The sequence below is a fragment of the Cyprinus carpio genome, chromosome B6 (genome assembly GCF_018340385.1).
Source record: "Cyprinus carpio isolate SPL01 chromosome B6, ASM1834038v1, whole genome shotgun sequence".
NCBI classification, from domain to species: domain Eukaryota; kingdom Metazoa; phylum Chordata; class Actinopteri; order Cypriniformes; family Cyprinidae; genus Cyprinus; species Cyprinus carpio.
In genome coordinates this window covers 9,891,662-10,035,840 of record NC_056602.1, presented here as the reverse complement: position 1 = coordinate 10,035,840, position 144,179 = coordinate 9,891,662, and the positions used below count along the sequence as shown (strand labels likewise).

The 144,179-nt window shown below is 37.6% G+C and overlaps 4 protein-coding genes and 1 long non-coding RNA gene across 9 annotated transcripts; 2 read left to right on the top strand and 3 right to left on the bottom strand.

Annotated features, from left to right (window-relative positions):
* Nucleotides 1-49,533: 49,533 nt before the first annotated feature.
* Nucleotides 49,534-51,895, bottom strand: LOC122137551. The gene is made up of 4 exons (XR_006154941.1): nt 51,640-51,895; nt 51,406-51,478; nt 49,871-49,888; nt 49,534-49,553 (listed from the first exon to the last, which is right to left on the bottom strand). It is a non-coding gene; the product is annotated as an uncharacterized LOC122137551 (long non-coding RNA).
* A 3,022-nt stretch (nt 51,896-54,917) lies between these two features.
* Nucleotides 54,918-98,756, bottom strand: LOC109054742 (cytoplasmic protein NCK2-like). Of its 3 annotated transcripts, none has more exons than XM_042725637.1 (4): nt 98,468-98,756; nt 70,178-70,419; nt 57,773-58,269; nt 54,918-56,081 (listed from the first exon to the last, which is right to left on the bottom strand). In XM_042725637.1, exons 2-4 carry the CDS (start codon nt 70,401-70,403, stop codon nt 55,887-55,889), a joined length of 918 nt encoding a protein of 305 aa, XP_042581571.1. In that variant the 5' UTR covers nt 70,404-70,419; nt 98,468-98,756; the 3' UTR covers nt 54,918-55,886. The 3 variants fall into 3 exon arrangements, with proteins under 3 accessions (XP_042581571.1, XP_042581569.1, XP_042581570.1); XM_042725635.1 differs by having other exon boundaries at nt 57,566-58,269; nt 98,468-98,747; XM_042725636.1 differs by lacking the exon at nt 98,468-98,756 and adding an exon at nt 70,497-70,609 and having other exon boundaries at nt 57,566-58,269.
* Nucleotides 98,757-102,162: 3,406 nt separating this feature from the next.
* On the bottom strand, nt 102,163-103,760 carry LOC109054745 (DPH3 homolog). Its single transcript, XM_019071980.2, has 3 exons — nt 103,534-103,760; nt 103,129-103,203; nt 102,163-102,561 (listed from the first exon to the last, which is right to left on the bottom strand). The coding sequence occupies exons 1-3, from the start codon at nt 103,639-103,641 to the stop codon at nt 102,487-102,489; spliced, it is 258 nt and encodes an 85-aa protein (XP_018927525.2). The 5' UTR covers nt 103,642-103,760; the 3' UTR covers nt 102,163-102,486.
* Nucleotides 103,761-103,860: 100 nt separating this feature from the next.
* LOC109054741 (four and a half LIM domains protein 2) lies at nt 103,861-124,528 on the top strand. 3 transcript variants are annotated; one of them, XM_019071972.2, is made up of 6 exons: nt 103,888-103,989; nt 117,398-117,570; nt 119,944-120,118; nt 122,826-122,995; nt 123,074-123,260; nt 123,966-124,528. In XM_019071972.2, the coding sequence occupies exons 2-6, from the start codon at nt 117,415-117,417 to the stop codon at nt 124,115-124,117; spliced, it is 840 nt and encodes a 279-aa protein (XP_018927517.1). In that variant the 5' UTR covers nt 103,888-103,989; nt 117,398-117,414; the 3' UTR covers nt 124,118-124,528. The 3 variants fall into 3 exon arrangements, with proteins under 3 accessions (XP_042581568.1, XP_018927517.1, XP_042581567.1); XM_042725633.1 differs by lacking the exon at nt 103,888-103,989 and adding an exon at nt 115,100-115,192; XM_042725634.1 differs by lacking the exon at nt 117,398-117,570 and having other exon boundaries at nt 103,861-103,989.
* Nucleotides 124,529-125,503: 975 nt separating this feature from the next.
* Nucleotides 125,504-140,053, top strand: LOC109054740 (transforming growth factor-beta receptor-associated protein 1 homolog). The gene is given in 12 exon segments (XM_042725632.1): nt 125,504-125,661; nt 126,484-127,185; nt 128,363-128,557; nt 131,431-131,585; nt 131,686-131,768; nt 134,330-134,671; nt 135,013-135,070; nt 135,563-135,706; nt 135,786-135,932; nt 136,036-136,195; nt 138,858-139,294; nt 139,765-140,053. Coding segments are annotated over 11 exon segments (2,604 nt in total). The 5' UTR covers nt 125,504-125,661; nt 126,484-126,497; the 3' UTR covers nt 139,960-140,053.
* Nucleotides 140,054-144,179: the final 4,126 nt, after the last annotated feature.

Here is a 144,179-nt window from a genome sequence, read left to right as displayed (position 1 = left end):
TACATTTGGGGATAATTCTGAGGAGACATGTCTGCTTGATTTGTCAATATATCATAAAGGAAAAATAAAATTAGTAGGAAAAAATTGGATGTTGTCATACTTTTTTTATATACTTTTCTTAGAGTGTGTAGCCTGTGAGCCTTAGAGAGAGATAGAGAGAGAGAGAGAGAGAGAGAGAGAGAGAGAGAGTGTGTGTGTGTGTGTGTGTGTGTGTGTGTGTGTGTGTGTGTGTGTGTTTAAAGCAGCTATTTCAATTTTTCTCTCATTTTCATAATGCCATTCTGACATTTCCAACATTGTTGATATAAAACCCAGTGACAAATATCAAACAATGGCTTACTCCATCAACATACCCCCAGTGTTGGGCAAGCTACTTGGAAAATGTAGTGAGCTAAGCTAACAGTAACTCTTCATTAGATGAAGCTTCACTTCACTAAAGCTATACAGCCCTGTGAAATGTAGCAAGCTAAGATACAGCAACATGGCAAAAGTAGTTTACTACATCGAGGCTATTTAAAAAAAAAAAAAAAAAATTAATTATATTGAACCAACATCATAAGTCAATCAGTCAAGCAGATAGACTGGCATAATAGTTCAGTTTAGTTGTTTATTCAACTACTGTTCCAAACCAATTTGGCAACAAAAATCAGAAGCCGCTGCAGTTTCTCCAGAGGTGGCGGCACATGCTGCAGAACCTCCTGAAACAGCGGTGCTCGCTTCAGCTCCTTGCGTGGTGGTGGTGCCCAGCAATGAACTTTTAGCTGGTTATGTAGCGGGCGAAGGAATCGTTGCTGTTCCCAGATGGTACTGCTGTAGAACCTCAAGAGGTGGCAGCATTTGCTGCAGAACCTCCAGACGTGTCCATGGTATCGACCTGTGAACTCTCATTCTGTCCTGTCATGGCTATGGAGGCCATCTGCGATCCTCGTTCTGTCCTTTCACAACTACGGAGGCCATCTGTGAACTCTCGTTCTGTCCTGTCAGGGCTATGGAGGCTGTTTATGAACTCTGTGTTCCCTGCCTTGGTTCCTGAGACCATGAATGCACTGCCTGTGCTGTCTGTCTCTGCTTTCTCTAGGCCCCAGTCTCTGCCATGGGTCCTGGCCCCATCTGCTCTGCCCTGGTGGGCTCCAGTTCCATCTGCTCCACCCTGGTGGGACAACACTCCATCTCCTCTGTCGTGGTGGTCATCAGCTACGCTCTGCTGGCCTGTTGCTCTGGCCTGGTGGTCTTCTGCTTCATCTGCTCCTCGGTGGTGGTCTTCTGCTCCTCCTTGGTGGTCGTCTGCTCTGTCTGCTCCGCCATGGTGGTTCTCTGCTCCGCCCTGGAGGGCTCCTGCTTGGTCTGTTCTGCCGTGGAGGTTGTCTTTCCTGCTCTGGTGGTATTCTGCTCTGCCAGGGGGATCCTCTGACCTGTCTGCTCTGCTGTGGTGGTCCTCAGCTCCATCCATTCTGCTGGCTTCAACATGGTCCCCTGTTTTGCTGGTCCTGCCTCATTCCCTGGGTCTTACACCTTTACATGGACCTGGCCCTCCGTCCCTCCCCCTGTTCCACCGCCCTCCTGGATTGTGTAATGTGTAGAGCATCTGGAAGCCGCTCCTTGGGGAGGGGCTTTGTCACGAATCCGGTCTATGAACTTCCATTAATTCACCACCAGAGGTCATCATCCACCACACAGACTCTCACACTACACAGTACACCCTGGACTACATTTCCCATGCTCCATTGCACCAATCACAAGTTCACCTGATAACAATCAAACCATGCACCTGAGACCAATCACACACACACACAGCATAATCATCAGACACGCTTTATAAGCATTGGACTTCCTCTCACATGGCCGAGTATTGTTCTGCGTTTATCCCAGTTTATATATTTCATAGTCTTATCTTAGTTTCTAGTTTTCATAGTTTAGTCTTTTTCTTGCCTTGTCCTGCTACACGTGTTTTGACCCTTTTGCTCTGGATACTGGATTACCCCTCTTGCTTAGCCCTCTGGATATTGTTCGCTCATCAAAGCCCCACGCTTGCCCTAGGATTATTCTTGTGTTTTGCCCCATATACCTGTTTGCCAGTGTTTGACCCATGCCTGTTATGACCATGTCTCTGTCCAATAAAAGCTTGCATATGGATCAGCACGTCTCTGTCACCTTATTACAGCTGTCAGCTGGAAACTGACAGGTATTTGGTGTGGCTTTATTGTATACAGATACATTTATATAAATGGTAACACTTCACAATAATGTTCATTAGTTAACTAGTGTAGGTAACATGAACGAATGAACACTACTTCTGCAGCATTAATGTTCATTTCAACATTTACTGATGCATTATTAAAATCAAAATTGTGTTTTTTAACATTAATGCACATATGTTATGTTTTTTAAGCTAATGCACTGTGAACTAACATAAACTACAAATGAACGACTGTATTTTCATTAACTAACATTAACAAAGATGAATAAATACTGTTAAAGTATTGTTCATTGTATGCTCATGTTAGTTAATACATTAGCTAACATGAAATCTTATTGTATAGTTTTAACATATAGATCTATAGGCCTACAAATAACTTATTTGTATCGTTGCATTTGTCATTACTGTATATTCTTAACATTTCACCAAAATCAAGTTCAAATTATTTTGACCAGCAAATGTTTTTCTCTGTCATTAACATCACAAAGGCAGTATGGGTATCGCATTTACATTTTCATGAACTTGCAGGTTATAGTTACAGTATTCTTACGCTATGTGGGTGCTCAGTTTTTTTCTGTTATTTGGCCAAAGTATCATATTATAAAAGATTCAGCATTTCACACAAGCTATTTGACTGACTTGACAACAAATGCTAAGACACTTCTCCGCTCCTCGAATACAAAAAAAAAAAAAAACACAACATTAGCCTTTATAAATAGTGTTTCTTGAGTAAAGAAAATGCTGTACTTATTCAACAGTTATTTTATTTACCTTCAGAATGCCAACAAGCTATGATGCTCCAAACTGCGTGTGGTACTTCGTTCACGAGAGAGGCATGAGGAATAATGAGGTTTGACTGACAGTTTGAGGAGCCAATGGAGTTACAAGGTTTAGTGGAGGTCGCGTCACTTTTACTGGTCCAGGATCAGTGATCCTTAGCGGTTATAGTTCCGGTTTGAGCTTGAGCTTCAGAAATGCTATTGATAATGTAGCTTTTGTTGACGCTACCATGCTACTTGTTTAAAAGAAGAGCTTTGCCACTGAAAAGCTATGATTAAGAAAACATCTTGGTTACGTACAGTGGGTACGGAAAGTATTTCAGTTTTTATTTTTTAAAAAATCTGCAAAAATGTCAACAATTCTGTGTTTTTCTGTCAATATGGGGCGCTGTATGTACATTAATGGGGGAAAAATGAACTTAAATGATTTTAGAAAATGGCTGCAATATAACAAAGAGTGAAAAATTTAAGGGGGTCTGAATACTTTCCACTGTACCACTGTATGTAATCTTGGTTCCCTGAATAGGGAACGAGATGCTGCGATGGCGTCATCGTTATGGGAACACCCCCAGTGTGACGAATGTCTGAAGCCCATATACCATCACACCAATTCATTGCCCAATAGCGCGTAGCACCACCCCAAGCATACGTCACACATGCTCATATATGCATGCTGCACGCTATTTCATCAGATTTCCACGTGACTAAGGAAGTGCTATCGAAGATATGGAATGGCCAGGAGCCATCCTCACGTCCACACAGTAGAACTTGATGAAAGTTCTAGGAGATGACCATCCTACCACAGCACAGACATCTTCCATCAAATGCCCTTTAAAGAGAGCCTGAGAAAAGTCCATTGCTTTTGTAGAATGAGCACGCACCCCTAGAGGCGAAATCAAACCACACGCCTCATAGGCCAGACATATAGCTTCCTCTATCCAATGTGACATTCTCAGTTTGGTGACAGCAGACCATTTGCTCATACCACCAAAACACATGAACAACTAGTAGAGCCACACCACTGGGCTGTGCGGCCAACATAGACCTTCAGTGCCCTCACCGGGCAAGACTCCGAAGTTGAACATCATATCTGACCACACATCAGCAGGGGAGAAATCCTCCAGTCACTTGCTGAAAGTGAAAAGAGTTGAAGCAGCCTTAGGATTAACTCAGGCCTAGGTAGCAGTAAGACTTAAACCAGACCCAGGGCAAAGTCCATACAAGAGGAGCTGATAGAACCTGCAGATCCCCAATTCTCGAAGAAAGGACACGATCACCAAAAAACTGTCTTAAGTTTCAAAAGTTATCTGACACAGACTTAAACAGCACAAATGGATGGCCTGCCAGGCCTTCCAAACAAAATATAAGGCCCAAAAAAGAATCTGTGCCGGGCGGAAAGGTCTAAGCCATCTCGATCCCTGCATGAAACCAGAGGGTGACATCCCACTGAAACACATATTATGGGTAATGCTCAGCAGATATGGCTGCCACATAAACCTTAAGAGTGGCAGGGCAATGGACTGGGTCTAGATTGTGTTGCTTACACCAGGATGCAAAAAGCTTCCACTTAAGGGCATACAGCATCTCGTGAAGGGAGCCCTAGAATTAAGAAGTGCCGAGAGACCAGAACACATTACAATTTTCCTCAGGGGCCACACCCATTACTTCCATAAATCTGGATGGGGATGTCCAAATCATGCCCGAACCCAAGTCAGCAGGCTGTGTCTGAGGGGAACCTCCCAAGGGGACTGGCTAACAGACTGACCAACTCCAAAAACCACGTCTGAGTGGGCCAGAATGGCACCACCAACAACAGAGGTTCCACTCTGACCATCTCTACTCAGAACAGAACCATATAGAACCAAAACAACCAGAAGTAATGCATAAAGCCTCCACACCCACAATTCATGGACTAGAGCATCCACACCCAGAGGCGACAGAGGAGACAAGGAATGTAGGGAAGGCAATGCATATGCTGTAAGCAAACAAATCCACTTCCGCTTGGCCGAACCTCTGCCATATGAGAGTCACCACCTGAGGGTGCAATCTCCAACCTCCGGCCTCCAAACTCTCCATCTCAAGAGCAAGTCCACTCCTGAGTTCAGGTGACCCGGGACATGAACCGCTCTGATCGAAAGGAACTTGGACTGTGTCGAAAGAAGAACACGTCTCACCAACCTGCACAGGGAGCGAGAGCGTAATCCTCTCTGACAATCCAGGTATAAGACCAAAACATTCTTCTCCAAAAACTAAAAATGATCCAACAAAAACCAATCAGAGGAGCCAGTTCAAATGGAAAAACACCCTAATAACAATCTTTACACAAACAACCAGAAGAAACTCCCTTTTCCCCTTAATAACCTGAAACAAAGAAAACAAACCTTAAAACAAAGGTTAACAAAAAAAAATCTATGGTTCTGATAGAGACAGGATGAACTTCTGCGTCAACATCTTGAATTTGCTTACTACAAGCACAAGCTGACACAAATCCAAATCAATGCAAACCAGTCACACTAAAGTGACAGCATTACTCCCAAACGGGTGTTTACCATAGAAGCTGGATGGTGTAACCACATGACAGACTGATCCTCCCTCATGAGACCCTGAGACACCTGAGTTGCGGGAAAAACCTCTGAAACAGGAAATGCATACTAAAATCAGGCAAGCCTGCACCAACCACAAAAGTGGGGCTTGGATGTGAACATAGACCCTGCACCAATGGCCTTAGGGCTATCCTCGCGATCTTTGAAAGTTAAGGTGCAGAGAATGGTCAAAATCAGTCTGAGCGCAACAAGCGGCGGAACAGCTGACAGAGACTCACTTATTATAGGTTGCTCAAATTCATGCAAAAGTGCCAACTCAATGCAACAGCAGAGATGAAAAGAACAGGGTAATTAGTCATGCAAACCACTGCTTGGTAGCATGAAGCACCCAACATTTCTAGTGAATAATAATGTATGCTTTAGTCACCTAATGCAGCCAGACATGTGAAGCTAGTGTTGGCGAAAGTGCCACATCGATCACATGACGTAGGCTAACCATGGTGAGCATTAATAGCTTGCTGTAAGAAATACAACAAACGTTAAATCACAAAACACCTCAGCTCAGTGTATCTCAGTTTGGATGACAATAATAATAATAAGTCATGCAAATAGTTTTGGTAGCCTGAAGGGCCAAAAACCATGTTGAACGACAAATGTGTGTTGCAAAACTCCTCAGAGCCAGCTAATAGAACAGAGTCCACAAGTTGTTCCAGCCCAAAGCAGCAGCGGTTGTTTTTGGCGGCCTGTTTTAATTTTAGTCTTAGACTATTCTTTATCATGAAGCGCCAAAAAACCATAGTGCATGACAAATGTCAGCTGCCTAAAAACAGTCACATGAACAAGAGTTGGAAGTGTAAGTGCCAGATCAATGTACAGTACATGTCTTCATTGATGCAGTGCAGAAGTAGAAGTAGAGTCACTATAGCATTAGGTGTAAAACAGCTTGCCATAGGAATTAACTCTAGATATGTGAGCTCGCCCACTGATTTGTTGCAGCTCAAAGCAGCAGCGGAGCTGAAAGATAAATTAACAGCAATAAAAGAAAGGAAATTTTCTCAATTTATGGATATATATATATAGCCTATAAATTTGTTTGTTTGTTTGTTTTTAGAAAACAAAAATTCATTTATTTGAGGACATGGGAAGTGCTTGATTCACACTGTCACTGATATTATCAGAGCATGAAAGATGTGAAAGTTGGAATGAGTTTACTACATGTTCACCTGTGACAAACTCCCTGAGGGACATGCCAGTGTGTTTCTATCAACTGTTACCTCTCCATGAATCTCTCCCATCTAAAGGCCAGAAATGACGGCATGCTGGCAGGTCTAGTGTCAGTGGGGGATCTAGAACATGGCTTGTGCATTACTGAGAGGAGCTGCTATTCTTCACACTTGAATTTGGGGGAAGTTTGATGTCAGTGTTTCCTGGGGTACTGCATTCACGAAATAAAAATGTGCATTGAACTTGATTAACCTAGAGAACTTTTCCATGAATTTACATAAAAAAATCTCAGACTAATTTAAATTAATTTAGTTTTGCCTACTAGATACAATGAACCATCACACAACCTCTAATATCAAAAGACCTGACTTTGCTTATTTTCTTAAATCAATAATTAATAACAAAAACACACAAACAAAAACAATAATTAATAATTAATCAAAAACAGTGTTAAAAATATACTACACACACACACACACACACACACACACACACACATATATATATATATATATATATATATATATATATATATATGACCTAACATTGACACATTTTTTTATTTTATTTGTTTATTGCTTGTTATTATTTCTGTCATGCACTGTGAAATAAAGAAACAACCATAACTAACCGACAGTAATTGAGTACTAAATTAAATTTAATACATAAATATGAAGGCTAATACTTACTGGATGGTGTTTGAATAAATTAAATAGGCTACATAATGCTGGATAATGTCCGATTAAAATAATGCTGCCTAAATGTCAGTGTATCTGTATTTGACCAATGGTAATTAAACTTATATTTTACAATTAAATGAAAATATTAAATTAATTTTGATTGGTCAGTGCACATTCCAATGTATGTTATTCCCCGATAACAACTGGTAAAAACTAACAACACAGGCTCATCCGGGTAACTGCAGTCTGTGCTTTTCGCTTGCTGGGAACAGCTTTTTTAAATAGGCTATTACAGTTTTTTTTTTTAAACACATTTTCAAAACTTTGCCTTTTTTTTTTTACTTTACACACAAATCCAAGAATTTGCCTCGCATCTCTTGTAAAATGTAGCACTGCATTCAAAATATAGTTGGAATCCAAAGGAATAGTTGGACAAGGAAAAGGACTGGTTGGACCAGAGAGAGAAAAAGGTAAATTAGGTAGAGGAGTAGTTGGATCAGGACTGTCTGGTTTGGCTAAGCTACCAAATGCTACCAAAGGACTGCTAAGAGGATTATTGGTGCCCCCCTGCCCAACAACCTCCAAGATATTTACACCTCCAGAGTGAGGAAAAGAGTTGAGAAAACCACTTTTGGACCCCACACACCCAGACCACTCTCTCTTCCAACTGTTGCCTTCTGGTCCGTGCTAGAGAGCACCGACCACCAGAACAGCCTGGCACAAGAACGGTTTCTTCCTGCAGGCTATCTTCAGCCTGAACAATTAAAACATTCATAACAATTCGTTGTCCATCATAGCTGACACAATTATACATAGAAAACGTACTCGGTTACTAACGTAACCTTGGTTCCCTGAGATACGGGAACAAGTACTGCATCTGCTTAAAGATGCGATGGGAAAAACTCCTTTTTTTCTCCTGAACTGTAGCTTTATTAGATAGAAACGGACCAATGTCTCAGCAGCAGTGCTGCACGAACCTATGGCTGCGAAGCCCTCCAAAGCCCGCCAGAATGGCCTCTGGCTATATAAGTGGCTGCTTTGCCGTAGGATTCAGATAACTCTGACTGAAGCAACGACTGAGTAGTGCAGCCTTTTTAGCACGGCACAAAACACAGTACTCATTCCCATATCTCAGGGAACCGAGGTTACGTTAGTAACCGAGTACATTCCCTTTTTATACTTCACTCGTACTGCGTCTGCTTAAAGACACTATGGGAACACAGTTCAATCACGCTGTGCTAAGAAGGGGAACAGCCAAGCAATCATACTTGACAGTAGGTCCAAGATATGACAATAGCAACTAGGTTGCAGAATAAACTCAGTGAGGTTATGTCTAACCTAGTTTGATCGCCCCGGCTCGCACAGCCTCTGCACCAAGGGGGTTGAGCGTGCACAAGCAGATTTCCAATGCCTTGGGCAAAGATTGGCCAAAGTGCACCAAATCTAAAGTATCAGAAATAAAACCTCATACAAGTCAAGTCAAGTCACCTTTATTTATATAGCGCTTTAAACAAAACAGATTGTGTCAAAGCAACTGAACAACATTAATTAGGAAAACAGTGTGTCAATAATGCAAAATGACAGATAAAGGCAGCTCATCATTGAATTCAGTGATGTCATCATGCAGCTCAGTTCAGTTTAAATAGTATCCGTGCAATCATTTGCAATCAAGTCAACAATATTCCTGTAAATGAAGTGTCCCCAACTAAGCAAGCCAGGGGCGGCAAGGAAGCAAAACTCCATCGGTGACAGAATGGAGAAAAAACCTTGGGAGAAACCAGGCTCAGTCGGGGGGCCAGTTCTCCTCTGGCCAGTCGAAACCAGCAGTTCAATTCCAGGCTGCAGCAAAGTCAGATTGTGTAGAGGACTCAACTGGTTCCTGTGGTCTTGTCCCGGTGATCGTCTGAGACAAGGTCTTTACAGGGGATCTGTGTCTGGGGCTCATCTAGTTGTCCTGGTCTCCGCTTGACATTCAGGGCTGTAGAGGTCCTTTCTAGGTGCTGATCCACCATCTGGGCTGGATACATACTAGATCAGGGTGACTGCAGTGACCATCTGACCTGGATACAGATTGGATCTGGTGGCTATGGTGACCTCGGAATAAGAGAGAAACAGACCCTCAATACCCATGGCTGAAGTGCCCTTGAGCAAGGCACTGAACCTCCAGTTGCTCCCTGGGCGCTGGATATATAGCTGCCGACTGTTCCGGGTGTGTGTTCACGGTGTGTTCACTTCTCACTGCTGCGTGTGCACTTGAATGGGTTAAATGCAGAGCACCAATTCCGAGTATGGGTTACCATACTTGGCAAATGTCACGACTTTTACTTTCACTTTCACATCGGGTGTTATGGGAAGTGTTCCCAGTTCCAGTTTACCTAATTAATGCAGCCTAAAAATCCTTTAACAGATTTGGATATTAGAAGCGTATTAGTGTGTTATGTGTAAGCCAGGTTAAAGAGAGGGGTCTTTAATCTAGATTTAAACTGCAAGAGTGTGTCTGCCTCCCGAACAATGTTAGGTAGGTTATTCCAGAGTGTAGGCGCTAAATAGGACTTTGATATTCTAGGTATTACCAAATTGCCAGAGTTTTGAGAACGCAGCAGAGGGCTATAATGTAACAAGAGCTCACTCAAATACTGAGGTGCTAAACCATTCAGGGCTTTATAAGTAATAAGCAAGATTTTAAAATCTATATGATGTTTAATAGGGAGCCAGTGCAGAGTTGACAGAACCGGGCTAATATGTTCGTACTTCCTGGTTCTAGTAAGAACTCTAGCTGCTGCATTTTGGACTAGCTGGAGTTTGTTTATTAAGCATGCAGAACAACCACCCAATAGAGCATTACAATAATCTAATCTTGAGGTCATAAATGCATGGATTAACATTTCTGCATTTGACATTGAGAGCATAGGCCGTAATTTAGATATATTTTTGAGATGGAAAAATGCAATTTTCCAACTGCAGAAACTTGGCTTTCTAAGGAAAGATTGCTATCAAATAGCACACCTAGGTTCCTAACTGATGACGAAGAATTGACAGAGCAGCCATCAAGTCTTAGACAGCATTCTAGGTTATAACATGCAGAGTTTTTAGGTCCTATAATTAACACTTCTGTTTTTTCAGAATTTAGTAGTAAGAATTACTCATCCAGTTTTTTATATCGACTATGCATTCTGTTAGTTTTTCAAATTGGTATATTTCACCGGGCCATGAATAAAATATAGAGATATAGAGCTGAGTATGATCAGCATAACAGCGAAAGCTAACACTGTGTTTCCTGATGATATCGCTCAAGGGTAAGATGTAAAGCGTGAAGAGTAACGGCCCTAGTACTGAGCCTTGAGGTACTCAATACTGCACTTGTGATCGATATGATACCTCTTCATTCACTGCTAAGAATTGAGTATAAGTATGATTTAAACCATGCTAATGCACTTCCATTAATGCCAACAAAGTTTTCTAGTCTATGCAAAAGAATGTTGTGGTCAATAGTGTAGAACGCAGAGCTAAGATCCAATAGCACTAATATAGAGTTACAACCACGATCAGATGATAAAAGCAAGTCATTTGTAACTCTAAGGAGAGCAGTTTCAGTACTATGATACGGCCTAAATCCTGACTGGAAATCCTCACAGATACCATTTTTCTCTAAGAAGGAATATAATTATGAGGATACTACCTTTTCTAGTATCTTGGACAGAAAAGGGAGATTCGAGATCGGTCTGTAATTAACTAGTTCTTTGGGGTCTAGTTGTGGTTTTTTGATGAGAGGCTTAATAACAGCCAGTTTTTGAAGGTTTTGGGGACATATCCTTATAGCAATGACGAATTAATAATATATTTACCATGTTTACTATGGTAATGTTAATGTTTAGCATGCACAGTCTTTTGCATCGCTTATAAATATTTCTGCCTTGTATGGTGATTATAATCCACATCGGATCAAATTATTTCAAACACACGCTGCTGACTGAAAGTGAGTTTTGAGCTCAACTTATTTAAAAAAGTTTTTAATGCTGGTGTTATAGCTGTTCGCTTTCTGAGAGGTTCCGCATCAAAGACACTCTACATTTATAAAATCTCAAAAACAGAAATCATTAATATTTTGATGACATATGCTACGCGGAGCTAAACTCTCGAGACGAGACTTATGACAGATAAAATGTTACTAAATAAATACACAATTGTGATAGAGAATAAGAAGCTGTCTGATTTCTCCAAATGGTTGCATTTACCATGTTTACTGTGGTAGCGTTAATGTTTAGTGTGCATAGTCTTTTACATCGCTTATAAATATCTCTGCCTTGTTCAGTGATTATAATCCACATTGGATCGAGTTATTTCAAACACACGCTGCTGACTGAAAGTTAGTTTTGAAATCAACTTATTTTAAAAAGTTTTTAATACTGGTGTTAAAGCTGTTATCTTTCTGGAATGATCCGCGGCGCTGAGCACTCCAGACGCGGAGAAACTCCGCCTTTGTTCATAACCACTCCTCTAGCCCCAGCTGGCCCGCTTTGGCCCAGGGTCTTCGTCGGGCCAAAAAAACCCTGGCCGTTGACCCAGAGGAAGCCCCGACGAGGCACGATCAAGCCCCGGAAGTGACAGTGGTAACACGACTGGCCCTGGCACGCACTAGCATGCCCGCTTTTAGCCCGACAGTGGAAATGCGGCTTATGACTTCTGGAAGCACCTCTTTTAGAAGCTTAGATGGAATAGGGTCTAACATACATGTTGTTGGTTTAGATACAGAAATCACCCTTGCATGCAATGCAGGGACATCTAGATTATAATATCTAGCGAATGTGGTCGGCGAAGCCCAGCCGGCCGCTGCACAAATTTCTGTAATGGTCACGCTGCTAGACCATGCCCAGGATGAGGAGACCCTTCTAGTCGAGTGGGCTTTTACTCCAATGGGACTTTGCAGACCCAAGGAAGAGTAGGCTAGCTGAATAGCGTCCACAATCCACTTAGAAAGCTTTTGCTTTGAGACCGGAAGCCCTTTGGTTTGACCACCAAAGCAGACAAAGAGCTGCTCCAATTGCTTAAATGGTGCTGAGCGCTCAGTGTAGGCTCTCAGAGCCCTAACGGGGCATCTCGATCCTCCTCTGTGTTTGGTAACACAGAGAGAGTAACCACTTGTGCTCTAAAGGGTGTGGAGAGCACTTTGGGCCAAATGCCATGCCTTGGTTTCAGGATGACCTTAGAGTCGTTAGGCCCAAATTTCAGACAACTAGGGCTTACGGAGAGTGTCTGTAAGTTGCCCATGTGCTTTACTGATGCTAGTGCTAGAAGCAGAGCAGTCTTTAGCGACAGTGCCTTTAGGCTGATAGATTGTAGCGGCTCAAAAAGGGAACCCTTTAAGGACCTTAGTACAGTAGGAAGGTCCCATGAAGGAACAGTGAAGGGGAGTGGTGGATTAAGCCTTCTGGCCCCTCTCATAAAACGCACGACAAGGTCGTTTTTCCCTACTGACTGGCCTGCTATGGGGCGTGTGACAGTCGCTACACAGACTTTGAGCGTGGAGGGGGGATCGACCCTTATCCAAAAGCTCTTGCAGGAATGACAGTATCACTGATACAGTATGACACAGACTGACTGGTCTTTGCCAGGGTTCAAGCACGAAGTGGAGAACACCGACCATTTGGAGTTGTAGAGGCATGTTGTAGACGGAGCTCTAGCCTGAGAAATAGTATTTAGTACACACTCTGGAAGTCTTGCAGGCTCCAGTCAAGTGGCCAAAGATGAAGGGACCACAGCTCTGGATGTGGATGCCATATCGTTCCACCCACCTGAGAAAGGAGGTTCCGCTGACCACAGCTCTGCCCAAAGTCAAGTTCTGTGTGTTTTTGCTGACTGACCACAGCTCTGCCCAAACCCTGATCCGCCTGTTTACCTGGGGAATCAGTTCGATCAGGGGAAAAGCATAAAGGAGGAGGTTGGGCCAGTCAAGGGCTAACACAATCTCATGCTTGGAGAAATATGTTGGGCAATGAGAGTTGTTTTCTGAGGCGAAGAGGTCTACTTCCGTTTTGCCAAAAATCTCCCATATTGTCTGAACTGCTTGCAGGTGAAGCATCCACTCGTCTGAGGGGGTTCTGCTTCTTGAAAGCATATCCGCACCTTGGTTCAGTTTGCCTGGCAGGTGCACTGCTCTCAGGGAGCGATGATTGCACTGAGCCCATACTAGCAGCTGAGACGTTAGACTGAAAAGGCGCATCGATGATAGCCTGCCTTGGTGGTTCACATACGACACCACCGTCATGCTGTCCGATCTGACTAGCACGTGATGTCCCCTCAGATCTGGCAAGAAGCTCTGGCAGGCTCGGTGAACTGCAAGCATTTCTAGGCAGTTGATGTGAAGCCTGCTCTCCGCCTTTGACCATTGGCCGACTGCAGGTTTCCCCTCGCACAGAGCACCCCAACCCATGTTGGATGCGTCTGTCGAGATTACCTTCCTTTTGCAAACCATACTGAGTGGGATGCCCCGTTCCATCCAGTGCACGTTCCTCCAAGGTGTCAGGGCACAGGCCTGGATCACCTTGATGCATAGGCGCCCGTGGCACCACGCATGAGGCAGAACTCGTGGTTTCAACCAGTACTGAAGGGGGTGCATGTGGAGCAGACCCAGCTCTAGTACTGGCAATGCTGCTGCCATAAGACCCAGCAGCTTTTGGAACATCTTTAGGGGGCGAGAGACACCGATCTTGAAAGACGCCACGAGTCTTTGTAGAGCCGCAGCATGGTCCTTCACCATTGTTGCTCTCATTGCCACAGAGTCGAGCGATGTTCCCAGAAACTAAACTCGTTGGCCGGGAGACAGCGAGTTTTTCGCAAAATTCACCCTGAGCCATAGGCATTCTAAATGGCTGAGGAGCAGGGTTTTGTGATGCAAGGCCTCCGCCTCTGACTGGGCTAGAACGAGCCAGTCATCCAGGCAATTTAGAATGCGGATTCCCTTCTGCCTGGGAAGGGAGAGAGGCACGTCCATGCACTTCGTAAACCTGCAAGGGGCCAAGAATAGTCCGAAAGGGAGGACCCTGTATTGGTAAGCCACACCCTCGAAGACAAATTTCAAGAACGGCCTGTGACAGGGGGCTATCTGGATGTTAAAGTAAGCATCTTTCAGATCCAGAGAAAAGAACCAGTCCCCTGAGCATATTTACGAGATGATCTGTTTCAGGGCAATCATTCTGAAGTCTCATGAGAGCACTATTCAGACATCTTAGATCAAGGATAGGGTGAAGGCCACCATCCTTTTTGGGGATGAGGATGTAAAGGCTGTAAAACCCTGAGTCATGTTGAGCTGGGGGAACGATCTCTATGGCTCCTTTCACCAGCAGATTTGTTACTTTGATGCGCAGAACATGAGCGTCCTTGCTGTGTACCGAAGTGGTGACCACTCCACTGAAGCGCATGGGTCTTTGTGCGAACTGGAGGAAATAGCCATGTGTTATTATCCCTATAACCCATTCTGACACTCCGGAAATTAAAGGGGTAAGCGATGCTCTGCAGCGGGAAAAACCGGCAGTCGCGTTCCACTTGTGAGGCATGTCAACAGCACGCAGGCAGTTCAGCGAAGATCAGCAAAGTAGTCGTTGCTGAAGAAGAAGAAATCTGAATCCTATGGCGAAGCGGGCACTTATATAGCCAGAGGCTCCGCCCATTCTGGCGGGCTTTGGTGGGCTTCGCAACCATAGGTTTGTGCAGTACCGCTGCCGAGCCATTGGTTCGTTTCTATCCACTGCATGAACCGATGGCCGTGCAGTTTCACTGTGTGATTAAATAAGGCTTCAGTTCAGGAGAAAAATTGAGTTTTTCCCATAGCGTCTTTAAGCAGACGCAGTACAAGTGAAGTATCGAAAGGGAACAGAAAATTGTTAATTTGTGAACTGCACACTTGTAAATAACATATATGTACATTAATTTAAACAATTATATGTTTTTTCCTCAATATTTCTACTTCAGTATATAGTGCATTATTTAATTTTCTGTTGTTCTTATATGTGTTATATTACAGTAGTGTTCCTATGTATAATTCCTGTATATGTCTGCACTATCATGTATGTTTGCACTGTGTCCGTACTTTCTTCTGCACTGGAACCTCCTGTCACCAAGTCAAATTCCTTGTGTGTGTAAAGTACTTGGTAATAAAGCTCTTTCAGACTTTCTGACTTTTTGACAAGGGAGAAGGAGAGGTATGCGGCAAAAGGAAAAGGGCTGTTTTATTTTTTTATGATCACTGACAGCAATTTCATTTTGCCAGTAAAGTACTGCAGCAATTCTGTCACTTTTCTTTTACATTCCATCAAATACTAATTACTCCTTCACTATGCTGTACACATACTTTCTAAAATGAATCCACACATTCACACACACACAAAAAAAGAACTAGCTGACTAAATTATTATTATTATTATATTTTATTATTAAATATTTATACAAAAATACTATAACCAATTACAAAAACTCTATCACCAAATCAATAACCAAAATGTTTGTGAGGGTGCCTATTGTGAATCTTCCACCTCCATGTGGAGAAAAATTCTTCAGTCGGGTTAAAGTAAGGAATTGTATAAACTTGTTAAATCATCTAAACCAACAACATGTATGTTAGACCCTATTCCATCTAAGCTCCTAAAAGAGGTGCTTCCAGAAGTCATAGATCCTCTTCTGACTATTATTTATTCCTCATTGTTATTAGGATATGTCCCCAAAACCTTCAAACTGGCTGTTATTAAGCCTCTCATCAAAAAAACACAACTTGACCCCAAAAGAACTAGTTAATTATAGACCAATCTCGAATCTCCCCTTTCTGTCCAAGATACTAGAAAAGGTAATATCCTCACAATTATATTCCTTCTTAGAGAAAAATGGCATCTGTGAGGATTTCCAGTCAGGATTTAGACCGTATCATAGTACTGAGACTGCTCTCCTGAGAGTTACAAATGACCTGCTCTTATCATCTGATCGTGGTTGTATCTCTCTATTAGTCCTATTGGATCTTAGTGCTGCGTTCGACACTATTGACCACACTATTCTTTTGCATAGACTAGAACATTTTGTTGGCATTAATGGAAGTGCATTAGCATGGTTTAAATCGTACTTATATGACCGCGATCAATTCGTAGCAGTGAATGAAGAGGTATCATATCGTTCACAAGTGCAGTATGGAGTACCTCAAGGCTCAGTACTAGGGCCGTTACTCTTCACGCTTTACATGTTACCCTTGGGAAATATCATCAGGAAACACTGTGTTAGCTTTCACTGTTATGCTGATGATACTCAGCTCTACAGTATATTTCTTCGCGGCCCGGCGAAACATACCAATTTGAAAAACTAACGGAATGCATAGTCGATATAAAAAACAGGATGACAAGTAATTTCTTACTGCTAAATTCTGAAAAAACAGAGGTGTTAATTATAGGACCTAAAAGCTCTGCATGTAATGACCTAGAACGCTGTCTAAGATTTGATGGCTGCTCTGTCAGTTCTTCATCATCAGTTAGGAACCTACTGTAGGTGTGCTATTTAATAGCAACCTTTCCTTAGAAAGCCACGTTTCTAGCATTTGTAAAACTGCATTTTTCCATCTCAAAAATATATCTAAATTACGGCCTATGCTCTCAATGTCAAATGCAGAAATGTTAATCCATGCGTTTATGACCTCAAGGTTAGACTATTGTAATGCTCTATTGGGTGGTTGTTCTGCACACTTAGTAAACAAACTCCAGTTAGTCCAAAATGCAGCAGCTAGAGTTCTTACTAGATACCAGGAAGTATGATCATATTAGCCCGGTCCTGTCAACACTGCACTGGCTCCCTATCAAACATCGTAAAGATTTTAAAATCTTGCTTATTACTTATAAAGCCTTGAATGGTTTAGCACCTCAGTATTTGAATGAGCTCTTGTTACATTATAGTTCTCCACGTCCGCTGCATTCTCAATACACGTCCGCTGATCCAGATGGTGGATCAGCACCTAGAAAGGACCTCTACAGCCCTGAAAGACAGCGGAGACCAGGACAACTAGAGCCCCAGAGACAGATCCCCTGAGTTACAGTTCATTTTAATGACGCATTTGTAAATGAAGATCAGCGCAGACAAAGGCTGCAGACAGCACTCCTTATTTGTTATCTTTATTTTATAAATGCACAAAGTTTTGTTGTTATTATGTCTGTATACAAAAAAAAGTAGACCCTTTACAGATTCGATTGATGTATTGCTCTTATCTGTACGATCAAAACTGAAAGTGTAATTTAAGTTCTTTTCGGGGTTATCAGGACAAAATGCCTCAAAATGCGTATACGCGTTAATCGACTTCAGAGGGTTAACCTGGCTTACACATAGCATACTAATACACTTCTAATATCCAAATCCGTTAAAGGATTTTTAGGCTGCATTAATTAGGTAAACCCGGAACCAGGAACACTTCCCATAACACCCGATGTACTTGCTACATCGTTAGAAGAATGGCATCTACGCTCATATCAGTCTGTTTCTCCTTATACCGAGGTCATCTTAGCCACCAGATCCAGTCTTTATCCAAATCAGAGGGTCACTGCAGTCACCCGGATCCAGTATGTATCCAGCCCAGATGGTGGATCAGCACCTAGAAAGGACCTCTACAGCCCTGAAAGACAGCGGAGACCAGGACAACTAGAGCCCCAGAGACAGATCCCCTGTAAAGACCTTGTCTCAGACGAACACCAGGACAAGACCAAAGGAAACAGATGATTCTTCTGCACAATCTGATTTTGCTGCAGCCTGGAATTGAACTGCTGGTTTTGTCTGGTCAGAGGAAAACTGGCCCCCCCCGACTGAGCCTGGTTTCTCCCAAGGTTTTTTCTCCATTCTGTCACAGATGGAGTTTTGGTTCCTTGCCGCTGTCGCCTCTGGCTTGCTTAGTTGGGGACACTTTTGTTTTGTGTTGGGGACACAAAACATTACACACAGTGATTTGCAAAACACTAAACACACTTCTTTACATTAGACACAGAAATCTAACGTTATGTCACTTCTTTGCCATTTCAAGACACTGCTTTCCAAAATGTTACACATTTAAACCTATTGATCAAACACAGCCATCTCGTGTGTGGACACATTGGTGCTTAACTGTTAACTCAACAATCAAGGTTGAGAACTATTAAAGTTAACAGGTCTTCAACAAAAATGAAATGCAGTGGTGCAGGAAGAGGAATTGGGAGAAACAGCTTTGGCCAGAGAGCTCTTTTGAATATCCCGGGTCAACGTGGTGGTAACATCACAATATATGCTGCAATCATGCAGAATGGGGTCCTCCACTGGCATGCCAAAATAGGTCCTTATTACACAGACCATATACGTTTTTAGACAGACTAAGCAGTGGACAGACAAGGTGTCTGGTTCCATTATTCCAGAACCTCCCACAACACTCTCCCTTCCTTTCCTTTTCCCCTTCTGCATGGCAGTGGAAGGTTTATAATCTCTGGCCCTATGTTATACCCCTCGTTCAAGCAATGGAGGAGGCCTGTGACTAATAGATGCAGAGTCCGTGTAGGGATGGATTCGACATTCAAGACGGTTCTTCCCGGGTTGTCTTGCTAATGAGGATATTGCTTGTGATGTTGATGAAATTCTCTGGCCAGATCCAGCTAGGCAAAGAGATAATGTATAGTATGTTTACTGTAGTATTTTCTGTACAATATTGTCAGTGTTTTTTTTTTTCAGATTATTTTTTATGTTTGTTGTTGTTGTTGTTGTTGTTGTTATTTACTGTAATTGTAACCTGTACTGGATACAGTATTTTATGTTTGTCTGTTGTTTGCTGAGCTAACAGTGTTATGCACACTACTGTAATAGCATGACACCTGGGACATGTTTTGTTGTGATTCTCCATGTTGACTGATTTGGGTATATGGAGAGAAATCAATGATATTTTCCTCAGTCTGCAGCATTGGTCTTGTGTAGTGTTTGTTGAACTATTGTATAGTTGCACTTTTTCTGTGTACTTCATTTACAGTACTCTAATCACTGAGAATTAGAATTGCTAAAAGTGTTTTAGGTTAGCAATAGTAGTGTGTAACTGGTTCAAAAAGATTAAAGTCATATGAAATGTATGTGTTTTGTATTGTGACAAAATATTGTTTTTATAAAGTTGTGTATAGTTTTGACAAAAGTGTTCCATTTTGCAAATGATCTGAAGTGTTGTGCTACTTTGGTGTAGGGTTGTGTTAATTGTGTGTAGTGTTTTGACAAACCGGGCCCTGTTTTCAAAATTGTGCTTAAGCAATCGTAAAAACTGTAAATAAAGGTGACTTGACTTGACTAAGGAAAGGGGAGTATAGGGGTAAATACAAGGTGATAAATTGTGGTTGGGCCCGAAACCATGAATGCTCTAACTAGGAATTCTGGGCCCATTGCACTGATTTTGTTATGGGGCCCTTCAAAATCACATTCAGTGAGGGGTGGTCAGACCCTGCAGTGAATATGGTTCTGGGCCACTCTCAACCACTGGGATCTCAATCTCTCCTCCATGTCATGGCCAGGTTAAAGTCATCCAAAGATATGAATGGTTTTCATCAGCTTCCAGCTATCACCTTCTAAAAAGTCATTTACAGTATTGTAGGAAAAACAAATACTGATAACAATAGAATTTTTGAGGATTTTTTTTCTCCCAACAACAGGATTCGTGAACCCGAACATACTCAGTCCTCAGTTGCTTCACTTTCATAATCTAAACATTTAATATTGTTCATTATTTTCCATAAAAACTATGCTTCAAGAATAATGCAACAGTAATGTAGCACTTAACATAATTAGGATTACAGTTTTTCTCAATTGCTAAAACACTAAAACCCATTGGCTGAACAAAGTTCTCAGTTGCCTGAACTTATTTAGCTAATTGTGCAGTCTGTTGTCAATACCTTAAACCATTTCACATGGTAAAACACAATTTGCAGATCTCACTTAGACTCTTCAGCAAAACGCTAAACACATTCTCATTCTCAAAACACATTCTGCACTCTAATGCACATGTCATCCATACTGGTAAACACAAGTGGCAACAATCAAATACAAATAGAGAACATGTGTCATTGATTGAACACAACCACTCAAAATTGATTTAACCTGTTACAAATGATGTGACACAACCAATATAAGCCAGTTCAGAGAGCAAACAGGTTGTTGAAGGTGGGAAGGAGAAAGTCTGAAAATGGATAGAAGAAACAATGTGAGAGGACGAGTGCGTATGCGAGGTGGGCGACGAGGAGGAGGGCAAGAAAGAGGAGGAGGAGGAGGAGGAGGAGGAAGAGGAAGAGGAAGAGGAGGACAAGAAAGAGGAAGGGGAGAAGGAGAGGCCAGAGGAGGAGGAGGAGGGAGAGGAAGAGGAGGAGGAGGAGGACAAGAAAGAGGAAGAGGAGAAGGAGAGGCCGAAACATGATTGGACAGCAGACCATTGTTGAAGTCCCTGGTCAACGAGGTGGCAGTCACAATCTGTGCTGTTATCAGCAACCATGGTGTTCTGCATCACCATGTTACACTCGTGCCATATAATACCCAGCTTCTTCTAAGATTTGTTGCAAATCTAAGAGATATTTTATTTTGGAGCAGCAGGTTCAAGAGCAGCAGGGTCAAGAGCTAAATGACAATCCCATTCCCACCTATGTGATAGTGTGGGACAATGTCATTTTTCACCGAGCTGCTCAGGTAAGGGAATGGTTTAACATCAATGGGCAGTTTATGAACCTGTACCTCCCTCCATACTCGCCTTTCCTGAATCCGATTGAGGAGTTTTTCTTCTCCTCTTGGAGATGGAAAGTTTATGATAGACAACCCTACACAAGAGTAAATCTGCTGCAAGCCATGGATTTAGCCTGTGGTGATATAGGTGAGGAATCATGTCAGGGCTGGATACGGCACACAAGAGGCTTCTTCCCCCGTTGCCTCAGGAGGGACAATATTGCTTGTGACGTCGATGAAGTGCTCTGGCCTGACCCAGCCCAAAGACAAGAAGCACATTGATCATCACATGTTTACTCCTTTGATTTTATATTACAGTACATTGTAGGCTGTATACTGTACAATACAGTTTTTCTCATTTGCTAAGACACACTAAATGAAACTGGGATCCACTTGATCTTCATCATCACATTATTAGCACAGCAGAAGTCTTCTCTTGCAAATGTTTTAACACTTTTTTTTCATTTGTTTCACACACATTTTTCACACCCTTTTTCAAAACAGTTACCACAGATCTCATTGAAAGGCCCCAAACTCTATTGGATTCACTGTGTTGAACAAAAGAAAAAAATCTATTCACAGCTGATAGAAACTACTTGCATAATTATAAATCTCTATGCACCTGTGTGAAAACGCATTTGCACAACTCTTCAATCAGCAATCAGTCCTCATCCATCTATAAAAAGATGCCACCTCTGTGTTGCTATTTGCAAGCATGGATCAAAGAGGCCATAGGCACGGAAGGAGAGTAAGAGGCCATGGCAGAGGGGCCCGAGGAAGAAGAGTTTGTATGCGTGGTGGAGGTGCTGCAGCAGCAAGAGGACAAAATCGAGCTCAAGTTTCAAATGAAATTCGTGCAACAATTATTGACCATTTCATCAATCATGGCTTGTCCTTTAGAAAGGCTGGACAAAGGGTCCAGCCCATTCTGAGTCGGAGCACTGTGGCATCTATTGCCAGGCTTTTTTTTTTTGAATGAGAACAGGTAATTCACAGTGTTACTGTAATGTATACCACTGTGTATTTCAGCTTTACTGTATTGCCCTGTTAGCAGAACAAACTGTGTCTACAGTAATGCAGATGTTTTATCAATCCCATTTATGTGACTGTCATACAGTAATGTCAATTTTGACATGCTTTTTGCTTTTACTTTATAGAATCCACACATTACCACACACTGGTGGCAGAGCAAAGATATTTGGTATTGAACAGGAGTCTGCCATTGTAGATATGGTAGTGGCAAACAATGCAATCAGACTGCATGAAATCCAGGCAGCAGTAATTGCAGATCAGGGAGCATTTAGGAATATAAACAGTGTGAGTTTGGCAACTATAGATCGAGTCCTTAAATGAAACCATGTCAGAATGAAGCAGCTGTACAGAGTTCCATTTCAAAGAAACTCTGACATCGTAAAGGAGGCACGATTCCAGTATGTGCAGGTACAGATTTTTTTTGTAATACCTTGTTTACCATAGTTGCATGCGACTGGAATAATTTTGCTTTATGAATTTGCTCTTTCTCTTAGAGAATAATGGAGCTTGAAGCTGAAGGGGCACATCACAAATTCATTTTTGTGGATGAAGCCGGCTTCAACCTCTGTAAAGTGAGGCAACGTGGGAGGAACATCATTGGGCAGAGGGCCACTGTCACAGTGCCAGGTCAGAGGGGTGCCAATATCACCATGTGTGCTGCCATCTCCAGTGATGGAGTCCTTTGCCACATACCAACTATTGGCCCCATACAATACAGAACGCCTCATCACATTTCTTGATGCATTGAAAGAATTACTGATTCCACCCGAAGAGAGAGGGCTGTTGAGGCCTGGCATGACTCTGTATGTCATAATTTGGGACAATGTGGCTTTCCACCACTCTCGCCTTGTGAATGAATGGTTTGCAGCACAGCCTCGTATTATGATACAATTCCTCCCTGCATACTCGCATTTTCTGAACCCAATCGAGGAGTTCTTCTCTACTTGGAGGTGGAAGGTGTATGATCACCGGCCATGTGAGCAGATGCCCCTCCTGGAGGCAATGAATGCTGGTTGCCTGGCAATAGGTGCAGAGGGAGACTGCCAGGGATGGATACGCCATGCAAGGAGGTATTTCCCTCGGTGCATTGCAAGGGAAAACATTCAATGCGATGTTGATGAGAACCTGTGGCATAATCGTCAAGAACGAATGGACTAAATGTGAAAGATAAAATGTATATATCTTTCTTTTTTTTTTTTTTTTTTTTTTTTTTTTTTTTTTTTAAAAGGTATTTCCACCCATAAGTTTCCTTTGGTAGCTTTTTTTTTTTCCAGTATCCATTTGAGTTTGTAAAGTATCATATTTCATATTGATGGCTGCATTTTGTATTTTGCTGTCCATTGTGTAATGATTGATTGAACGAATAAATTAATTTGACCACAAGTTGTGGTGTTTGATGGAAATATTTGCTTATGTTGCATGTTTTTAATGTTTTGTGAGTGTTAGAGCATTTTGCTAACAAAATGAGTCATTTTGGCCATTGAGCTTCAGAATTTATCCTGTGTGTTAACGGTTTTGAAAATGTGATGTCAGAGTGGGCAAATGTGTTTAAGCAATCGAGAAAAACTGTAAACAATTTGTTTGGCCCTGAACATTGTGCTTTCCATTTGTGAACAGTACTGACTGCTCAATAGATTATGAATGGTTGCAGGTTCATATCAACAAATAACAATAATTACACTATCACAGAGACCAAGCACAAGTTTATGAGATGCAGGGTACAGTACTGTAAAAATAGGGGTAGAAGGAGGAAGAACCAAAAAAAAAACATGCAAAGAGCAAAGCAGAGTAGTAATTTCTGATCAGTTTTGAGCTACTATGATAGAACATGTTTTCGTTCATCAAAAGACAAATGACGGAATAATATGAACTTTGTTTTGAGATTAAAAATTTACTTCTCACTGAGAACTATGTTTTGAACAATGTATTTTCTATTTGTTGGTGTATTGTTTACTGACTGCTTGATAGTGTATATCATTTTGATCACTTTGTTTATGATTTGAGAGCAGTGTTTGATTTTGAACACAAGTAAAACTGTTTTGAGGCGAAAGTTTCATTTTGCAAGAGTCAGAGGTTTTGTAAATAGTGCTTGAAGATGAGGTTTTGTGTTCAATGTTTTCAGAAAATGGAGCAAGGTTTCAGAAATTGTGTTTTAGCAATTGAGAAAAACTGTAACTGATAGATCATTGTAAAGAAATGAACAGACACTCAATTCAGATGTAATGCATGAGTTGCATTTTGAAATAGTAATACAGTACTTTGATGTGAAGTTGTGTAATTTGAACCAATGATTTTAGTTCAATGAACAAAAGATTTTGGTTCATGTGTACTATATCCAAGCATTTGGAAAAAGTGTCAAATGTTTGAAAAAAATTTAATCATCGGTTGTGAATTATGTGTCTAAAGTTTGAAAAAATGACATGGTTTCTGATATTAGTGCAAAAATGATTGTAAAAAAACTGTAATGGATTTAATATTGGATGTTATATACAGGTCAAACTGAGGCATGACAAGCAATGCAGTTTTTGTAATGCCATTAATTGTTATCATTTTGACAGTCTATGCGCTATGATTGACTATATGTTCCCCACTGAATAGAAAACCAGTGCCAGTGTTTTAACCAAATGACTCGGGTTTGCTGTGTTTTGATAGAGTTAGTATATGTAGAAAAAGGTATTCAGCATTTTTGAAATGTAGATTTTGTATTTATTTAACCAAATGTGGTTTGGCCAGAAAATTAACTATTTGGCTTATTGTGTGATGTAGGTGTGTCGCTGTGTTAAGAGTTTAGAAAGAGTACTTTAAGTATTGGTAAACGCTTGTTAGCAACTGAAAAAAAAAAATATATAAAAATAAAAATTAATTCCTGTTAGATTTTTTGTGTTTTTACATTGTGTGTTGTGTTTTGCAAAAAGTGTTTTTATAAAATTGTAAACTGAGTCAAAGGCAAAGAGAGTGTGTCAGGTTTCAAAAATTGTGCGACAAGTAAAGATTTTGTTTGTTAGCAGTTGAAAAAAAACTGTAAAAAAAACCCAATTCAATATTATGTGTACAATTATTTAGTTATGTCATCCTGGTATCGTGGGCTCGCTCTCTCGTTTCATACAAAAATAGCTGCTGCAATGATTGTTTTGTACACTGTAATTCTAGCTGGATGAATGACCATCACCATTCAGCTCAACCTTACTAAGACTGAACTGCTGGTGGTTCCAGCTAACCCATCGTTTCATCACAACTTCTCTATACAGCTGGGTTCGTCAACCATAACTCCTTCCAGGACAGCCAGAAACCTAGGAGTTGTGATGGATCATCAGTTAAGCTTCACAGACCATATTGCTACAATGACCCGGTCCTGCAGATTTGCCTTATACAACATTAGGAAGATTAGACCCTTCCTGTCAGAGCAAGCCACCCAACTTCTTGTCCAAGCTCTTGTTCTCTCTAGACTGGACTATTGCAATGCTCTCCTGGCGGGCTTTCCTGCATGTACTATCAAGCCTCTACAACTGATCCAGAATGCAGCAGCGAGGGTTGTCTTCAATGAGCCAAAAACAGCTCATGTTACTCCTCTCCTCATCAGGTTACACTGGCTACCAGTAGCCGCTCGCATCAAATTCAAGGTACTGATGCTAGCCTACAAAACGACCACTGGCACTGCGCCAACATACCTAAACTCACTAGTTCAATCTTATGCACCCTCCAGAAGTTTGCGCTCTGCATGTGAACGACGCCTTGTGGTGCCATCCCAAAGAGGTTCAAAATCACTCTCACAGACTTTTTCCTGGACTGCGCCCACCTGGTGCAATGACCTCCCGATCTCAATTCGAACAGCTGAGTCTTTACTCATTTTCAAAAAACATCTAAAGACTCATCTTTGTCGCCTGCACTTAACCAACTAATACTAGTACTTACCTCTTTTCTTTTTCTTTTCTATCATATTAAAAAAAAAAAAAAACCTGGCTACGAGTTCTGTACTAGACTAACTGAGACTTGTCATAGCACTTGTATACCGTTGTTGTTCTCTCGTTGATCTGATTGTTTCTACTGTTCTCATTTGTAAGTCGCTTTGGATAAAAGCGTCTACTAAATGATTAAATGTAAATGTTAAATGTAAATTATAGGTTAAAGGTGGGGTATGTATTTTTTCAAAAATGCTTTAGAAAACTGAGTCGGGCCGAGTACCAAAACAAACTGAGCTGAGTGACAACAGAAAGAAAGAGATCGCAGATAAAAAACAAAAGATGAAAACATCTGCAGAACAAAAGAAGGCTTACAATAAGGCTTCTTACGATAAGTAGGACCCATGTAAATATCGGATCATCTTTCCTGCGCTGAAGAGAACTCAAGGAGCGGGAAGGCCTGCAATCAGACGCCGAGGTTGCTTTGTTTCTTCTCGTTCGGTGAGTAACATTGGTTTGCTTTGCTTCACAGAACTAATATATGCTGTTAAAACACATATATGCATGTTAAAACACACAGTACTACCAAAACACATTTGACCTGTATTACCATAGTAACACACATTGCTTTCACATATTGATGACATCATACCCAGGGCTCAAATTGAGGGGGGATGCAGGGGCATCCCCCTGGTTGAAAAAAATAACAAAAAGCATCCCCTTGGTAAAACCACCATCCCCCCTTACCATCCTTTTAGATTAAGAATGTGTATTATGTAAAACTTATCATGCAAACGAAAAGTTAAAATTCTATACTTATGATAATTCACAAACTAAATAGCGGTGATTGGCCAATCAGAACTCGGTACTGTAACAAGTTGCTCACAAGCGGAAGCAAGTTTTGGTCATTTTTTTGTGCAAAATGGTTCAAGTGAAACTTCTGAAGTTCTTTAAAAAGAAGACAATAGAAAAGGTATGATTTTTCCTTGATTAGAATTTAAAGACATTCCCCGACGTTATGTTATTGTGCTGTATGCTTGACTGTGCTATTAATTTTATGCAACAGTGCATAGCAACACAGTGTTTCATTCCTTGAATGAATCAGATTTTGAACGAATCGAGTAAGCCAGTTATTCAACAGTCCATTTAGATGGACTAACCTGTTTCATTTCTAATTGAATCAGCCGTTTTGAATGAATTGTCCGAGTTGAATGACTCAATAAATAATTAATTAAAACATGGTGTAATAAGTGCTATGACTGCCCTGTATCCCTTAAAGGGGTCCTATTATGCTCTTTATTCCTATTATGCTCTTTATTAAGTCTTTATTTTGTTTTGGGGGTGTACAAGAACATGGTCTCATGCTTGGTGATTCGAAAAACGAATTTTTCACATAATTTACATTATTACAATACCTTTCTCCCCAGCCTGGTACAAACGGCTCAATTAGTTCTGGGTTTGATGAAGGCCTGCCTTATGAAAAACAAAATGTGTTGCGATTGGTTAGCTGTCCCAGTGCGTTGTGATTGGCAAACAGCTTAGACAGTGTTTCAGTACTGCCCCGCCCCTTGCCAAAGCAGCAAGTTCCATCTGCTCCGGTATAGTTAAAGGGGTCATATGATGGGATTTCAAGTTTTCCTCTCACTTTGGAGTGTTACAAGCTCTTGGTGCATAAAGAAGATCTGTAAAGTTGCAAAGACTAAAGTCTCAAACCCAAAGAGATATTCTTGATAAAAGTTAAGACTTGTCTACACCCTTCTAAAATGCCTTGTTTAAACACGCAAACACACATGTCTATGTCACAATTTCATAACACCTCCAAAACGCCCACAAAAAGAAAAAACAAATAAATAAGACTCAACCTTTTACCCCCCCCCTCCCCCAAGTGTAGAGCAGCAGTTCTCAATTCCAGTCTTTGCGCCCCCTGCTCTGCACATTTTGTATGTTTCTCTTATGGCTTCAGACATTTGTTCTATTCAAACATAAGTGCCCTGCAAAGTGGACATCACTGGATATTCTGCTATGATTCCAGTTCGAATCAAACATATATGTTCCATTCAAATTGCATTGAAGTGAGACGTGAATTTAAATTGTACTTATTTACAGAGGTATATGATGTCACACTTGTCTGTGTGTGAAGACGTTGCACAGCGCAAATCCCTGAATGAATGTTCCGAAGTGAGGTAAACTTCAACAGGCTCACCCATCTAACTCACTACTGAGCAATGAACACTGTGTCAATGGGAACACAGTTCATGCATGGAGCTCACTTCTAACGAGCTGATTATCTAAATTAGGTGTGTTAACAAAGAGAGACATGCAAAATATGCAGAGCTGGGGGGTGCAAGGACTGGAATTGAGAACCGCTAGTGTAGAGTAGCACTTGTTGTTTGTTTCTCTGATCACAAATGCAGACATGGTTTTATGTCTACACGGCGCGATGCAACGCAATGCAAAAAAACACAGTATAAGTCATTATAATCCATAATTATGTCCCCACTTGTTTTAACAAATGGCTCGTTTGTAATGGTTCTATTGTTTTTGTCTGGTCATGTCGGTATTCTGACTGGGACACACATCACAGTATGGCATGGGGCGTAACATTCTTCACACTCTTGAGACATTCAGCCAATCACAATGCACTGGATAGCTGGCCAATCAGAGCACACCTCGCTTTTCAGAACGATGAGCTTTGTAAAAAATTATGTGTTTCAGAAAAGTGGGGTATAGAGGAGAAACAATAATGTACAGTATGTTGAAAATAATGTGTTTTTTAACCTTAAACCGCATAAACACATTTCATTACATCAAATACACCAATTAATGTTCTTTTTAGCAACATCATATGACCCCTTTAAGGATGGCGTCAGTATTGCCATATTAGTTTGAGCTGGATTCAGACCCCAAGAATATTGAACAAGAGGATTGTGAAGAACCTTTGCATGCGCGAATATTGCAAGATGTATTAGAGTGGCAACGTTATTGTTGTTGTTGTTTTTTGGCTAAATCAAGTTTTACATACATTATCAACAATCGCTTAGAAATAACTGTATAACCTATGTACAGATAAGTGCAACTGTAATATGTATTATGTATTTTTGTTTTTAATTCTAACATTCTAACATGAATTACAGGGAATCTGTTATACAGTTGAATTTATTTATGCCATAGTCTCATAATTGAAGTGTAAATTCTGCAGATATCATCATTGTCCAGTATTGTACTGTCAGCAAATTATAAAAACGTATTCATAACTGTAACATACTTATTTAAATACATAATTATTCATGTGCATGTGTAATAACTGCATTAAAATGCTCAGTGAGGTAGAAAACATCTGCTGCAAGGAAATTCAAAAGGTACTGTAAATAAGCATTGCTGCCAATTTTAATAGTTATTTATGAATTTTACTTTACGTATTGCAAAACATGATTGTGAATTGACCAGTCTATTCATAGTCAGTGTGTTATATTACCCCTTAGGTTGTGAAAAGACTGAAACAAGTCCCAGACCCTCCATTGTCATCTTGTCTGATGCACTCAGACAAGCGTTCTAAGTATGACCTCGCCCATCCTCAACCATTTGATTTTCCGTAGGCTGGAATTATTTTAATAATATTCTAATGGGCCACTTTGTGACATCACAAAACCCGAAAAAACAATGCTGTAGTCCAAACGAGCCATTCGTTGTAGTTCTTGAAAAGGGATTTTTTTTTTTAAACGAAATATCTCCCTTTGGAGTGGACTTTCAGATCTGTAAAATTGTAGATCTCTTTTATGCCCAAACATACACACTACACACTGAGTAAAATTAAAAAGTGAAAAAGCATAATAGGACCCCTTTAGATCTCCTTCTAGTTTGAATGTGCCACTTGCTAGCAACTTCTTCAAAGAAGCTTTGCATTCAGATATTTCAATGTTTTGTGGCTAATTATTTACTTTTGTGGCAAGCGGCCGTGTAATAAGTGGGATAACTTACATCCAGCCAGTGTACTGACAAAACATGCTACCTATAAGATTGTGCTACCAAAAATATATTTGCATTGTTTTAAGGGTAAGTTTAGGGTAAGGGTAGGTATGGGTGGTTAGGTTTAGTTTAGGGGTACTATAGTTATAGACATTAAAAAAGCCTAAAACCACATGAATTAGATGCTGGTAGCACAATCTGATGGGTAGCATTTTTCGCTATCGATATATGCTACCTATTTTTTTAATGGAAGGCAGCACAATCTGAGCGGGTAGCACAAATCAACAGAACACCGTTTGTTATCGGCTGCTGATAAGCTGGTCGGGCTTTATTCTGTGATAACAACTGGCTGGATCTATATTATCCCTTACATATATAGTACAGTATAATGCATTTCTTTGCCAATGTCACACAGAACTTTACCAGGTTCTAGAGACGCCTCTCAGCCTGGGTGTCAGACATTCCTGTGATCTCAGCATGTGAGAAGAGGCAAGGAGTGCTTTAAAATTTAACCAGACAACAGGATCTCTCACTTTGCTCTATAGGATGTGCAGAGAATATAATTTTAGTGTGATTCAGTTCAGTCAGCTGCAGGAGATCGAAAACTAGAAGATAACATGATTTAAAAGAAAAAATATATATACAGAAAATCATCAGCGTAGTAAAATATATGTATATATGGTTCATATGTGAAATTTCTTTACATTGTAAAAGTTTAATTATAGTTGTGTCCGTTAGTGTCACACCCCTGGACTCATTATGTTGTGTTTTCCCTCCACATGTGTTCCGTGTCACTGTTAATTAGTTATTCCATGCACCTGTGTTTCCCCAATTATCCCGTCTTTATAAGCCTTAGTCCTTTCAGTTTGTTTGTCGGTTCTTGAATCGAGTCTTCCACATGCTCTATGTTCCCCATTTGGATTATTATTGGACTCTTGTTTCGTGAATTCCTTGTCTCCTTGTTGCTGGCTTCCTAGACTCCTTGTGTAGTGTGAAAGAAGAACCGACGGAAACAGTTTATCGCGTGTTTCCCCTCCGTTTTGTTTCTGTTTTTCTCCCAGTGTTTTTCTTTCCGTTGTGCCCTATGGACCCCCCTCCTTTGCTCCGAATTCTTTCTCTTCCTGCTGGAGCAACTGCCGGACAACGCTCTGCGTGTTCTATGACACCAGCCTCAACACCGCGTGCAGAGCGCCGTCATCTAAAGATTGCCCTCAAACTGAATTCACCGCCTTTGTGGAGTGGACACTGGTGAGAAATGGATCTTCATTCCCTGCCGGTTCCCAGGAGTTAATCGCCAGTACCAATCCAGAGCCCAGCCCACCATCTCCCTGCTGTGCGGAGCTTAAGCCCGAGCCCACTGATGGAGAGTCAATTTCCACCGCAATCTGCGAGCCAGTGCAATACCAAGCGACTGAGTGGAGGATCGTCCCGTATGGAGTGCCCAAGCCGTCAGACCAGGTGCGAGAGGCAGCTACAGAGCCCACCATGAGGGAGAAAGCCATGGACAGTTTAAGAGTGGAGAGGAGCTCCGCCCCCTGCATCACGGCTGAGGGTGAGCTGATTATGGAGTGGTGTTGGTGCCAAAACCGGGAGGGGGTATCTAATAGACTGGGAGTCTGAACTGGAGACTGAACTGGCCCTTCTCCTCTCTCTGTCTCTGCTGGTCGCGTCCAGCCCTCCTTCGTCCTTGGGTCCCTCTTTCAGCCCAAAGGGGGCTTCTGGTCCTCCAGAGTCCGCTCCCGAAAGTGCCCTCCAGTGCTAGCTCCTCAAATACCTGACCTCCCTCCTGATCCAGCCTCATCCACTGCTGTCATCTGGCAGCCCCTCTGCTCACCCTCAGCCCACCATCATTGCGGTGTGAGCCCCCGTGGGACTGCCATCCTCCAGTGTCGCCGGGGACAGAGTATCCCTCATCTCTGCCTCCAGCCTCCGAGGCCCAGACTCCGCCTTGGCCTGTAGACCCAGCAGCTCCACATCAGCTCCCTTGTCTCCACTGTCATCTATCAAACCATCAGCTCCACCAGGCTCCCTCGTCCCTCCGGCTCCACCTTGGTCGGGTGTTGACCCGCCATCGCCTCTGGACTCCTCTCCTCTGGCTATGCCTCGTTGCTCCGTCCTACCGGCTCTATTGGGCTCCTTCCTCCCGCCTGCTCCACCTGGGTCGACGGTCGCTCCGCTGCGGATCTCCGGATCTTTGCCTCCGCCTCGGAGAGCCAGAGCCCTCAGCTCCACCCTGGTCTCCCGGATCTTCAGCATCCTCCTGGCTTGTTGGCTCTCCATCTCCGCTTCGGGCTCCTCCTCCACATACTCCGCCACTGTTGGTCGGCCCCCTGGAGTCGGTGGCCATTCCATCTCCATGGCTCCTCCCTCCTTTGTCTCCTCCTTGGACTTTGTCTGTCAGACCCCTCCTGGATATCCGTCCTCCTCCTGAGCCTCCTCCCTAGTTCCCACCCACTCCCCTCCCCATGTTGTTCCTATGGTGCGAGGATGCACCTTCCGGGAGGGGGGAGTAATGTCATGCCCCTGGACTCATTATGTTGTGTTTTCCCTCCCCATGTGTTCCATGTCTCTGATACTTAGTTATTCCATGCACAGTTTTTTGCACCAATATAATTTTTTGTCCAATATTTGTAAAAATAATCATTTTCCATCCTTATTTTCACTCAACAGGTGTTTCAGTGGGTGTTAATCTTGCAGAAATTTAAGTAAATCCCCTGTGGCTAACTTCATGGCACCATAATCATACCCTCCTTTACAGCATGTTATGTGTTTTGATAATTGAGAAGACACATCCATTATAAAATGTGGAGAACAAATGAAAACTTTCTTTCAGTTGTTCAGACACGTCATTAAAAATAAACTTCAGCCATACATTTTTTTTTTTAATGCTCAGATCATTAGGAAGGCTGTACACATGGCGTTATTTCCCTGTCAAATGTCGAGAGCGCATTATTGTAGCGCGAAAGTACATTAATATAATGTGCGATTGCGACTCTCTCTGCTCGAGCGTGGAACATAACGAGCCCGAACGCCAATCTCCCCGATCGAGCAATAAAATGTGCGGAGCACGAATCTCACTGCTCGCGCGCGGGAACTGGGCGCGCGCTCTCGCGCTCTCAGATACACGTTGCTCTTGTAAGAATTTTCTCCGGGCTCGCTCAGAGAGTATACCTGCACTTAAAACGTGTTCAGTGCAATCGCGAATCTCTCCTCTTCGCTTAAAGTAAGCGTGTATGTGCTTAGACTGTGTCCCGTGCGTTCGAGCATGGCCAAGTACTCTTCTCTTCGAATTCTTTCTCTTTGCTCTTGGCATAAACGCTGTCAAAACGGCAACAACCAATCAGAAATAGGCTTCAACGACTGACCAATGAAAACGCGACATCGTACATGGAATCTTATTGGTTGATGGGCATTCCGGCTCTTTTTCATGAGCCGGCTCGTTTGACTCAGCTCACTGAAAGAGAGCCGGCTCTTTTGGCTCACAAACGGCTCTTTAAAAAACAATAATGTTTTTGTCCCGTGCGTGTCCCGTGCGTTCGAGCATGGCCAAGTACTCTTCTCTTCGAATTCTTTCTCTTTGCTCTTGGCATAAACGCTGTCAAAACGAAAACAACCAATCAGAAATAGGCTTCAACAACCAATGAAAATGCGACATCGTACATGGAATCTTATTGGTTGATGGGCATTTCGGCTCGTTTGACTCAGCTCACTGACAAGAGCCGGCTCTTTTGGCTCACACACGGCTCTTTAAAAAACAATAATGTTTTGAATATGATAGGTGTAAAAACAATTCTAATTAAATTATTAAATGAAATCATACTCACAATTTCTTTAAAAATGCATTGTTTTGTTATGAAAAAAGAATACAATTAAACATTTGCATTTAAATTACAACTTTTTAATGTATAGAAACAACAACATTACAAAACAAATACAATCTGAATCTGAACAACATAATAGAACCCATATTAAAGAAAAAAAACTGAAAGGATTAAAACTGGTCCCTCTGTTTTGGCATGTTATATAACCAGCATGAACTATCTCACTAGTTATGTTTTATATAACTAGCATGAACACACACACACAATGCTGATCATATTTTTATTTTATGAGAGATTTGCATTCAGAAATGCAAGCTGCCTTACTTTCGAGGGGCTGATGCGGTTTCTTCTCCGAGTTTGACACCGTGTGTGTGGTGTGTGTCTGTGATGGCTCGGCCCCTCCCTCATTCCATATAATTGGTTGACACCTCGTGTATGATTGACAGGAACAGAATGTGAGACTGATCAGACAGTCAAAACGAATATGTGCGCCTTTAGGCCTATATAATATTTATTTTATTTTTTTTCTTTGAATTAGTCAATTATTTTAAATAAAATAAAATGCATCCATTATTACATAATTATTTAATTTCTATAGGCTATATTTTTTTAAAATAGAGTCGGCTCTTCAGATATGCGAGCCAGCTCTCGTCGTTCACCTACAAGAGCCGGCTCTTAGAGTCGGCTCATTCGCGAACGACCCATCATGGAATACGTTCACTGAAGTTCAGTCAAGACGAGCCGAGATGGATCCGCCGAATCGACGATCTAAGGTAACCAGTTTTATTTGTTTTTATGTTAAATATGTCAAATGTATCTTAGAAATGTCTGGGAAGAGGGCGATTGGATTATTTTACATATAAATTACCTAGACTGTCAACCACATTGTTCACACTACCATGCCCATTGAAAGTGAGATTTTTTAGATAAAATAAAAATAAAAATAATAATTAAAAAAAAAAAAAAAGTGCTTGATTGATAACACTCAACGCTGCAATCCGCGATAAAGAAAATCCATTGCAGATGACACTTTTCATTAATCACTTCATTTGTGACAGCCATAGATAACATAATTTTACTGGGGCATTTTGCCCCCTTATCTTATTACCCCGAAATATTTGTTCATATTTGAATGTAGCAGTTGATCTCGCTATGTACATAATGTTTAATCACTGGTGTGATTGCAAGAGACAATGTGTTAATTATCAGACGTAAAATATTATTTTTGCCTTTTCGAATCGGCTTTCAAATATATTTGGCTAAAAAATCTAACCTTCAGTGGGCATGGCACGTAGTGTGAACAATGTGGTTGACAGTCTAGGTAATTTATATGTAAAATAATCCAATCGCCCTCTTCCCAGACATTTCTTAGATACATTTGACATTTAACATCAAAACAAATAAAACTGGTTACCTGAGATCGTCGATTCGGCAGATCCATCTCGGCTCGTCTTGATTGCTTCAGTGAACTTATTCCATGTGTTCCATGTGCGGTTCAATATCAACCAATAAGATTCCATGTACGATGTCACGTTTTCATTGGTCAGTCGTTGAAGCCTATTTCTGATTGGTTGTTGCTGTTTTGACAGCGTTTATGCCAAGAGCAAAGAGAAAGAATTCGAAGAGAAGAGTACTTGGCCATGCGCGAAAGCACGGGACACAGTCTAAGCACATACACGCTTACTTTAAGCGAAGAGGAGAGATTCGCCATTGGACTGAACACGTTTTAAGTGCAGGCATACTCTCTGAGTGAGCCCAGAGAAAATTCTTACAAGAGCAACGTGTATCTGAGAGCACGCGCCCAGTTCCCGCGCGCGAGCAGAGAGATTCGCGCTCCGCACATTATATTCCGCGCGAGCAGAGAGATTCGCGCTCGGGCACATTATGTCCCGCGCGTGAGCAGAGAGATTTGCGCTCGCACATTATATTAATGTACTTTCGCGCTACAGTAATGCGCTCTCGACATTTGACAGGGAAATAACGCCATATGTACATAGTTTTTGGAGGTTAAGTTTGTTTACAGAACAACATCTGCATTTGAGGGCCAACTCAACATCTTAATTAAGGACATGAATTTTAACAAATATTTGAATACATATTTGCACAATAACAGACTCTAGCGTGCCAAATGTAAGACTCCTGTATGTCACTGTAATCGTCTTAACCTTGATTACTGTACAGTCATCATCCATCAAAACCTTTTTCTAGTGCAATAGACAGAGTTTACAAGACAAACGGAGTTTGTGCATCATGCGCTCATGCAGCAGTTTGGTGCTGCCATTCAGTCTGTATTTCTTTAATGTACTGATCAAAATTACTAATAATTTATTTTATTTGTTTCTTTACCACTCTGCACAGCTCCCTTGGCCTGTTCTGGTGCCCCCTGGGGAGGTGTGCCCCACACTTTGAAAACCCCTGAGTAAACTCTTACGTTTAAATTTCAAGAACATTTTGATTCTCAGTGTTACACACCTTTTTAAATAAATGTACCTAAAGTAATGTATATATGTTTTCCATGGATTTCCTGGAGGTTGCAGAGTTCAGTGATTACTTTTTTTTTTTTTTTTGATGAGCCTTGTGATCCTCCAACATCGTTTTGACGTAGACAGTCTTTAGTTGATTTTGATAATGATCTTGAGACTAAGCAGCATAACACAGACTGATTCTTTTTTGCAGAGACTCTGAACAAAGTTCACTAAGTGCAAATAGTGATATTTGCACTATTTGCACTTAGTGTGAACAGACAGTCCAAATTATTTTTGTTGTTTAAAACCACTCTCAAGCAACATTGTCAAAAATAGCCCTGTACCTTTTTTCTTAATTTCTTTTGAGTCAAGCTAATTGAAAGTCAACTTGATGGAACACACACCACAATTGGCACTATTAAGCAATAGAATATGCTCAGGTTCATTAATGCCTTCACAAGTCTTTGGGCAGATCAAGCAATCTGTAGATGTAAACTGACAGTAATTGATTCCAGCAATATGCAGAGAACAGCTAGCAATGGCTTTGGGCTGTCACTAATTCTCTACAATCACCATTTTCTGTTGAAGGTTAGCAAAGTCTATGTTAAGCTAAAGACCACAATTCCATCACTCTAATAATGACTACTCTGAATTACTGAGCACATTATCACTTTTAAGATAATGAAACAGGAGCTATCTCAAGAGCCAAAAATTGGTGCTTCCAGAAGAATTAAAGGGTTAATTTCTCAGCCACAAAACCATGACGACATCGTGCATTTTTACATGCAAAACACATTGGATGCATTTTGTAGCATAAATTCTTGACACCTCAAAGGGAAGTCAATAAAGATGCTCAAAATTCATGTTGCCTGTTTTGATGGGGATGGAGTGATGACTCAAATGTGGCACAAAGGTAAAGAGGAAGATAAATAGAGAACAAAATATTATACCAAATGAAATGAAGACATACAAAGATGAATGTTAAACATGGTCAAAAGGTTACAGAGTATGTCTGGATATAATAATAATGCCTGTGCAGTATTTTTGTTTGAAATATTGTCAAGAATAGCATTTCCACAGGTGTGTTTGATCTTCAGATGCACTGGTATTTGTAGCAGTGCTATATAACAATATAGAGCTGGATATAAATGAAGGATTCTGAAGCAATAACATCAGGATGACAACTAAACCAGGGCTCTGATCCACTGAAGTTTTATACTTCAACCCTGCAGTTTACACACATTGTGATCTGCACACTCACACAGACACTTTCAAGCATAAAAAAAATGTATCTATAACACAAACACAGTTTCCTGTATGAAAACTTTGAAAAACCATAGCTAAGATGGCGTCTGTGTGCATGGCTGGCCGTCTGATAATTGGTTTATTTGTTTTTATTTTGTTTGTCTCACTTCTGCCAAGGACGCAACTGTTACCTTGGTTTATTATCGTCTTACGTTGATTAACATAAAACACACTGTGGATATACAGTTTGAGCAAGAATGTGGAAAACCATGCTCACTCCGTCCTCCAGTCCTGTCTGAGGTGCCACAGGTCCTGTGTCGGCTTCCCTGCTTTTGCCGAAAAAGTGCCAAAGAAGACGTGGGAAACGAGGCGGGCTTTGCTGTCAAGCTTAAGGCTAAACTGCTGTTGGCGTCTAGGACCAACTTCAATCACCATGGTTTCAGAGGCGATTGAGCCTATCACTGATTAGTTTATCAGCGTTCTCTGGAGCCGGCATATGCTTGGATTCGTCCGATTGCATTGGAAATCTTCACAAAACATCCTATACATTGGATGCCATATCTCCATAAAAGTGAGGGTGTGTGTCTCCAAAATCTTCGACCGCTATGTCGTTTATCACAGTCGGTAGGCAACTCTTTGTTAATCGAAATGGCACTGGTTTATGCAAGATCGCTTTGCAATAAGACATTTATTTTGAGGGATCTTTTTACTTCAAAATCATTGGATGTTTTATTTGTGACTGAGATGTGGCTATCCTCTGGTGATCTTCTTTTGCTAACCTGACTTTCTTGGACTGTAAATTTATTAACTCTCCACAAGTTTTTGGCAGGGTGGAGGTCTAGCCTCAGTTTTTAAAAACAGCTTGCTCTGTCGACCTGTAGAGTTTGAAGACTTCACTAGTTTTGTATTGCAAGCTTTTAAATTGGATTTAGTGGAGCCAGTGTTGTGTGTGCTGGTTTATCGGACACCCAAATTCAATAAAGACTTCATGAATTTTCTGATCTCTTAGGGGATATTTTATTGAAATTTGATAAGTTTTTAATTGTGGGGGATTTTAATATTTATGTGTGCTGTCCTGCTGACCCCCTGGTGAAAGACTTTTTGAATCTTATTGACTCTTTTGATATCCTAAACTGAAATCAATAATAATTAGTTAGCAATCAAATTCATTTTATGAATAATCATAATATTTCTGCCTTTGAAAATCCTCCACTATATCTGGATCCCAAGCCTGTACTGTGTTCTTTCAACTCTGGTTGTTCAACTATTTTAGATTTGATTGCACTTTTGAAGGTGAAACATGTAAAAACTAAGGTAGAGCCCTGGTTTAATGATACCACACAAGCACCTTTAGCAACCTACAAAACAACAAATAATAAATAGCTTAATTACATCATCCATTTTTCCTTCAAAATTTTGAGGGACTACTTGCATTTCTACAATAAAGCAGTTAAGGCAGCGAAGGCTAAGTACTTTTCTGCTATTATTGAAAATAACTGTCATAGACCTAGAGTATTGTTTAATACTATCAATTTTGTTATTAATCCATCAAATAGCATTGGGCCTGAGATTTAAGTGGAGGCTTGTGAGAATTTTATGAGTTTTTTTGTGTCAAAGATCAAAAATATTAGATCTCATATACCACTTGTAGCTAGTGACCCCTCGGCTCCTTGCCAGTTGCCCTGCTGTGTTTTATCGGTTCAGACTTCTTCAACTTTCTACCTTGGCTAAAATAGTTGAACAATTGAAGCCATCAGATTCCTTTCTGGATGTTGTTCCATCAAGACTAATCAAACAAACTTTTGATGTAGTTGGGCCTAGCATTTGATCAATAATAAATAGCTGCCTTGTATCAGGGACTGTTCCTGCAACTTTCAAGCATGCTGTGGTACAACCTTTTATTAAAAATACTAAATTGGATCCAACGGATTACGCAAATTACAGGCCTATTCAAAACTTCCTTTTTTTACCAAATGTGCTGGAGAAAGCTGTCCCTATTCAACTGCAGTCTTTTTTAATAAGAATTCTTTATTTGAAGTTTTCCAGTCAGGGTTTAGGGAGCATCTGCACTTTTGAAAGTTCTCAATGATGTTTTGCTAGCAGTAGACTCTGGTGATACAGCAATTTTGGTGTTAATTGACCTTAGTGCAGCTTTTGACACCATAGACTATTAAATTCTTATTGCTCGACTGGAATGAATTATAGGGATTCATGGTACTGTATTAAACTGGTTTAAGTCCTATCTAAGCAATAGGGGCTTTTTAGTTACCCTGTGCACATTTTCATCATCATCTGTCTCTCTTACATGTGGGATGCCGCAAGGATCCATTTTGGGACCCATCTTGTTTTCATTGTATATGCTGCCAATTGGATCTATTTTTAGTAAACATGGTATATCGTTTCATTGCTATGCTGATGATATGCAGATTTATGCAAGAAGGGAGGCAACTTTTTAGAACCTCTTCTTGCATGCTTAAAGGACTGAATTTTCTGCACCTAAATGATAGTAAAATTGAGACTATTGTTTTTGCACCCTCCAATGCATCTGTCTCTACTAGTATTGATTTAGGCCCTTTATCTATCTATGGTCAATCCATGGTAAAACAAAAAAATTAGGTGTAATTTTCAATGATGCCTTGAAATTTGATAAACAGATCAATGGTGTGGTTCGATCTGGCTTAATTTCAACTAAGAACCCCTTTCAAAGGTTAAGCCATTTTTATCCTTTTGTGATTTTGAAAGAGTGATGCATGCTTTTGTTTCTTCTCGTCTGGACTACTGTAATTCCCTGTATGTAAGGATTAGTCAGTCCACCCTGTCATGACTACAGTTTGTCCAGAATGCCACTGCAAGTTTGTTAACAGGTTCTTGGAAATGGAATCATATCACTCCCATTTTGTCATCTTTACTTTGGTTGCTGGTCCGTTGCTGTTTGTTTTTAAATTATTAAATGGCCTTGCACTTATATTATATTTCTGATTTGTTGCATCCATACTCTCCATCAAGATATCTTAGGTCCTCTGCCTTGCCTTGCCTTGCCTTCCTGTGCATATGTTCTTCTGAAGCACACATGATAAAGGACTGAAAGACCTAATTACTAAGTGCTGTAATAATAGATGTAACAGATAACAGATGAATGCGAGAACATTCAGCAGTATAATACAAATTTATTTTGTCTGCTGTTTAACAATGGTCGTATCAGCTCTTTGCTCTGGCATAATAAGGATAATAAGTGTGGAATGTCAATGCAGTCGCCGTCTGCAACATGGAAAATGTAAATAAAGCATTCTATTGTTTAAAACATCTGTTATACATTTCCACTGTTTAATTTTCTTGTTTGTGGTAAGTGGTGAAAATCAAGATGAAAAAAAGTCCTGATTCAGACATAAGTTTGTTTCATTGTCTATTCCCTGACAGAATGAAACTATGGGCCTTGATTTTTACCCTTAAGTAACATACCAAACAGACTTCAACAAATCCGAACAACGATAACTTTCAAAGCCCCCTATGCTTGTCGTCTGTCCTACACAATTAATATGGTCTGTTCTTGGTTATTCTTTTTGATCATAAAACATTACAGGTCTTTATATTTTGACCAGTGTGCCAGGTGAGTTTACATATGAATTGTGAAGAATTAAAGACATGTAGATACTGTAAACCTACAGGATGTTTAGAGCACCATATGACAGAAATTTCATATTTTGGTTTGTTTACACTACAGTTTGTGGATTGTACGATTATTAATTTTTATTTTTCACATGTAAAACACTCTCAAAACAGTCTCTTATGCTCAACAAAGATGCACTTTTGATAAAAAAGTGTTTAATTATTATTATTATTATTATTTTAATGTAAAACATTTATTTATATTATCAATGTAAAAACAGCTTTGTTGCTTAATATTATTGTGGCATCCATTATATATTTTGTCAGTGTTCTTCGAAAAATCTTTTGTAACATTATAAATGTTCTTACTCTCATTTTTAATCAGTTTAATGCATTCTTGCTGAATGAAAGTAAGTTCAAATAAATAAATAAATAACACTGACCCCTTCTTCTTCTTCTTCTTCTTCTTCTTCTTCTTCTTCTTCTTTAGTTTTGTTTTATCATTTTCGAACTTCGATGTTTGCATGTTCCAATCAAGATGTTTGTTAATGTACTACAGGTGGGGATTATTCAGCGACCCTGTCTGCAGGTTACACAGATATGTTAGCAGGCGGCCAAAAAAACTGTCATTGTATTGTAAGTGAGTCATTGAATCATTTACCTAACCGATTTGTTAACACTGTAAAGTTTTGATAAATAAAAAATCCCATGGCACACCACTAAGAAGTGAAATATAGGATGAAAACAAAGATAGGGAAAACTTTTTTTTTTTCAATAATTAAGCACTTGCGCTGCCAGCGTTGGTATTGTGGCATTATCAGACACTTGCACTTAACATTTTATGAAAATCAAGCTAACAAGAGTTAACAAGATTTTTGACCAGTGAATGACATAGATTGTCTATCATTAGCAAGTGAATCACATTATTTACTTACATGTTATAACATTTATTGTAGCAATATGGGCACTTAGTTTTTCTTATTGTTTAATACACTTGGCCAAAATCTCATGATATAGCCTTAACGATGAAGTGCTATATCCACAGGATATTTAAAACATACAAAACTATTTTGGCTACAACTAGATGACAAATGCTAAGACTTTTCTCCACTCTTCAAACACACAAAAAACATCAGCCTTTATACACATAGTGTTTGAGTAAAGAAAATGCCGTACTTATTCAAACATCAGTTCTTTATTTACCCTTGCATTGTGAACAAGCGGATATCTGTCTCCAGTTTGTGCGCGGCACTTCATTATTAATGGAGGTAGTGTGAAGACATGAAGTTTCACTGACAATTTGAGGATACAATGGCTTTATGAGGTTTAGTGACAAGCTCTTTTGAATGCTTTTCATTGGTTAAATATTTGTAAAACTCTCAAACAGACATAAGGAAGACCAATAGGACTGATTTAAAATAACAATAAAAAAATTTAATAGAAATATGAAGTTTTAATTATTTTCCATGACACCACCTCCAAATAAGTCATGGCCTAGTGGTTAGAGAGTTTGACTCCTAACCCTAAGGTTGTGGGTTCGAGTCTCGAGCCGGCAGTACCACGACTGAGGTGCCCTTAAGCAAGGCACCGAACCCCCAACTGTTCCCCAGGCGCTGCAGCATAAATGCCTGCCCACTGCTCCGGGTGTGTGTTCACAGTGTGTGTGTTCACTGCTGTGTGTGCACTTTGGATGGGTTAAATGCAGAGCACAAATTTTGGCTGTATGTCACATCAATTAAATCTTGAGATAGTCTTCCTAAGTAATGCAGGAGGCATTTTGAGGCTGAATTTGAAGGAGCCTTTGAAATAGGACAGCCTTCACTGTGCCACTGCATTCAGTCTTAGACTGCAACCTTCAAAGGATGCAGCCCCAAAATATGGACATAACTATTGTCTAGTTTAAATACAGTATTTAGAACATGCTATTTATAAAAATTCTGATTAACTGAATTCTGGAGAACAAAAATGTTTTGCCTGTTATCCTTTATTCATTAGTAATTTGTACATTCATTGTCATGTTTATCAATATTCATATCCTTTTGTCTGTGCAAGTGTGTCAGTCACAATACATGTTACATCCACTTCATGTTACAGCCACTTTATACTACCATTATATTAACAATATAGTCAGGATGTTATACAATCATAGAATACAAACAGTAAAAAAAAACACTCTTATTTTTATTCAATGTGCATTCATTCCTGTCTCTATTTTGATTTGCTTAGCCACTTAAATAAATTGCATAATCATACTCACATAGTAAAAAAAAAAACACACACACACACACACATCATTTACGCCACATACCATAAGTTAAATTGAAAGTAAAATTCAATAGACAAACAGCAAAATATAAAGTGAAAGACAAATACAAATAATACACACCCAACAATTCTTTGCATTTACCCCATCCAAAGTGCACACACACAGCAGTGAACACACACCCGGAGCACCCCTAGAGTGATTTACAAGTGAGGCAATAGTCTCCAGGTTTCACAGTGAATGTTAGGTTCTAGGGCTTTTAATATTAATAATAATTGGCATTAGCCCTGTGTCTGTAGGAACTGGGGTCCTGTTGGCTCATAGTTGAATTCTCATCATGATGACGCTGCTGGCCCTGGTCATTTGATCTAGCCTGGTCCATCCAGTAGGAGAGATCAGTCTCCAGTCTCTGGAAATACATAATGGTGAAATGAGACAACGGATCATGTCAGGAGTTCAGTTTCAGTCTCAGGGGGAAAATTGGACAGGTTTTGATGAAAGAAATTGAAAATAAATAAATAAATAAATAATAAATAACCAAAATTACACGGTTAAAGAGACAGTTCACCCAAAAAAAATCATTCAATCATTTGCACATCAAACCCAAATGAAGAAATGTAAGTACTTGTAATTACTGTATATGTACTATAATATACTGTATGTAATGTAACTGGTAATTTATTTTTCCATTCATTTGCAAATAATATGGACTGGAGTTTCAAATAGAACACAAAAGCACTATAGGTACCATCTACAGTAAGTAGTCCACAAGACTTATTTCCAGGTCTTATGAATTAATATGATAGTTGTTGTGAGGAACAATTGTAATTGTATTATATACATTTAAAAAAGTATGTTTTTCAAAAATTCTCTTATTGCTTTCAGGCCACCAACAGGAATGTTCAGTGCATAAAGTAGTTTTTCACATGGATTTACCTGTTCAGATCTAAAAACGGCAGATGTTGAATGAAAATGCAAATTCAAGTTCTGACAGTAGGTAGAGTGCATAAAAAAAAAAAAAAGAAATACTCCGGTGACCACATTCTGACACTTGCCTGTTATAGAGAAGAAAGGGAGTAAAAGTAATTGCATGTTTTCAAACAGCCATTACAACTTTAATTGCTATGGTGTTCATCATACAACAACAAATACAAGAGTACAGAGACAAGAGATTTATTCAGTTCAGCAATTCCGTCTTACAGTTTGCATATGTTTACTTCAATTTTTTTTAGAAAGAAGTACTATTTTTCCTATATTTACCCAAAATAGGATGGTGAGAGCATTATGGAACCCTATAAAGAGCCCTATATGTAAACACACATGTAATGTATGTTTCATTCATACTGGAAGCTGGAGGGCACTCTTGAACAGAAACTCCGGGGAAGGTTAATTTTTTTATGTTCACAAATTAGCAATAAAAAATTTATTAATACATAAAAATTCTTACATATAGCCCCTTTATGTTAATCACATTTTTGTGCTTTTAAAATAACTACTAACTGATAGTTGATGGAGCCCTGATTTCGAGGGAGAACACATTTTCTCACATAGCTGGTTCTAAAATAGTCCTCTCCTATTCACTGTCATGTAGCAAAATAGGCCATTCGTGAGAGACACCAAGTCATAGCTTTATGTAACAGCAGTTGCCATTGGGCATGTGACCAAAAAAACTCAAATTAAAATGTTTATCGCACTGAATTCTCACACTGAACATTCATTTTGGTGTGAACAGGCCTTTTCACAGAAGAAAGTCAAATGCACATACTGTACACACGAGCAGCTGTGCCCAGCAAGACACAGGTGTCAGTTGTGCCAGTGTTATAGTATGCATCAATAGTCAGCTGCCCTGCACTAATCACATAGTGAAGTGTTCAAAGCACTCTAGCTTTAGCCTTGTCCTCATAATAACTATAGGATAATCATAACATTCATGCACTTAAAAATAAAAGGACATCAGGATGGCTCTGGTCCCATACCTTTCTCTTAAACCTGTGAAAAAAACTGACAGAAAACTCTTTAGCCTTGGACTGCGACAATGTGATCTGTGCTTTTGGGTCTGGCTTCCAGCTCTTTTGCTGTGGAAAGAGAACAGACAAAAATTGAGTCCAGAGTCAGATATTATAGTTGATTCCTATGCAATTTCAAACTAGTTTTACTGTTTCAACAGACCAGAAGAGCAGGCCCCAGATCAGTTAAAAAAGAGAAACGTGTGTTTTAAGCACAGAGGATGATAACAGCCTAAAGGGACAGAACCACTGCCCAATTATCTCGCTTTGACAATGACACACAGAGACTGTGACCTGATCTATAGCCCAAAGCTTCCACACCTCCATGTTATAAATATCAGTGATGTCTTTAGTTTATTATCACCCATGTTATTTTCCCTTGGAACATATCAGCCATCAATCTCTGTCAGCTTTGGAGGTCAGAAGCTGATGAGGAATTCTGGACAAGTGTAGGGCATCTGTCGCTTTGTCCAAATAATGTACATTTTAGAGGCTACAAACTTTGTGTTGGTGATTAGGTGGAATATGGACTGGTAGAAAGAGAGAGTTATAAACCATACATCACTAAAATCTTTCAAAAAAATTATATGAGGCTGACATCATCTCACCATCGTGGTTCATGAGGATCCTCTGTAGTCTACTCCCAGATGAACCACCTAAAACAAGCAAACAGATAAAGTTATCTGTAATATCTATTTCATTTATGGAAATTATAGTTGGCTGGAACTTACTGAATTTTTTTCCTAGATTTTCTTCATTATTATGTACATTATTCTGACAAAGAGACAGTTTTAAAAAACTGTAGCTTTGTCCAAATAATGTACATTTTAGAGGTTACAAACTTTGTGGGATGGTCCCAAATGCTCACACACACAAATACTGCATAAATTAAGCAGTACAATTTTGAAATGTTGCCCACAATGATTAATTAACCTATATCTTCCGAAGTCCAAACTTCAGGACACTTGGTACACATACTGTGCTGTCACATTCTGAGGAAGCAGGACAAATTATTTCAAATTTTGCCTACAGGGGGCGCTACTAAAAAAAAAAATATTATGCAAATTCTGATACAAGTTCTGACATCCAATAATATTATCAAGAACAATAAATAAATAAAAAAATAAAAATTAAAAGGTTGCCATCAACCAATCAAAATTTAACAGCCAGTACATTCTTTTGTGATTTAACAATGGCCACAAAACTTAATTCATATACGTAGGGTGTCTATATGATGCTGTGGCTATACCAGTCTACATGAGCATAACTGAAACCATCTCAAATCAGAAACAAACCAAATTTGCAAAGATATGCAAAGATTTGCAATCTAAACAGCCACTGGTACAGCTTTTACAGCATTTTATTATTTATTTATTTATTTATAAAAAATAGCTGTTTTGGTTTTCCAAATCTTGTCGCCGTTTTATTGTTTCTGGATGTGAAGATTCGATTTCAAATTAGTAGATTAGATGACGTTAAATTTCAAAAAGAATATTTTTACATTTTGAAAAATGTTTTATTTTAAAAGAAAACACATTTTCTAAATAATACACTGTAAAACAGGTTTTATTATGAACAGTGGAATGTTGGAAATGTAAATTAGTTTTAAAATAAAATGTTCTGTATAAATTTTTACTGTATAAATTAAACTAATGAATAATGATAATGAATTGCATTAAAATATTTTAAAATATAAATTATTTTTTCTTTCTTTCTTTTTTTATCAAGCTGAAACCATGAGTCACAGTTACACATGCATTGAAACACTTTAAAGCTGATTTAAATTTCTCACATTTTACAGAGTTTCACGCCTTTATGTTTTATGTCACACTTCCTAAAATCCTATTTACAAGGCCTGTAAATTCCCCCATTAACTAATGAAGAGACTTTGAAATGTGGTGTCTGAAAGCCTAAAAATGAAAGAGAAATCTTTAACTGACATACCTAAGGGTGAGCGGACAGACAGGATACTTAAAGAAGGACAGCTTGGACACAGAGGCTGTGGAGTTACATGCTGTTGTTCTATCAGCTGTGGCTGGGTGAGTGCTGGGAAAGGGTTTGGACAGGGGTGAGATGAACGACAAGGTGCCATCCTGGACCAACAGGCAAGCATTCCTAAGCGACCTGTTAGCACTTGTGGAGGAATGTGTACAGGAGGCCAACATAAACCCCCTTCCCTTAAAAATACCACAGTGTGTGTGATGTTTTTATGTGTGCTTTGGGTTTATTTGGTTTGGTTGTTTGTACGGTTTGTTCATGGTCTCAAGGTTTTAGTTATACTCAACTTTGTGATCAAACAGGGTTTTCATCATAAACTTAGTCTATCAACACCTTTTTGCTGCAAGGACGATTATTATAGACGATTATTTTAAGCAGTAAACAGCATCATTTATTAATATCAGGAATATTCAGCAATTACTGGCTGGTTTCTAAATTGGCATTGCCCAGTCACAGCAAACAGATTGTTGAATATTTAATTCATGCTGCAAGTTTAGTAATCCTATTTTATGCTCATTTTTCATTCCTGTTTTTCTAGAGGGTATATTTGAAGGCAGAAGCAGCAAAACAACTTGTGAGAGAGATAGAGATGTTTTTCCAGATGTAATAAACATCTTTCTTTTTCTTTCTAACTCAATTTCCTGCCGCAGCTTTGAAGTGCCTGCACGCTGTAGGACATCAGCTAAGACATATGGCTATTTCATAGGGACCCAAACATACAGTAACTGTAAGGCAGTAGCCATAGGATTGTATATTTATGCATGTGTGACTTGATTTGTTTTGTATATGCTTGAGTTCTGAAACACATGCACACACACTCTCGACAAGAGTCAGATCCAGAGTTCATGTCACACAATTCACCAGATGTTAGTCATTTAATAAAGTTAGTGGAACTCAGACATCCAAATTTGATAACGAATGGATATCTACTAAGTGAGTTAATGCATCATATTTTTCTGATCTTCCTTAGTGTAAAATATATGAATGAGGGTTAAAAGCTCTATCCTTTACTTTGAAGCATACATTTTTACAATTTGCAGTAATGTTTATAAGCATTAATATCTGCATATAATACTACATGCATTTTTAACATTTCAACTTGTATGAACTGAAAAGATCCAATAAAAATAAGAAAAATATCAAAAAATCTATAACCTAAACAAATATAGTTCTGTAAAAAATGTTGTTCATGATCCCTAATGCATTAAAGGAATAGTTCACCCAAAATAGTTCCAAGAAGAATCAGAAAGATTTGAAAAAATTTAGTATTGCGTCACTTGTGCACCAATGGATCTTCTGCAGTGAATGGGTGCCATCAGAATGAAAATCCAGACAGGTAACAAATACATCACAATAAAGCACAAGTAATCCACATCACACCACACCACCAAACAACCTCACATCAATCTAAATGATTTTGTTACAGTCAAACCGTGTTCCTGCATGTACTGTACTTGTCCCGAGGGGGATGACCCTCATTCAGAGGTCATCTCTGTACACCCGGACTGCATTCTCACTGATAACAGCACACCTGCGTGCTCAGTTGTGCTGCTCAACAATAGTTTCCTTCTACCATACCTGTGTGTAGCATACATTTATATTGGTATATTTTATATATTTTGTAGGAAGTACAAATCCAGATTGTGCATTTATTTTAAAGAAGAATTAGGAGCAAGTATTTTGTCTATAAAAGAGTTTGTGAGCAAGATACTTTTACTGGATTTTGGATGCCATTACATAAGGGGTTTTACATAAACTTTAACCAAAAAAATTAAATGAACTCTTCTCAGGGTATCTTGCCCTGGCTCAAATCAAGTTACGCTAAATAATGAAGACTGTTTGTCTCCTTTTCCAAGAGATGTGCCATAATGAAAGGGGCAAATGGTCTCCAAAACACGGACTCCAACTCAGATGGCATTATTCTTCTGGAGCGGGAGGGTCGTAACCTAGGCGGCTGGCGGAAGGGAAGTGAGCCCAAAAGGTTCTGGCCAATTCCTCAATCTTGTCATAGCCAGCGTGAGAACGCACAACCCAAACCAAAAAGAAAAAAGACTGAAAACGCCAACTCACACACACTCACACTTTCCCCCTTTCTCCCTTGATTCAGCTATAAGCCAAGCAGAAAGGCAAAAAAGAGGTCAACACAAGAGATCTGAGAACAGATATTTATACAGAACATAAAAAAAAAAAAAAAAGTAACATTAGAATTCTTAGAATTATCACACATACAAAAATCATTTAATTTTTTTTCTTAAAAGAAATAACTTTTAGATTTTTAGCTTTGTTTAATATGACACCTTCAGCAATTATGGAATAAAAAGTTATATAACTAATACTTCCCCCCCAATCAGCACATTTTAGGACATTGTGGAACCCCATTGCACTTTACAGGATACAAATGAAATCAGAGAATTTAAAACTCACCTTGGTTTTCCACTGCCTCTGTAAGGAAAATAGAAGGACATTGAATATATAGTTATATATAGATGTAAAGAAAGCATAGATGTAACTCTTAATACTAGGAACCAATAAATGCAAATGAGATGTAATTAATATTTAATGTGTAAAGCTTAAATAGAATGTGGCACATCGGGTATAGGCAAGTGGACAGTAGCTGTATAACTTCTAAATTACTGTACTGACCTTAATTTTAGACTAATCATTTCATTCATGCACCACTCTGAAGAAAATTCATTTAAGTAATTTTATTCCTGAAACTGAATAGAGAGTAATTCATGTATATGTACAGTGCTCAGAGTGATTCTTAAGGTCTTGATTTAATGCCAAGGATATCACATTGTTAATGAGCTTCCATTTATCTGTTATCCTTGTACGTTACAGATTCTGTATGCACAGCTTCACAACTTGGTTTAAAAAAAGCAGAGCTGTCTGTTTCTGTAAGCAGTCCCGTGTTTGAGAGGAACAGTTGAGCTATTGTCTGTTCTCAACCTTCTGCCAGTTTTCTTTCAGAAGTTTCCGCATGTTTGACAAAGCCAGAATATTTCAGCTAAAAAGTGCCTCAAATCTGGTAGCCTTTAGCTGTTTTTACATTATTTCTGCCATCTTTGCAATTTTTATCTAGTTCACAAGAGCTATCAGAAGAATCCTTGAACTGAATGTAACAGCTCTTGAGAAAAAAAAAAGCCTGTCTATGAAACCTGTTTATAATGCATTATAAGAGTTTTTTAATGCATTATAATGCATACATAGTGCCTTACAAAAACCATATTGCATTGTTTAGATGCAAAAGGGATATCAGTAATCTTAAACTAGCTCAAACCGAAATTAATATTAGCCTCATAGAAAACACTCAAATATGAACAACCACCCCTGACCGCTATAAAGATAGTAATGTATTGTGCAGATCTTAAACAAGATCGAGTTATGAGAAAACACCAAGATATGAGAATTAAGAATTGTCTTAAGAATACCCATTAAATGCATTATAAATACAGGATTCATAGAAATTATTACCAAAATATCAGTGCACATTGAAAAATATAAAGTGAGTAATGGTGAAGATGTGAAGATGTATAAAAAAAAATGCATACACTATTATTCAGTGTTTGGGGTCAATTAGAATTTTTAAGAAAAAAAAATATAAACTCTTATTCAGCAAGAATTCATTAAATTGATCAAAAGTGACATTGCTAGAATTTTTTTTAAATAAATGTTATTTTGAAATTTCTTTCCTCAAAAATTTTAAGCAGTTTTAAAAATATGAACTATTTCAACATTGATAATAGTAAGAAATGTTTCTTGAACACTAAATCAACCCATTACAATTATTTCTGAATGACCATGTGAGACTGAAGACTGGAGTAATAAATGAGCTTTTTTAAATTGTAAGATTTCACAGTATTGCGGTTTTACATAAATAAAAAAATAATAAAAAAATCACACTGACACCAAACTTTGAAAGGTGATGTATACATCCCCAAATTGTCAGCTTTTCTTACCTGAGAGACAGAGCAGTCCAAGCCAAACCAAACACAGGAAGAGTGAGAAACACAGACGAAACATGGTCACCCACTGAAAGTAATAGCAACAGACTAAATATAAGGCTCTACAGTCATTTTAACCATTTTCAAACTTTAAAGTGATTCAAAAATAAAACATTTTGAAAAAAATAAAAAAAAAAAAATAAATAAATAAATAAAAAACAAAGATTGTATTAATATTAATAAGCTTACCTGCAGCAGATGTTCCTGAAGACTGGTGTGTCTTGGTGCCCAGTCCTTTAAGTAGAGCACCAAGTCTGAGCTGGAATGGTGTTGTTTACCTTTCACATGGACCTTTCATGTCATACCCTACATTTCTTTGCACGTTTACTCTGTACCTTTTTGTTTGCAGGAGATTCTCACACTTCTCTCCACAGCTGAAAGAATCCCTTGTTAAAGTAGAGGCCATACTGTCTAAGAATTCACAGACTGAAGAGATCTCAGAGAAGTCTTTTTCAGGGTTTCAACCTCTCTTTTTTAGAATGTTGTCTGTATGTGTGTCAGTTTCAAAGAAACATTCCACGTGGAAATATCTCGAACTAACACATTGTAACATGTTTTGTTGTTTTGTGTTGCACATAAAAAGTCTACTGAAAAGTAGATTTTAAACGTACGGAAAAGTAATTCTCTTAAAATAATGTGTCCCTTTAGGTCACCAAAGCACTCAAAGCACTTACAGAAAAAAAAAAAAAAAAAAAAAAAAAAAAAAACTATGACATGTCTACCTCCTGGAGAGTGTTCTTCACTTGGATAGATATTGTGAAAGGGGTTTTCTTTACTATGGAGAGGATTCTCCGATCATCCACCGCTGTTGTCCTCTGTGGAGGTCAAGGACTTTTTATGTTGCTGAGTTCACCAGTGCTTTCTTTCTTTTTCTTTCTTTTTTTTTTTCTCCCAGAATGTATCAAACTGTTGATTTGGCCACTCCTAATGTTCCGGCTATCTCTCTGGTGGATTTGTTTTGTTTTGGAAGCCTAACAATCGTCTGTTTCACCTGCATGTGAACATAATTTGACCTCATGATGTGGCTTCACATCAACAGCTTCCAAATGCAAATGGCACACTTAGAATCAACTCCAGATCTATTACCAGATATATAAGAGTCATTAAATGAAAAAAAATAAAAAAAAAAAAAAAGATAACAACAATAATAAAAATTCTTCTAGATGTGGCTATTTTTCAGGCAGGCAACACAATAAATGCAGGACATGGCAATTGATAACTAGATTATAATCTAATAATGCTTGTTAATAATATTAATGAAATGCCTGGTCATGTTCTGCTAGAGTTTTGATATTAGAGGTCCCTGGCTTGGCTTGAGAGACTGAGTGGGCGTCCCTGGGTTCCAAAATGTTTTCATCTTTTGACAAACCGTTTATAGCATAGTTTAATACGGCAAAAATACTTTAGCGCTCTCTAGTGAGCAGTACACGCAAGCACAAATACTTTATTGGAGGCTACTCATAATAGTATGCTACTAGTAGTAATAGTGCATAATATGCAAATAATTATACACACACACACACACACACACACAAACACACACAGTGTTGGGAAGGTTACTTTGGAAATGAAATAGGTTACAGATTACAAGAAGTTACCCTATTTAAACCTGAATTTTGTTCAGGTTTAATGTAATAAGTAGGGTAACTCTTTCATTTACTTTATTAAAGTAATGTAACTGATTACATTTGATTACTTTTTCTAATGTTTTCAACTGTTAACCATTTTCAAACAGGGTTAACCTTACAGTTTACTCAGAACTAATTACTGTCAGATTTTCAAAATTATTCATCACTTTTATGATTATAAAAATATAATTTTAAAGCACAGTCACCACAGAATCAGACTTTAAAACCTCTTTTAACTTTGAGATCATTGTGAGGTTAAATACACATTTAAAATCATAATAAGAAATAGTCTAATAGATATGATATTTTTGAAATCAAATATTTGCAGTTATGACAGGAAAACTGACATCTAATCTTAAAAAATAAAGCATATATATATCAACCCAAATAAATAAAATGATTATTGGATAAGTAAAAACACATCTAATTTGTGACTTGAACTGCCAGAAGTTTCACTTTTTTTCCACTGCAAATAGTCAAATAATCATATCCATTTCTGAGATGACAACTAGTCTCCTCTTAACAATGTATATTGTTTCATATTGCATGTTATTTCATATATATTTTTAATAGTAGGCGTATATCCAGTGCAGCATTCAAAACAATTGTATTCTTTTTTTTTTCTTTTAGCAAGAATGCATTAAGTTGATCAAAAGTAACAGTAAAGACATTTACAGTGCGTGCATAATTATTAGGCAGATTGATATTCTGATCATGTTTTTTTCCAAGCACATTATACCAATTCCAGACCACATCAATCTTAATAACTACTAATAATTTTGTATTTAATTATTTATAAGTGATATATAAGCATGGAAGTGAAAACCCCCTTATATTCAGGTGTGCATAATTATAGGCACATTTTCTTTTACTGATCAAATAAGCCAACGGAAAAATTTTTTTTTTTTAGATTTAACTCTGATTGAAAAGTTAAGACATGACCATTGCACAGCAAAATGCTCAATGGGTCAGCAGGGTCAGGAAAAAAAAAAAAAAAAAAAAAACCTTCTTCTAATGTGAAGAATTAGGTGTTAAACCATCAGAAACGATTTAGTCTCCAGCGCCACCATTTTCCAGAACTGCAACCTACCTGGAGTCTCCAAGATTAAAAGGGGTCAGACTCAGACTTTGCTTGGGTTAAAACAAATCCTAAGAAATGACCCTCACTTAATAAGAATAACATGCTGAAGTGTTGTGAAATACATAAAGACTAATTTTTTATAGGTTTTATGGACAGATAAGTTTAAAGTGACTCTTGAAGTACCAGCACCACATCCTCTTGTACCATGTGGTTCATTTTTAGTCAATCTCTTGCAGGAGAGTTTCAGGATGGAGAAGGACAAAAACTAATTCCCGAAACTTACTGCCAGATTCTGGAAGATAAATTCTTCAAACAGTGGCAAAAGAGGATGTGGTGCTGGTCCTTCAAGAGTCACTCTTAGTCCCTGTATAATGTTATGAACAATTTTTTAAGAACTTTATATTCTTTAAAAAATTCTGGGGAAAAAAAATAATCACAATAAGTTCCACAAATATTAAGCAGAAATATTTTAACAAAAAAACATTATTTCTTATACAAAGTAATCAGCACATTAAAATGTTTTCTAAAGGATTATGTAACACTGAAGACTGGAGTGATGGCTATTGGCTGCTGAAAATGTAGCTTTGCCACCATATGAATAAATTACATTTTAAAATATGTGACAACATTTTACATTACATTGTTTCTTATACTGTATTTTTTTTATCAAATAAATGCAGCCTCTGTGGGCATAAAGAGATTTCAAAACCCCTCAAATTTTTAACTATACATTACCAAGAAACAATAAAAAACACACAACTTTGTTATTATTCTTGCAAAATGTTTAATCAAACAAAACTTTTTTGCACAGCTATCATAGACGTGGAGCTCACTACATTGTCCTTGTCCGCAGCTTTTTTCCCCTCTCACGTTAAATAAACATGGTTTTAAATAACAATGCTCAGTAACATTCAGTTGTACCATACTTTTATAAAAGCTCAGAAACTAAAAGCTGAATGGACTCATTTTTTAAAGAGACCAAACAATTATTTTCTAATGGTGCCCTTTAGAAAAGTAACTTGAACAGTGTTTTGCTGTAATATGGAGGTCTATGCCAACACTTTAATGCTGATACAGATGTGTCAATCTGAATGAGGTGGATATATTTCTCATATATATATATATATTAGATGCGCAGTGCTTGAATGTGAAGGTGGCACATTTGGTTAAGCATCTACAAAACATTCATCTTATAAGACCCTCCTGTTGGCATTTCTCAGTTCATCCAGCAGGGGGCGACAAGTACCTGTCACCACTCTCTCTTTGGCAACTCCTATGTACTGTATATACAGTTTCCTGTAATTCCACTGCATCTGTATTTGTGCACTTGCCCTGTGATGACTTTATAAGTCGAAGCCTGTATCAGATAAAGGCTGTATCTGTTGGCTTTCTTATATCTCGATGTCGGCTAAGTGTGAACAGAAAATGAGCTGTCAGTCAAGTCCATGGGCAAGTACTTCATTTATCACTTGGAAAAGCCGATATTCATTAAGGTCAACCTCTCCAGGTGAAAAGAAGAGCTAAAGCAACATGGACACACATTGGCAGAAACAACATCATAATGTTAAATCCTGTGATTTTCCTGTGGGTTGGTATTCAATAAGTCCCCTGTTTTCTGGTGGGAAATGATGGGTAAGTAGGAGTTGCAGATCACTTGGCTCAGTATGAGGTCAGATCTGGTCTGGTCCAGTAAGGCCTGGTTGTAAGGCTCATTTGTGTGTGGAAGGTCACTGGAGGGGTTTGATAAGGTAAAGCTTCTCTCCATGTTCACTAGTGAAGATGGGAGCTTTTTTGTAGTGCTCTAACAGTTCATCTATAGTATTGAAGCGGCGTTGACCGATGCAGTAAACTCCATTCGACAGCTGCACTTTGAAATGTTTGTTCTTCCCGGCTGCTTTCAGAGACACTGAGAAATCACTCGGCTGTAGAGAAGGAGAGAGAAAGAAACAGAATTTTCGTTTAGTGAACTTCAGCCTACAGGTGGCGCCATAAGCCCTAGATTCCTGGCAGCTCCCCAGCATTGCACGGTTTTGGTGTCTTCCTTATTTAACAAAGCTGAATTAACTCATCAGCTGATTGACCTGAGCTGGGTGTACCGAATAAAGAAAATATCCCAAATATTAAGTTACAGTTTGAAAACAGCTGCTCTAGATTGAAAAGCATGTTTATTTCAATGACATATATTGTCTACAATAAAGAAATGCAACTCAACGTACTACTCATTTTATATGGTTAAAAAAAACTGAAAAGTTAAAAAATGAATGGCTCTAAAATGTTATGTAAAAAGTAATAAAACATTTTCCTTGTACATTAAATATGCAGGAATGTGCACTTCACTATCATTTATTTGCAAATGTTAAATGTACTTTTTACAAATATCCAAAATTTGTGCATATAATATATATATATATTTTTTTAAGTTGTCCACATGTCTAATATATAAAATATAAATAAAACAATTAGAATGAATGACTAAAATCCAGGTGATTTTGTCTGTAAAACTCTATAAACCGGTAATTGACCTTTAAACTGGAATAAAAGAAACCAGGGGAATAACTTTATTGCATTAGAGATGTCACATTGCTTACAGATGATTGTTCCAATACCCGTGTAAGCTCTCTGACCCAGAGCATAACCTGTCCCGGAGCAGGCTAGTTGTTTCTGGCGAATGGCAATAAACACCGGTAAAAGCTGAGCGACTTTCATAGTGCCGAGAACCCAAGGATGACAAACTAAACTATAACTTACAGTTATATTATATCAAATGACCAGTGTTATTTTAGTATTATTTATATACTATTGCAGTTCTTATTAATATCTGAATGAGCTTTTTTATACTTTCAGTTTTCATCATAGAAATGTTATATTTAAACTAATTTTGTTATATGCTTTTCACCATTTTATTTATTTTTATTTTATTTATTTTTTACATTCTTTGTTTAATTTATTTTTATTTCAGTTTCTGTTTTTATATTATTTCCAGCTCATAATTTTAGTGCTTCAATTTAAACATATTTCTGTTCTAATTTTTCATATAAGAGCCAAGCTAAAACACCAAGCAGATGTTTGACCATCGTTGAGGCACAGAATATACAGTACATGCTAGCTGCCCTGTAGTCTTTGTGATGTGTTCAAGCACAACCTTTTGGCCCAGATGCAGGCAATACAAGGTTTTCTTCACTGGCAGTTCTCTGATGTCGACTTGCTGTGTCACAGCCTTTATATTTATATTTCAGCTTTATTTAATTTATCAAAAATATTTTAAGAGTTTTATTTACCAATAATAGCCCTGCAAATGGCACCATGGACACAGCACTGCACAGCACTCAAGTGACTATTCACAGCTATTTAAAGCAGTTATCTGGTCACTGCATTTCGATTAGATCCAGATAAACACTAGACTCACAGAGGACTCGCTGTCTCGCACAAGGAAGTCTCCCTCCACCCCCCTCTCATTCAGTGCACACTCAGCCTGGTGCCGTGTCACGTTGCCATAGTACCAGTCCTTTCCGGCGAATTTCCCCGTGTGGGAGGGTCCCGTGTGGCTGTTCTGCTGGGAGGCTAATGGACCATCATTGAGCACAACCACATAGTTCTTTGGCACCAGACCCACCTGCCCACGGCAGTTCTTACACCGCCACCATTCTGGGTCATTCTCTGGCTTCTCCAGCACCTCCATCATCTCGCCCTTCTCAAAGTTCAGCTCTTCATCCGTGACGGAACTGAAAGGGTAGAGAGTCTGAACAGAGTGAAGGACTCTGGGGCCCTGACCGTTACTGAGGCCCGGCCTTGAGGAGAAGACAGCGGGAAGGTCGGCTGGCGTGTCCTCCACCTCTTCCTCCTGGACGTAGTTGGAAGGGAACCAGCCCACCTGACCGTTATAGCTGCCCCTCCACCAGCCGTCACTGCATTTCTCCATCACCATCAGCTGGGCTCCCTTCACCAGGCTGAGCTCATCCTCCCGCTCCGCATTGTAGGCAAACTTCACCACCGCTGGAGTGTTCAGGTCATATATTCGTTCTGCTCCGCCCCCGTTAGACGAGTACTCATCTGTGCTGGGTGTTGGAGAGGCTTCCCGTGTGCTCGTTTTGCGTTTCGTTTTTCCCAGGCCTGAGAGAGAAAAAGAGAGGTATTAGACATCAGACACAGTCATTATGTAAAACTCAAGCCTCTGAGCTCTGCTAATTTGAAGTAGGAGAGAAAGGGCAGGGATACTGATTAACACTGTAAATTCTTCAATACTAATCATTTCCTGCTGAAAGAAGACATGTGATATCATTACTGTGGCCTACCACATTTCCTCTTGTGACCTCTATTTGTCCTTTTTATCTTTTTCACATTCTTCAACCTCATCCATCACATCTCAAATCTCCATACACACACACACACACACACACACACATATACATACATTACCTTTCATAAGCTCATGGTCAGTAAGATTTTTGTTGTTTTCAAAAGAAGATTCTAATACTCAACAAGGCTGTAATAAAAATACAGTAAAACAGTAATATTTATAATAGCTATTTTCTATATTTAATATATTTTAGAATCATTTTTTCCTGTGTTGGCAAAGCTGAATTTTCAACAGTCATTACTCCAGCCAGTCTAGTGTCACATGATCTTTCAGAAAAAGGAGAGAAGAAAAAATAAAAAAGAGAAAGGCAGTCCACCCATATAGATATTTTTTCAAGTTCAAGTTGCTTTATTGGCATGACATTTAAATTATAGTATTGCCAAAATACTTTAAGTATATGCAAATAGAGAATATACTTACCCATCAAAGAAATAATAGAGAGAAAGAGAAAAAAATAACAGTCAGTATCTCTTGTAGTGATGTACTTGAGACAGACAAGAAGAAAGTGCTTCTTATCCTTGATTCAAATCACAGAGTCTGCATAATCACTGTATGCCCCCCCCCCTTCAATTAAATCAGAGCATAAGAGGAAATATTTGGCCCATTTCACACATCACACGTCTTTTAATAACAGCCTCAATTTTAAAAAATTGTTCTCGAGAATCTAATTTAAATGAGAAGGCGAACATATACTGTACATCTAAACAATGAATTATTTACATACATAGAAAGGAAGCAAAATCACAAACTGAACAAAAGAAGCTTTAAACTGCTTAAATCACCTGGATTCAGTCAGACATGAATAATAAGTGTTTTTGTGTGCCTGCATCACTGCATGTAAAACTTGCATGATACGTGTCTTTTTTCAAACAGTAGGTGAGTAGTCCAATATTTTATGTTGCTGCATAAATGGCTACATCACAAAATATCATGTTGATAAATAAGTTAACAGTGCTTGCACCAATGCTATACAGAGCCAATTGCTTAACACTGCAACCCGAAAAACTCAACAAAAAAAACAGAACAAAGAAACCAACCACAATGCTACATGTTCACACACATTAACAAACAATCACACACAACTGTACCCAGCAGTTTCCTTCCTGCAGCAGAAGATCCACACACCTGATTGCACACACTCATCTCACCACTGCCTTTCTCACTCAGTAAACAACACATACACACACACACACACACACACACACACACACTCTCTCTCTCTCTCTCTCTCTACCTCCACCCCTAAGCTCCCCCCACCATCTCAATACACACCTGCAGAGCATAGCAAATGACAATAACTTCTTCACTATACTATGAAAGAATAAAAAAAAGGGTGCAGGTGCTCAAGTTGTCTGCTCAACTGAGGAGAGAGAGTAGAGGTGGCCTAGTTTTAGAAGCGAAAAGCAGCATGATATACTATGTGTGTATTTTTTAAGTGTGTGTTGCAAGACAGGGATGCCAAGGATGATTGTGTACATTCACACATGTGTTTCCATTCAAATAAGGAGAAAATGTGTCTGGTGTTGTGCATTTCTAATGACTAGAAAAGAAAAAAAAAATGTTTTCTTCCCCCTCAAAATTTATTCTAAAAATGCATTTTAATAATTAAAACCTGCCAGCTTTAAACTTGGAACCAGGGTATTTATTAACTTACAGATCCACAAGAAAGAATGATGTGTACCCTTCTTCCTCATCTGATACTGCTTATCTATGTATAATATAATAAACAAGAACTCACATATAGACATACATCACGTCAGTGGCACTGTGTGTGAAAATGAACATGTGGCATGAGAGCGTGAGAAATGGCAATTGCGTGAGTCTCACGCTGAATGCATGGGAGTTAGTAGCAGCCCTGTAAATAGGAAAGGAAATTAAATATTCCATCAAAAGACATATGGGTTAATGAAATGAGGCTCATGTCTGAATTTATTACATGATAAATTAAACCTATCCGGTATGTTTTTAATTTCTGAATTCGAATAAATTTTGATATTTTAAGGAGTACTCATAGTTGGCCGGTACTCACCGGTACGCACTTCTATATCTTAATGTTTAGCGTACCGCCTCTTCTCACATGTTGGCAATACTTTGCCACTCATAGTTAAAGCATTAGCATCTGGGTTATTAGTAATGACACTATATAAATCACACTACGTGAATTATCTCTCATCTCAACAATGCACATGAATGCAGAGTTGGTCTGGTCAACACTATCTGCTATTGCCGATAAGGGCTTCCATTATTGTGCATATGTGCACACACACACACACACACACACACAGACACAATAGTATCATATCAGTTGTTTAGCAAATGATTCCTTTAGTGAATACATCTGTTGTACCAGCAATATATGCAAGTATTTTTTTTCCACTGTCAAAATTTCAAATGTGATGATTTGCACATGCCAGCCAGTGCACAAGAGAGTACCAACATTTTTCCCCACTTCAAGCTCTGAATTAAATTCACTTCATGTACAAACTGCTCATATCTGTAAATCAGTTTGAACGTGACACATGAACTAAAGGGCACATGATGAACATGTTCTGCTGAGTATATTGTTTGCTTATGGCAAGACAAGGAAGAATAGCAAACATTATTATGACTTTGTTGAGGAGGAAAACAAAAGCTGTTCTGTGAAATGTGAATGTCCCCTAAAATAACTTTTTACCACTGTAAATTAAACATTAATGTACAATTAATGGGAGCATGAAATTCATTTCAGGTACACATACTAACACACACCGGGACATGTACGTATGTGCACAAAAGGGTTTTTATTTTTTTTATTTTTTTTCTCTCTAGTTTAAAAGTGTGTGTAGGGGTTTTAGAAAACTTGCTTAAGCTACTATTGTTACTCAAATAATTGTTAAATGGCAGTGAGCTGCTGTTTTTGTGTAACTTTACCCAGCACTACCCAACTCATTGCAAAATGAACATGTCTATAATAATAATAATAAAAAAAAAAAATCTTGGTTCAGTGACAGATGACTCAAGATCTGGATCGATTCTGATTCTTGAATAAATTGTTTGGAGGTTTTAACCGATTTGACAGAAGCCGTTGTTGATGTAATCTGAAATTATTAATTAAAAAAGAAAACCTTATAAAGATGAATTTTTAATTTTCTGTGAAAATATATTTAATTAGCCCTTATTTTTCAAAAGTATAACAACAAATTATAGTGTTAAATAGTTTGGGACACGTGCAGACAGTTCACATGCTGAAAAGCTAATTTAGTTTGTTTTATTTCAAATTCTGAACTATGATTGGAGCTTTAAGGACAGCTAAACTTTTTATGTCCAAACTGAAATAAAATAACATTGTCCAGGCATTTATATATTTCTATTGTAGACTTATGGCTTATTGGGACTCAGATGCTCCAAGTTTTACTGAGGTATTAAAGTTGTCGTCGATTAATTAAAGAAACTGTACGTTGACTAAACTTTTGTTGTGTCAAATCATGTGATATGACTGCAGTTTTGGATGTCCCCATCTTTGATATTTACTGTTGCTATGGTTACAGGTCACAGTCACATATAGAATTCATACAATCTGCTACTTTTATGATATCATGGACTTGAACAGCAGTATTGTAGTCACTTTGGGTCGTGTGTTTGATGACAAACAAGATATCTGTTTATTCTTTAAAGTAAAACTATTAATACAGCAAAAATGATTGACTTGTTCAATTCCAAAAAAGGATTTTTCTGAAAAGAATCACATGTTCTTTGTTTCTTTCTATCTTTGTGTCACTGCTATTAATGGTGAGAGTGGCAAGTAAGACACAGCAATAAAAGGTAAAAATTAAAAAATCAGAGTATATATCTGAGTAACAGAGTATATATCTGAACATGTACTCTGTTTCTTTCTTTGCATAATTCTTTCCATCTGAGCCATCACAATGGCAGAATTGGTAAAAAAAAAAAATAAACATAAATAAATAAATAAAAAAGTCATATGACAGCAATGAAAGGTAAGACCAATCTCAAAGTTTGAATCCATCAAAAAACTATTACATTCTGTAAAATCATTATATTTATGAGTATATTCTTTGTGTATTTCTTTGCATGACTCTTTCCAACTACATGCCACAGTTTGAGTCATCACAATGGCAAATGTAAGAAAGATGTGACAGCAACAAAAGGCAAGCCCAATCTAAATGTTTTATATGAGAATACATAAAAAATTATTAACTATCAATCATATATTCTGGAAAATCGCTGTATTTCTGAACATATTATTTTCTTTTCCTTTCTTTGCATTAGTCTTTCTATCTACATGCCATGGTTGGAGGTGCCATAATGGTGAATATGGTAGGAAAAATTATGTGACAGCAACAAAAAGAAAACCTGTATTGACTTGTGTTAAACTGCAACATTAATCTTTTTATATAATAAAATAAAATCATATCATAACATAACATTCTCTTCCTTTTCATGACCATGACTCATTTTAAATACATGACTTAGTTTGAGCAGTCACAATGGCAAAAATTGTGACATCAAAAACCTGCATTAGCTTGTATTAATGTACAACAAATCTTTTATTCCGAAAATCAATGTATTTCTCAACATATTCATCTGTTTCTATCTTTGCATGTCTCTTTCCAACTACATGCCACGGTTTGAGCCATCATAATGGTGAATATGGTAAGAAAGATTATCTGACAACATCACACACACACACACACAAAACATGAATCTTTTATCATGGAAAGTCACTCTATTTCTTAATATGTTCATGTGCTTCTTTTTGGTATGACTCTTTCCAATTACATGTCATGTTTTGAGCCGTCACAGAGGTAAATAATGGTAAGTTCATAGGACAGCAATAAACAGTACTCACCAATACACAGTACCAGCACTTCTATATATTTGAATCTTTAGCATACCTTAACTTTAGCTTGCGTACCGCCACTTTTTACATGTTGCCGATACGTACAGTAGCTACTCAGAGTTAAAGCATGAGTGTCTAGGTGATTAGCAATGACAATATATAAATCAAACTACCCAGGAGAGAGCACTATTATCTCTTATCTCGACAATGCACATAAAAGCAGTTAGTCTAGTCTTCCCTATTGCTATCTCTGCTATCGCTTATGAGGACTTCTATACTTCCATTATCACATATGTGCACACACAAAACAGTATCAAATCAGCTGTTTGGTAAATGGTTCCTTATGTTGTACCAGCAATGAAAACCATAAAGTCACATTAAAACAGGAGGAAAAGATGATATTTAGAGGCAAGATTAGTTCAGGATTTTATTTATTAGCACTAATAACAAACAGGAAGTTGTTCTCCTCAGGTATGATGATCCCAGTGCTTCATTAAAATAGTGATGTTCTTTATTAGCATACTACGACATGAGAAAGTACTGGCCTAAAACAAGAAAAAAAAAAAGTAAGTGGGAATCCTCTAAAGACAGCAGCTTTGAGGCTTTAAGGTCAAAGTTTTCCACAGAAACAGTTTCTCAGGACAGCAGGATGCAACTCTTTACAGCTGGATGTTGGGGTTGCACTAAAACCAGTGTGAAACATCTGTGATTTATGCGAAACAAAATACATAGTCTGTCAAGCTCAAAGTTAAAAATTAGGAAAGGTGTTTCAGTTAGACGAAGCGTCATGCATCATCACAACACTCCTGGTAACAAACATTAGACTGTTTAGGGTTGGTTGGGGAGACTGAGTCATTCTACTGCTGTTTACACGCAAAACAATGATCAAGCCTTTCATTCATATGCCCGTCTGTGATTTCATTGGCTGCTAAACATTCAAACTTGAAAGAACAGCATGTCATGTTTTCTCAACTCACATCATCTGGTAGGCTTTTCCAAACGGGTGAATTATTCACAATCATGCCACACCAGAAAAATGTAACACTTGTCACACAAGATGGTTTGAACAGCACAACTGGTTGATTTTTCTAGAATTTTCTTCAAATATCAGTGCTAAGTGTTAAGGTACTGTGTCATGCACAATGTTAAAGGGTGTGTTTAGGGGAAGAAGAGGCAAGCCACCAATCACACATGTCCAAACCGGGGTCTAGACAAGAACAAACCTCTCTTGCAACAGAAGAGAACACGGGTGGGAAAATTAACCTTCACCTCAGGCTGTTTTCACAATACTTATAACTGTGATGTTATTTATGACAAAGTGTGCCGTTTTTCATCAAGAATGTGCAAGAAAACAGAGCTTTTTCAAACATACTAAAATTAAACCAAAACCAGATTTTGACTCCAAGGCCACACATTGTTTCTAACAATGTAGGCTAAAAGAGTAGGCTCCCCTGGTTCATGTGCAGTAATGTAATGTTTTCGATATAACTTGAAATAACTTGAGCAAATAAAATATTGTGAACCAAACATCAGAGCGCCCGTCTCTGTGTCTCCGTTGGAACGTGACTGAAGTACAAAGCCTATTTACATGATAAATAATAGTTTAGCATTTGGATACATCACAGATATGGAAATATTATGGATTATTTTGATTTGTGCCAAATGAGAGAGGTAGGATACACAAGCACAAAGCTCAATTTTGCAAACAGTTGAGTGTGCAAGCCTTAAAGTATCATCTTTGTCAGTGAGAGACGCGTTCAGAATCAGCACATGTTCACTGGTATCGGAACACCCTTTCACCATTTTTATCACTCCGCTTCCAGTATTTCTCTCAGCGAGTGTCATGGTGTACATCCATATCCACTTAAATTTTAAAATAATACTGTTTTCTCATTAACATGTCACTCCAGGTTGGACATCAATAAAATCAAATGTCATTGGTTATCATGAGTATTATGAACATTCATCACTGATGTCAAATCTCCTGCAACACATCTTGACATATATTTGAATATACATAAATACAACTTACAAATAATAATTGCAGTGAACAGCTTCACAGACAATTTCTCTCTGTTTGCATAAAACTATCATTAATCCTTAAAGTGATGTTTTTCTCTTTTTTTCCCCCTTCCCATCAGTTGTCCCCTTTCACTGTAATTGCATTGGAAAGGGCTGCACAATCATTCTTCAAATTTTCTTTATTTATGCTTCATGGAAGAAAGTAAGTCATACAGCTTTGGAACAACATGGTTGTGAATAGTGATGACAATTTTCACTGTCTTTAATTTCTTTCTCTACAGAGCTCACAAACTTTTCTCATTCAGAGAAAATTAAATCTTTTACACTGTCACTGATAAGAAAAAAGACTGAGGGAAAGAGCAAAAAATAGGGAGAGCAAGACAGATGAAGGCTGCCAGAGAAAGGGTAACCTTGTCACAATGGATGAGCAGAGGGGAGGTAACCTTGACAACTGCAAATTGTGTGCAGGGATGAAGGCAGGAGCTGTATGCATGAGCGGCATTGACTGAATGACCTCAAACATGAGCAGAGATGAGATTATGAGGCCAGCAGGTGAAAAACACCAATACACCAGCACATCCGTGTGTGTATGTGTGTGTGTGTGAGAGAGAGAGAGAGAGAGAGAATGAGCAATAGAGAAACGAGCACGTACACCTAATTTATGTAGCCCATAAACACACCTGAGTCTCACCTCACAGACGGCAGATGAGCACATTTATCAAAGCACACTGAAAGAACAAAGAGCCTGTGAGAGAGCTGTCCTTACTCTGTCCACCCAGGATCGATAGGCCAATAGACTGGGGAAGAGGATGTGCTTTTAAAACATGACACCCGAGGCCAAGGATTGAGGCTGCCTGTATGGTCATGACAGCTTTTGACTCCCTTTCAGTGCCAAGTAAAAGAGGCATTGGAAGTGGCAGAATGTACAGTGTATTTTTGTTGAAGGGAAAGTGACAGAATAAAAAAACTTCATTATTTACTCATCTTCCTGCCAATCTAAATCCTTATTGTTTTATTTATTTAATTACTCAGACACCACTTTAAAAAATAAACAAATAAAAAAAATGACAGTTAATTTGAAAGAAAAAGCTAAAAAAAAACTGATGAACAATAAAAACATTCACAGTCAACAAGAATCTTGCCTTTAAAACAAAAACTTGTGCATTTAAAGCTGCAAATGATATAACTAAAGCATCCATTGGTGTGTGGATGCTAATACAGTTAATATTATAGTTATCATTCTTTGAGACCAAGCGATAATCTGGGATTACGTATATCTTTCTCAATGACAAAAATGTGATAATCTTGGGCTTCATATCGTGTGAGGCTCGAACCCAGAACTTTAGTTACTAACCCAGACCTTCAACCACAACACCACACCAGCTCTACCATGCTAAAGCTTCATGAACATCTCTAAACAATATAAAAAAATATTAACTGTATACAATGAAGTCCTGGGTTGCATTTTCTTAAGACGGACAGGCTCTAATCTAAGAGTGATTTTAAACTGCAACATGTTCTCGTTCAGAGAAGGTCTGCTAATACCAAATGAACCAAAAGCCAACCAAGAGCCATCAAAACAGCTATTTAACAATGATGTTAAATGTACAAGCAACAGTAACACAGCCAATAGAGTCTCACTGCAGAGGTTCTCGCCCTCCTTCCTCCCATTTCCTGTCTTCAACTCCATGCAGGGATTCATGTGTCAGTAATTAGGCGTAGCATGAAACGTGCTTCATAAGGAAAGTGAGGGAGGGGAGAAAAGGATGTTCTAGAGAGGTTAAGGTCAAAGAGGCAGAGAGCTGAGGCCCATTTAGCCTTACAGGGAAGGGGTGGTGCAGTGTGTGTGTGTGCGTGCGTGCGTCTATTTGTGATTTGGACATCTTGTAAATAGCTGTCAGCAGGAAAGTAAAATGGAGTGGAGGATGCTCCTAATTGCTCTTTCTGTCTCAGAAAGCGATGATTTTTGCACTCTACAAACATCTCTGTCTTTGTGTAGGTGTCTTGATTGCTGCCAAATCCCCCACCTATCTGAATTCTACCTGCGGCTGCAAGCCATACGCTACTGATCAAAAGTTTGGAATTATTAAAGATTTTTTAATGTTTTTGAAAGAAGTCTTTAAAAGGCTGCATCTATTTGATCAAAAATTCTATAAAAATTGCGAAAGTATATTAAAATATAAAAGAAGAGTTATTTTTGAATATATTTTAAAATGTAATTTATTCTTGTGGTGGCAAAGCTGAATTTTCAGCAGCCATTACTTTAGTCTTCAGTGTCATATGATCCTTCAGAAATCATTCTAGTGTGCTGATTTGGTGCTCAAAACAACATTTTGTATTATCAATTTTTGAAAGCAGGTTGGCTGATTTTTTATATTTTTGTTGAATCCAAAAAAAAAAAAAAAGATATCTAACTTAGCACTTAAATGCATTAAACTGGTAAGTGGCAGTGCATATATTTATCACGTTCAAAACATTTCTATTTTAAATAAACACTGTTCTTTTGAACTTTCTTAATCCAAAAAATAAATAAATAATGAGAAACATTTCTTGAACACCAAATTACGCATTAAATTAAAATGACTGCAGAAGGATCATATAACAATGAAGACTGAAAAAAGGAATAAATCATATTTTAAATTATATTAAAATAGAAAGCAGTTCTATTTAATTTGTAATATTTCAAATGGTTTTACGGTATTTTAGATTTAAAAAATATAATACGCAAAATATAAAAAATCTTAATGATTCCAAACTGACTGGTAGTTTACATGAGCCTTAAAACACAAATTAAATCAACAGTCTCTCCATTTCAATTTAATTTACCCATGAAATGTGCTTACTTAAACCACCATGTCGATAGGAAGATTAAACAGGACGTCGAGGAAAAGACGCAACTGCCATTAGCACGGCTCATTTCCTACCATCTGCATTTTAACTGCCTTTAGCTTGTTCATCCCAGGTGGTTAAAGCATAAGTGTGACACAGAAGAATCTCCACCACAATAACAACAATAACCACCCTGCTACTATAAAAACAAAACCACTGTCTGGAACAAAGCAAGGGCATCATGAGTGAGGTTGACACCTCTTGGATATCAACACATGGTTTTGGAAATAACAGCCTAACAGCTCTATGGCAAACCACAGACCCATTAAACCCAAAGGTCAAAAAGAAGTCAGAACTGTGTGATTGGCACTGAAAATTCTGGGACACATTAGTCTCACTGCAGCCAGGAGAGCTGAGGCTGACTCCTCCGAACATACACACATTCAATACGCTCCAAGACACAGCTGATCGATCGGTTCACCTCTCTCCCTTGTGTGATTAACGGCTGGGAAACTAATTAGCTTTTACAACGAAAGCCTTTAAATTAGTGCTTCCTGCTTACACACCCTTGATGATGAAGGTCATTTGTTTTTGTTTTTGCTTTTATGAAGGCTTTGAATTTCTCACATGTCAGAGGAATGGAACCATCCTGAATCATATAGTTAATGGAAAAATAAATAAATAAAAGAAAAATGGAAAAGAAAAAAAGCAGTTTGGATTTTTCTTATTTTTAAGAAAAAATCCTCAGTGCTTATTAGTATCTGAAAAAGTCATGTGGTGGAACCAATATACAGAAACAAACAAAACAGGAAATTATATTATCATGCAAACCCCTGCAGACACCCATGACTGCTTGTCAAGGTCAATAAATCTCTTAAAATATTAACCTTTTCATGTCAAGGAAAGGACAGTTGATAGAAACTACACTACCATTTAAAAGTTTGTGGTAAGTAAAAAATTGTTTTTTAAAGTTTTTGTAAGAAGTTCTCACCAAAGCTGCATTTATTTGATCAAAAACACCGTAAAAACACAATAGGGTAAAATATTTCAAATAAATGTTTCTATACATCATTTTAATATTCTGATTTGGTGCCGATTTTTTTTTTTTTAAACAATATCGATAGGTTCAATGTTGCCCTGCTTAACTTTTTTTGGAACACAGTTTATTTAAACTAGAAATCTTCTGTAACATTATAAATGTCGCACGCTCTATTCTAATTCTATTCTCTAATTCTAAAAAAAAATAAAATAAACTTGCACTCATTTAATTTACTAACTGCTTGTTTTCTTAAAAAAAAACTAACACTAGCTTCTCTAATCTTTTTGTATTCTATGTTTTCTTTTTATTTATTATACAATTAACAAAAGCAAAAAAAGGCCTCTAACACTAGCATGCTCTATTCTTTTTCTATTCTATCTGTTTTCTTTTTATTTATTATACAATAAAAAAACCCTTGCTACGTGTACTGCGTTAAGCTAACTGAGACTTGTTAAAGCACTTGCATATCTTTGCTCTCTTGTTGATTTTGATTGCTTCCATTGTCCTCATTTGTAAGTCGCTTTGGATAAAAGCGTCTGCTAAATGACTAAATGTAAATGTGTTTACTGTCACTTTTGATCAATTCGATGTATCTTTACGGAATAAAAATATCAATTTCATACTTTTGTATAGCAGTGCATATTTTGGAATATAATATTTAAGATGTGTACACACATTTACTTGAGCTGTAAAAAAAAAAATTACTTTTCACTTAAAATATTTAGTCTTTAAATTGAAACTATTCTTGAAAATAGTTTTTCAAAACAAAAAGAAACTGCCACAAATCCAGAGTATCTGACATGAACAAGAGTATTTCTAAGCATCTTATTTGTCATTGTTTCAGGATATTTTCAAAATTTTACGCATCCATCACCCTGACATTACTGGATAACCCCTTATTAAAAGAAATCAAAATATACAAGTCTCTTACCAAGTGTATCTTTGAGATTTTTCACCAGAGAGCCTTTCTTTAGACTGTTCTTGCGTTCGACGTAATTGGAAGGGACATAGCCCGTTCTGTTGGATGCATTTCGTACTCGCCACCACGTTTTTGAATCATCCAGGAGCCACAAGCGCTCATTTTTCCTAATGTCAAGTTCCTGGTCTTGCTGTGCCGTATAGTCCCACTTGGCAATAACAATCACCTCCTCTGACATCTTTCATGGAGTCCCTCTGCAATGTAAATAAAAGAAGAATTTAGAATCCTCGTCTGTCCCAAAACACAAAGTACAAAAAAAGTGTGTACATGCCATAAAAACAGCAGATTGCCAGGAGTCAAGATGAATGACTTTTTAATAGGCTAAAGGAGATTCTGGACTCCTGAAAACCCATGTAGATAACCTCTCTAGACGCTGTGAGGTAAAGCTGGTTTCTGAACAAACAGCTCTAAATGTGAGAGTCTCTCTCTCTCTCTCTCTCACACACACACACACACACACAACACAACACAAGGGCTACATTTACACACACCCCCACTAACAGCAGCCTTGGCCCTCAAACAGCTTTTAAAGCCTCCCCTTTTCACCTTCCCATCTTAAACACAGTAAATTATTCAGCAGATACACTGAAGGAGAAAAAAAGAGAGACATATTGAAAGAAAAGAAGAAAGTGGAATAATATAATAACAAAATAATAAAAAAAAAAAAAAAAAAACAAACCAATGTAAAAAAACAGAGCAAACCACATAAGCAGGTTGAACAAAGAAAGTAAAAAAAGATAATATCCCACAACATGGCTACAAGTAAAAAAAAAAAGAGAAAACGAGACAAATGAAAAATGATGACAGAGAAAAATGAAAATCCTGTCATCATTTCCTCACTCTCATGTCATTCCAATGACTTTTGATCATCTTTGGAAAACAAATAAAGATACTTTTAAATCGAATTTTTGTCAATACATAGAAGGTCTGCATGATCAACATATTCAAGCTTCAAAAAGCACATAAAAACACATAAAAGTTATCCATATGTAAATGAAGCACAAACATGCATGCTTAATAACGCAAGGAGAAAAACCTCACTGACTCTCGAGCATCAAGTATGAATATATAATGTAAATGACTGACAAGTTTGAGAGTAAGTAAATGACAATTTTCCTTTTTGGGTCAATTATCCATTTAAAAAAAAAATCATATCAAAATTATATTGGAATTTTTGTGGCTGTATTTGTGTCTGTTAGCCCTAAGGACTTAAAAATGTACAGTATTACACAATAGATTTCATAAAGTGTTACATAACCTAAATATCATAGCGTTACTTCTTTAAATTTATCTTTGATGTAAAGATTCTTGTATTGCAAAAAATGAATGTTCACATGACAGTTTACATTAAACTATCTTCTGCTGTTACAAATTTCTAATTACAACAAGAGCACAACAAAAAAAAAACACTTTTTCTGATCCTAGATTGATTCTTTGCAAAGAATGAGAAAAAATATTTCAGTTGTATTTTTCTATACGCTGCTGTATGCTAAAGCATTTCTCAAACATTAGTACTGTTAAATCACCAGAGACTGCATTTTAATAATATACCATATATTCACTTAAATGTGCATTTACTGGATTCATGTTTCAGCTCAAAGTGTTTCTAACCGTCGTTTTTTGAAGCTGCATGAATGGAAACACTGCATAATTCCAGTTTCTAGGTTAATAAATTCGGTTTTGCAAAAAAAAAATTTTTTTTTGCAGTGATCAGAATGCTGTCTTGAATAAGCATGCTGATTATTAAGTAGCAAATCATTCTACAATAAGTCATGGTCCATGACTTCACTATAAGCCTACTGGCCTAAACTTCCTCTTTCAATGAAACACATAAACGCAAGCTACTTCATGTGGGCTTTAAAACAAGCGCTCATGAAACCTCCCTGTGTTTGTGAATGTGAGTAAGAGTGTGAGGGAGTGTGTCAGTGAAAGGGGCTTTATTGGACTATGATTGTGCTGTGACAGTGATGTTTCCTGCTCCAGGGACACTCAGTATGTTGCCGTCCAATAACTCTGACAGCTGCCACACACAAACACAGTTTGTGCCGGTAAGCAGAGGACAGAGAACACTTCATGATACTGTACACAAACACTGGCCACTTTATCCACTTTTCATTAAACCGCCCCTGCACACTTTATCAGTGAGAGTAGAGTCACGCAGCAGGCTCCATTATTCCTAATGCAAACACAAACAGACGAAAAGCAAGTGTGTTTAAACGGTAGGCTGCCCGTATCACCACATTACAGGTCTTTTTAACTACTCTTAGATTCAGATACGAAATGACAGCTTACAAAAAGCAGCAAGCCTCAGGTATGGCTATAAACCACTACTTTAGAAGTTTAGGAGCAAGCAAACACAACAGTCATCATTCAAAACTGCTGCCAGATCTCCAAGTTCCACTCTCTCTTGTCCCCAGTGGAGTAGGGAAACTTGTCAACTCACAGATAAAGCTGTCACATGTGTCAACACTGGCTGATACAATTACAGTGACTGCCTGATGGCCAGCATTTTAAACAGCAAGGGATAAAATCTCCTCTTTAATAAACATGCAGGTCTCCTCCTAGATCTTTCCATTCCTTGTGTGGTGTTGAAAGAGAAACAGGCTCCGAGTACAGAGATCCTGTCACTCTTACACTCACCTGTCAAAGTCATAAAAAAAATCCTTCCAAACACATGGGGTCTGGTTAAACAGAATGACATTTAGTGCTTACAATGCAAGCATTATATCCCTGTTAATTAAAGGGATACTCCACCCCAAAAACAAAAACATTTTGTTCATTAATCACTTATCCCCATGTCGTTCCAAATCCATAAAAGCTTGTTCATCTTCGGAACACAATTAAGATATTTCTGATGAAAACCGGGAGGCTTGTGACTGTCCCATTGACTGCCAAGTAAATTGCACTGTCAAGGTCCAGAAAAGTATGAAAGACATCATCGGAATAATCCATCTGCAATCAGTGGTTCAACCGTAATGTTATTTCAGTCAGGACCACATGTTAATGTCAGAATATTGTAGAGGTCTTGAACTTATGTTTGGCGGCAGGCTTTGCTCTGAAGGGTTCAGATTCTGAGCTATCTGTAGGCAAAACCTCACTGAGGTTTGAAACCCCCTGAAACAATTTCCATATATTTTTATATGCACAGTAATACCAGTAGAGTATCTCTGTACTGTGAAAATATTGAATAATCTGAGCAATATGAGCTGGATAGATGATATATCTCCATGGGCGAGCAGTTAGGTGATCATGTATCTGTGTAGGAGGAGTTGGGGATGGAGAGGTAAGTGCGTGTCTGTGCGACAGACTATGGCAAGCGTTATAAATAATATTAATAAATAACTTATAATTGTAGTGGGCGCTAGTGAGCATCAGCTGATGCTTCAGTCATGCCGTGTTCTGACCTCGAACTATCGCTTGAGCTCCATGTCGTCACTCAAACTTCATGAAGCAAAGCAATGAGGAATACTTTTTTGTACATGAAGGGAAAACAAAAATAACAACTTTATTCAACTCTCGCGTCTCCTCCCTGTCTGTGTCTCCAAATCACCGTAGCGCCATTTTGGAGAACATCCGCTGGACGCAAGCAGTGTACGCTCTTCTGTGTCAGCCACACCACACGGATGCGCTGTTTTTGTTCAAATCAAAGTGTAAATACTACATGTAGGTCCTAAACGTACTATAATCTTGTGTCGGCGGCTGACACAGAAAAGCATACGCTGCTTGCATCCAGTGGTACGACTCTCCAAAATGTCGCTCCGGTGATGCGGAGAGACACAAAGGAGAAGAATTGTTGAATAAAGTTGTTATTTTTGTCTTTCACACTTTTCTGGACCTTGACGGTGTAACTTACGAGGCAGTCAGAAGCCTCCCAGTTTTCATCCAAAATATCTCAATTGTGTTCCGAAGACGAACTAAGCTTTTACGGGTTTGGAACGACATGGGGGTAAGTGATTAATGACAAAATTTTCATTTTGGGGTGGAGTAACCCTTTAACCATGGTGCTAAGCTCATACAGCCACATTGTGTAAATTCATAATCTGGTTATGCAACATGATTATTAATCAAAAAAAAACCATTCAAAAAAATCAATAATAAAGAATTGGAGTGGTTAAAAAGCAATCTCTATAACCACTAAATATAGTGCTAATGGCTGACTAGGAAGGGCAGGGATAAGCACATGATTTCAAATGATGTTACTACACAAGTACCATGACCATGAGTGAACACACATGCTTCAGTGAATCATGACTGAAACTACTGAATAATCCCTGTCAATATTAGGAAATGCATTTGTGGGTAGATGTATGCATTGTCTTTTCTTTAAGTACTTAAAAGCAATAATAATTTTTTTCATAAAATCAATTAGAGATGCTTTTTATTATTAGAATTTAATGAAATGGAATCCAGAAAATTTATGGAAAACAGAACTTGGTGAAAATAAAATTGAATTTGAGGGAGGAAAATAATTTTTTAGAGCCTTAAAAATTTTGTTTTTGTTAATCTTTTAAAAATTATTATTATTATTATTTTCTAGCTAACTAACAAACTATGAAAATTAGCTGTATCCCATTTCAGGGGCAGCATCCTTGACTTAAAGGTTAAAGGCAACAAGTTTGAATCCCGTGGAATCATTGTTCACCTAATGTTTTGTAACAATGTGTGTACCCAAAACTATTGCAGGCTAAAATTATTAAACAGCCCACCTATTGTACTGTTTCAGTCAAATATTTTTGGTTGCCTGACATATCTTTGTGCACACATTGTTTTGCATCACCGACCTAGTATTTCCTAAGTTATCCAGTAGCAGATCAGAGAGGCATGCTTGGGAGCTTTGGTTTCATCATTCTCGTTTTCCGCAGATGTCCCTTCCAGTGGCAGCTGGCCGATGAAATCAACTGAGCTGAACATCTCAAGAGCACTTGAATTTCCTCTAACAAAAGGTGTGTGCCAGTCCCAGAGCTTCAGAAATCACAGCCGCTCTTCAACAAGGGTCGTTGGGCAGCTCATCTCTCTCTAAACCCTGTTCTTGTCTCAATGTCCTTTATAGTGCACATGCTGCTGAAACCCACCATAAATCACTTTCACCTTGAACTGTTGAAATATCTAATGAAAAAACAGATTAAAGCATGGCAGAATAAGAAGAGATTATCCTACTACCCGAGATGAAAAGAGTTTCACTGTCCTTGTCCATTTAGTTCGCCCCTCCTTATGTGCACTGTGGAGTGTGGCATTGCATAGCAACCAAATTGCTTTTCGCTTTAGAAGAGAGAGACGCGTTAGATAGATAGAGGACACACAGTCCCAGATGCCTTTTTGGCAGTAAATGCTTCAGCACCCCATCTACATCTGCAAGACTCACACCAACCACGCAGCCACACTCTAATAACCCATCTAATAAAACCAGTAACTCTAAGCTCTTAGCGTCACCGTCTTCATCTCCCACTGCCATTATCCTAAACACGAGGTCACGTTAATGCTTTCCATCGTCTTTATCTCTTTATGACCGGAAGTCCAGAATTGCCCAGAACTAGGGTTATAAGCTAAGGGATATTACATACAAACTTTCACGTTCTCTACCTTTGTCGAGGGATTCTCCTGATTAATAAGTAAAAAATTTCAGTAAGAATTTGAAACCCACTAGGTCCCATATCAGCGAACAAACAATATAAACCTATAACAACATAGTACAGTCTAATAAAATATCTAGAATATACTTGAATAAAAACTTAAACTATTTTTTTTTTATTATGCAATTTTTATACTATATATATTATAGATCTATTATTTAGAATATAGATATATATATATATATATATTAATATATCTTAGAGATATATATATATCTACCTGTGTGTTTATGTATGTTTAGACCCCTTTCTTTGTTCATTCATATTTGTGTAATTTGTGTCTGTTATGACTGTAACTTGTGTATCTGGCTTTTTTTTTCAGATGCTCAGGCGCGTCCCAGTTGCCCCTTGTGACTGTGCACTCTATTGTACCCCAGTTTTCTGGGAAAGCCTTGACCCTGAAGGGAAGAAGGGATCAAGAGATAGGAAAAACCAGAGGACAGGAGGGGTAGAGTGAAGGCCCACGGGCCAGCTGTGGGCACCCACAGGAAGGTCAGAAAAGGTTGACCTTAAAGTTATAGTTCCCCCAAGAAATGAAAATGTCTGGTTTCGCTTTACTCCCCTTTATATTGTGACAACCCCTATGGCCCTCCCTTTTTCCATGAAAATGAAAGATTATGTTCTAGATGGTCATGTTACTTACTCTTAACAAGCAGGAATGAGGTATTTATTGCTTGTAAAGCTCTTAAAACAAAAAAGCAAGAGATAAATAATTCAATATAAAGTAGTTTATAAGACGCTAATATCTATAAAGATCCATTTACCAACCTAGTCTAATTAAATTGTTCAGTTGAAAAGCTTCCCTCTCGCTATATCTCTTTAAAATCTTATTTTGGCAAGTGTGAAGATTTGTGTTTCAGCAAACAGTGACTTAAATTTTTGTATGGAATAGTAGTGCACCACAAATCGTATGGGTCCTTTTAATCGCTTTTTTTTTTTTTTTTTGTTTGTATGATCGAAACATGTGAACTATGAAAAAATATTCACTTGTAGCCTATACTAGGAAACTTTAGTTCCACTTTCTTATTGTGTTTCATCAAATGATACACTGATTCAATATGATACACTGATTCATTGGTGATACTTTTTCAAAGGTCCTATGATAACCCCTACCAACAACAGACTACACTTGTAATAGAAATTATTCGTAGCATTTCTAACTAGTCTAATGTGCTACATTTGATTACAAAGTGCTGTGTGTCAAGTTTTTGGCTCCTACTAAAAGTCATAAAAATACCATAATAGTTTAAGAAACATGCTAAGTGTTAACCTATACTTGTTTACTGGAAAAACAATAGCTACAGTCCGTTTTTTCTCTCTTTGAAAATGTGCATTCAGGGCCGATATGTCCGGTGTTTTGTTTTGGTTTGTGAACTCACCGCCACCCACTGCCAGTGTTACCCCAACCCGATTGTATTTTCGGCACCCCGGGTGTTGCAGTTGGTGTGAAAAACGCAGGTCGTATTTCATTTCATTCATCATCAGTGGCGCTTTATCGTTCCTGTTGGTGTTGTCAGTCTGGCAACCTGCGTGTGTGTCACGCGTCTGAGGAGGAGGGGCCGGTGAAAAAAAACCCTCTCCATTAGTTTTGAATTTGGACTTCAATACCTAGTTCAACCACATCAGTGTCAATCCTACATCCAGCACCTTTAATGTCTCCTTGCTGATATAAAATCCATAAATGTTTCTTTCTTTTTTTTTTTTGTGTTGGGGGGGTTCAAACTTTTTTTAGTTTTTATTTTTTATTTTTTTTATATTAACCAAAAAACATCCATCCAAACCAGCAAAAACAAAACAGGGAAGTGGGAGCAACAGACATCATTATCAATAATTTACAATTTGAAAGAGATGAGGAAAAAAAATTCTCTGTCATTCCTTTACATATTCCAAATGTCAGAAGAAAAACACTGCCGTGCATCAATAAAGTCCCAGGTTTAGCTCCGTTAATTCTCTAGAATTGCCATTGTACATTCACGGAGGCTAGGCTTACTATCCCAAGGAGGCTATGAATCCCAAAAATGTTCTGCAACACATGTTCGGTAGCAGCAACCAGTTTTTTCTAAGTTATTTTTCCTTTTTCTTTTGTACGCTGTAAAACCCCAGCAAACACATTATCTTCTTTAATGAACTTAGACAGGAGTTGGAATCATCATTGAAGAAGACTAACCTGGATTATAGGACACGTAACAATCTGTAGTAAAAAGAATTCACTTTGTCCATAGGTTGACAAACCATTGGACATTCCCACACACATGTGGAGAAGGGGAAAAAAAAAAAGTACCTGATGATGATACAGTGTTTACAGCATATGGCCGTTATAAAATCGATTGCAGAGGGTATTCTTTTAAACCTCTTGTACGAGTTATGTATGCTCTATGGATGACTTTGAAATGTCTAAGAACGATGAGCCAAGTAAATTAATTAGATCTAGACCACTTAAACCGTCTCCCAGTCGACCAATAACGTCAAAATCTGTTAACTCATGATTCCATATAGATTCAACAGAAATAGGCTTTGCAGTGACGTTCATGATCATTAAGTTTACTATATATTAAAGAAACAGATTGGCCGACCAGAGGATGGTGCGATCCAATCCCACATAGGATGAGAGGAAATGGGGGTGCCCAGGGTACTCCATAGGCCTTGACGAGCAGAACGTAACTGAAAAAAAGACATAATATGAGGATGCTGGTAAACAAAACTTGGTTCTTAGTTCTTGAAGCGAGCAGAGTCCATCAGCAGGTTACATATCAAGTCACCTCATGTGTTTATTCCAAATTAAGACCAAGAGGGGGGCTGGACAAGTGGCCCCCGATTTTCACATAAAAAAATAAAGGTTGGCCATAAGTGTCTGGTGTTACAAAATTTGAAAGGTCCTATCACCATCAGACCATTCCACCCTTTTCCATATCCTAATTGTTGGCCACCAAACCGGGCCAAATTTATATTATATATTTTATTTCCTGTGCCAGCACGATAAATATCTTGGAGCCTATGTGGCTTAACCTTAAGCTTCCACTCCTCCCATCTCCATGAAGCTTTAGATTGAGGATCAACCCAAGAATAGAAGAGCCGTTAAGTTGAAAGGACCAAATAATATAATTCTAAATTTGGGTAAAGCATCCTCCTGAGAGTATAGGACGCTGCACGTGTGGCAAGTTTTATTTCTGGGGTCGTTTACCATTCCAGATAAACTTGGGAAAGTATGGAATTGATCTCCTTAAAGTAACATGGGAGGAGGGAAAGCGGCAACATAGAAAAAAGAAAATTAAGCCGAGGTAACAAATTCATGTTGGACGGTGGAGATTTTACCTTGAAGTAGAGACTTTTAGATTATTCCATCTTTGAGTATAACTTCTGATCTTGATGAAAATATTATTAAAAGTGTTTCTGGCAAATTGTATGAAATGTTTTTTTATATGTGGTAATAACCCAAATAGATGAAAGAATCTTTACTAGGAATTAATGAGGGGATAGAAGAGTTAACTTTAACATTTTTAATATTTAAATAAACTACTAAAGTGGTCAAATTTCCTTGATTATACCGGTTATTGACATATCAAAATGATCTAAATATAAAATAATGTCATCAGCATTCAACGAAATAATATGATTATGGTCATGAATCTAAATTGGATGGAACATCAGATTTTCTAATGGCTTGTGCTAGTGGTTCAAGGGATAAACAAAACCAGAAAAGGGGAAAGCGGACATCCCTGCCTCGTTCCACGCTGTAAAGGGACACACCAAAACATTGCAGAACTGCTCACATATATACAAACCAGATTCCAAAAAAGTTGGGACAAACTGCACAAACTGCACAACAACCAAAAAACAGAATGCAATGATGTGGAAGTTTTCAACATTTTCAACATTTTATTCAGAATACAACATAGATCACATATCAATGTTTAAACTGAGAAAATGTCTCATGTTAAAGGGAAAAATAAGTTGATTTTAAATTTCATGGCATCAACACATCTCAAAAAAAGTTGGGACAAGGCCATGTTTGTACCACTGTGTGGCATCCCCTCTTCTTTTTATAACAGTCTGCAAACATCTGGGGACTGAGGGGACAAGTTGCTCAAGTTTAGAATAGGAATGTTGTCCCCTTCTTGTCTTATACAGGCTTCTATGTTGCTAAACTGTCTTAGGTCTTCTTTGTCGCATCTTCCTCTTTATGAATGTGCCAAATGTTTCTATGGAGTGAAAGATCTGGACTGCAGGCTGGCCATTTCAGTACCCCGGGATCCTTCTTACATTCTACGCAGCCCATGATGTTGTAATTGAGGCAGTATGTGGTCTGGCATTGTCCATGTTGGAAAATGCAAGGTCTTCCCTGAAAGAGACGACGTCTGGATGGGAGCATATTTTTCTTCTAGACCTTGGATATACCTTTCAGCATTGATGTTGCCTTTCCAGATGTGTAAGCTGCCCATGCCACACGCACTCATGCCAACCCCATACCATCAGAGATGCAGGCTTCTGAACTGAGCGCTGATAAACAATTTGGTTTGTCCTTGTCCTCTTTAGTCCGGATGACATGGCGTCCCAGTTTTCCAAAAAGAACTTCAAATTTTGATTCGTCTGACCACAGAAGTTTTCCACTTTGCCACAGTCCATTTTAAATGCGCCTTGGCCCAGAGAAAACGCGCTGCAACTTCTGAATCAATGTTTAGATATGGCTTCTTTTTTGACCTATAGAGTTTTAACGGCAATGGCGAAAGGCACGGTGGATTGTGTTCACCACAATGTTTTCTTGGAATTATTCCTGAGCCCATGTTTGTGATTTCCATTTGCAGTAGCATTCCTGTATGTGATGCAGTGCCGTCTAAGGGCCCAAAGATCACGGGCATCCCAGTATGGTTTTCCGGCCTTGACCCTTACGCACAGAGAATGTTCCAGATTCCCTGAATCTTTGGATGATATTATGCACTGTAGATGATGATTAACTTCAAACTCTTTGCTATTTTTCTCTGAGAAACTCCTTTCTGATATTGCTCCACTATTTTTTTCCCGCAGCATTGGGGGAATTGGTGGATCCTCTGCCCATCTTGACTTCGGAGAGGGCACTGCCATCCTCTGAGATACTCGTTTTATACCCAATCATGTTGCCAATTGACCTAAGATAAGTTGCATATTCTTCTGTTCTTTATATGTACATTTAACTTTTCCAGCCCTTTTTTGCTACCTGTCCCAATTTTTTTGGAATGTGTAGCTCTCATGAAAATCCAAAAATGAGCCAATATTTGGCATGGACATTTCAAAATCTATCACTTTCAACATTTGATATGTTATCTATATTCTATTGTGAATACCAATATAAGTTTATGAGATTTGTAAATTATTCCATTCCTTTTTTACTCACAATTTGTACAGCGGCTGTTGTTCCCAACTTTTTTGGAATCGGGTTTGTAGTTTCCAGTCCTAGCCTGTCAAAGGCTTTTTCGTCTTTTCTGCGTCAAGTTAAAAAAACGCACAAGGATTCGGAAGAGAGTCTGCAAAATCGAGTACTGAAAACAGTCGACACACATTATCGGGACGCATGATGCCCCTTAATAAAACCAGTTTGGTCCTCTTTGATTAGAATCTATGAATTACTTTCTCTCCTCCATGCGAGAGGCAAAGAGTTTTAGTATAACATTTAGATCGCATGGGATGAGTGATACTGGTTGTAGTTAGAGGCAGTCTAATCGGATCTTTACCTTTTTAAGAAGCAGTGATATTAAAGATTTTTATGGTCTCTATGAAACGTACCATGCTCAATTGCGAAAATTAAATGAGTCAAGCATGAGAGTCCCCTACCACATCCCATATTTCTAAATATAATTCAGGATGGGGGCCATCTAAGCCTGGTGACTTGCCCTTTTGAAGGCTTTTTAAGTGTTTCATGAAGCTCCTCCAAACTAATGGGGCCTCCAAAGAGCCTTTATCCATTCTGTGTGATCCGTGTGTCATTTCTAATTTTATACAAATTACTGTCTACAAACTGACTCATCAAATCGGTTTCGGGTTTATACAGATTTGTGTAAAACCCTTTAAATAGGTTGTTAATTATCATAGGAGTTTGTGGTTACTTGATCATCTTATGTCTAAGTAAAAACAACAAAAAAGCAAGACCATACTGCCAGGGACAAGTAGACGTTAGTACGTATCCTAGATACCAATCCACCTCAATGCATAATCCTTTTAAAAGAAACGGCAAAATAAATAAAAGTATTGATGTCTGTTGAAAGGCATAGAAAAAACAAGAAAAAGGAAAAACTAACAACTATGTACAAAAAATCGAAAGCAGACCGCATATTACAGAGAGTGTCTACATAAACAAAATAAACACATTGATGCGTGACCAGTCCACTTCAACGCAAGACATGCCCTCAAAAGGCCCACTGCCAAAAAACGAAATGATTGAACCTGCTCTCCATTAAAAAAAAAAAAAAAAAAAAACATAATACAAAAAAAAAAAAAAAAAAAAAAAAAAAAAATATATATATATATATATATACATTTTGTTATTGTTCCCATCAGACCAGAGTCAATATTATTTACCAGCCAGCGGACGAGCTTACAGGTCAAGGGCAGGATTCCAAAAAGAGATCAACAAGTGCCCCTGGCCATCTTGTTATTGTTCCCTTCAGGGCAGTTACAATCACCGCAGACCTCATCGCTGATTTTCCTTCGTTGAGCTAAAAGGATGGAGATGGTAGCCGTTGCCTTCCCTCTGATTTGTAGCGCTGCAGAATAAGTCTTTCTGTGGCAATGAAGTATACAAAATCCTTTTGAGGAGAGTTGAACATCATCTGCTCACCTTTGTGTAGTAGTTTAATTACCGCCGGATATGTGAGGGAGGGCTGGAGACCAAGTGCTGTCATCTTCTTCAAGACTGGATTAAAGCTCTTTCTCTTGGTAGTTGTGGCTGGTCACTGGACTAAAGTCGGGAAAAAATTGTAGCATGACATTGTCCTGCGTATATTTCACCGAATACGCCTGCCAAGCACCTTTCAGGACCGCCAACCTGTCATGCCATCTTAGTAAACGGAAGATGAGAGTATGCTGTCGATCTTAGTTTTTTCCTTCCTCGTACACGCAATGTGTCCGGTCAATCTCGATGTCACAACCATCAAATGAAGTCATCCACATTGAAACATTATCCACCAACAACTCCAACCCCACCAGTTGCTCCGCCCCTGCTGGCAACCCCACCATCGAACGTTTATTTCTCCTGCTCCTATCTTCAATGTCCATAAATTTTTTTTGGTTAGTTGTTCCAGCTGAATTCTTAAGTTTGTGACTGTCATCCTATCCTCACGTGCATCTGCTTGAACGGAATCGACGCTGTCCTGTGTCTGTTTTGCTGCGTTGGCTAGCTTTTCAACTTCTGCTTTTAGCTCTTTTACAGAATCGTTTGGTCGTTTGTATATCCAAATGTAGATCACGGAGTACTGAGGTCAGTACAGATCTATTGCTTCTCTTACAGTTGAAGCCACAACCGAATCGAGTGTACTTTTGTTGCTCTTTGAGCGCTAGCTTGAATACCGTTAGCTATAGCAGCTACAGATCCTCTCCGTAGATGGCAGAATCTTTGATTTTTTTCTTTATTGGGCGATTGTTCAATCTCTCTTTTCCGAATGTCCTTGACTGCTGGGGTACTCATAGTGGGCTAGGTAAAGAGTGGTTCAAAATTTACTGACAGGATATATAAAATTTCTGACAAAGTGAGCAGAGCGAAGGACTATGCATGCATTGCTGCCGAAGGGTCACGTGATCCTCAAAAGTATCGATTTCCTTAATTTTTTTTTTTTTTTAAAGTGTGAACATAGGCATTTTTCATTATTTTTTTGACCTTGATACCCTCTGGTCATGGTGTTGGTTGTACTGTATATAAAAGAGCTGCATGAACATTCTATCAACTTTCTGTCCAATGGAATAAATAATCATATAGAAAATAATGATACAAATTTCATTCTTGGATGAACTATCCTAGCAAAATGGGGTAGAGAAAGAGGAGAGATCAGCCAGTAGATTTGGCTCAGCACTGCAGTTTTCCCTTGTTCGCAGAAAGGAAAATTTGACTCAACATCATGGAAAATGAATGGAAAAGAATGATAGCAAGAAGCATTTTCCTTGCTCTCCAATTTTCACTATCAACACTATCATTTCAGCTACCAAGTGCAGCCTGTTCACACAAACACAACAGATCAAAGAGAAGAATTACCACTGGCAAGATCCGTATCTTTGACAAACACAAGCTGGAGGGCTCTGGTTTGCCCTGACACATTATCACAGCTGAGGGTGAAGATAGATGAGGCTTAATATCACATTTAAAGAACAAAACAGCACATTTTGGGGTAAAAGAATCCAATGAGCTGTACACTTCCTATTCTATTTCAAGCCTGAAATGACAACACCATCACACTCTGAGGTTTCCACTCTGAGTCAATTTTTTGCCTTGGTTTGGTTTTCATAAGTCACACCCACAGACCATCCACACCATATTCACCAACCATCTGATGCATATGGCACAATAAACTGGAAATACTAACTGGAAAAAAAAACAAAAAAAAAACAACGTGTGTTTGCACGTTCCAAGACTACAGCAATGAGGACTTCAGAAGTGCAACTAAATGTAGAATTTGAAAAAGTAACGTTCACAAGCCTAGAAACTTCAAAAAACATTTAAAAGCTCTGAGGCAATTTGTTGAATTTAAAATTGCTGAAAAAATAAAAGGTATTTTCCAGTCTGTTTCAGTCTGCTTTATTCTGTTTTACCCACGAACAGAAACTTGACTCTTGTTTCAGTTGAGAAATCATTGGTCACTCAGTCTCTATCTCACCCTGTCTTTTCCCTTTTCATCTCTGTCTCGCTGCATTTTGCTCTCTCTGCTGCTGTTCTCCAATTTCCAAATTCCCACGGTTTTAATGCACGAGGGTAACTGTAAAAATCTGTTTCCCCCCAGTTTAATACTTGACTGCCAATTTGGTAGTTCAAACCACAGATCCAGATCCCATAACCATCGTCCAGCTGCAGCGTCCTTGGTGGCGCCAGTGTTGTTTTCCCATCCTGATCTATCACGCAGGTGCAGACAACAGCCTCACGGCACTGTTGCGCTAACAGGAAACTAAAAAGCTAACAAATTTGATTGACACACCAATACCATCCAGAATGCTGAGAGGAAGAAGGAAGACAGCACTTTAAATCTGTCACAATCTCAGAAAATTGACCAGAGGGAAAAGAATGTGGATGTGGGACCCAGACCATGCTGTACTTAGCATTCAGGTCACAAACAGCTGTCAAGAATCAATTTTCTCTGTTTTTTCTTCTGCCTCTAATGCTTCGCTGCATTAATTGTTGGATATGGGGATATTGCTAATTTATATGATGGCATTCCATTGTCTGAAGCTCAGATGACACATTACATATTATTTTCATTTATTCCAAACTCCAGTTTCTTCTTCCTTTTTTTAGTATCAAAAGCATGCCTAATAATGGAAATCATCAAAATTGTATAATAAAAATGTAACAAAATATTTTTTTAGGGCCCGATGGGGTGAGGGGTTGGGGGATAGTATTCCTCCCTCCTGTCCTGTGTGTTCTGTTTTCATTTTTCTAAATTCACAGATACCATGCACAAAGAGATCTGAACAGAAACATATCTCGCACATTAACTCCACAAACAAATATTGTTTGTTTTTTTGCGTCAACAATGAGTTGAAAAACAGGTTTGTCATTCACTATAAATGATCTGTTGCAAACACTACATACAAAAATATAAAGCCTGGACTCATTTTAAAGATAGTAGCACACATATTTACTTACATCTGTACCTTGATTTGCATCTTTTGCAAGCTTCCAGTAAAACAGTAATTATGATGTTATTATTTGTTAATCACAAAGGAGGCCACTGGTATCTTGTTAGTGGAAGAATGGAAAAATGAAACGCTTTGTGAAGATACTCTACAACAACACTTTTTACTTGCTTTGGTGAGAAGTGAACATTCAGAGTTCTTTTCCTATTTCCTATCGGCTCCTTTGAGGATGTACAGCATTAATCACTGCTCTGAGTTTAAGAGAAGTTGTTGATACTGTAAGAGGAACCAGGAGGTACAGCAGGGACTTGCAAAAAAGTGTAAGAAAAATATAAAGGTAAAATAAAAAAGACAGTGGAGACATTGAGTGTTCTTGACATCATGGCCTGGTTTACCTCTCTTTCTATTCCAGTCACAAACTTCCACAGCTTTGAAGTGAAGTTCCTTAGGAGTGACTTGTTAAAATAGACACTCCCTTCATGTTCAACATTTCAGACCAACCAGTGAGCACCATGATTTCTCTCTTGCTCACTCTCTCTCTCTCTGATCACTACAGTGGAAAAGTCCCACAAAATGGAGTTTTGTAACACTTAATTTGTACCTGCCACTGAATGCTTTTAATCCACAACTACTAAACCCAAGGACATTCCAATGAATCAAACTGGGGTGACATGCCTCACTTAAGGGCAAAACAAAGAATGGGGATGTAAACATTTGTCAAAGAATCTGTTAAGGGAATGAATCATTCTAAGTCTTTTTTTCTGCAAAAAGCCTCCCCATTATAGTGGCAAAAGCATGAGATATAGTCCTGACCAAACTTAAATTGTGACCTATTGACCATCAGGATGTTTGCTCAACTCGGCATGTGAATCTGGTCCTTCACAACAAAGAGAGAAATTCTTTGGAAGAATTACAAATGTGAAAATATATATATATATTAAAAATATATCCCCAAAAAAAATCCTTCTGTATCTGGATTAAATTCATGTTCAACAGGTCAAAGTGGAATAAACAATAAATGTGAATTCTGCTTTTTGGAGTGCCTTAGAAGATTTTTGTGTTTGTTTTGTTTGTTTTAAAGCACACTGGCCACGAGGTTGTCAGCGCTAACATCTCTTAGCAGATTTGTCAGCAGCCAAAATTTTATTATAAATGAGACTTGTTTGGGTCATCTGTTTTGACTGTTGTTTGATTAAAGGATTCAATGAATCAATAAAACATACACACCTACTGATGTAACAATGCCAACAATGCAGAAATGGACTGAATCTGTGAATTAATCTTTTTGTGAAACTGATTCAAAATATTCAAATAACTGGGATGAATGAGTCAAAACACCAACCTGCTATTAAAACAACACATTATATCATAATTTTGCACAGTGTGATTAAAAAATCAAAGATTTGAATGATTTTAGGCACTTGTTCTGTGTTTATGTCAGCTTTTTTCAACAGAATGTGGTTCATGCATCACATCGGAACTGACTGTCTTGCGCCTACACGGCAAATGGTAGCTTCCTCTAGGCAACAGCTTGTAGAGGAGGAGTAAATTTGCTCATTTGAACAAATACGACCCATTTTGGTGAATATTCAGGAGGGAATCAATGTGCAATTTCCATGACATTTGCATAAAAGACAAGCTAAAGTGAACATTACAGCAACTACACTGTGAAAGAGAGCAATCATGTCTTTGTTCAAATGTTTATCTCACGTTTGACATTTTGAAGGTTCAAAACTGTCTGCTGCCATTTGATTTTTTGAAGAAAACATCCATTCCCACCCACCTCAAATAAGATGTCTGAAATACATTCGGTGATTAAAGGGGTCATATGATGCTATTTCAATTTTTCGTTTCTCTTTGGAGTGTTACAAGCTCTAGGTGCATAAAGAAGATCTGTAAAGTTTTGCAAAGACTAAAGTTTCAAACCCAAAGAGATATTCTTTATAAAAGTTAAGACTTGTCCACGCCCCCCCAAAATGGCTCTTTCAAACCCACCCCCATATCACGATGTGGGATGATTTGCATAATGCCGCCCAAATGTTCACGCAAAGAAATAAGGTGTAACTTTATTGTTGATGCCACCGCCATGTTGTGAATAGGCTGTGTGTTTCGTTGCAAAAGCGAACATACAACATTTGGCCTTCCAAAGGAGGACACGACTAGAAATCAGTGGTTAAGTTGTACAGTATTTACAACAATGTTCCAGAACAGTTAAACCCAAATATTCAGATGTGTGCAGTGCATGTTATGGAGGACTGTTTCCTGATCCTGGGAGAGAACACTACAATGCCAGCTGTTCTGACTCACAGTCTGTAAGTACGTTAACATATTTAAAGGATTTGCCACTGATGATTCAAATGCGAGTTTTGAGTAGTGTAGAGAGTAGTGCTTGTTGTTTGTCATTTCTCCAATCACAAATGCAGACATGGTTTTTATGTTCACATAAAAAGACAGTATAAGTCATTATAATCAGTAATTATGTCCCCACTGGATGTAACAAATGCCTTGTTTGTAATGGGTTTTATTGTTTTTTCCTCATTGCGCCAGTGTTCTGACAATTTGTGCTACCCTGTCAGATTTTGCTACCTCCTATTAAAACAGATGGTAGCATAATTCGGAAGCAAAATGCTTTATTAACGTACACCTACCCCAGCGATTTTCAATTCCAGTTCTCGCACCCCCAGTTCTGCATATTTTGCATGTCTCTCTTTGTTAACACACCTAATTCAGATAATCAGCTTGTTAGAAGTGAGCTCCATGCATGAACTGTGTTCCCATAGACATAGTCCCTACACAGTGTTCATTGCTCCCTACTGCCTGAGCAGGGGAAATCTGTTGAAGTTTACTTCACTTCGGAACATTCATTCATGATTTTGCACTGTGCAACGTCTTCACACACGGACAAGTGTGACATCATATACATCGGTCAATAAATACAATTTAAATTCATGTTTTGCGCACTTCAATGCACTTTGAATGGAACATATACTGTATGTTTGCTTCAAACTGGAATCATGGCAGAATATCCTGTGATGTCCACTTCACAGGGCACTTATATTCGAATAGATCAATACATCTGAAGCGATAAGAAAAACATACAACAGGTGCAGAGCAAAGCCTCGAGAGGACTGGAATTGAGAACCGCTGACCTACCCCAACCCTAAACCTACCCCTTACAGTAGGATAAATACAGTGTTGGTAGCATAACCTGATAGGTTGCATTATTTGTTAGAACACCGGGACACACGGCATGATCACAGTATGTTAAGGGGCATAACATTTCCGTCAGACACTTGAGGTATTCAGCCAATCACAACGAACTGGACAGCTGGCCAATCAGAGCACACCTCACTTTTCAGAATGATGAGCTTTGTAAAAATTGACGCGTTTCAGAAAGGCGGGGCATAGAGGAGCAACAATAATGTACATTATGTGGAAAATAAGTTGTTGTTTTTTTTTTTTTTACTTTAAATGACAAACACATTTCATTACACCAAATACACAAAATAATGTTCTTTTTAGCAACATCATATGATGCCTTTAAGGTGGCAAAATGATTTGGGGATTTCAGTCAATTTTAGCATCATTTTCTTGTTGCTGGAACCAACAGACAATCCAATATGCTGCATACAATCTCCTTACTTTGGTCTCCTCTCAAAAAGCACCAAATGTTTAACTGACTCAAGATCATATATGACTGCAGCCCAGAGTGGGACAAAAGTAGACCAACAGCCCAAAGGCAGAACATGAGCTCTCTAGAAAAAAAGCAATCATTTCTGAACACAAAATGTTCACATACGCCAGAATAAAGAGTATCTACATGAGCAAAGACTAAGTGTGTGAGTCAGGGATGTTGTGACTGTCGTCACAGGTCTCAGAAGGATGACTAAGAATAATACGTTTTAGGGTCTGTTAGAGGCCACATTCAACACAGCCGTCCATTTCAGCTAATGCCACCTTCCTACAACACATTTTTACCATAAACATTGAAAGACAGATATTCAAACAAACGTGGGCTGACATTTTTTTTAATTCATCAATCTTTACCCAACCAGTCCATAGAGGCCAACGAGAAGATGATGTTTAAAGCAGTAAATCACTAAAATAATTAGACAGGTGCAGGTGATTGTGGTGGTCCTATCTTAGAGTGATTTGTTTTCAGTAATTGTTTTGCACTTTTCTTGAGCTGAGAGCTTGTACCGTTACATGATAGCGGAAACTAGTGGTTGTGCTAATGCACTTTATTTGCATCCAAAAAACAATTTCTAGTCCTGGAGCTTTTAAATAATCTAAACAGATACTGAAAGTGGTGGGGTGGGCAACAATCCTTTTTATGTTGTTTAAAACATCCTTCTAAATCAGCCTGATGTACAGTACCAAGCTTACAGACCCCAAAACAAGCAGAATTTAAACCCTTTTTTAGGCATTACAGGCAAAATCTAAAATGTTGTTGTGTGTGCGTGTGTGATGAGAACTAATGGAAATGTTTTAACATAACATTAACATTTAATGAAAGGCACCTAGTTTCAAATGTTTAAATTTAAACAAATGTCTCTACCCTGAAAAAACAATGTAATATATAACTGATAGTAAAAAATTCTAAATGACCAAAAACAAAATATTTAGCCATTTCCCACATTTGTGCAGTCCTATTACTGCATAATATCCCTGTCACCCATATTTTTTTCAAATGTATGATATATTTTTTTTTAACTTGATATTTATCAATACTTTTAATTTATCAGTATTTTTCAGTAACTTGGCACCAATTTAGCTAGACTGAATAAGCTAGCCTGATTAATTTATGCTAAAAAAAAACACATCCTGTCATAGTTTTATTATTATTATTACAAAAGTAGCTTATTTAATTAATGTTTTATATATATAAATATATATATATATATATATATATATATATATATATATATATATATATATATATATATATATATATATAGGGTGCGATTTGCCAGGGGGGATGGGGGGGATTTCCCCGCCTCTGGTCTATGTGTCCCTGCCTCTGCTAAATAACTTGTAAAAACATCATGCAAACCCACTCTGACGTCCAGATCTGAATCAAATGATTCGCGATACGCGATCCGATTGGAGCGCTTCAAAACAGTGAATCATTTTGCGACGCAATGGTTTAACTGATTCAGAGTTTCAAAAAAACTCTGTTGTGTTCTTTGCTCGCTTTCTCTATGTAATTTGTTGTTTGAATAACCGTGGACATTAAATCATTACAATTAATAGGCCTAACGTAGGCTTACAATGTTTTTATTAAACTGAGATCACACTAAATACAATTTCTGTAGTATTAAAAACATTTTATAAAAAATTTAAAAAGCATCCCCCCCTCTGTTTTTTCACAAATCGCACCCTGTATATATATATATATATATGTATATATATATATATATATATATATATTTATATATATATATATAATTTTAGTGAAGTGCTTATGTGCCCACCACCCCCCACCCCACAGTATTTGTGCACACACATACAGATGACAAACCATGGTTTGCAGGCTTCCTCCCACTTCTCTGTTTCCTGTGTGATCAGAAAAGACACGCGGTTTCATTATTAAGAAAGCTAATAACTGAACAATGGAAAAGAACAAGTCATGCCGAAACTCAGAGGAGCAGTTGAGCACAGGTCTAAGCATGTTTGTTCTCCAGCTGAAATGAATATTTTTACTCACATTGGCAACAACAGGTTTTTACATAATGTTCTTAACGGTGATGAGATACTAGCCAAGAAACCCACTGGAAAATAAACCATTTAGAACAGGGAAAAAATAAACAACTGGCCTGAGATCACACAGCAAAGACTTAATGTGCAGCATACACATGTAAACGTTTAAAGAACCATACAGCATGAGTCACGCTATGATAAGTGACCCATGAACAAAATGGAACAAATGGATGAAAAGATGTATTATGTACAAAAAGACTGCTAATTTACATCTAGTGAATTATTAATGTGAACTAATGAAGACATCAGCTAAAATAAGATACAGAAGGGAAGAAAAGAGAAGAATGATTCAAGACTGGGTAGGAATTCTTCTCACTCTAGTCTGGTCTAACACTTCACAAGTAGGTAAAAATAGAGTGATGCTGCCTGCGGTGGAAATAGAGGTAAAACAAAAAAAGAAAAAAGAATAGAGCAGTAGGGCCATCGAGAAGCTACCGCTGAACTTCTGAAACTCTTCCAGTCACTCATCCATCAAGGTTCCTGGCCTGCCTGCTTCATTTACACATCTTCATTCTCTCTACTTTGAGGAATCAAGACTCCAGCAAGTGTTCAGGCATTTGATTCTTTTACTTTTAGCTATATATTTACTGTAGAGGGAGGAAGACAGCAAATACAGCAAGAATAAAGAAGCCACTTATGTTTGGGAGTTATCAAGTATCATTTTTTAATATTTGTTTAGAATATATCTCTTCTATAAACAACCAAACAAAGTTTCTCAGTGATGGTATCCTCAGTTATCTACACAAAAGGGGGCTCAGTTAAATTAAAATGGTCAGAGAGTTTTTGGTTAGGGACTGCTATGTCTAATGAGGCTTTTGCACCACTGTTTAATTAAGAAGGTTTTTAATTATGATGTTATTTTAGACAGTTACGATTGTAAACCTGCTGCAGTTAGATACTGTATATCTGCTGTAGTAATAAATAAATCAAATATAAGTCTTTCCTAGTATGAAATGCAGAGATTTTCCACTGACAATGGGGAACTTGATTCAAAAGAGGCAATGTGAGAGAAATTGAGCCAGGATAGAAAAAGATGGGAAGAAAACATTTATCAAAAAAAAAAAAACATTTCCCCTTCTAAAGAATAAAAACACAGGGAAGACAAAGCACATAGTGTTAAAGGAAACTGATGCTTGTAGACTCACAATTTATTACACACATTCCTCAAAAACACAGATCAGGCCTCTACATTATCAAACTTTACCAAGAGAGGATAAGATATAAATTGTGTAGCTGAAAATTAGGTCCTTGCCCATTTAACTGAAAGCAACTGTCTTACTTAATTAAGTCATTTAAAGAGTTAGCAGCCTGCCAACACTTTACACCCAAGAGGAAGTGGGAAAAGAGTGGGAGAAAGACAAGATGTAATTTTGTTTGACAAGCTGTTTTATGGTCAGACAGCAACTCTTTTTCAACCCCTTTGCTCATATGTCTTTATCTTGCCCTCCTCTTATCCGAAAGATAAGTCATATTCTGAGTGATAACACAAACACATTTCTAGATTGCCAACATCCATCTCGGTGCAATAAAGGGTTAATACAGGTTAACCAAGCTAAAATGTGACAGAAGGAATGAAAATGCATCTTTAGATCATAAAAATATTAGTCCGTAAATTGAGATAACTCTTGATGTAACAATAAAGGCAACGTCTAAATTTACACAAATGTAGTCAACATGCAAAATTGTGCAAAATTGTAACAATTTAACATTGCCTGCCCTGCACTATTTTTTCATCATTTAGCCCAAAAAACTGATGAGAAACATTAAGCTAAAAAATTGAGATGGAATGTAAACTGTACAGAAAAAAGAGTTTAATTCATTACAGCACACAAACATTTAGACCAATGAGGGTACAATTTGTTCATGTGACTTCTATTACATTTTATCATTGTTATGTACTAAAAATAATGATTGGTGTAATGATTTTTTTTTTCATTGTATTTAATTGTGTCCATTAAGATTGCCTTAACTGTGAAAGAAAGCAGAACTGGCTAAATAACTAAAATAAATCCACATTGTAAATCTCCTGAACAAATAGAATGACGAGATAACAATAACACAATGAAAAACATCTCTCTCTGTAATTGTTCTGACCTCAAACCTCTCTCTGCAGTAGTCTATCTTCCTTCTACGACAGCTTATTATGAAATATGAGGAACGGTAAATGTAATCATCATGAGATTAAATAAAACAACAGGAGAATGTCTCGTCTATTAAACTGGACACATCATCCTAGTTGCTATTACAAGGAAAACTGACAGCTATGACAACATTAGCCATATTTCACTCACAAACACAGTTCTATTAATGTCTATACTAATTAATCAATTTTTTCAGCCCCCACTGCACGTTGACATGCTGGATAGACTGCTTTTTTTCTGTAAACCGATGCACCACAGACCATTTGAACTTATGGGAAACAAACCCAAATGACAAAACAGACAACTTCTGTTTAACAATCAGATTAGTACAGCATATAAACTGCCATTTAGTTTATGAAGACACCATTGCTCTTAGAAACAGGACTTTCAAGATTCAAGAGCTGGTTCAAGAGTCAATGACAAAGAGAAAGGATAAAATCTACCTGTCCTGTTCTTAAAAAATGTTCTTTTTGTAGTCATGATGGCTACATATAAGAGGAGTTCCATCTCAAACAAGCTTGACATGCTTTGCCTCTTAACAGCAAAGATAAGAGCCTATCTACAGCTATACACAATGGATAAATCAAGCATTCTGGCCATGATTCTGGCAACGACATGCATGTCTCTAGCTGAGATTTAAAATCTCATATAAATCCTATAATTTGTAGAGAATATCACCACTTCCTCACATCAAAGACATGTGGTTTGGTTAACCAACAGCAAGTTATTTTTTAAGCAGCAGCTTGAGGTACCACAACAGTTATGATTGTTTTTTAGAATGTTAAAATGTAAGTATCAAATTATGATACATCAGGCTATACATCAGGAAACATCTCTCAATCATTGTACTGCATTGCTATATGTTTTGCCCCCACAATAAAAATTAAGCATTTAAATATAATTTCACTTAGACATTTAGAGAGATATCATGTAAAAACTGATATTAAAAAAAAAAAAATATGCATTTGTAAGTAGTCTTCTATACTATTATAAAGAGCTCATTGACTTTACAAGCTATCAGAATTATTAAGATAAAGAATGTAAAATCTTACAAATATCATCATTATAAATATGCACCAAATTGTATATTTTTGCTAAGACTGGGCCTCATTCATTTATGCCCCCCTCCTCGAATATGAGCCCAGAAAATTCCTTTAAGCCCCTGTCATTAGATAATGTTGCTACAGGATTAATCACATGGGCAATGCACAACATCCTCACCATGCAGGGTTGTATAAATATTTTCAAATTGTGGGAAATGTGGCACAGTGGCCAAAGACCTTGACTATCTGTTTAATAACATACATTGCACTGTCAGTCGTGTTGGAACATAGGAGGATCATGCACATTACATGAAGTCAAAACTCATAGACATAGACTGTTCGAAATCAGAAAAAAACATCAATAATCCTTTCCTTCTTTGTTTCCTTAATGCTGTCTTTCTATTCCAATTATTTTGAGCAGCACAAAAAGTGTCCAAAGTTGGGTACCTTTCTCAAGGTCTTTACTGAGATCACTGCTCAGCAGGGGCTTATTCTGGAGATCCAGAATTTTAATAATGCCCTGTCAGAAACACAGAGTCGCAACTCCTGTAATTTGTCCTCCTCAGAGTAACTTTTAACAAAGCCTATTTTTGGAGAGCTTCATACTTTTTCCTGGCACCGATGACAAGCTGTGCACTGATGAAATATTGAGATGCTACATTTTCCCAGACTGTTAATAAAATATGCATCATCCATGCTGAGCTGCAAATTGCTCTGTTCCTGCGCTGCGTGGAGGAAAGGATAAGACTGTAAAGAAAAATTCCTTAATGACAACAAAATTTACAGTTTACAATGTACACTAAACGCTTTAAATCATTAATTTTCTATCGCACTTTGTAATTTAATTCCAGGTCAAAAATTCTCAAGGATCGAACCATCTGCAGTGTGTGGACCAACTTATTACTATCATCTGAGACCAATAGCAAAGGCTTTGAAATGTTGTTTCATGATCAGCAATTAAACTCCCAATGGGGCAAGATTCCAGAGTTCAGCCCTGGAGAGAGGATGCTATTCTTGGCTAACCCCAACAGAGACAAGAAACAGCTATAAGCACATCAGGAGAGCATAATCATTTTCACACACTCCTTTGACCAAAGGGGATTCTGACAGTGAAGAGTTCAGTATTTACAGTACATTGGTGGATATGGGTCTGAGACCCAATTCAGCTAAATCAAATAAATCCTATGTACTCATATACTAAAACAACTACAATTTACTACATGGTTTCTGTCATATTATCGATAGATTAAGCATTTTAAGAACGTAAAAGACCTTTTAGTATAATTCTAAAAACATCCCTCTTCAGGTTGTGGTACATTTTTGGTTACACTTTATTTTGATAGTCAACTTTTGACATTCTACTAACTATAAGTAACTCTGCAACTACATATCAACTAAGTCTTAATAATTTGCAACTACATGTAACTCTCAGAGTAGACTGTAAGGTAAGGGTTAAGGTTTGTAAAAAATAAAAAGTTGACATACTTGCGAAGTTTCTCATAGTCAGTATGTTGTGGACCCATAAAAATAAAGTGTTAGAATTATTAATATTAATATTAAGCAGTTACATACTGTTAGTAGAATGTCTAAAGTGGACTATCAAAATAAAGTGTTATCACATTTTTTTTTTGCTGTGAAATCTTGATTTTAACAGATTTTTATGAAGTACACAAGAATAACTTTAAGTTGTTAGTAATATTTCAGTATGAATACTTACTGGACTTAAGTAACTTAGATTTAGCAACTTGAATATTCATACATCACTTTTTAGAAAAATCATGTTCAAATGTGAGTATCATATGATCAGGGTTTTGATGAACATTTATTTGTACATCTTTGTAAACAGCATTTTATTGCATTGCATTTTAAGTTTTATCCCCACAATAAAAACTGCAGAGCTTTGATCAAAATTAAGCATTTAAATATCATCCTATTAGGATATTTTAAAGGCAGATAACGAGTGATAACTAATATTTATATGCATTTTACGCAAGTAGTCTGTTATACTGTTATAAAGATCTCCTTGATTTACATTATATTTTTGGCCATTTATCAGCAACTGCAGCAAACTGCATATTTTTGCCCATGGGCCTCTGAATAAAATGGGTATGAGCTTCATATTCTCATATCATATGATATGAGCAACAAAAGTCTTTTGACTAAGTTTCAAGAACCTCTTCCACTTAAGAAAAAAATAATAATCTGATTATTATGTCACATGTGAGGGTAAATAAATAATTGTAATAGATTCTGTTAAGAGCCACAGCTAATTCACTTGCTGTTACTTGCTGAAGGGACACAAATCCAAAACACACACACAAAAAAAAAAAAAAAAAAAAAAAAAAAAAAAACTCTCTAATGCATGAGAGGCACTTCAAACTATGACATTTTTACACATCTGAATGAATTGAAATTCAGCTTAAATCTCATCTTTCTGGCTGGCAGTATCCTAAATGGCATCTGATGCAGTGTGAGAGAGGGTCAATAAGATCCCCTAAACAGACATAGTTGACCTTAGCACACTCATCTTGTAATACTGACATAATGCATGTATAACCAACCGGATTTCCACTATTGACTGCATTCAACGAGTGAAAATGGAAGTAAGGGAAACCAAGTGAAATAGTGCCAGTTCATTATGCTTGACCTGTTCTTAGCAAATGAGAGAATTACGGGATTCAGAGAAACGGTCCAATTCTGTTATCTCTGGCATGCACACTGCCTAGTATGCTGCAGAGAGACACAGCGATGCTCCCCTTTCCACAGACATATCACAGGAGGGTAGAGACTGAGTAACAGACACTGAAGAGAGAGACAGACAGAGATTATGGACCGATGCGGTAATCCAATATTCAAACCTTTCTATCTTAACTGTAAGGCCTACTGATCAGTTCCTTTTGGTTGGTCCATAAACACCAACAACGCAGGCAACAGCACTAACACAACAGTACGATCAACAAGAAACAATGGTGTTCAAGGGAAATTATTTTAATATTTTATTGTGCTGTTTACATAAATTCCTTTAATTTAGTCATAATGCATATTTAAGTCATATAGAAAACACAAAAAATAAACATAATATAAACAAAAATACATAAATATATATATATAGATATATATATATATATATATATATATATATATAAAACACAGGACTGAAATAACGGTGTGGATGACTACAGTATGTTTATTTTTATGCTAAAAAGCTTGATGCTGACAACTAAATAACAAATCTTTTGGTAAGACTCAATACATAATTTAATTTAAAATAGTTTAGACTGTGCTGAAAATGTATGCAACCTTTGCAAACAAACAGGTTTAGCCAAAATATTATTAAAATATTTATAATAATGAATAAGCTATGTTATATGTTTTACTGTTGTACCATAATAATAAGGCAATAATAATATATATATATCATTTTTTATATATATATATATATATATATATATATATATATATATATAATCTTTTCAACTCTGCCATGTGGTGCTGCACAATGTCTCAGAAAAATAAACAATAAAAATATGACAAAAAAGTCAGCTGGTCACGGTACCATAACAACAGCTCTGCGCTCTGATTCGCAAAGAAAGATTCGAAGACTCGATTCTTATTGACCTCGCTGCTATTGTACTGTGGGCACACAAAATCTTCATTCAATATTTAACCAGGGGCAAATTCACAAGACAAAATCACCGTGTGCGACTTTACGAGTCTTAAGCGATTTAAAAAAGCTTTCGCTTCTCGGCTAGACTTTTTCTCGAAACGTCTATTACAGTGAACCACGAAACACCGAATACACCTCCCGTGAAGCTGCCACACACACTCACGCACCAAGTTTACGCGCTCGCCGTTCTTTACCTTTACAGGTTGCCTTTGGACAGTTCGGGGGAGACGAAGGGATGCGGATGGAAACGTCCTTTATTCCGATTAGCCTCGGTGTGGGTGCATTCAGAAGAGGGCGATGGGAAATCCCGCTCAGTGTGCTTTTCGTTGTCCTCCCAATGCTTCGTTCGCAGGCCCTATAGGAACTCCGCCGCAGCGCTCTCGCGCTTTCTCTCTCTGCTCAGCCTAGCGCTCGGTGACGTCACCGCTGCCAGGGCTGGACTGCCCTGGGCGAACACTGTTCGTGACTTAAAAGCAGCAAGTATAAAACACAAGATCGCTGTGTATTGCCAGCTTAATTGTTTCTGTTTCATATAAAACAGCGAGAGCCCACCCAGACTCAAAATCAACCCAGGGACCCCCAGTACATACAGTGGTGGCCAAAATTATTAGAACACTAGTATTTTTGACCAGCTAAAAATGGTTTTAAGTAAGTTATTACTATCTTTTGCTGTAGGTTTCTTGAGGAATCTTGAAGAATCTTGGAGACATTGCCACGGTTCTTCTGGACTCAGTCTGTCTCAGTTTGTTGTGTTTCTTCATGTTATTCCAGACAGACTGGATGATGATGAGATCAGATCTCTGTGTGGAGCACTGGCTGTTGTCAGTTTGTTGTGCAAACAGAAAACTGCATTATTACAATTAATGGCTAAATGAATGTTTGGAAATTGATATTTCCTAGTGACACTACAGAAAAAGATAGAAATAACGGACTTAAAACCATGATAAAAAAACTGAAAATTCTAGTGTTCTAATAATTTTGGCCACCACTGTATATATATATAGGAAAAACTACTTTTTTAGGTAAATATGAGAAATATGCATGTGAGAATGTTACCTTGGCATTCATATATCATCAATAAGTTTGCAATTCTTTTAATGCTGTTTCAAAATCAATGCCATGTTACTTTTCCTCTTTCTGTATTGTAGGCCTAGTTCAGTTTACAGTAGTATATTCAGGAATATTTTCATTCATATATAATTTTGAGATTCTTAAAGGCATAATTTTCCCAAAACTGTATTGTAAACACAAAACTATATTACAGAATTTTTTGCATATTATTAATCTTTTTACCTGAATATTTCTGAAACATTGTATAGTACAGAAGTATCATGAAGCTGTAAAAATCTTATTCAAGTAAAAGGCAATGCCAATGATCTATTGTTTTTAGTCTGTAATGAGTGTTTAGTGCTTCTGTTTTTAGTCTGTAATGAGTGTTTAGTGCTTCTGTGTGCATTTGATAGCAAAGTTAGAAGGATTATACTGTTTTTAAAAAGAAACTTTTTGTCAAAAAAAAGAGTTGCTGTGTTTATAGTTTAAAGCAATTAATGTGTCTCAGCAAGTGAGAAAACTATAAATATGTCACATCAAATGTTAGTGAGAAAGAGGCCACACGATTAATGAAAATAGTGTTTGTTTTTACATGACCATCTGCTTTATGTCATGTTGTTGGCGTCTGTGTGAACATGATCATCCTTGACCTTGACTCTTTTTATTCTCTCTGTACTGACAGGAGTGTGTGTGTGTGTGTGTGTGTGTGTGTGTGTGTGTGTGTGTGTGTGTGTGTGTGTGTGTGTGTGGTTGGCAGCCCATATCCCCTCCCTGATCAGCTCAGTGAGAGAGCGAGTTAAAATGCTATTGACTGAGTGCAGTATTCCTACTGCTGGGTCATGAGGGATGCCACAGTCATCAGAGAGATGGGCCTTTCAATATCATCTGAAGGACAGAAAACTGCTGTGTCTCTCTCTCTCTCTCTCTCACACACACACACACACACACACACACACACACACACACACACACACACACACACACACACACACAAATGCACACACCAAAGCTGGCTGCTGACAAGCCAAATGGCAAAATTTTGTTGACAGGAAATCAATGAAAGCCAAATTATGATTTGTGAATATACCGGATGGAAATGCTAAAAGGATTCATTCATGGCACTAGTCCAGGTTTGGCTCAACCATGCAAAAGACACACATCTTACATCTAAGATAGTCAGACTTTAGAAGTTGTTTTGGAGAGGTTGGATTTAAAACATTTCAGTTGATTCTTTCAAAAGAAATAATGCTACAAACTCTGTGTTTTTTGTTGGAGCGAACCCCCCTCTCTCTACATGTATTGGTTAATTGTTTTGTTGAATTCATAAAGCTCAACAATTCAACCCTGTTACAAAAGAAAAATAAATAAAAATAATTTACCATAATTAATAGAAATAAAAACAACTACAAACCATTTGCACTATTGAATTCTAGATTTATATTTACATTTGGGCCATAATAGGACATTCACATTTTGTTATTGAGTCACTTCAGTGTTTAATTAGAAACAAATTCATATAAATTCTCTAATTGGTGTCAAAACTAACCTACAGTTTGAGAATTCTTCTGTACGTTTTATCTTTTTGTTGAGAAATAGCACCCCCTGGTGTCCAAAAGTAATGCCAAGAACTTACACATTGAAGAATTTACTTCAGAGGTCATGCAGTTCAGCATTCAGTTTTAATACATTAAAATAAAATATGGCTTTTTATCGACCGGTAGATTTGTTTTGTTCGTTCCTTTAATTTTTGTGTCTTCACTGTGTTGACTGTTGTTTGTTCATTTCATGATACATAGGTTTTGGGTTGAATTCAAACACAATTCTTGCAAATGACTTATGAATGAAATTGTATTAGATTAGAATAAAATGCATTTAAAGGACTTTTCATTATGAATAAACACAAAAAAAAAAATAAAAAAATAAACAATAAATACATAAAAAGTAAAAATAATAAAAAAAAAATTAGAGGGATCCCAAATAATGCATTTTGTTTTTATTAGTACTTCTAATTTAAAATAAGGTATTTTACATATCAAAGGTTAACATATACCACAAGACAAAATAATAACTGAATTTACACTAACGACCCATGCAGTTCAAAATGCTTGATTCTTAATAGTGTGTGTTGTTTCCTGGAGGATCAAAAGCTTATTGAGCATCAATTAATCTTTGCACCTTTTGTAGTAGTGTAAAAGTCACTTGGATCTCAATATCATATACAGTCACTATTGGGAAGGGTTAGTGTAGGATTTTTCTAAAGAAAAGGGAGCAATTTAACTTTCACAAAACATACAAACTGTCACTGATCCTGAGTTTTAACATCCAGGGGTATGTAAACTTTTGAACTGGTTCATCTCTGTAAATTCAGCTATGTTTTGTGGACTATATAAGTGACTGTTGAATAAAAATTTGTGTTTAAGGCAGTGCAACAACAAGCAATTTATGATCCGTCTTATTTTTTTCAAAATTATTTACATTTTGCAATTGCTGCATAGTATATGCAAATTTATAACCTTAACTATATTTGGGAAACAAAAAAAGAGTGTAGTATGCCGATTACATATTTTAGTGCTGAACATAGGTGAGCAAAACTATTCCATATTTGTCAAGGCCTGGAAATTAGTTTTAAACATTGTATGCTATCCTGAAAAATGTACTATCCTGCAGTGAGGGAAAGGGGGCAATGGGGAGAATCTTGTGGGGCATTTTATGATATGCACTATTCTAAGAAATTCTTAGTTTAATAATAATAATATTAATACAAATAAAATAAATAGGACAGACTTGGAAAAAAGTAAAAAATAAATAAATAAATACCACCCCACTGACAATGAAAAGGTCATTTAAGTCTTTCAGTATTATTGCATACAAGTCTTTATACAATGTAATCAAACTACAGATGTTCTCAATTCCTGAAAATGTATATTCAAGCAAGAACAGGGCATATTTTTAAAAAATTATTATTTTTTTTTTTTAATAAATAACTTTAACAGAATAGTAACTCGTGTGCAAAATATTGGAGCTAAATGTATCAAGTCCATGTGGTCAGTATCCTCACAAAACATCTGCATATGTAGTGAGTAACTGTAAAATGACAGATGTGCGTATTAAGTCCATTATCAGAGCAAAAGATCAGATCAAGAGTCATTTCGATGTCTATCTCTCAACTCTGGGCCAGCTCCAGTTTGTTTTCTGTTGTTTTTGGTGCTTCAATTACTTCTCCACACATGAACTGCTCCTAGAACAACAACAAAAATATTGTATATTTTAGACTTAGACTTATTGAACTAACATGATTCTGAACACAATTCTCATAGTTTAGCTCAACCTTTAAAACAGATCAAATATTATCAGAGACTATTAAGTAATCACAGTAACAGAATACTATAAGAATGTATTTTTAAGGCCCTTCTACAGAAATTAAGTCTCAGTGTATTGTAAATAGCTGTTTTCCCCCACAATCATTAATGAATATTTATTAGCTGTAATCCTTACATTTTCAAATTAACTTAAGTGTATGTTTAATTTAATACAATTTTTATCATTATGCAAAAAAAAAAAAACATACAAAAAACAAGCATTATTTCTACAACAAATCAATAACATTAAGAATCATATGGTTACAAAATGGTTATTAGATATATACCTATGCAACTTTTTTTTTTATAGACAAGGTTATCAAACTAGAGGACTCTAATGTGATTGTTTATTAAATGATCCTTAATTGTTTGCAGTGAGTAACAAAAATAACCAAGCCAAGTTGTCTACACACAAACAGCCTGCCGGAACATACTAAACACACTACCTTATCATAGATTACTTTTACTATAAGTGAGCAACTCGGACAGGTGGCCACTTCTTCACCATTCTCAAGATCCTCCTGAAAAACAGAAGTAGTTTCCCCTTAACAAAATACTATTTAGTTCAACTAAAAATATTTGCCACTTAGGTATACACTAACACCTCTTGAGTCAATACACACGTACATCACTTAAGTGGCAGTTTCTTTTTCTGGGTTATTTGTAGTTCAGCAGTTCTTTAGACTATTCCAAAAAAAGTATCCATTAAAAGTAACAATGATTACACAAATTCAAATAAAACTATACATATAAATATATACACGTTTATAAATTTAAGAAAGCGATAATGTCTGTTATGACAGTTATGACTGTCTACATTCTGATGCTCCAATAGAAAAACACTTTCTTGCCTTCGTTATCGCGAATCTGTCGCCACATGGACAAGGAAAATAATATGTTTCCGTTTCTTCATCATACTCAAAATCCTCTATTTCAACCTCGTCGTGAAACACCGTCATTTTAGATTAGTTACTAGTTAGACTTCCTCGCCGGTGCCGAGTCAACCATAGACTAAAAAAAAATAAGAACAGGACACAACACGCGCACGCTGTGACATAAGTGGCGCACAATTTTGACGTTGTCAACCAGCGAATTACAACAAAAAGCTGTTCACAATTTAGCCACCAGGAGGTGACAAAAGATTTCTGGATACAACACTACAAAAACACATGTCTCGAGTAATTACAGTTTGAGTCCATTAAATAGATTTCTGGATGTAACATTATATTTTACCTCGACTGGGGTTTTCAATACACGATGAAATGGAATATTCACACTGCAATCAATTATTATTCAGTCATATACAGGTATGCAGACCTAATTTACTTTGCCAATGCAGGTTGGTTCTATTTGCTTCCATTTGAGTCACTAAATTAGGTTATATTAGAATAGCGTGCTAGTATTAGCCTCTCATACTAAATATTTCTGCAGTGTATGTATACTGTGCAAAGAATGCAAATCTATATGCAAGAAGCACCCAGATGACATACTATGTTTGCTAAAAATATACTATTCCAATGCAAAGCATATGGAGTATACTATTTCAATGCAATGCACTGTAATGTTTTATGCATTCAGTCTTATATTTAAGGTTACAGACAACTGCAAGGAATATCAGCCACAATCTTTTAAAAAATGTTTCATTCATTAGCTAGTTACTGCTGTATAAAAATGTAAACAGTAAACTGGATTACACATATCCAGTAAGTAAGCTAGTAGCCTATTTAATTTCAAATATATCCTCGCTCACTTGAATCACATGTACCCTACACAAGACATAAGAACCTAGACCACATTTATTTTTGGCATCACACACTTAAATACTTGGCAACATGTTTTTACTCCTCCTGTGTGTGTGAGGAGGAAAAAAAATCATTCCAAATTCTTTGAAAATCCAATGTTGTAATTGACTTAGTTAAGGACTTAGTTTAGCATTGAATTAGATTTTACAAATTCAAGCTTTCACTTACGGTTAAGTGAGTCTCCATGACGTAACTGGAGTAAAGACTCAGAGCCAAGCATTCATTCTTGGAATGAAAATGGGATTAATTGGTCAAATAGATTTGGGCTATTGAGGAGATAAAAGAGGAGAAGATTTTCCCAAGACCTGGTTTTATGAGGCCATGGAAATTACATGCAAGATACTGAATATTAATGCTTTATTTGAGATCTATTTGCAACAAAAAGCAATATTCCACAAAAGGACATTAAGGCATAATGCAGCATTTTTATGTTTTTTTTTTCTTTCAGTACAAATATTATAAGTGGCTCATGTCACCTTTGTGATCAAGTAAATGCCCTCATATAAAGCTAAACTAGGCTTGCACAGTGACAGCAATAACTGTAACCAAAAATTTCCCGTAATTTGAAATGTGCTTTTTCCAAGGTATTTTTTGGCCTATTCATCTTTGATAGACTGCCTGTGATTTTGATAAGATATAGTTTATGATAAGTCTATAAACTACTATATATTTCTGCTCCCTCATTTCTAAATTGAAAACTTTTACCAGGCCACTCAGAACTGTAAAGCCATATAGTCGTAGCACAAAACACGTTACCATCTCTGAAATCAACCACAAGTAGTCCAGTTCATTACTTAAGCAGGCACGTTACTGACAAAGACATTAATGTTCCATAAAGGGTACACAAAATCTAAACCTTAACAAGAAATGCTCAAGAAATGAGCCATCACAAATCATGGCATATAGTTGGAAAGAGTCATGCAAAGAAAGAAACAGTACTTTCAAAAACAGTGATTTTAAGAATTAAATATTAATGCTGCTATACACAAGTTAATACATGTTTCAGTGCATTCTGTATATTTTTTGGTTTAATTAATTCATATTCAGATTTGACTTGCTGTCATCTGATCTATCAACTCTTACCATATTCACCATTGTGATGGCTCAAACACTAGCATGTGGCTGGAAAGAGTCATGCAGAGAAAGAAACGGAAGGCCATGTTAAGTAATACATTGATTTTCATAATAAAAGATTTATGTTGCACTTTAACGCAAGTTAATGCAGGTTTTTGACATTGTCATATGACATTGCTTGGTATTTATGCCATTGTGATGGCTCAAACCAAGTCATGTAGAATGAAATGTTTGCATGGAAAGAGAGAAACAGAGAAGAACATGTTCAAAAACGCAGTGATGTTCCAGAACATACGACTGATAGTTAATAAAAAAAAAACATTCAGATTGGATTTGCCTTTTATTGCTGTCCTATGATGATGTTTACCTTATGGCAGATCAAATGGAGGCAGGAAGATGTAGAGGTATTACCATGTTTGCCATTGTGATGGCTCAAACCATCGCATGTAGTTGAAAAGAGTCATGCAAAGAAAGAAACAGAGAAGAATATATTCAGAAATATTGTGATTTTCCAGAATTAAAGATTCATGTTTCACATTATTTTTTTTTGGTAAATTAAGAATTAGCTAACCACATTAGCTTGCAGCTCTTACTATTCATGGCAGTGACATGAAGATGAAAAAAAAAAGAAAATGTTTAAGAAATTCTTTTCAGAGAGAAAACAGTTTGAACAAGTTGTTAATTTTCGCTGCATTAATGTATTTTTATAGACATTTACCTTCATAAATAAATATTGCTCGTCCTAGTCAAACACACAAGCGTCTACTGCTGTTCAAGACCATGACATCATAAAAGTAGCAGAATGTTCAAGTTTGAATCAATTACAACTGAAGTATTCTATTTGTGACTAGGACCTGTAAACATAGCAAAAGTGGCTAAAGTAAAAATCAAAGATGGCGATGTCCAAAATGCAGTCTTATCACATTTGACACGACAAAAAGGTGTGATTTTCTTAAAGTCCCCCATGTAGTCTATAGATAATCCATTAAAAATTTGATAAAAGAAATAAAATATTTAAAAAAAAAAAATTCCCATGGAAAATAATTTCTTTATGTCTTAAAATGGCTTGAATGTAACTCTACACCCTTACCTCATAAGCGGATGAATATGCGAATCAGTCCCGTGGACCTGCTCCACTTTCACTCAGTTAAAGCTGTAGTAAATGCTACACATTGGCACTGGCGATCTTGGATTAATGGTTATCGCTATGCCATACATTGATGTTATGAGAATGAATCCCTGAGTGAATGTATTCGAATTCTTAATGGATAATAGTGTAGAAAGCATACAGTACAAACCTCATTCCAAACTCCTAATCAATATTGATTATAATGATTCCTCATTCCATTATAATCAGTGAAGGTCTACATGCCACAATTAATCTCTTATTTACATTGTGTCTACATCTTGTTTTATAAGAGAGGTTTCACAAGCTTGCATTACTCAGCATTTAACAAAAATCCAGCGTTCTGAGTGGTGAAAACACCTACTGTATGATTGGCCACTGAGTTCAAGAATCATTAGCTATATTACTCATCGCTGCAAAACCACATTGTAAATAGAAACCTTCGACCAGATATGAAAAGCCCCACCCCAGACTTTGTAATTGGGTGCATCATGTTTGTGATACAGGAATGGTTTCAAACCGCATTTCCTACATCAGTAGACTCTTCTTTTTTTATTGCTATATGGTAAGAGTGACAAGAAAGGGTAATACATTACAATAAGGTTCCATTTGTTAACTACATGTACTAACAACAGAAGATACTTCTAAAGCATGTATTAATCGTAATTAGAGTAATGTTGATTCCATCATTTACTAATATATTATTAAAATCAAAAGTTGTATCTATTAATGTTATTTAATGGACTTGAGCTAACTAACAATGAACAGCTGTATTTTTTTATTAACTAACATTAACAAAGATTAATAAATTCTAAATATAGTTAAAAAGGGAACCTTTTTGTAAATTGTTACCCAAGAGAGACACCAATAAAAGGTTAGCTAATTCTGAATGTTTATCTGCTGGGTAACTGTCTTAAATTAACCCAACTTATCATTACATAATGAAGACAACTAGAAGAAACATTTGAGGTTAAAAAAGGTAGTTTCATTTTTTATTCACAGTATCATAATTTTTTCCAGTTTGTTCAGCAAGTTCCTCCAGATGCTCAAAAGGCTTTCTTTCTTTTTTTTTTTTTTAGCACATGTACTTTACGCTTATTTGTTGCTCCTGGGATGGAATGTTTTGCTTAAAAATTCCTAGCGCTTCTGTGTACAGAGTATACAAACACAGAGGACAGTTGTTTAAGGTGAAAAGCATAAGAAGACATTCTGAAATAAATGCATTAACTGGTGTCAGCAGGAATTAGATTGTGAATTAAGACCTGCATGGGAAAACTTCAAACGTTCGGTTAAAGACTTATTTATCAAAATGCTATTAACTACAAAAGCAATGCTTGAGAATCTTAAATTGGCAATTTTTTTCCAATTTAAGAACACTTAAAGGTAATATGCACAAGTAACAAACACAAGTTTGTCTTTGTGCATCAACCAAATGTTAAGCCACTCTTTAGAGATCTAGCAATTCACGAACACAGATGTAAAAGTAGAGCATCATTTATGGTCACTTTTATTCTATTTTTCTGAGTTTATCTGAGCAAATTTGTTAAAGGGTTAGTTCACCCAAAAATGAAAATTAGGCTGCGTTTTACTCACCCCCGAGGCATCCTAGGCATCTTTCAGACGAATCCAGTCGGAGTTATATTAAAAAATCTTTCAAGCTCTATCATTGCAGTCAATGGGTGTTGTATTGCTTCAGTCCGAAAGACCTGAAATAAAAAGCTCCCTTCCATAAAAAAAAAGTTTCTCACATGGGGTGAACAAAGGCCTCCTGTAGCGATTCGTTTTTGTTAGAAAAATATACATATTCAAAACGTAATAATTACTTTAATGTAGCTTGCGCCAACAGTTGTACACAGAAGCAGCTCCGGGAGGATGATGTATAGGATCAGTGTTGCACATGCGCTGGTGAGTCTCGTGAAAACTAACGTTTGTTTACAGGATCAGAAGAAGCAAAGTCTCCTTACTTTACACTTTACAAATCCTCATTTTGTACTTCTAATTAGTGACCGTTTTTTGTTTTGATCTGTTCCCTGCGTTTCCGCATGAGTCACTTATGATTCATCCACAAACAAAACCTAACACATAATTCACCCTGAACTAACTCCTTACATTTACAACAGTGAGCACAAGCTAGATACAAGGGATTATTACGTTTTGGATATGAATATTTTCTCTTACAAAAAAACATTGATTCGCTGCAGAAGGCCTTTGTTCACCCCCCGGAACCTTATGACACACTTTTATGAATTTTTTTTATGGAAGGGCTCTTTTTATTTAAGGTCTTTTGGACTGAAGCGATACAAAACCCGTTGACCGCAACGATAGAAAGATCAAAGACTGTTTTTGTTCAATTTTTTTTATATAACTCCGACTGGATTCATCTGAAAGAAGAAAGTCATACACACCTATGCCTCGGGGGCTAGTAAAACACAGCCTAATTTCCATTTTTGGGTGAACTAACCCTTTAATACTACTCTGGTAAAACTCTGATGTCCTTTTAATGAATGTCAACGTAATTAAAAGTCATTGATCTTGCATTAATCATTAGAAAACCTTCTAAAATCTTTCAATGAGTGTAGAATTTTTTCACATGCTTCATGTAGTTTTGACCTTTGACCTTTAAATTCTGTCATGTGCCCCGGTTAACAATTAAGCATCAGTACTAAGTTAACACAGATGTTTAGGTAATCATGATGTCTGTTAAAGTCAGCATATAAGTCTGCCCCCGCATAACTCAATATATGCACACAGAACAGCAAGGAACTGGTTAAAGTAATTTTATTAGTAAGTTAATGTATTTGTGGGAAACATTCGTATGGTACTTTAAAATGAAGGGACAAAACATAGTGTGCTTTCGAGTTATGTCAAGGGTTAGAAGATCAACCAAGCAAATGTAACTTAGCTGGTAGTCATTTGTTTGAGATTATATGTATCAAACCAAGAGGTTAAAGATAGAGAATGCTGAGCAAGAATTGGTTTCCCTGTGTGAGACAGCTATTTATATTTTATAGATAAAGAACCATTTATAATTTATGAGAAACACATACTACATACCACATACATACATACCAATTATTTCTCACCTCTCACTAAGGTTTTAATATGTTAATATGTCTCTCGAATTGTCTGCATACCCCCAAGCACCCTCTTCCATATCTATTTTTGAAACTCTTCATATAAATAATATTTACATGAATAAGACATAAATGAAATATATTCAGTGAACACATAATTTTGTAAGAGCACATCTGCCAGCAAAATAAATGCGAATGTAAGATTGGGCAGATTGAAAACAGAAAAAAAAAAAAAAAAAAACAGGGTTTGTATGGAAAAACACAGTTCCTTTGACCTTTCTAGTTCACTTTTAATGAGTAACTAGATGTTCTTGTGGTGATATTAATTTTGTTTGTTCCAAAAAAATCCTATATCTTATCGAAATCACTATAATGAAATTACATGCATGGTAAATGATCTTGGCCGTAGCAGGTCATTGCTATTTTAAGTTTAAGAAACAGCAGTTACAACCTAATACTGCAAAAAACAGCAGTGAACATGGAAACAATATGCATAAGCCTAAACCTTCTTTCAAAAGTCTCATGACACTATAAAGTTTCAGAAAAAAAAATGAATGTCATGAGTATCTAAACCTCTCCTAACTTAATTTGCATTGACTCCAGATAGTGTTTATGGTACTCTGCAGGACCCAGAGGTCAATGGGGAAAACTACAACTCTAATGATGTTATCCTGTGTACGTAAAATGTACCAAAGTCTAAGCTAATTGCAGCTTGCTGTGTTAAGTTGTAAGCTGTGGAATTTTATACAGCCACTGAGAGATTTGGATATTGTTGTTGGACTCCAGTGGTCTCTTACACAGAGCCTCTACAGGGGTTCCATTTCATGTGTCAGAGACCTCTTGTATGTGCTGCCCTTGATGAGTAGCAACATTATGTTCCAAAATAAAAGGTTGCTGCAAACCTCAGTTGCCCCAGCAGCAGATCACTGATGGTGATTCAGAACATATATTGCATAATGTGTGTTAAAAACATTAGTTATCATGAATTAAGTCATAAAAAGTTTTTTTTTTTTTTTTTTACAAAAATAGACAGTAAAATTGGATATAAAGATTTTCATGCCATGTATAAATAATTAAAATGGAAATAGACAAAGTCTGCACTGTTGATAGGCATGGTGGTTGGACTTCTGAATTGATTACTTTCAGGTGGTTTTAGATGGCATTTTAGATGTATGCTGCATAATAACCTTAAAAATATTTAAAAGGAACTTCCTAAGATACATGTGAAATTTCTTAGCATAAAAGAGTGACATAACATAGAAAAGTAGCTACATAAATGGACAAAATCATGTGTGGTCCTTTTCCCTTTTTCCTCCTTTAATTTATGTTGATCTGTCCTTGTTACAGTGTAATTACCCAAATAAGGACTGAGTAGCATTAATTAACAGATTTAAGGTTAATTTTGGTTTGGTGTTAGTCACTAGTATTTATTTATTGTTTTATAGTAAATACATGTAACCATTCACTCTTAAAAATAAAGATTTCAAAATGGGGTTTACGTATGCAATAGATAGAAAATCCATTTTGGGCTCCTTAAAGAACCTTTCAGTGAAAGTTCTTAACCTTTTTTCCTTATTGTGAATAATATTTCAATAGTATAGAATATTTTAGTAAAAAAATTCCACTATAAAAACCTTTTGTGCAATGGAAAGTTTCCACGGATGTTAAAGGTTTTTTAAGGAACCATAGATGCCAATACTTTTAAGCGTGTATAGACAAGATCATCTTGTATTGGGAAGCAGGTTAACCCTTGTATTATGTTCCATGTCAATTTGACCCATTTTGATTTTCAAGCTGTGGGAAATACTGTGAGGATACACTGATGTGTTTTGAAGTGCACACAATTAATGTTTTGACGATTTTGATTTTTCGCGGATCAATTTGACCGACAATTTTTTTTTATTTATTTATTTTTTATTTTTTCTTCAAGGCAAATGTACAGACCCAAGTTAAATATATTTCTTGGGTATATGTTTTGTTATGTTGGTGTTTTGCAATCCTGGAAGGGGGGAAAAAATAGCTTTTTCACATTATTTTCAGTGCTGAAAAAGACTTTGTCGCAGACTCATGACTCAGACAGATGGTAAAAGTGTTATGAAATACTATTTAACTTATCTTTTTCTTCCAGAAATTTTGTAACTTCTTCTCATTTAGGGCCATGAACATGTCTAAATAAAAGCTGTGTTCCAAATTTGAAGTTGGTATAAAAAAAAAAATTGAGGTTCCTATGCAATTTTGTTTAGGTGTTATACCAAAACTAGCCACCAGGTGCCATTCAAACTTCACTGATTTTTTATTTTATTTTATTTTATTTTATTTTATTTTATTTTATTTTATTTATTTTTTTATTTTTTTTTGATGCAATTTTTCTGTCACAGATGTATAACTTTTTCTCAAAATATTACTTCTATCACAAAATAACCACCAAATTTGGAATTTTAAGACTCAGACCTTTCCAACGATATGTATTTTGTCAAGATTATAAAATGTTTTGATTCTAAAAGAAATAAAACATTTTACTAAAGGGGAGGAGCCCGCTAAAATATTTTAAAGTACCATTTCCATGGTAACGCAATGTCTGATTTCAAAATGGTTTTAAGCTTTCAGATGATATATAATTTATGATGATTACTAAAACATGTGATAGGGAAAAATGAAACAAAAAAGAATTTTTGTGACAAAGGTCAGAACTCCTATTATGATGTAGTATATGTTTTGAGGTGCACTCTTGTCATAAATTCATCTATTACTGTTCCTACATAATTTGTAACAAAATATCTATTTAGGAGTCTTAGACCTTTCCAACAATATATAGTTTGTCATGATTAGATTAGGATTTAACTGTAATATAGTAGTATAAAATATAGTAATATAGAAGTAAACTTCTACCGGCGGGACGGTAACAGTTAAGGGGTTAAATGTGGTTACACACATAAATCTTTAAAAATCATACTTTTTATGTACATTTTTTGCACGGTGTGACAAATACTGATGTTACATTTTTTCTGTTCATACCTGATTCCTTCTTGATTTTAATAATGTGATATTTTGGGAATTGCATTGAAGGCAATTAGGGTCAATTTGAACCGCTCCAACAAAATCGTACCCAAAAATCGAACATAATACAAGGGTTAAACAATACTCATATACACACTGAACTGATCTATATCTAAGGCCAGGTGCATTGTATGGAGATATGTTATAGCTCAAATAACACTGTACTATAAAAGGACATCATATCTTGACATTAACACATCTTTTTTAGCTATGTACACTGTTGTTTGACTGGTCAGATCTGGAAATGCTGGTTGATTTACAGCCAGTGTGATGACCCAGGAGGATCACTGCTGACCTTATAGAGCTGGAGCTGTACCTCTCATACTGTAATCTAGACAGTTGCTGGATTTATCCAAGGCCTTATCACTGGGCAGAGAGGCTGGCACGGCAGCATCGAGGTGTGTGGCACTGCCAGCCCTGCGTTCGTGTGATAATCAGCCTGGCCTGTGCACTTATGGTGGCATCCATCGTTCTGTCATCACATTCTCATGTTGTATTGATGGTATGAACTATCAGCACCTTGAAACCCAAGAAGTTGGGTTTCCCTCTGGTCCACAATTGGGACAATCAGTTAAAAATGCTTAAATGGTTAGTGTATAACTGAAATCTCTCTATCTCTCTGATTGCTTTAAGATACTGAGACTATATTTAGCCAGTTTATCTGACACTGTCTTGCTTTCAAGTTTAAATCAGATTGAAATATGCATCAAGACATGCTCTTAATGCTCTTTGGATGACTTTAATTTTCCACTGCAAAACCGCTTCTGTATATGAATTGTTTTGCAAAGGTATTTGCGCTGTCAAAATAATTGTCAGTGGCTTGTTTTGTAAGCGGTGCCTTTTATTAGACAGAGATGGCGTAATATCATTTAGACTGTCAGTTTTGTTGCACATAGAGTGTACAAGAAGGAAATGCACCACACACACAAAATCATTAGCAATATAGAATGGTCAAGGCTTTTGTGTAGCCTAATTATAAACTGCATCCCCTGGAAATAATAGTCACAGCCAGGGATAAATGACGCCTCCATTTGCAATCTGATCATGGGAATTCAAATGTTAACTGATGACTGGCATAACATTTCGGTTCTTTAGCCATTAGGAAATCTTAGTACCCATGGGAGTGACAGATGAGAATAGGCAAAGTTTGTAGCAAACAGGTGTTGGGACTTACCATCTCATTGTAAACCATCAGCCGCAGTGATGAAAACCTTCCAGAGTTTACTTCTATTCCTCCACTCTGTCACTAAGCAACTGTACAGTATCACACACAGGCCTCTGCTCATAATGTGGCCAGAGGGATGGGGACAAGCCAGGGTGGGGCAGGGAAATCCAAAGGACATGATGGAAAGCCAAATCCTACAAAAGGTACTGTTTTCTTTGGAAATACTCAGGTGAAAGTTAAATATAGCATTCTGTGGTAATAGTAAATAGTAAAGCATGGCACCATCAATGATTCACTTTTTAGGGTATGAATGAAGTAAATGGTTAAAACTTCTTCTTAAAACTACCTAATCACCATCTTACAAAAGCCATAGAAAGTCCAATGATGGCATGACCTTGAGACATATCAACTCATAACGCAAGAACTTGGTCAACACAGCCAGTGTGTTTGAAAAGAGTACATAACAGTACATAAATCAAAATAGTATTATTTATTTTATTTGTGTGCAAATTTCATGTCTTGCATGTGGAATGAAAGGCACAGCATGGACGATTGAAAGGGCATGAATGATTGAAATAAGATGGCGATTGTCAGAAATTCAACACAGTGGGTTTAATATTAGGAAGGGAAAATTCAGAACATGCAGATTTCCTGTTTGATCACTTTGAACTTTGCAGCATATACAGCAATGAATAGATCAGCAATGCTGATCATCAGTTGCGTTTTGCATGGGATGCTAGTGTGTTGGCATCACAACAGGCTTTAGAACTGGAAGACTTCATCATCCAGCATGGCATTTTGGGTAGAACTTCTTTTGTTGACAAAATAAGTCTTGTTGGTTAACGTTCTGGTGTAAGATGGTCTTTACAGTTTAAAAGACAACTGTAGGATGAGAATGTGAGTGCCCTGTATGCTGTAATGATTAGATTAGAATCAGTTTGAGAAAATACATGCATGGCTCCACTGGATTGAGAGGAAATAAATATTTGCTGTTACATATGTATTATATGTACTGTTATGTGTATGTGTGCACTGTGAAGTACTGGCTTAGAAGTTCCTATGTATTTATAGTTCCTGATAAACTGTCCAACCCATTTCAATCACCCCATTGCCCCTTCAGAAGGGGGAGTAATCCAATAAAGAGGAGCACAGGAGTTGTTCCTCCATCTCTCTTTCAAGAACCAAAGACACACACAGCACATCGCAGGACAGGCAAGTCAGGCTTCTCTTCTCTTCTCTTCTCTTCTCTTCTCTTCTCTTCTCTTCTCTTCTCTTCTCTTCTCTTCTCTTCTCTTCTCTTCTCTTCTCTTCTCTTCTCTTCTCTTCTCTTCTCTTCTCTTCTCTTCTCTTCAGATTTGATCTATCATCTTTTTTCCCCACTAATTCCACCCGCTTTAGCCTGTTGCTTTATATTAGCATCTAGAATGCTGCACTGAAGCTCAAATCTACAACTTATCTTTCTGCACTACAATTTCAGATTCTTTTTTTTTTTTTTTTTCAAAGAAGCATCTGCCCATAATATCATTTTCAATATATTGCATATATTCATGAATTTGACTCTTTATTGTCTTTATTGTTTTATTCTTTCAAATAATCTATTCTAATCTATTCTGTAGAATACTATTCTGAATTCTATTCTATTTTGTCTATTCAGAAGAATTTGAAATTATGTTCTTACTATCCATGCACAGATGGTTTACTTTCAGGCATTGTTATTCCAATGCTTGCGAGTCAAATAGTTTTCTCTGCACCATATTTTAAAAGCTTTAGTGGTAATTTATTACATTACAACACATTAGACATAGAATAAGTCCATCAGACTAACGATTTGTTGTTGAAAGTGTTTTAAAACTGACATGATTACAAAACAATTACTGAGGCACATATGAGCATTTTGTTTGTATTTTAAAATAAATGTGGTCTCCATCCTCTAGGTATAATAATACAACAAAAAGCATTTTATTACTACATTAAAAAAATTTTTTTCTTTTTTCTTTTTTTTTTGGTTACTAGTTGGTATGGGGATAAATAAATGTGTCAGGCATCTCCACAGCCACCTGTCATTCCATTATCCAGTTATGGCTGAAACGTTCCACACACAGAGGCCTTGTTGTAGTCTTTAATTAGCTGCACATTTCACTTTATCACTCTTGGTTAAATTGGAATGAACGGGTTGGTTTGGGACTTCTTTAAGGTTCAAAAGTAATTCACTTGACTTAAAAGATTCTCCGGCTAAGCCCCTGCTTGTGTCAGTCTTATTTAATCCCTTTATGTGTATATCAGTCTGTTTGAGACTATAAGGTGAATGAGGGAGATATGGCTCTTTACTGATAGTCGGGGACACACTAGGGACATCTGGAACCACTGAGACTTGTATTGATCTGGTGCCTATTTGGTGAAAGCCAGCCAGGCAGACACATCAAGGAATCCATTCAGATACAACAGTGTGATCTGACAAATGTTCACAGTGCAGATTTAGCTGACACCATTACTTTTCTGTGGGAGACATGCAGTACATAAAGGAGTCTATTAAGTTATTATGAAGGTCACAATGACCTCAAAACACTTTTACCAAAGTGCATGATTTGTAAAATAACATTAATCAGGTTTATATCACATACCTAGCTTTATGGTCTACATTTCTGACATTGTAAACTTGCTCTGTAGCTTACCTGGTAGGCCTACATTTTGCACTTGCGATGTGAAACACAAATCATGACACTTGATGACAGAGCTCAAAGACTTGTAGAAGCAAGCTAAAATGGTAAATGTGTTTTTAGATTGTTAGATTTAGTTAACATCATTGGTTAGGTTTAGGGTAGACTTTGGTATAGGTGGTATGTGAGCCACTCACTGGACATTACATTTCCAAACTGCCGCGATTTGTACAATAAAACAACATAATAAAACGCTTATACCAAATATGTACTTGGGAAACTAAGGATTTTTTAAACTTTTGATAAAATGTAATCTTAAAGTAAAGGGTATAGCGGTTGAACACTGACTAGTTAAGAAACTTGTCATTCACTTTAACAAGTTTACTGAAGTGAAAGATGAGATTTATAGAGACTTTTAATGTGTTTGACTGAGACTCAATGAGAAAATAAGCCACAAGTTTGGTGTGGCGTTCAGAGTGGGTAAGCAATGTGTTCACAAAAGCCAGTCTGGACACAGTTCTGAGGGATAATGCAGGAATATTACCAGGGCTTTACTGAGGGAGACACAACAGCTGTGACTAATACATTGGCACGCCTTCCGCTCTTTCTTTAGAAAGTTTGCGTCATGTAGTTAGCCTTTATCTAGCAGATGTTAAGCACTGGTATTATAGGCCTACAAGTTAAGTTTCATGCTTAACAACACCATTTTCAATGACCTCCTCAACCTGTCCACACAATTTAAAACACGTTTATCTTTTAGGAATTGTTTGAATCAAGATGGCAGAACGCTATGACTGCCACTACTGCAAGGAGTCTTTGTATGGGAAGAAGTATGTTCTGCGTGATGAAAATCCATACTGTGTGAAGTGCTATGAGAGCCTCTACTCCAACACCTGTGAGGAGTGCAAGAAACCCATTGGCTGCAACAGCAGAGTATGTTAATCTTCACATTTTCTATGTTCACAAACTGTACAAAACGTTTCAAATACAAGACAGCTGGAGCTGCCCTCGAAGTACATTTTATAATACTTTTAGAATTTAAAGATGAAGTTATTATTAAAACTGATTTAAAATGTACTTTAAATAAAACTTTTGAAAGTGCACTTTTTAAAAGTATACTTAAGTGTGTCAAAACAGTGACGAAAGTCTACTCTCTTTAAATCAAGTAGCATTTTATTCCATTATTATATTATAAGCAAATACAGTTTTTCTTAAATATACTTTTTAAGATTTCAATTACACTACAAATGCACATTCATTATAATTAAATACACTTCTTTTTCAAGAGTGCTCCAACTTAAATAGCAGAAATTATTCAGAAATGTCCACTATTTTCCATTACATCCATTAGAATGATAGTTCTAGCAGACTGTGCGTCATATTGCTCAGGACTCAGTACCTAGAGCGAGAGGTCTGAGTGCAGAATATTTGACCACTTTTATTTAGTAACACAGTGATTTGGAGCTTTGTGTGACTGAGCTCTGTAAGCTGAGAGATCACCAAGAGAGCGGTGGGGAGTCGTGGAGAATGAATGCCAGCTCATGCACTCTGGACTGAAGCCAGCAGGAAGTCAGTGTTGGAGAGTGAGTCCAGAACCAAAAAAAGAGACCAGATTCACCTTGGTGATGGAAACAGAGACATCCATTGTCATTTCAAAGACTAATTTAAACTTTTTATCAGCTTTAGTTAATATTATCATTTCAGATCAAATCATATCAATAATATTTTCAATAAGATTTAGCTGTTATAGCTGTTCTGTTTTAAAGGCAGGGTATTGTAAAGGCAAGCATCACTATTACTATTGAACTGTGTGTTAGGGATAAGAACAAACTGAAACCTAATACGTTAAAGAGATAGATTATCCCAAAATGAAAATGCTGGCATCATTTACTCATCCTTCTCCATTCCAAACCATTCAATAAGACTTACTCTTGTCTTGTCTCTTGTCACAAATTAAGATATTTTTAAATGTAATTTTGAAATCACACTGAAAGTCCATGCAACCAAAATTGTCACACCTGTAAAATGTACAAAAATATGTGTATTTAATATTTATAAAAGCCTGAATTCAAGTTAATAACCATGATTCATGCACAATCAGTGTGGTGTACCATTATGTACATTTAGGTACAAATGTGCACCTTAAGGTAAATAAGATGGGTGTACTTTTAAAAGGGAACCACCCCAGTGACAGCTTTTGTACCTTTTTTTCTGAAGGTGTTACAATGTCTTTTTGTACTTTTTGAAGCGTTAACATTTTGGTTGCGTAGACTTTCAATGGATGAACACAAATGAAAAAGTGTGTGTGGAAGTCTATGGGTGTGGAGCAACAGGAAACTCATGAAGGTGAGGAAATAATGGCAAAATACCACAAGTTGTGCATCTTCTATAATTCAACCCATATACAAAGAATAATCACAACACAAATTAAACATTCTTTTTTTTATTCAGCTGGCTGAAAAGAAGAATTTCTGATTTTTATTTTCATTGCAGATGGTGAAAATCCCACCCACTTGCATTAAGTGAGGGGGATCAAAATAAGAAACATGCTAGCAACATCATAGCACAGTGCTAAAAGCCACTCATAACACTTTAGCCACAGCATAGCAATGCCCTAAAGAAAATAAAATGACATATATTACAGTGTATTATAGTAAATGTTTCAGATGATATATAAGGACCATAATGGAATACTTTAGAAGTACATTCCCATCCCTTATATTGCTATAGATGTGTGGTGCTCTTCTCTCTACAGGCTTCTGTGACTTTCTGTCATTAGTGTCACATTACATGGTCATTAGTCCTGATGAGGAGGCTGTCACCGGTCTGGAGGACAGGCCTGGGGTGGAGCCACATCTGTGTGGCCCGTCCTTGGCCCAGTTAGCCGCTGCTCCCCCCTCTAGTCGCAGGCAACCAGAATGACCTCACAGCACCTTGGTCCAGCAATTTAACAAGCACACACTCTCTCACTCCAAATTACTGTTGATAAACAAACCACCTGTGATACACACTCCTCCCAAAGCCCTGTACAGACCACAACCAACAAAATACCACTCACCAAAACACACTTATTATCAGACCAAAACACCATTGGTCGCAGACACCAGCACCTGCGGCTCTCATTGGCGAGTGACCTGCTGTGAAGCTGACATTGAGGAACACTTTACCCTCCCACTCTCCCTAATAAGCTGTTCAAAGGCTGAAAAAGAGCACTGAGGCCAAGCACAGCCACCCTTAAACCCAAGTTTAATGCATGTGAGACAATGCAGGTCCAATTTGTCCTTACCTGTATGCTTTTGTCCTCAGGATCTGTCTTATAAGGACCGTCACTGGCATGATGACTGCTTCCACTGCTTCAAATGTCACCGTTCTTTGGTGGACAAGCCGTTCTCCACCAAGGACGAGCAGCTACTGTGTACTGAGTGTTACTCCAATGAGTATTCCTCTAAATGTTTTGAGTGCAAGAAGACAATCATGCCAGGTAAGTGAAACATTTGCTTGAACTGTTCCTTACACATAATGATACATTCGTCACAGTGAGACATATATTGCATTGGACAGCAGCTAATGACATAATAGCAATAATTAACTTTACTATGGGAGTGCTGAGAAATTTAATGGATCAATTTCAAGGGAGAGTACACAAAAACGGAAGACATTTATTCACTTATGTCATCAGTTTTTCCTCCCTTATGTCATTCCAAACCCATAAGACTTTTATTCATCTTCCACCAAAGTTTCACCAAAACTCTGACACTTCAAAATTTCATTTAGACAGTGTAAAAGTAATCCATATGAACTGAATGGTTTAATCCAAATCTTCTGAAGAGATTTCACTTTGTATGATGAACAGATTTAATATTGGTTTTATTAATGTTAACATTAATCAACATACATACATCGTGCACATCAAATATGTGTCCCTGGACCACAAAACCAGCCATAAGTCATACAGGTATATTTGTAGCAATAAACAACAATACATTGTATGGGTCAAAATTAGAGATGTACTGATCAACCAGCCAGGGACTGGAATTAGCCAGTTTTCCGCATTATCAGTTTTGACGTCACAGTTATCGGCGATTGATAATGTTTTGTGTTGTACCAGATGAGGCTTGCACAGCCTGAGTGAGTGAATGAGAGAGACTCGTGCAGAAAACAAAACAAGTGAGCGCAACAGCATTCGTAGAAACGTATAGATACATACTGCGGTAGTAAAAAATAAATACATTCTAATATACGATAATTAGAAACAATCAGTGGTTCCAATCAAAGCCACAGCAGAACTGTTTTGTATCTCCGAGCAACAGAGCGGTGTTTCGTCACTGAATAAATCCACGTTTTTGAACGAATCAAGTAAGTCAATGATTCAGTAACCCATTCATAAAGACAGTATTCACCTGCCTCATTTCTGAATGAATCATCGTTTGAACTAATCTGTTGAATGAAGGACTAAATGACTCACTCATTCAAGCGGTCATTTGACGCCACCTACTGGTTTGGTTTCATATTTAAAACTATCATTGTATTTTCCCCAAAAATTTTCACTTATTTGTATGTTTAAAAATATTTAAAATATGAATCTTATAAAACTCTTTATGCATTCGAAAGTTTGCAGTATAAATGCATTTATGGCACCTCAGCTTCATCAGACATCTATACATCAATACATCTAATGCCACTTCAGATGCAGCTTCTGTGTTTCCTGCAGTTGAAAGATGGAGTTTGTTGATACTGCTTTCATTCGAACGGTAACAGCTCTACAGTTTCTAATTATTCTAACTGAATTAATTAAAAACAATGTAATAATATAATACAAAAAATAACATTAAATAAAAATAACAAAAAAATAAAAATTAAGAAAAAATGACAACAAATTACATAAATATTCCAAAAACTCCTATCAACTTACTTCTCAGCTATTTCCTACATTTTTTCTAGTCACAGAGCACTTTATTTTGAGAGTTGTTTAAGTGAGGGAACATCTGTAAATTGTCCAGATTGGGGGAATAAAAAAAATCAATATCAGCAGGTACCGATTTGGCCAATAAAAAATCAATCATTTCACATTAAAAAAGTATAGATTTTTGTTTGTATAGCCTATGTTGTCAGTTATAGTTTTTAGAAAGAAAATTGGAATCTGCAAAAAATCGGTATCAGCAGGTCACACTTACAAAAAAATCGGAATTGGCCAAGAAAATAGCAATCGGTGCATCTCTAGTCAAAATTTTAGATTTTTCTTTTATGCCAAAAATCATTTGGATATTAAGTAAAGATCATGTTCCATTAAGATATTTTGTAAATTTCCTAAGGTAAATATATCAAAACTTCATTTTTGATTAGTAATATGCATTGCTAAGAACTTCATTTGGACAACTTTACAGGCGATTTTCTTAATATTTCCAGATTCCAGATTTTCAAATAGCTGTAACTCAGCTAAATATTGCCCTGTCCTAACAAACCTTAGATCAATGGGAAAGTTATTTATTCAGCTTTCAGGTGATGTATAAATCTCAATTTTGAAAAATTGACCCTTATGACTGGGTTTGTGGTCCAGGCTCGCTTATGACCAATGGCAGGTCAACTGTTGCAATTAACACACAAGAACAAACCTTATTGGCTCTTGGAGAGGCTCAAACATGCTTGCATGACATGTGAAAACTCAGAAATTCATTGGATTTCTTTCACAGTGTCTTTATCAACTTTTTTATGTTTTAAATTTTTGGTGGAATGGACTTTCAATGGAGGCACACTTTGGGGTGTATAAGTAAGAAACCATGTCAGATACAATAGATGCCGTGTCTAATTTGTTAATTTTTTTATTTATTTTTTACAGGTTGATTGTACAAAATAGCATAGTATTGTACAATTAAGATAAAATACATAATGACTGAATTTACAGCACATTCATAAATCGAACCAGAACAACAACAGCAAAAACTCACCTGACGCACATTCTCTTTTCATCATTTTGTACATGTAGAGTTAAAAACCGCGTTGAATTGTATGCATAAATGGTAAATACGAACTTCCCCAGTACGTGAATGCACCATAACTAAATGAGGACATAATTTTCATTTTTGGGTAAACTAACCCTTTAATACATAGGTTATAATCCATCCTCGCTATTATCCAGCCAAGTTATGTAATACTTGCTTGTTTGTATGCATTTGTCTCTATTATTCCAGGCTCCAGGAAGATGGAGCATAAGGGGAACAGCTGGCATGAGACCTGCTTTACCTGCCAGCGCTGTCAGCAGCCTATTGGAACCAAGAGCTTCATTCCTAAGGACAACAATAACTACTGTGTGCCCTGCTACGAGAAACAATTTGCACTGCAGTGTGTGCACTGCAAGAAGGTAAGAACCAGAATGCAAAATTTTACATTAAATAAAAAGTATTATATTTGACATCACACCTTTATCACTTCCTCTCAGCCAATCACCACTGGGGGTGTGACCTACCATGACCAGCCATGGCATAAGGACTGCTTCTTGTGTACTGGCTGTAAGCAGCAGCTCTCTGGCCAGCGCTTCACCTCTCGTGATGACTTTCCCTATTGCCTCAACTGCTTCTGCAATCTGTATGCCAAGAAGTGCACTGCCTGCACCACCCCTATTAGTGGTATGAGCAACCAACACTTTTACATCTCCTTATCTTTGGAAGGTGCTTATCAGGACCAAATGGAACCTGAACACAATTAACATCTTTGTACATAAAGTTGTGATGAAACAGAATAGTGACAGATCTTTTCCTTCTACATAGTGACATATATCTGATTGAGACAGTTATTTTAAGATTTAAAATCATTTTAAATCCTCGCCAGTTTTTTCAGTGAAAGTGAATCAGGTTTTGGGCTGTAAAACTGAAAATGGACAGAAAAACACTACGACTTTATTATAAAAGAAGTCCATATGAAAATGTGTGCCATATTCCTGGTGTTTTGAAGCCATTCAGTTGTGATTATGTAAGAAACAGACCAAAACTGTCTATTACTTCTATCACTTTTATGATATTTCTATTGTGCTTTTTGTCATTTTGGAGCTTTTGATGGACTAGTTGAATTCTAATGTTAAATTATAATGTTTATTATATTGGCGGGGATTTTTTTTTTTATTCACTTTTTGTGTTTCATGGAAAAAAAGAAAGTCCTACAGGTTTTGAACGACATAAGGTTGAGTAAATAATGATAGGATTATTTTGGTGGCCTCAAGACCTGTATGAGCCTCACAGCAATCTTCTTGTCCACACTTAAGCAAACAATAATCATATTTCCCATGATATTACTATCAGAGGCTTTGCTATGTGTTACTGTCATATCCTTTGCAGGTCTGGGAGGCAGCAAATACATCTCCTTTGAAGAGAGACAGTGGCACAATGACTGCTTCAACTGCAAGAAGTGTTTGGTGTCCCTGGTGGGCCGCGGCTTCCTGACGGAGAGAGATGACATCCTGTGTCCTGACTGTGGCAAAGACATCTGATCAGACAGCACAGCACTGCAATTCCTAACATTTGATTCTTTTATTACATAGCTTATATTCTTAGAGTTTAATAGCAAAGCTTTCATCAAAGGTAATAGATTTGTCTAAAAGTTCTCTTTAGATAATTAGCTTTAAAGGGGCCTGTGCATGCCAAGGCCTATAATTATTATAATATTGTGTCATGATTTTGTGGTCGTTAGCCAAACCAAAAGAAATATATGCAGTGTGAAAATATTTTTTATTTTAGATATAGAGACATAAAGCACAAGGAATGTTACATTTTAGTTTACTTGCCTGTTTTACCTTTTTTTGACTAACATTTGCTTTTGACTCATCAATCAATATATATCATTTATAGCCTGTGTGAAGAATTTGCTGGAGCTCATAATAAACTTATTGAAAAGACATTCATGTAAGACTCAGTACTGCTTACAGGAGATTGCTATTATAAAAATGACTCCCATCCAATGCATTTCGTCTAAATATGTCTCAGCTGTTCTTTCTCACCTTTCAGTGAAGCCCAAAACAGAGCCCAAAGGTCTGATTCATCATGCATCTGTCTATGTAGTTTATTAAAAGCAATGTAGGTTTATTATAATTAAATCTCACTGGGGGTTGAATTTGGAAATATGGGAAATATTTCATAGATGGAATTTATTAGTTATATTATTTTAATGTTTATTTCACAGTCCCTGGTAATACTTGCTAGTATTGATGCCTATTCTGGTCTATTCCATGAATAATGAGATTACTCTGGCAGTCTACAAGAAGATATAATATAGTGAAAATTATTAAGATATGTTTCCACCCTTATCAAGGAATAGTATTATTATTATTATTTTACCATGGTGGTCTTCAAACGTTGGATCAGCGTAAACTAGGTTACTGGAGAAGAAATTGGCTCATAACTCCCCCTTGTGGTAAAATTTTAAATTAAATTATCATCTGTTGTATGCAAAAAAAATGCCCGATTCCTCAATCACATTAAACTTAACGTTACATCTAGTTGTAGTCCGTATTTAGCGACTTTTTATCAAAAACAAAACGAAAACAAACAAAAATAATGACACCAGAATCCACGTTTGATGTTCTATTGTTTAGTATTTTGTAAAATAAAATGTGAATCGAAACCGTAAATTAAATAATAATAATAATTGAAAATCCCTTAGGAGCCCATACCTTGAAAGTGCGGATGTTTCCTTAAAGGACTAACCTTACAAACATTCTAATGAAACTCCATAAATTAAGAATAATTTACTGAATTATTTAAATAAATTGTTTTCTGTTTTAACGACATTAATGCTAAAACTAAAGTTAGTATGCAACACTTTTCGGTTTCACGTTTAATTAGCATGAACGCTTTCAAATAAAAAAAGCCAGCCCAGAGCCCACCCTCATCACGTGGCCGGATGTATTTCGGCGGAGAAACAGGAAGCGTTACCGCAGGGAGAGCGAGGGAGGTGGAGTGGGGTTCTTGAATGAAACGGGCAGGCCGTGAAAACGCTGCCATCTCTCAAATCAGGACCGCACTGGCCACGGCTGGGGTACGATATGCGCTCGACTATATTTAACATCATCTGCGCTCCCTGCATGCCGCGCCACACACACATACACACACGACCGGACACGTAGGCTGTGTGTTAAACTCTAGCGAACTGTCTACCAGCACAGCTTTAATGGCACAATAGGCGCATATTCGGAAAAACCCAAAAGGAATATTTTTAGATGGGCTTCTCACTAGGTTTTGAAACCCAGCCATAGCCGCCCATGATTACCCGTAATCAAATCACTTCTGTTTGTCGTTCATATAAATGCTCACATCGGGCTGGTGTGGATGTGAATCTGGTGCTGGTGCTTAAAAGAGGAATTAAGTGTTGATTTTTCTTGATATGGTTTTGCTAGCGTAGTCTTTGCTGGTTTGACAGAAATGTATCTCGCATACATCTTTGTATTACTAAAAATAAATACCGTTTGCGTTTTGTAGAGGAACGGGACAGCAGGTCTGTAGTGAACCTGTGTGTAATACAAACCACAGGTTGATAGGCACCTGTTTTTGTTCTTGAATGTCAGAGCTGTGATTTATTGCTTTAGAATATGCTAAGTTACACCAGTAAGTGACGCTAATAAGCCATTTTGCATTTCTGTTTAGAATATTGTTCATATTTGTTGTCAGTCCATGTCTAAACTGAAGGTTTTGTTTTTGTTTTCTCCTTCTAGCCACATCTTGGCAAAGCAGACAAAATCCTTTAGTTTAGACTTGCACTGACAACAAACATGAACTATATTATAAAGCATATTATAAAGACATTATATTAATAACAAAAGTTATTAACTTTTGACTTTGTTTTTGTTTTCTCTCTCTGTAGATGTGGGTGGCATCATGAGTGTGAAAGCTTTTGAGCTGGTTCCCGCCGTGGAGCGGGAGCAAGTGATGGGTGAAAAGGTTCGGATAAACATTGAGTGCATAGAGTGCTGCGGCAAACACCTGTACCTTGGCACCAATGACTGCTTCATTCATCACTTCCTACTAGAGGAGCACACTACAGCCAAAGGTAAGCTGGCCTATAATGTCCAGAAGCTCCTCCACAAATACCTGGGCCTGAAGAAGCCAGTGGCTGAGCTGAAGGCTGCCTCTGCGTTGGAGCGTCTAATTGTCCTCTGTGACTCAAACATCACTGTTGTGGACATGGTTACTCTGGAGCCTGTGCCCACTGGGGGCACAAAGCTCAAAGGTGTGACTGCGTTCTGTATCAATGAGAATCCAGTGACCGGGGACGCATTCTGTGTGGAAATGGCAGTGGTTTTGGCACGCAGACGGGCCGTCCAGATCTGTACGGTCCATGAGGACAGAGTGCAGATGTTAAAGGAAGTGACCACACCAGAGCAGCCCTGTGCACCCAGCACGGACACAAAAAATATCTATCTATCTCCACCCACTAAATAAATCACAACCAACAACAGCACGGGAGCCTCTCAGGACCTGTTCCCTTATGACTGTGAAGAAAGGAAACCCATTGTGAAGAGGATTGGCTGGGAAGAGTTTCTCCTGGCTGGTCCAGGCGGGCTTGGTGAGTTAAATGAACAAAAATGGCATTGATAAGTATGTACACAACGACCTTCTATTCAAATTTTAATATAAGCTCACACCAGCATGAGGCTTTTCTTTTCCTTATTGAAACATTTTAGTCATCAATGATATTTAGAGGATCTTCACTGGAAGGTTTCAGTCAGATCTGTGACTGAATATTTAGATATTGTCATAACTGTTATTACTTTTATTGTTTAGGTCAGGACTCAGGAGATATTAATATAAATGAAAAATATATGCTTGGATAAATATAACATTTCATTCTGAAAAAATAAATAGACTAAAAAACAGATTCTGCTGTCAGTGGAGTGCAGCAGAGATAACTTTTGTTGTAGGAAATTAAGTTTATGATTCTTATCAAGATAATCTTTACAAATAAACAACTTTTATTTTTAAACCTAAAAAGATTCACCTGAAGTAAAAAGCTACACGTGAGCTACTGGATAAATGAACAACACCATGGTCACATGACTAACGTCACCACCATTAAGCTTCCGAATACTCTATTTAAGAAAAAAAAAAATCCTGGATTGTTTGAGTTGGAATTGTTTGCAGCAGTGTGAGTAGATGAGTTTACCTGTTTTGCATGATGTTAAATGTCCCCATTTAGTCACTTATAAGCAACTGGCTTTTTCAAGGCAATTACTGATGAAGTTAAGTTTGAAGAATAAAACATGAAAATATCTTGTGCTTATGTTAACCACAGACCTTATTTCAGGCTTTTAACCAAAAACCCAATTAAAACCCCATTGACTTCAGAAAAATGGAACCATATATGTGAAGTGGTTGTGGCTTACAAAAATATGTCACCCCTACAAGTGAAGCAAGCCGCTGTTGCTTTGTTTTCATTTATTTATAAATTTTTTTTTATTTTATTTTGGGGTTTTTTTGGACTCTGGAAGATAGTGTTTGTGGTCTAAATTCTCAATGAGAATCCCTTTATATTCACACTAGTGCATTTCAGAAGGAAATGCCTGTGGACTCTGTATCATGAACTGTTTTCTATGGCGAATGCATCTATTATTTGTTTGTTTGTCATTTTTTATTATAACTTTATCTGCATCCCACCTGAGATATGAATCTGTCTTCTCGGCTATGTCTGTCGCCATGGCAATCACTCGTTACGAGTCATGCATCTCTGTATCTTTATCTCTCAGGGATGTTTGCAAACGCGGAGGGCATATCTCAGCGTGCTCCGGTGAGCTGGTCAGAGAGCGTGATTGCCGCGACTGTGTGTTTCCCGTATGTGGTTGCTCTGGATGAAGGCTTTGTGACAGTTCACAGCATGTTGGACCAGCAGCTCAAACAGACACTGTCGTTCAGAGATGGACACCTTTTACAGGATTTTGAAGGTAAGAGTACTGTCCCATACATTTACCATTTATTTCATCCCTACACTGTATTAATTGTTGGTACTGGTCACATTTAGGCACAGCGTACTTAGTTGGCATGTAGTCAGTCATGAAAATATGGCTTTTCAGCATTCCAGAGCCAGAAAAGATTTATTGACAATTAGACTGGACCTACAGTAGAAACATAAGGCAGGATAGGATATTGATAGACTGTGTTTTCAATGACATCATGCTAAATGTGGGGGTCTGCTCTGTTTATAACACATTCACATTCACAGTCAAGCAAGTCACACTCTCTGATTTCTTTGAGGTGGAAACTATGGCTTCTCTCTGATGATGTATGCATAACGTCTCCAATCATTTGTTTAGCTGGGCTTCAACTCAGAGTTTCAGTGTGGAAAAATATGATGCTTTGAGGAATGCTGGTACCTGTAGTTACAAGTGATCATTACCTTAAAAGTTTAAAACCAATATCTGACATTGAACATAACGATGGCTAGATATCTTGCTTGTCGAGCAAGAAAAAGGCCAAAAAGGCAACCTCATGGCATATGCACTTTATTAAAATATATCTTACATACTGCTTCTACAAATGTACTGTTCAAAAAAATGTCATTTAGCTGCAGTGAAAAAAAAGAAAAAACCACCAAACAATGTTTATGAACATTGTATTAAAAAAAAATGCAGTGGACATGTAAACAGAACAGAACTATATATATCTACCTTTTCTTTTTTTAGATACACATTCTCAGATTACGGTAAAACTACTAAATGTTGAATCATACTGTTATTGCATCAGTCTAAATTATTTGCAAATTAGACTGTTATTCTCAATTCCAGGTGTCATCGCATTTATTCAGACAACTCATTTCCAAACTGAATCAGCTCATATGATCAACTCACTTGTTGAATTGCATGTTATGATTTAAACATGAAAAATACAATAAAATTCTGCACCAATTAAGTTAAACAAAAAAAAAGGTTTATAATTAGGTGCGTAGATTCGATCAGTAGAGAAAAATGCAAAAAGCAAAGGCAAAAAATCCACGCACCAAACAAAATGCAAACTTCATGGTCATTTGAACAAAAATTTATTCCTGAAGATTTACTAAGGCTATGTTTACACGACAACGATGTAGTCAAAAACGGAAAAGTTTTTCCCTTGCATTTTTAAAAAATTTTCATGCATACATGACAACATTTTCAAAACGATTCGCGTTTACACATCCACAAAAACAGCCAAAAACGCTGTATTCCGTATGCCAGGCCGTAGTTGGCGCTGTCACCTTGTTAGTAAACATTACCTGTTGCCGTGTGTATGTGATGTGTCTCCGCTGTTGGTTGTAATATTGGTGAAGTAAATCCACACTTTGCTGAAGAAGCTGCTTTTGAGCGGACAGAGTCCTCGTCGCAGGATGTAAATCACATGGTGGCAGGCTTTGTGTTTACATCAATGATGCGTGGTGCGGCGATGCTGTTGTGGTCTGCAAACACTGCTCACCCCTGGTGAGTTTATGATTATTAAGTGCCGGCCATTCTATCTACCGAGGAAATATACAGCCATACTGCTCGTTGCTGTTTACATTCCTCTCTGCTCCAACAGCAACAACAGAAGTGAGGCACTGAATGAACTGTACCAGCACATCAGTGAGCAGCAGACAGCCCACCCTGATGCTTTTCTCATCTTGGCTGGAGATTTCAACCACGCAGACTTAAAGTGTGTGTTCCCAAAAATACACCAACACATTAACTTTCCAACAAGAGATAAAAACATTTTGGATTTTGTTTACACCACCCAGAAAGGAGCTTACAAAGCCCTCCCCCTCCCCCACGTTGGTGCCTCAGACCACATCACTGTCATGCTAATTCCTGCATACAGACCGCTCATTAAAGTCGACCAAACCAGTTCACAAACAGATACAAGTGTGGCCTGAAGGGTCATCAGAGGCTCTTCAAGACTGTTTTGACACCACTGACTGGAATATGGTTAATCAGGCTGCCACATACAATAACTCCAGAGGCCTCCAAGAGTACTCAGAGAATGTCACTGCCTACATCACCAAGTTTATTGATGATGTAACAGTCACAAAGACCATCACTGTCCAGGCCAACCAGAAGCCATGGATGACAGGGGAGGTCTACAGACTCCTGAAGACACGGAACGTTGCCTTCAGAGCTGGAAATGAGGGGGGCCTGAAGACAGCTAGGGCCAACCTATCCCGCGGCATCAGAGAGGCTAAGAGACAGGAGGATAGCCCATCGATTCAGCAACAGCAGAGACACTCGGAGCCTGTGGCAGGGGATACAGACCATTACGGACTACAAGCCCCCACCGCGGACCTGTTACAGCACCATCTCCCTGCTGAACAAGCTGAACGCCGCCTTCGCTCGCTTTGAGGCACAAAACAGCACCACTGCACAGAAGACTCCACCTCCTCCTGGCGACCAGGTGATGACGCTGTCCCTGGATAGCGTGAGGAGATCCTTCAGCAGGATCAATGCATGCAAAGCTCCGGGTCCTGACAACATTCCTGGGCGTGTACTAAGAGACTGTTCAGTGGAACTCACTGATGTCTTCACAGACATTTTCAACATCTCGCTTAGTCTTCATATCTTATCAATGTGCTGTACTTAATGCTAAAGCATTTGTTTTCAGAAATGTGGCTTGTAGTGAAATTGGTGTTTCATGTAAACACCTGTCATCCCTTTTATATCACTCAATGTTCCTCAATGCTTTGAACTATAGGTACATCAGCTAAAACATTCAAGTTATGCAGTGCTCAAAGTTCTGATAATAATCAGATAACGAATGTCTTTTTGTGTCCACTTCATAAAGAACCTCTAAATTCTATATTTCTGATGCCCTCTCTCAGGTAAGGTGGTCTTAGCCTCTTCAAAAGCGGTCTATATACTGGTTCCTCTCCCTCTGGAGCGTCAGATCCAAGACCTTTTGGAAGGCCATCGAGTCGAAGAGGCCCTGACTCTTACCGAGGCGGCACAGAGAAACATTCCCAAAGAAAAATATCAGGTACACCAAACTGTTCTGGCTAACTGGTCAATAAAAAAAGAGTGTTTCTCTCAATTGGGGAAATTATTTTAATTGACACTTTTCTCTTTTTATGTTGTAGATATTGCACAAAAGAATTCTCCAACAAGCAGGATTCATCCAATTTGGCCAGCTTCAGTTTTTAGAAGCAAAAGAGCATTTTAGGTGAAGTGTATCATTTTGTCATGTAATTAATACTGTTAATTGCAGCTTAGACCCAGATGCTTCAGAGGAAGACTGAACGGAGTTAATTAACTTCTTTGCTAATTGCTTCTTATCCCTCTGTGCACCTGACCCTAATCGCTGTATGCTAATGGATGGAGAACAGTAACTTGTCTAACAGCTGAATAAATGGCCGACATAAATATCAGTGGATCTACCATGTTGAATTCTGCATGTATTTTAAGCTTCTACATCTATCATACAGCGAGAACTAATAATCTATTTAAATCACTAATTGCTTATACTACCATAATATTCCACTTCGATGGCATGGAGAAGGTGCATCTAGAATGATTTACTATAGAAAAACATGGCCTTCAATAAAACTTTGAATAGAATTGGGCAAATGGACAGTTTCCACCCATATATAGTATTGGTACTTACTCATTTTGTAAAATATTTTCAGTTTTCATTTTATTTTAGTATTTTTGTGCTTTTGTCAGTTTTATGACTACAATTTTATTACAAAAATTTTAAGGGTTAGTACTCAAAAATGAAAATTCTTTCATTAATTACTTATGTCGTTCCGAACCCGTAAGCCCTTTGTTCATCTTCGGAACACAAATTAAAATATTTTTGATGGAATCTGAGAGCTTTCTGAATAGATAGCATCGCAACTGACAGACAAAAGGTAGTAAGGACATCATTAAAATAGTCCATGTGACATCAGTGGTTCAATCGCAATGTTATGAAACTATGAGAATACTTTGTGCGTAAAGAAAACAAAAATAACTTTATTCAACAATTTCTTCTCTTTTGTGTGAAAATTCGATGCATTCGTTCATGAGGGTACCACTATTCGTGCATGTGATGCTTTTGACACAGGAGCCGACATACTGATGTAAAACGTCCATTCTCTCTTGGTTCGCTTTTGCTGAATGTAATCAGTGCTGTTTACGTTCAGTAGACGGCGAGCGCATGCTGAATGTAAACAATTCTCATTACGTTGATTACATTCCGGGGTACTCTCCAAAATGGTGGAAGATGGTAACTCAGGGAGAAGAATTGCTGGATAAATTAAGGCTGGTTCACACGGCAGGATAATAGGCCGATTTTAGCCCCGATTCACCCCTTCCGACAATCTTAGGATGCTCCGATTATCGTAAAATAATCTGATCAAATATTCCTGCCGTGTGTGATGTGTTAAGACTGCTCTCCTCTGCTCGGAAGGACGTCGGGACCGCTCCGATCTCAAATCGGGGATATCCAACATGTTGGATTTATTTGGCCCGATTTCTTCTCGTGTGTGGCGTCCCCCGAGGACAAACGATCACGCAGCCTGTGGACTGTGGCGTGTAGCCAATCAGAAAGCGAGGTGACGAGGCGGTGAGGAAGTACCGGGAAACAAAATCAAAACAGCCGGCGGCATGGTGCACCAGAAAGTCCGGTGGACTGCAGTCCACCAGAGTACATGGAAACGAATATATGAACGTTTATTTCAACGGTTATTAATCTGTGTAGTACGTAACAACATTTCTATGAGATAAAACAACAACAACTTACCTCCATATCATGATGTAGCAAGTATAGTCCATGCTCGCGTTGTCTCCACCTCTTTGACCATCGCCTTTTCTTGTTTTTCTTATGTTTTTTTTTTCAGTTAAAAACAAAGCACAAACTATGGCCACTGCATCCTCTTTGTCCGCCATGATTGTTTACTCTGAAGTCACGTTTGATCTCGAGGGATTTTGCGAGATTTCCCGTCTGACATGGGAATACTCGGGAGTCAAATCGGTTCGTGTGTGATGAGTTGATTTTGCCGTGTGGCTGCACACCACACACTGTACGACCAAATCTGTTAGACCCGTGATTTTTTTATCGCCGTGTGTGGGGTCTCTCAGGTTTGGAAAATCGGCCGACAATTTTAAAATCATCCCGTGTGAACCAGGCCATATGTTATTGTTTTCTTTGCACACAAAAATAATTCTCGTAGCTTTGTAAAATTACATTTGAACCCCTGATGTCACATGGACTATTTTACCGATGTCCTTGCTACGTTTCTGAGCCTTGATCGTGTAAGGATCCTTGATCTCTATGGAGGGTCAGAGAGCTCTTAGATTCCATCAAAAATATCTTAATTTGTGTTCCGAAGATGAACGAAGGTCTTACAGGTTTGGAACAACATTAGGGTGAGTAATTAATGACAGAATTTTCATTTTTGGGTGAAATATCCCTTTAAATATTTCAATTAATATTTGTTTTATTTCAGCTTTGTTTCAATTTATGGAAATTATTATTAGTTGTTTTAGTTTTAATTAACAATAAAAACACTTTGAATTATCTTAATCTTAATTTAACATGGCAGAATTTTTTTTTTTTTTTTTTTTACATTCTTAATTAAATGGCAATAATAAAAGGTTAATTTTACCATAAAACCGCAAATAATAAAACAGCTAAATAAATGCAATAAAATAATAGTTTAGTAATAATAATACACTCTAATTTATATCAGACCCTTTTTTTTTTTTTTTAATAAATTGAGCTTTTTATGATGCCCTTTTTAGGAAAGGACAGTTGGATGTGCGGGAGCTGATCTCTCTTTATCCACTGCTCCTTCCCGCCTCTTCCTCTTTCACGCGTTGCCATCCACCACTTCATGAATTTGCTGACTTGAACCACCTGACGCAAGGAGACCAGGAGAAAGTACAGCGCTTCAAACATTTCCTCATTAGCTACCTGCACGAGGTGCGTAGCAGCGACAGCGCTAATGGTTTCCGTGAAGATGTAGATACTGCACTGCTGAAGCTCTATGCAGAGACTGGCCACGAGAGTCTCCTCGACTTGCTGGCTTCCGATAATGCCTGTGTCCTGGCAGACAGTGCTCCCTGGCTGGAGAAGCATCACAAGTGGGTACTCGCTTTTATTTTTCCTTTGAGTAGCTATTGATCAGAAGATTCCATCCAGTTTTGACAGTTTATTTTTGCAAGAAAACTAAAGATGATGTTTGCGACACCTTTGCTGAGCATCACATTTTGTAGTATTTTGGTTGGTGTTTCATAAACCATCATGATGGATTAATCATCCATGCCCTCTGTCCTTTTATTCACTACAGTTACTATGGCAGCACATGAATTAAAGCCTTAATAAATGTCAGTGTTTGACAATGGTTAAATAACTTTTGCTACAATTCTTAATGTGTGTGATTTGACTGTAAATGTTTTTTTTTTTCCTCTCTCTCTCTGTTCAGGTATTTTGCTCTTGGGCTTCTGTATCACTACAATGCTCAAGATTCTGCTGCTTTACAGGTGAGATCTGATTGCTGATGTGCTGTTTGATTGTTGTGGTGACAGCTTAGCCTGCAGTTGTTGCATTTGCCGTCTACGGAGGGTCAGAGAGGGTCTCAGATTCCATCAAAAATATCTTAATTTGTGTTTTGAAGATGAACGAAGGTCTTACAGGTTTGGAACCACATGAGGGTGAGTAATTAATGATAGAATTTTCATTTTTGGGTGAACTAACCCTTCAAAAGAATATTCTAGGATAAAAGGATAGTTCACCCAAAAAATAAAATTTTGTCATTAATAATTACTCACCATCATCTCATTCCAAACCTGTTAGACCTTCGTTCATCTTCAGAAAACATCTTTAGAACACACACATTTTTGATGAAATCCGAGAGCTTTCTGACTCTGCATAGACAGCAACGCTACTTTCACGTTCAAGGCCCAGGTAGTAAGGACATCATCCTCTCAGTTTATGGATGTCTAAGAGCATGTTTTGGTCCTGTCCTGTTATAGATGTGGGTAAAGATTGTCAATGGTGATCTTCAGGACTCAACGCGACCAGATCTGTTTGAATATGTTGTGGATTTTCTTAGTTTTTGCTCCAACCTTGATCTTGTATGGCGGCATGCAGACTGGGCACTACAGAAGGATCAGAAGGTTTGGACTTTATATTATCGTTTACCCACAGAATAGTCATTGGGATGTCATTGAATAGCTCTTTATCTTTTAAATACAGGTTGGTGTGCAGATCTTCACCAAACGGTTTACCTCGGAGGAGAAGACGGGCCAGTTAAACCCAGATGACGTGATCACGTATTTGCAGAAGCACAGTCAAGCCCTTCTGCTCTACCTGGAACACCTTGTTCTAGAGAAGAGACTTCAGGTAAATCATCACTGTTCCAAAGCATTTTTAATCCTTTAGTCCAGTGCTGTACCAATGCTAAAAGTTTCCCTACACTTTGCGTGTTCTGTCTCTGTTGTTACAGAAAGAGAAGTGTCACACACATCTAGCTGTGCTGTATGCAGACAGAGTGCTGGGCCTGATCTCACGACCATCAGCCACTGATGACCAGCTGTCTGCTGCCCGCCAGAAACTACAACAGTTACTGAAAGAGTCTAATCTGTACAGGGTCCAGTTACTACTAGGTAGGTACCCAGTACCTGTGTGCCTGTGTCTGTTTTCCAATAGACATATTAGGTTTTTATTTTAATGTCAGACACACTGACCATTTGGTTGCAGTATAATTAATTGTCTCCATAAGAACATCAACAGCTGAGTTGAGCAGATCTCTAGTGGTCTTTGAGTTTGCAGATATGGCTCATTGCATTTTTTTGACTGTTCATACAGCAATAATGGGTTTCTGTCCAGGTGTTGTAGTAATGTTTTAAGCTAGAATATGTAACTTCTGACCATCTAGAGCAGGGTTTCCCAAATGGGTGTTCATTAGGTGATTGAAAACCTGCTAAATTGAATGTAATATTAAAATAAGTCAGTTTACAGTGATTTCAGTGCAGAGTGCTTTGGTTTACAGTGTGGTCTCCCCCTTTGTAAAAATTGCATTCTGGAGGGCATCAAATAAAGGGACAGGGGCTTGAGCCTCTTTAAAGCAGAGGTTTACAGTATTACACTGGATTTCTGTAGAATTTTCCATCAAAATAGCACATCAAAGATAAGACAAATATTTTACTATTGTAATATTGCACTTTAAAAATGCTCCATAATTTGTTTTTGTTGTTGTTTCTTTTTTACAGTACAATACTATATTGATACTAGGGCTGGAACAGAATATTCGATTATTTGAATATTCGTTTGGTGGGTTGGCATTCAATTTTCAATTTTGAGATTGTGTTTAGTATCACTAGTGCAGTGTCCTTTCTTGGAGCATATAAGCCCTGCCTGCGTGAGGCGCTCGCGCTGTTCTGTAATTTATTAATTCTGAACATGCCGTGTGTCCATATTTCACCAAATTGCCACACTGCATTCCCTTGTGTCCGCAGCAACACATCCGCCATGCGTGAAGTCAATTGGATGAATGGTTCTCGACATAAAGAAATGCAAACAGACAGACAGACACACAGAGATTCCTGCCTTTATAAGAGAGAAGAATATGTTAAGCCCATAGACTGTAAAAAAATATGGACGTAGTGTCCGTGACGTCACCCATAGACTCCTCAATAGCGGTTTTGAAGCTCAAAGTGTGCAGAGCGGGCCATCGCCATCTTGGCAGCGCGTCACCGCGCGACTCTCCCGGATAATCGAAAATGGGCAAAGAGGCGGGAGCTGGTTGCTGAAGCCACGTCCACCTAGCACAACGTCAATGTCAGCAGCGGCAATCTACCTGTCACTCAAGTGGCCACGCCCTTAATTATGCAGAACTTTAAGGTTTAATATAATTTAAACGGATAAGTTTACAAAAAAATTCACCCCCCTCACAGTTGTCATGAAGGGCAAAATTAGCTATCTAGACCAAAATAATTTTTTGAACCAGGCTGTAAACATGTTTTTTTTCCGCTGTAAAGTCTATGGGACTGACTCCCTTTTGCAGCCAGCCTCAAGCGGCCAGTCGAGGAATTACAGTTTTAGTCACTTCCTTGTTGGCGTCACGAGAGAGAATCAAATATTCACTGGTCTTTAAGCCCCCTCTCTCCAAAACTTCGAATATTCAGTGTTGTTTACTACCGAAGTTTCGAAGCTCAAAAAATGGTTTTCGGGCCATCCCTAATTGATACTAAGGCAGAAATTTATTTGTTATTAGTCTTGGCAGAAATAAATTTATTATTAGAACTATAATTTTTATAAAAAAAAAAAAATAAAAAAAAAGGATATATAAGAATATCTTATCTTATTTGTTTTGTTTTGTCCAAGTTGTAGCCATAAGAGATTTTTTGTGAAATAACTGTAACATTTTAGTATAGGGACCAATTCTTACTATTAATTAGCTGCTTATTAGCATGCCTATTATTAACACATTGGATGTTTATTAGTGCTTATAAAGCACATATTCTCCATGACCATATGTGACCCTGGACGGGTATATTTGTAGTAATTGCCAACAATACATTGTATGGGTCAAAAATGTCGATTTTTCTTCTATGCCAGATCATGTTCCATGAAGATATTTTGAAAATTTCCTACCGTTAATATCAAAACATAATTTTTGATTAGTAATAAGCATTGCTAAGAACTTCATTTGGACAACTTTAAAGGTGATTTTCTCAACATTTAGATTTTTTTGCACCCTTAGATTGCAGATTTTCAAATAGTTGTATCTCAGCCAAATATAATCCTATCCCAACAAACCATACATCATAGCTTATTTATTTAGATTTCAGATGATGTATAAATATCTCTTATGACTGGTTTTGTGGTCCAGGGTCACATTCTTCATCCTTACTATTAATAAGCAGTAATTAGGAGTTTGAGGCAGAAGTCATAGTTAGTGGTTTATTCATAGTGAGAATTGGACCTTAAAATAAAGTGTGACCAAAATAATGTTATTCATCAAATTCCATTCAGTTCAAATTCCAATCGCAATGTACTCTCACCAGCCACTTTATTAGGTACACCTGTTCAGCTACTCATTAATCCAGATCTAATCAGCTGATTACATGACAGCAACTGTGCATTGGTCAATACAATCTGCTGAGGTTCAAACTGAGCATCAGAATGGGGAAGAAAGGTCAATTAAGTGGCTTTAAAAGTGACATGGTTGTCCGGTACTAGCAAGGAGTACTCGATAAAGTGGCTGAAGGTGTAAAGAGCTGTAATATGGTTTCACCTGTATTCACCAGTGTCACCTGCTTGTAGGTAAAGTTCAGGACTCCGAGCTGCTGCTGCTTGAGCGAGCTACACTACATGGGAAGTTAGAGGAACATGACAAGGCCTTGCACATTCTAGTGCACCAGCTCAAAGACTCGGCTGCAGCTGAGGAATACTGCTCTTGGGCCTCTGCGTCTCATGACCAGTTCTACCGTCAGAACCTTTTCCATCAACTTTTGAGTGTTTACTTGGACCCGGATGTACCAGGAGGGGTACAAACAGTAGCTGCCGTTGACTTGCTTAACCGGAACGCTGACGTTTTTGATGCAGTGCATGTGTTAAAGATCCTCCCAGAGGAGTGGTCTCTACCTTTACTCCGTCCTTTTCTTTGCGGGGCGCTGAGGGCCAGCGTGCATGCACGGTGCACTTCCCAGGTTGCAGTGGGGCTGGCCAGAGCACAAAATCTCCAGCTTCAGCATGATAGGGTGAGTTCTCACGAGTTGTTTTTTATGTTTTTATTTTCAGTGTCAGCACAGAGTCAAGTCACATGGTGTTCAGTCTATTCATTTAATCGAAATCAGAAATCAGAATCGAAATTTATTTAATGTATTTAGTCATATGGGTGTGTAAGTTGATAAAAATTCAGATATCTTGACTTTAATGACATGGCATGGTTAGTTTAGATTGAAAGAACAGCATTTATTTGAAATAGAAAACATTTAAACTTTACGGTCACTTCTGACCAATTTAATTCATCCTTGCTGTATAAAAGTATTATTATTATTATTATTATTATTTTAATTTACTGACCCCAAACTTTGGATTTTTAAAAAAAAAATGTTTTTCAAACCAAAATCTTTTTAATCTTTTTTTTTTTTTTTTTTTTTTTTTTAAATTGAGAATACTTACAGTAAATGTCATTGACCCACTAACCACTACATTCTGTGTTGTGTAGCTGAAGTATCGAGGCGGCCCAATATTAGTGTCTGAAAAGAAAGGATGCCAGCTGTGCCACAATACCTTTAGTGAGCCAGACTGCGCCTGCTTGCCTGGCGGAACGCCTGTCCACATCCACTGTGTCGCCAAGAAAACCCTGAACTTACCAGTAGAGCGACAACAGGAAAACACCCACCACAGCAACCACACATGAAGCTGATGAGTACCATGGGGCAGTGGACACATGCTGGCATCGTACCTGTACCGCACACACAGGGAGAAGGCTGAGTGCATAGAACAGCCATTCAGAGCCCTTGGTGCGATCAGGACCTGCAAATGAGTGTGTGGATGTCTGATTACGATTTATTCCATAATCCCTCTGTGGGTGCACACACAACACTGACAATGAATATGAGAATATTTTAATGAACGTCAAACAAAAACTCTAAAGAAAACCTGACAATGTCTTTTTGGTCAGTTGATCTTTTTAGCATCGCCTTATGATGACTGGTCCAGTGGCTTTTTAAATTGATGGTGTCCATAATAACTATTGCTTGTAAACTGTTTGGGATCTGGATACTAGTGTCTTGACTGTCTGTTCTCAGAGCAGAATTATCAAAAATGAGTGTATGTGATTAAACTGGTCAATAGGTTTCATTAAACAAACAAAACACCAAAGTTACTTGCTCTGTTCTCAGAGAGTGACAAGTTATAGCCTTAACTGATTACATCATGATTTATTTAATATAAGGGAGCAATGCTCAAAAAAGACATTATTTTCATAATTTCATTATGAGTATGGTTTGTGGTCATCATAGCTATTTTAAATCATTTAATAGAGATAAAATGGAAGCTTTTCCATGTTCATTTATAGTCTGATCTGGAAAAACTTCAAAGTTACATCATAGTGTTATGTAAGATTCTCCAATGAAAGTCTGATTAATGAGCACAACCCAAGAAAGATATTCTTGTTTGTCTCTCTCCTTCCTTAGAAGGTTAACTTGATATTTCCATCTGAAGTCAAGTTTAAGTGATATTTAGTCAAATTGTTGCCATATCAAAACAAACCAATGGACTCTGGCTGTTTTGTTTTTGTGTACCTTCTAACTAAATGCTATAATGCATAATTACATCCAACTGTTTGTTTCTCATATGCATGTGTGGTGATATGGATATGAGTCCTCATGTCTTAAGAATGCTAAGCTGTGATTTTAATGATATATATACATATATATAAATTTAACATGCTAAATTACATGTGATGTTGAGGGACGCACGGTAGCAAACAGCTGCGGGAGGTTTTGCCTGAGAGAATGATTCATAACCTCATATCTGAATAAGTAGGCTGTTTGAAAGTGGAGTAAGTTAAGAGTGAAAGATGGGGGGGAAGCACAGAATAAACACATGCGTAACATGACCTCGGTTATGACAAGGGAAAGGTAGGATGACTAGTTGCCTTGAGGTATTTTACATAAACGGTTTAACAAGTTATACTGGTAACTATGTGCAAGGATTATGGTAAATTCAATTTTTTAAAAAAATTTCCCACCGTTAAATACATAAATTACTTTGGGTATCGTACACAATGCCTGTGTAGAAAAGTGTACGTGCGCTACTGGGTCTTTGCTTTGGTTTGCTGATGCCTTTTTCCTGGAAAAAATATCCATTCGTCATGTGTGCAACCAAACGTTCCTCCCCTTTACTGTCTAAAAAAGAGAGACTGTAAACTTTTTTCAGCTTGAGCAGTAATAAATGGAAATCCTCTATGTTGCTGCATATCTTTATATCCACTTAAACTCTTTTATACATAAAAATATACATCGATACTGGTGTGCACATACTGTATTATTAACTGTTTGTTGCTTTGTAAATCGATGCCAGTGTGGGTGGAATGTACAGAATGTAAAGACGTCCATTTTAATAAACAAAACTATGCCTACATGAATGGAATACATGGTTTGGGATGTACAGTACCTCATTCTAAAAGAAAAAAGCCGAGAGCAGAGGTGGGTAGAGTACCCAGAAACTGTACTCAAGTAAAAGTACTTCTAGAAATATTTACTCAAGTAAAAGTCTGAAAAGTTACTTGAGTAAGAGTAAAAAAGTATTGGATAAAAAAAAAACTACTCAAGTAATTAGTTACTTGTTACTTCGGATCATAGACTGTATATCTCTAGTCTATTTTTATTTAGATATATAGATACAGTTTATGTAACGCGTGTGTGTGTGTGTGTGTATTTGTATATATATATATATATACAGGTCCTTCTCAAAAAATTAGCATATTGTGAAAAAGTTCATTATTTTCCATAATGTAATGATAAAAATTAAACTTTCATATATTTTAGATTCATTGCACACCAACTGAAATATTTTCAGGTCTTTTATTGTTTTAATACTGATGATTTTGGCATACAGCTCATGAAAACCCAAAATTCCTATCTCAAAAAATTAGCATATTTCATCCGACCAATAAAAAAAAAGTGTTTTTAGTACAAAAAAAGTCAACCTTCAAATAAGTATGTTCAGTTATGCACTCAATACTTGGTCGGGAATCCTTTTGCAGAAATGACTGCTTCAATGCGGCGTGGCATGGAGGGAATCAGCCTGTGGCACTGCTGAGGTGTTGTGGAGGCCCAGGATGATTCGATAGCGGCCTTAAGCTCATCCAGAGTGTTGGGTCTTGCATCTCTCAACTTTCTCTTCACAATATCCCACAGATTCTCTATGGGGTTCAGGTCAGGAGAGTTGGCAGGCCAATTGAGCACAGTAATACCATGGTCAGTAAACCATTTACCAGTGGTTTTGGCACTGTGAGCAGGTGCCAGGTCGTGCTGAAAAACGAAATCTTCATCTCCATAAAGCTTTTCAGCAGATGGAAGCATGAAGTGCTCCAAAATCTCCTGATAGCTAGCTGCATTGACCCTGCCCTTGATAAAACAGTGGACCAACACCAGCAGCTGGCATGGCACCCCAGACCATCACTGACTGTGGGTACTTGACACTGGACTTCAGGCATTTTGGCATTTCCTTCTCCCCAGTCTTCCTCCAGACTCTGGCACCTTGATTTCCGAATGACATGCAAAATTTGCTTTCATCCGAAAAAAAGTACTTTGGACCACTGAGCAACAGTCCAGTGCTGCTTCTCTGTAGCCCGGGTCAGGCGCTTCTGCCGCTGTTTCTGGTTCAAAAGCACACGCCTGTGCACGGTGGCTCTGGATGTTTCTACTCCAGACTCAGTCCACTGCTTCCGCAGGTCCCCCAAGGTCTGGAATCGGTCCTTCTCCACAATCTTCCTCAGGGTCCGGTCACCTCTTCTCGTTGTGCAGCGTTTTTTGCCACACTTTTTCCTTCCCACAGACTTCCCACTGAGGTGCCTTGATACAGCACTCTGGGAACAGCCTATTCGTTCAGAAATTTCTTTCTGTGTCTTACCCTCTCGCTTGAGGGTGTCAATGATGGCCTTCTGGACAGCAGTCAGGTCGGCAGTCTTACCCATGATTGCGGTTTTGAGTGATGAACCAGGCTGGGAGTTTTTAAAAGCCTCAGGAATCTCTTGCAGGTGTTTAGAGTTAATTAGTTGATTCAGATGATTAGGTTAATAGCTCGTTTAGAGAACCTTTTCATGATATGCTAATTTTTTTTGAGAATTTTGGGTTTTCATGAGCTGTATGCCAAAATCATCAGTATTAAAACAATAAAAGACCTGAAATATTTCAGTTGGTGTGCAATGAATCTAAAATATATGAAAGTTTATGAACTTTTTCACAATATGCTAATTTTTTGAGAAGGACCTGTAAATATATAACTTAAAGAGGGTTAAGTTCCCTTTAAATTATATATATATATATATATATATATATATATATATATATACAGGTTCCAAAAAATATTAAGCATCAAAACTGTTTCCAGCACTGGTAATAAATCACTATTAGAATGCTCTCTGAAGGATCATATGACTCTGAAAACTGGAGTAACAGCTAATGAAAATTCTGATTTGCATCACTAAATTAAATAATAATTTAAAGTATATTAATTATGTATTATATATGTATAAATAACCTCTGACACGGAGAAGAGTGAAAACTCCTCACATGAAGGCAGTTACCGAACATCTGAACATAACGAACCACATGCACATTGACGGATCTTCTTCCGTCTGTTCTGCAAAAATGTAAACAAATGTATATTTCTGCAAACGTAGATATTGTGGAAATATCAATATTAATTGTGTCTAGGCGAAGGCATTCCTCCTGGAACAGAGATAACGCGGGTTTGGAGGGTATTCATTTCATACTCTGTGACAGCTTATTTAATATAAAAATATAGCCTACATTGTATTTAATGTAAAAGCTACACGTACAACAAACTGATAATGTTACAGTGGTATCGTGTACTGTAATCGAATGATGCCTAAGTTATACCTGTTGA

Excerpts from the sequence above, each read along its gene's own strand:
- LOC109054741 (XM_019071972.2), top strand. The coding sequence starts at position 117,415 with ATGGCAGAACGCTATGACTGCCACTACTGCAAGGAGTCTTTGTATGGG. Across the intron at positions 120,119-122,825 it reads CAAGAAGACAATCATGCCAG|GCTCCAGGAAGATGGAGCAT; the intron begins GTAAGTGAAACA and ends CTATTATTCCAG. Across the intron at positions 122,996-123,073 it reads AGTGTGTGCACTGCAAGAAG|CCAATCACCACTGGGGGTGT; the intron begins GTAAGAACCAGA and ends ACTTCCTCTCAG.
- LOC109054745 (XM_019071980.2), bottom strand. The coding sequence starts at position 103,641 with ATGACGGTGTTTCACGACGAGGTTGAAATAGAGGATTTTGAGTATGAT. Across the intron at positions 103,204-103,533 it reads ACAGATTCGCGATAACGAAG|GAGGATCTTGAGAATGGTGA; the intron begins GCAAGAAAGTGT and ends TCTGTTTTTCAG. Across the intron at positions 102,562-103,128 it reads TAAAAGTAATCTATGATAAG|GAGCAGTTCATGTGTGGAGA; the intron begins GTAGTGTGTTTA and ends TTGTTGTTCTAG.
- LOC109054742 (XM_042725635.1), bottom strand. The coding sequence starts at position 70,403 with ATGTCAGAGGAGGTGATTGTTATTGCCAAGTGGGACTATACGGCACAG. Across the intron at positions 58,270-70,177 it reads AAATCTCAAAGATACACTTG|GCCTGGGAAAAACGAAACGC; the intron begins GTAAGAGACTTG and ends TTTCTCTCTCAG. Across the intron at positions 56,082-57,565 it reads TGCGAGACAGCGAGTCCTCT|CCGAGTGATTTCTCAGTGTC; the intron begins GTGAGTCTAGTG and ends CCTTCTCTACAG.